The sequence below is a fragment of the Balaenoptera musculus genome, chromosome 19 (assembly GCF_009873245.2).
Source record: "Balaenoptera musculus isolate JJ_BM4_2016_0621 chromosome 19, mBalMus1.pri.v3, whole genome shotgun sequence".
NCBI lineage: Eukaryota > Metazoa > Chordata > Mammalia > Artiodactyla > Balaenopteridae > Balaenoptera > Balaenoptera musculus.
This window is the reverse complement of record NC_045803.1, coordinates 4103394-4237999: the sequence shown is the minus strand read 5'-3', so window position 1 is coordinate 4237999 and position 134606 is coordinate 4103394. Positions and strand designations below refer to the sequence as shown.

General features: G+C 53.0%; 11 protein-coding genes across 25 annotated transcripts; 5 read left to right on the top strand and 6 right to left on the bottom strand.

Moving 5' to 3' along the window:
* Positions 1-20002: 20002 nt before the first annotated feature.
* On the bottom strand, positions 20003-25349 carry OSCAR (osteoclast associated Ig-like receptor). The gene is made up of 5 exons (XM_036834012.1): positions 25313-25349; positions 24633-24665; positions 22310-22609; positions 21015-21296; positions 20003-20241 (listed from the first exon to the last, which is right to left on the bottom strand). Exons 1-5 carry the CDS (start codon positions 25347-25349, stop codon positions 20003-20005), a joined length of 891 nt encoding a protein of 296 aa, XP_036689907.1.
* Positions 25350-26237: 888 nt separating this feature from the next.
* Positions 26238-28794, top strand: NDUFA3 (NADH:ubiquinone oxidoreductase subunit A3). Its single transcript, XM_036832692.1, has 4 exons — positions 26238-26323; positions 26543-26617; positions 28032-28109; positions 28640-28794. Exons 1-4 carry the CDS (start codon positions 26314-26316, stop codon positions 28729-28731), a joined length of 255 nt encoding a protein of 84 aa, XP_036688587.1. The 5' UTR covers positions 26238-26313; the 3' UTR covers positions 28732-28794.
* Positions 28795-28848: 54 nt separating this feature from the next.
* Positions 28849-35324, bottom strand: TFPT (TCF3 fusion partner). Its single transcript, XM_036832684.1, has 6 exons — positions 35042-35324; positions 34275-34533; positions 31297-31367; positions 29716-29785; positions 29413-29631; positions 28849-29003 (listed from the first exon to the last, which is right to left on the bottom strand). The coding sequence occupies exons 1-6, from the start codon at positions 35062-35064 to the stop codon at positions 28884-28886; spliced, it is 762 nt and encodes a 253-aa protein (XP_036688579.1). The 5' UTR covers positions 35065-35324; the 3' UTR covers positions 28849-28883.
* PRPF31 (pre-mRNA processing factor 31) lies at positions 35084-52093 on the top strand. Of its 2 annotated transcripts, none has more exons than XM_036832649.1 (14): positions 35084-35626; positions 39051-39235; positions 39325-39385; positions 41915-41998; positions 42604-42701; positions 43294-43400; positions 44072-44241; positions 46375-46532; positions 47705-47794; positions 49349-49476; positions 49564-49636; positions 50222-50350; positions 50433-50531; positions 51674-52093. In XM_036832649.1, exons 2-14 carry the CDS (start codon positions 39059-39061, stop codon positions 51797-51799), a joined length of 1500 nt encoding a protein of 499 aa, XP_036688544.1. In that variant the 5' UTR covers positions 35084-35626; positions 39051-39058; the 3' UTR covers positions 51800-52093. The 2 variants fall into 2 exon arrangements, with proteins under 2 accessions (XP_036688544.1, XP_036688545.1); XM_036832650.1 differs by having other exon boundaries at positions 35572-35625; positions 39038-39235.
* A 3562-nt stretch (positions 52094-55655) lies between these two features.
* Positions 55656-72759, top strand: CNOT3 (CCR4-NOT transcription complex subunit 3). 5 transcript variants are annotated; one of them, XM_036832640.1, is made up of 18 exons: positions 55656-55913; positions 61116-61190; positions 61307-61374; positions 61641-61715; positions 61830-61919; positions 62146-62274; positions 62371-62466; positions 63655-63877; positions 63969-64102; positions 64578-64634; positions 66011-66338; positions 66416-66539; positions 67417-67615; positions 69485-69584; positions 69675-69873; positions 70070-70202; positions 70872-70997; positions 72335-72759. In XM_036832640.1, exons 2-18 carry the CDS (start codon positions 61166-61168, stop codon positions 72479-72481), a joined length of 2253 nt encoding a protein of 750 aa, XP_036688535.1. In that variant the 5' UTR covers positions 55656-55913; positions 61116-61165; the 3' UTR covers positions 72482-72759. The 5 variants fall into 5 exon arrangements, with proteins under 5 accessions (XP_036688535.1, XP_036688536.1, XP_036688538.1 ...); XM_036832641.1 differs by having other exon boundaries at positions 61113-61190; XM_036832643.1 differs by having other exon boundaries at positions 55657-55913; positions 63658-63877.
* Positions 72722-76033, bottom strand: LENG1 (leukocyte receptor cluster member 1). Its single transcript, XM_036832681.1, has 4 exons — positions 75766-76033; positions 74610-74792; positions 73687-73946; positions 72722-73011 (listed from the first exon to the last, which is right to left on the bottom strand). Exons 1-4 carry the CDS (start codon positions 75895-75897, stop codon positions 72798-72800), a joined length of 789 nt encoding a protein of 262 aa, XP_036688576.1. The 5' UTR covers positions 75898-76033; the 3' UTR covers positions 72722-72797.
* A 258-nt stretch (positions 76034-76291) lies between these two features.
* On the bottom strand, positions 76292-88712 carry TMC4 (transmembrane channel like 4). The gene is made up of 15 exons (XM_036832646.1): positions 88486-88712; positions 87731-87944; positions 85819-85964; positions 85181-85413; positions 84921-85042; positions 80103-80250; positions 79420-79587; positions 79022-79185; positions 78633-78759; positions 78262-78359; positions 77751-77934; positions 77246-77376; positions 76987-77142; positions 76670-76748; positions 76292-76563 (listed from the first exon to the last, which is right to left on the bottom strand). Exons 1-15 carry the CDS (start codon positions 88562-88564, stop codon positions 76495-76497), a joined length of 2118 nt encoding a protein of 705 aa, XP_036688541.1. The 5' UTR covers positions 88565-88712; the 3' UTR covers positions 76292-76494.
* A 133-nt stretch (positions 88713-88845) lies between these two features.
* MBOAT7 (membrane bound O-acyltransferase domain containing 7) lies at positions 88846-102288 on the bottom strand. 3 transcript variants are annotated; one of them, XM_036832652.1, is made up of 8 exons: positions 102016-102288; positions 101238-101316; positions 101006-101135; positions 100260-100413; positions 98197-98356; positions 96544-96904; positions 94585-94761; positions 88846-89853 (listed from the first exon to the last, which is right to left on the bottom strand). In XM_036832652.1, the coding sequence occupies exons 2-8, from the start codon at positions 101311-101313 to the stop codon at positions 89466-89468; spliced, it is 1446 nt and encodes a 481-aa protein (XP_036688547.1). In that variant the 5' UTR covers positions 101314-101316; positions 102016-102288; the 3' UTR covers positions 88846-89465. The 3 variants fall into 3 exon arrangements, with proteins under 3 accessions (XP_036688547.1, XP_036688548.1, XP_036688549.1); XM_036832653.1 differs by having other exon boundaries at positions 100260-100386; XM_036832654.1 differs by lacking the exon at positions 100260-100413.
* A 469-nt stretch (positions 102289-102757) lies between these two features.
* TSEN34 (tRNA splicing endonuclease subunit 34) lies at positions 102758-108805 on the top strand. 4 transcript variants are annotated; one of them, XM_036832673.1, is made up of 5 exons: positions 102758-102806; positions 103920-104166; positions 104393-104642; positions 104789-105046; positions 108315-108804. In XM_036832673.1, exons 2-5 carry the CDS (start codon positions 103924-103926, stop codon positions 108500-108502), a joined length of 939 nt encoding a protein of 312 aa, XP_036688568.1. In that variant the 5' UTR covers positions 102758-102806; positions 103920-103923; the 3' UTR covers positions 108503-108804. The 4 variants fall into 4 exon arrangements, with proteins under 4 accessions (XP_036688568.1, XP_036688566.1, XP_036688565.1 ...); XM_036832671.1 differs by lacking the exon at positions 102758-102806 and adding an exon at positions 102926-103021 and having other exon boundaries at positions 104393-104636; positions 108315-108805; XM_036832670.1 differs by lacking the exon at positions 102758-102806 and adding an exon at positions 102933-103021 and having other exon boundaries at positions 108315-108805.
* A 6370-nt stretch (positions 108806-115175) lies between these two features.
* Positions 115176-123207, top strand: RPS9 (ribosomal protein S9). 5 transcript variants are annotated; one of them, XR_005017380.1, is made up of 6 exons: positions 115176-115261; positions 115519-115634; positions 115851-115973; positions 121698-121884; positions 121973-122147; positions 122956-123078. XR_005017380.1 is itself a non-coding variant. In XM_036832686.1 (5 exons), the coding sequence occupies exons 2-5, from the start codon at positions 115538-115540 to the stop codon at positions 123131-123133; spliced, it is 585 nt and encodes a 194-aa protein (XP_036688581.1). In that variant the 5' UTR covers positions 115176-115261; positions 115519-115537; the 3' UTR covers positions 123134-123207. The 5 variants fall into 5 exon arrangements, 3 of the variants coding, with proteins under 3 accessions (XP_036688581.1, XP_036688583.1, XP_036688582.1); XR_005017381.1 differs by having other exon boundaries at positions 115234-115354; positions 122956-123202; XM_036832686.1 differs by lacking the exon at positions 121973-122147 and having other exon boundaries at positions 122956-123207.
* Positions 123208-124092: 885 nt separating this feature from the next.
* Positions 124093-130353, bottom strand: LOC118885379 (leukocyte immunoglobulin-like receptor subfamily B member 3). The gene is given in 13 exon segments (XM_036834010.1): positions 124093-124236; positions 124773-124879; positions 126774-126824; positions 127384-127528; positions 127993-128045; positions 128048-128272; positions 128481-128531; positions 128534-128638; positions 128641-128772; positions 128934-128972; positions 128975-129204; positions 129373-129421; positions 129643-130353. Coding segments are annotated over 13 exon segments (1476 nt in total). The 5' UTR covers positions 129788-130353.
* Between the last annotated feature and the right edge of the window lie 4253 nt (positions 130354-134606).

Below are 134606 nucleotides of genomic sequence, written 5' to 3'. Positions count from 1 at the left end.
TGACAGGAAGAATAACTTTATTGCTTTGCCAAACAAAGGGGGCCACAGTGGGCTAATGCCCTCAAAACTCTGTGTCCCCCTTTACTTCTAATTCATATTGGAAAGATAACTCTGCTGGATAGAGTATTCTTGGGCACATTTGACACATTTTTTAATCTTTCAGTATTTTGAGACTGTCATTCCACTGTCTCCTCGCCTGTCGCTTCTGCTACAGATAGCCTAGTTCCTTTGTAGATTACCATCCTTATTCCCTGACTGCCTTTAAAATTCTTTCTTTGTCATTGACTTTTGACAGTTTTAATATAATGGAGAAGGTCTTTTTTTTTTTTCTTTAATTTTTGGCTGCATTGGGTCTTCACTGCTGCATGCAGGCTTTTCTCTAGTTATGGCGAGCCAGGGCTACTCTTCATTGAGGTGCTTGGGCTGCTCGTTGCGGTGGCTTCTCTTGTTGTGGAGCATGGGCTCTAGGTGCACGGGCTTCAGTAGTTGTGGCACGTGGGCTCAGTAGTTGTGGCTCTTGGGCTCTAGAGCACAGGCTCAGTAGTTGTGGCGCACGGCCTTAGTTGCTCTGTGGCATGTGGGATCTTCCCAGACCAGGGCTCGAACCCCTGTCCCCTGCATTGGCAGGCAGATTCTTAACCACTGCACCACCAGGGAAGCCCCCTTGGAGAAGGTCTTTTTGCATTGAGTTAATGAGGTGTTCTCTTAGCTTCAAGGACATACAGTTCCTTCCCCAAATCTGGGAAGTTCTCAGCTATTATTTCTTTAAATAAACTCTCTGCTCCCTTCTCCCTGTCTTCTTCTGGGATACCCATTATCCTAAAGTTGCCCTTCATAATGAAGTCAGATAGCTATTGTAGAGTTTCCTCATTTTTTAAGATCTTCGTTCTTTCTCCTCTTCTACCTGTATCATTTCTAGATTTCTTTGATCTTGCTAATTCTGTCTTCCATATGGTCTGATCAATTTCTAGTGCTTTCTAATGCATTCTTCATCTCATTTATTGAGTTTTTCAGCTCCAGAGTTTGTTTGGTTCTTTTTTAGTGTTTTAATCTCTTTGATAAAGTATTCCTTCTGTTCATTATTTTTATTTTTATTTATTTTTTTGCCAGCACTTAGTACTCAGTCTTTTTTTTTTTATTGGAGTATAGTTGATTTACAATGTTGTGTTAGTTTCAGGTGTACAACAAAGCAATTCAGTTATACGTATACATGTATCTATTCTTCTTCAGATTCTTTTCCCATATAGGTCATTACAGAGTATTGAGTAGAGTTCCCTGTGCTATACAGTAGGTCCTTGTTGATTATCTGTTTTATATATAGTAGTATGTATGTGTTAATCCCAAACTCCTAATTTATCCCTCCCCCCCTTACCCCTTTGGTAACCATGAGTTTATTTTCTAAGTCTGTGAGTCTGTTTCTGTTTGTAAATAAGTTCATTTGTATCATTTTTTTAGATTCCACATATAAGTGATATCACATGATATTTGTCTTTCTCTGTCTGACTCACTTCACTTGGTAGAACAATCTCTTAAGTCCATCCATTGTTCATTAATTTTGTTCCTGAGCTCATTGAACTGCCTTTCTGAGCTTTCTTGTAGCTTGTGAAGTTTCTTCATGACAGCTATTTTGAATTCTCTATCAGTTAGATCACAATATTCCATGACTTTAAGTTTGTCTCTGGAAAATTGTCATTTTCTTTTTGTGATACTGTTTTACTGTGGTTTTTCATGGTGCTTGATGAGTTGGTCCTCTGCTGGTGCGTTTGAAGTAGCCGACACCTTTCTTTTTTAGGTAAAGCTTTTTTTTTTTTTTTTTTACTTGATTCTAATGATTCAACAGGTTAGTCATTAGAGGACTTTCTTTTTTCGGTAGGTGGTGCTATAGCGCAAGTTTTTTGTTTGTCTTACTTGAGCTGCCTCTGGCTATATTTGAGAATCGCCCCCCCAACAGCCTTTGCCAGAGGTGTTGCCTGGTGCCCTTGTTGTCACTGCTTGTGCCTATGTGGTCACTGGTGCCTTGCTGCTGCTGATGTCACTGCTGTCACTGGCATCACACCCCGGGATGTTGGGATAGCAGGTGCCTCTGCTGTGTCCAGGGTCACCTGGATTGTGGGCACCACCTCCACCTGGTTTCACCTCTTCTACATGTTCCATTCCCCCCACCTTTAGATATACAGATGTGTGAAGCTCTCCAGCATCCTGGTGTGTTAAGCAGAGGAACCCTTATTGAGTTACGGATGTTTTACTGGTTGAGGTTGAAGGGGAGAGACAAAGGGAGCATCTCACACCACCATGATGCTGACGTCACCTCCAAGGCTTTGTTTACTTTGATTCTAACAGTTCAAGAGATTGATATTTGGGAGCCTTTCTTTCATTTTCCAGAAGGTGGCGCTGTAGCACAAGTTTTTGGTTTCTCTTAGCAGAGCTGATCTGCTGCTAAGGTTGGGAGCGTGTGCATAAAAAAAAGTTGGCAGAGAAAAAAAGGCAGGGGGATGGCAGCAGAGTGGGGCAGGAGTACGCTTAGCACTTGAGCCTTTGGGGGTTCCTGCAGCCCAGTAAGGGGAATCCTCAAGTGGGGATCCACTTTAATTTTTTTTAAAAATCCAATGGAAAAGGGAAAACACACATTCCTCCCCTGTCCCATGTACAGCTGCATTTGCATATGTCTTTGTCAGCTCAGGTTGCTCTAAAAGAATACCATAGACAGGGTGGCTTAACCAACAAATATTTATTTCTCACAATTAAAAACTCCAGTGCACAGAATCGACAAATCCAGCCCCAAGGATTTCTTTTTGCAGAGTCTTTATTTATTTATTTATTTATTTATTTATTTTTGGCTGCGTTGGGTCTTAATTGCTGCGTGCAGGCTTTTCTCTAGTTGAGGCGAGCAGGCTTCTCATCGCAGTGGCTTCTCTTGTTGCGGAGCACGGGCTCTAGGCACACAGACTTCAGTAGTTGCGGCTCGTGGGCTCAGTAGTTGTGGCTCGCGGGCTCTAGAGCGCAGGCTCAGTAGTTGTGGCACACGGGTTTAGTAGCTCTGTGGCATGTGGGATCTTCCTGGACCAGGGCTCGAACCCGTGTCCCCTGCATTGGCAGGCGGATTCTTATCCACTGTGTCACTGGGGAAGTCCCTATTGAAGTCTAGTTGGTTTACAATGTTATGCCAATCTCTGCTGTGCAGGAAAGTGACTCAGTTATATACCTATATACATTGTTTTTTTATATTCTTTTCCATTATGGTTTGTCACGGGATGTGGAATATAGTTCCCTAGAAATGTTCTAATCTCATTATTTTACATGTAGTTGTCCCATTTTCCCAGCACCACTTATTGAAGAAACTGTCTTTTCTCCGTTGTATATGGCCTCCTTTGTCATAAATTAATTGACCATAAATGTGCAGGTTTACTTCCGGGCTCTTTATTTTGTTACATTAATCTATGTGTCTGTTTTCATGCTGGTACCATGCTCTTTTGATTACTGTAGCTTTGTCGTATAGTCTGAAGCCTGCAAGGGTTTGTTCTTTTTTCTCCAGCTTTGTTCTTTTCTCCTTCAGTTTAGTTCTTTTTTCTCAAGCTTGCTTTACAAATTCGGGGTCTTTTGTGGTTCCATATGAATTTTAGGAGTGTTTGTTCTAGATCCTGAGAAATGTCATGGGTATTTTGATAGGGATTGCATTAAATCTGTAGATTGCTTTGGGTAGTATGGCCATTTTGACTATTAATACTTCTAATCCAAGAGCATGTGATATTTTTCCATTCTTTCAAAGCATCTTCAGTTTCCTTCATCAACGTTTTATAGCTTTCAGAGTATAGGTCTTTCACCTCTTTGGCTAATTCATTGATTCTTTCACCCCTTTAGTGAATTCATTTATTAGTTCTAATAGTTTTTGTGTGGAGTCTTTAGGGTTTTCTATATAGAGTATCATGTCATCTGCTTAACATCAACTTCTTGGATTTGTTATTGTTATGGGTGAATAATGGACCATTAAGTATCTGAACTATTTTTTCCAGCTTCCTGTGAATCTATAATGATTTCAAATACATGTTAAAAGGGGGATATAACTGAAGAGAAAAAATGCAATCTAAAATAGACATGGGGGGACTTCCCTGGTGGCTCAGTGGTTAAGAATGTGCCTGCCAATGCAGGGGACATGGGTTCGAGCCCTGCTCCGGGAAGATCCCACATGCCGTGGAGCAACTAAGCCCGTGCACCACAACTACTGAGCCTGTGCTCTAGAGCCCACGAGCCACAACTACTGAGCCGGTGCGCCTACAGCCCGTGCTCTGCAACAAGAGAAGCCACCGCTGTGAGAAGCCTGTGCACTGCAACGAAGAGTAGCCCCTGCTCACTGCAACTAGAGAAAGCCTGCGCGCAGCAACGAAGACCCAATGCAGCCAAAAATAAATAAATTTATATTAAAAAAAAAGCAAGGAGTAGAAAGTTAAGAAAGCAAAGGTGTTAAAAAGAGGAGATAGTGCAAGTGATGTAGAAATGAGAGTCAGGGGATGACTAGTCAATCACATAAATTAAAAAAAAAAAAGTCCTCAAATCATGCAAAACCTTACCCGCCACCCAAATCTCAAGGTGATCACTGGGTTGTGAGGCCAAGAAGGGGGCTCTTGTCTGGTAGGACACACAGCACAATGCCCCTGGATGTTGAATGGTCCTGCCATTTTGCCCCAGAACCCACCCATTTCTCCCCACCACCCATCTTTACCCATCTTATTCTTCTATACTATCCTGTGATGTCAGCTCTAGATTTCATGGTCGGGGAGAGGACAAGAGACACTAGACTTCACTCCTGATCTTCTTTGTCACCCAAGTGTGTCACCCAGGGTGTGTCCTGAGTGTGTCAACACTGTAGAAAGTATAGTACCCCTCCCCTCCCCTGGTGCCATGGCTTCTAGAGACATCAGTGATGACAAAAACCACTTGGTTGGGGAAAAAGCACTTAGGGTTTGATGACACCTATTATTCCTGATGCTCTTGAAATCATAAGATATCTGGAGCCACTCCTGGGCACACACCCGGAGAAAACCAGAATTCCAAAAGATGCACCACCCCAGTGTTCACTGCAGCACTGTTTACAATAGCCAGGACATGGAAGCAACCTAAGTGTCCATCGACAGATGAATGGATAAAGAAGATGTGGTACATATATGCAGTGGAATATTACTCAGCCATAAGAAGGAATGAAATCATGCCATTTGCAGAGACATGGATGGACCTAGAGACTGTCATACAGAGTGAAGTAAGTCAGAAAGAGAAAAACAAATATATGAACACATATAGGTGGAATCTAGAAAAATGGTACAGATGAACCTATTTGCAAAGCAGAAATAGAGACACAGACATAGAGAACAAACGTATGGACACCAAGGGGAGAAGGGGGCGGTGGGATGAATTGGGAGACTGGGATTCACATGTACACACTACTATGTATAAAATAGATAACTAATGAGAAACTACTGTATAGCACAGGGAACTCTACTCAATACTCTGTGGTGACCTAAATGGGAAGGAAATCCAAAACGGAGGGGATATATGTACACATACAGCTGTTTCACTTTGCTGAACAGCAGAAACTAACAACATTATAAAGCAACTATTCCCCAATTTAAAAAAAAAAAAGATATCTGGAGTATAGAAATTAAGCCCCTTGAGGGCAGGGACTACATCCTCAGTGTTTAGAAAGTGCCTAGATTTTGGCAAATGTTCAGTAAATACGTGTTGACTGACTGAATTGAAGCCGTATGTGAAGAGAGTCGTTTGCAAAGATTATTGAAGCTCCAGGAATCACAGTGATTCCCCCAATTCCTTGCCATGCGTTGCAGTCTCCTTCCAAGACCATAACTACCCACATCAACTGAAGAGTGGGGGAAAGAGGTGGGGAGACCCTCACTCTATGAAAGGACATCTAGCTGCTGTAAACGTAGTCTTCTGCCCTGAGATATTTCTTTCTGCTCTCATAGAATGGTCTAAATGTATCTCTGACATTACAACTGGCCAGGAGTAATCTCCTTGGTGCCCCAAAGTAAATCTCAAAAATCTAAAATTGAAATTACTATTTATAATAGCCAGGACATGGAAGCAACCTAAACGTCCATCAACAGAGGAATGGATAAAGAAGGTGTGGTACATATATACAATGGAATATTACTCAGCCATGAAAGGAACGAAACTGGGTTATTGGTAGAGACGTGGATGGACATAGAGAGTGTCATACAGAGAAAGAGAAAAACAAATATCTTATATTAACACATGTATATGGAATCTAGAAAAATGGTATAGATGACTTTATTTACAAAGCAGAAACAGAGACACAGACATAGAGAACAAATGTATGGATGCCAAGGGGGAAAGGGGTGGGGTGGGAGGAATTGGGAGACTGAATTGACATATATACACTATTGAAGCCAGAAGTAAGGTTGACACATACAAGCCCAGAAGTAGGGTTGCTGGATCCTATGGTGGTTCTAGTTTTAATTTTTTGAGGAACCTCCATACTGTTTCTGATAACAGTTGCCCCAATTTACATGCCCACCAGCGGTGCATGAGGGTTCCCTTTTCTGCACTTCCACCAACACTATATCTCTTATCTTTTTTTTCTTTTTTTTTTTTTTTGCCACACTGCTTGGCTTGAGGGATCTTAGTTCCCCAACCAGGGGTGGAACCCATGCCCCATGCCCCCTGCGCAATGGAAGCTCGGAGCCCTAACCACTGGACCACCAGGGAATTCCCCTCTCTTGTCTCTTTGATGCCCCCCCCACCTCACCCCCCCGCCCAATTCTAACAGGCGTTGAGAAGTTGCAACAGAGACCCTGTGACCCACTGAGCCTCTCTGACTTTCTGGCCCTTTACATAAAAAGATTGCCAACACCTACAAAGATCACTGGATTCACTGTTCACTTATCTTCTTGAGGTTTTCCCAACCGCTACACCCTTCATTCACACTCCACACTTTTCTACCCCAAACTAAGACCTTTTACATTTCCTAGTATGGCTCAGTGGAAAATCGGGGTCTTGGGAACTGCACAGACCAGAATTTGAATTCCGCTTCTCCACTGAGTAGCTGAGTGGGCTTGGCACGTCATGTCAGCTGTCGATCTCAGGCTCCTCAAATGCAGAACGAGGACGAGAACTACTTCTGCAGGATTTTTCTAAGATGGAAAAGGACTTTAGGTTCGTGCAGTGACATGAGATTAAAAACCTTGAATCTGTGTGAGAAAGTCATTCTCTTCTCAGTTCTCTGTCTTGATCACATAGAAGAAGAGCACAGCTGGGTGCTAGTGTCCAATCCATATCTTTTTAAAAAAATTTTTTTAAATTGAAGTATAGTTGATTTACAATGTTGCGTTACTTTCAGGTATACAGCAAAATGATTCAGTTATATATATATATATATATATATATATATACACACACACACACACATTTTTTCATATTCTCTTCCATTATAGTTTTTTTTTAAAAAATATTTACTTATTTATTTTTGACTGTGTTGGGTCTTTGTTTCTGTGCGAGGGCTTTCTCTAGTTGTGGCAAGTGGGGACCACTCTTCATCGCGGCGCGCGGGCCTCTCACTATCGCGACCTCTCTTGTTGCGGAGCACAGGCTCCAGACGCGCAGGCTCAGCAATTGTGGCTCACGGGCCTTGTCGCTCTGCGGCATGTGGGATCTTCCCAGACCAGGGCTCGAACCCGTGTCCCCTGCATTGGCAGGCAGATTCTCAACCACTGCGCCACCAGGGAAGCCCTCCATTATAGTTTTAAAAAAATTTTTATTGGAGTATAGTTGATTTACAATGTTGTGTTAGTTTCAGGTGTACAGCAAAGTGAATCAGTTATACATATACATGTATCCACTCTTTTTTTTAGATTCTTTTCCCATATAGGGCATTGCAGAGTATTGAGTAGAGTTCCCTGTGTTATACAACAGGTTCTTATTAGTTATCTATTCTTTTCCGTTATAGGTTATTACAAGATACTGAATATAGTTCCCTGTGCTATACAGTATGACCTTGTTGTTTATTTTATATATAATAGTGTTATGTTGGGACTTCCCTGGCAGTCCAGTAGATAAGGCTCCATGCTCCCAGTGCTGAGGGCCCAGGTTCGATCCCTGGTCAGGGAACTAGATCCCACATGCATGCCGCAACTAAGAGTTCACATGCCACAACTAAGGAGCCCAAGTGCCTCAACTAAGGAGCCAGCGAGCCATGTTAAGGAGCCCTGGAGCCGCAACTAAGAAGCCCGCCTGTGGGACTTCCCTGGTGGCGCAGTGGTTAAGAGTCTGTGCTCCCAATGCAGGGGACACAGGTTTGATCCCTGGTCTGGGAATATTCCACATGCCGCGGAGCAGATAAGCCTGTGCACCACAACTACTGAGCCCACGTGCCACAACTGCTGAAGCCCACGTGCCTAGAGCCCGTGCTCCGCAACAAGAGAAGGCACCGCAGTGAGAAGCCTGCACACCGCAACAAAGAGTAGCCCCCGCGTTGCAGTGCGCGGGCTTCTCATTGCGTTGGCGTCTCTTGTTGTGGAGCACGGGCTCTAGGGCACGCAGGCTTCAGTAGTTGTGGTGCACAGGCTTAGTTGCTCCATGGCATGTGGGATCTTCCCAGACCAGGGCTCGAACCCGTGTCCCCTGCATTGGCAGATGGATTCTCAACCACTGCACCACCAGGGAAGCCCCTGACCAGTGTTTTATTGCTTCCTTCTTTACCATAAATTGACAACCATAGATCTCCTGATAATGGAGAAAAGATAGGGGTGTAGACTTTGAATGATTTGGGGACCTCAAACTAAAACCCCAAAAGTGTCTGGGAAAATGATCCCAGATCCAGTTTTGCAGCTTTATGTTCAGAAATGGACCAAGCTATGGTTGCCTTCGAGGGTGGAGGGACGTGGACCAGGATTGTACTTATGCCTGATATGCTATAATTATAATAGTAGTTATTAAAGTAATAGGTAAATTTTATTGAGTGATTTTTCTTGTGAACTCATCCTTTTTTCTTTTTCCTCCAGTGGAAGAGCTTTTTTTTTTTTTAAACTCATCTTTTTAATCCCAAAATATTTTAGTACACATGTCTTTATTAGATGAGAATCTTTTTAAAAAATATATAACCACCTCAGCAGTATCGCACTAGGAAAACCAACAGTACTTCCTTGATACTATCTGATATCCAGATAGTATTCAAATTTCCCCAATGATCTCAGAAATGTCCAGTTTTTTAAAAAAAATCAGGATCCAAATCTTTAAACTACAAGTCTACAGACTGCATTTGATAGATACGCTAATTTAAATAAAAAGAAATTCTCAATCTTTTGTTAAAATGAGAAACCAAGCAAATCACAGGTTTTTATTGTTTTTTCCATCCTTCTTTTGGAAGAAGAGCAAATATAGTCCTGAGGCTCTGTTGTCTTGATAGATCTTACTTGTCTTACCATTTAGGAACATAGAAAAATCAACAAGGCAACAAATTATCAAGGAGGAAAACCAATTATAATTACAGGTGTTTCTTGGAAAGTTATTTTCAAAAGATGTGGCAATGATTTTTTTAAGTCTTGAGATTCTTATGAGACCCTTTTGTTCAAATACCACTTCTGTGTGTGAACTTATTTCAACAGAGAAGAGAACAATTTGGTAAGAGTTATGAATACTCATGTAACTCTCCACATTCCACCAGAAAACAAGATTGATGTTCTTGGGAATGCTTTCAACTCGGCACTTTATCTAACCAGATTCCTTAAATCAGTTTTATGACTCAGAAAGATCTTCATCCTTTGTTTAGGGGGTTTTATGAAGGTTCCATTACGTAGACATGATTGATTAAACTATTGGCCATTGGTGATTAACTCAATCTCCAGCCCCTCTCCCTTCTCTGGAAGTTGAGGGTGGTGATGAAAGTTCCACGCTTCTAATCAAGACTTGGTCTTTCTGATGACCAGCCCCTAGAGACCCACCAAGAGTGGCCTCATTAGAACACAAGGCACTCCCACCACCCTCACTGAGGAAATTACAAGGGTTGTAGGAGCTCTGTGCCAGCAGCCAGGAACAAAGACCAAATACCTTTTTAGTATAGTATAAGAGTCAAATCTAGACTACAGCTAAGCATTTTTATATTCTGCAGCTCCAATCTGAGGGGGACTGGGCAGAAAGACATCTCATCAGAACCCAGGAAGCAATGAGAAACTGTCTCATGAAAGCCTCCAGGGAAGATAAAAAGGTGAGTAGGAGGGAGTTCCCTGGTGGCCTAGTGATTAGGATTCTGGGCTTTCACTGCCGTGGCCTGGGTTCAATCCCTGGTCGGGGAACTGAGCCACGAGTGAGCCACGAGGTGCAGCCAAAAAAAAAAAAGTGAGTAGGAGATGGGAGATAGCAGCTGCTCACAAGCCTCTCATTTTCTCATGTTCCAGGAGGATCATAAGATTTTTTTTTTTTTAAGCTTTCTGCCAAGACTCAGATTGGCTACAGTTCAAGCCTCTGACTAAATGAATATGTGAAAAGTTTCCAGGATGCCATAGCAGAACCACCCCCTTACCATGGCATGAGCTTTCCATACTTCTTTAGATATAAGCAATGGATACAAGATCTCCAGAAGCATGCTGTTATGAGGCTGTCTGCGTCTCCCCCGAATTCTTATGTTGAAGCCCTAGCTCTAGATGTGCTGGTATTAGGGGTCCTTTAGGAGGTAATTAGGATGAGGTCATGAGGGTGGAGCCCCCATGATGGGATTAGTGCCCTTGTAATGAGAGAGGTGAGATATCTCCCTCTCTCTCTCTTTCTCTTTCTCTCTTTCTCTCTCTCCCTCTCCCCCTCTCTGCAGCTGTCTGCAAGCCAGGGGAGGGCTGTCACCAAAACCATTCTTTGCACTCTGGTCTCAGACTTCACAGCCTCCAGACTGTGAGTAATAAGTTTCTGTTGTTCAAGCCACCCAGTCTAGGGTATTTTGTTATAAAAGTCCTAATTGACTGAAACAGGTGCACAAAAAGATGGTAACATTGGGAATTCCCTAGCGGTCCAGTGCTTAGGACTCAGGGGCTTTCACTGCCATGGCCCGGGTTCAATCCCTAGCCACGAAGCAAGGCAAAAAAAAAAAAAAAAAAAAAGACGGTAACGTTGATTGGTTCTTAGGAGAGGTGCCTGGAGCCAGGCGGGGCGGGGAGCCAATAGTGGAGACAACCGGCAGGGGGCGCTGTTCATTCTCTCGCTCAGGTACCCAGACTGATGGAGAGGCCAGAGTCTCTTCTCACGCATTGCTGGTCACTGTGTCAGGTGGAACAGAGAGCTGGGAACAGAGTGACACTCGCCACTGCCATCCACGACTCATCGTCCAGGACAGACAACAAAGCCCGCGAGTGCCGTCGTATTGGGCCCCTAATGAGGTCAGGTATTTTGGCGCTGAGCAAGGAAAAAGATATGACCACAAGGTGGCAGTAGCACACAAGGAATTTTCTTTGGAGGCTGTTTTGACAGGTTTGCATGTGAGGAGGGTCCTCGCTACTTGAAACCTGCCAAAGGCAAAGGGCTGGGGACTACTACCCAGAAGGGGAGGTGGACTAGGGAACAAGAGGGCTATTGAAGAGGAGGCTTCTGGGTCTAGGCGCTGTTGTTCCCCTGCACAGGCAGGGAGCCTCGGGTCAGAGAGCTCCAGCCCACAGCAGCAGTTTGGGGTCTTGTGGTGGTACAGGGTTTACCTATGGCTGGCAGATGCTGGCTGCAATTTCTTGGGGTATGCAAAGCAGGCAGGCTCTAACTAGTTAAAAATCTGCTTATTGAGTCTATATTTTAAACAATTGCATGTGTAAAAATTTGAGTTTGGCGCCAATGGGCTTTTGAGCTAACGGATCTCAGCCTGCTGTGAAGAAGTACACGCATATACAGAGGCCTTCTTTGGCTTATTTATATACTAGTGCCCCAAATGGGGATCATTTGGAGATCCTTGGTGTTGGGGCAAAAGGCAGGCCACCCCAAAATGTGCTTCAATGGCATATTGATTGTTTTGAATTAAAGTTACTACCCAAGCCCAAACTTTGCATTAAATTCCTTACTAATTAAGCACCAACATCTAAGTTTTTTGTCCTGTCAAATCCTCACAAATGTATTGTTTGTGTAAAAATATATAAAAGCTGCCTGCTTTTGTTCACTCTCTGAGCATCATTTTATTTTAATTTTTAAAATTTATTTATTTGGCTGCACCGGGTCTTAGTTGCAGCATGCGGGATCTTCGTTGCGGCATGCATGTGGGATCTAGTTCCCTGACCAGGGATCGAACCCGGGCCCCCTACATTGGGATCGAGGAGTCTTAACCACTGGACCACCAGGGAAGTCCTTGGGTTTTTTTGTTTTTGTTTTTGTTTTTAAGTATAGTTGATTTACAATGTTGTGTTAGTATCAGGTATACAGCAAAGTGATTCAGTTATACATATACATATATCCATTCTTTTTCCGATTCTTTTCCCATATATGTTATTACTCTACATTGAGTAGAGTTCCCTGTGCTATACAGTAGGTCCTGGTTGGTTATCTGTCTCACTGTTAGTCTGTCTTGTGTCAATGTTATTATTAGTCCAGCCACAAGAACTCAAGGGGTAGAGGGGGAAATTTCCCCCTCCCCAACACTGGCAAGCAACAGAAGTGACTACCATGTTGTCTTTCTAAGAAAGGGGCATGCTGATTTTTTTTTTATTGAACTATAGTTGATTTATCATGTCATGTTAATTTCTGCTGTACAGCAAAGTGACTCTGTTATATATACATTCTTTGTCATACTCTTTTCCATTATGGTTTATCATAGGGTATTGAATATAGTTCCCTGTGCTATACAGTAGGACCTTGTTGTTTCTCCATCCTATATATAATAGTTTGCATCTGCTAATCCCAAACTCCCAATCCTTCCCTCCCCCACCCCCTTCCCCTTGGCAACCACAAGTCTGTTCTCTATGTCTGTGAATCTGTTTCTGTTTTGTAAATAAGTTCATTTGTATCATATTTTAGATTCCATATAAGTGATATCATAAGGTATTTGTTTTTCTCTTTCTAACTTACTTCAGTTAGTATGAACATCTCTAGGTCCATTCATGTTGCTGAAAATGGCATTATTTCATTCTTTTTAATGGCTGAGTCATATTCCATTGTATATATATACCACATCTTCTTTACCCATTCATCTGTTGATGGACATTTAGGTTGCTTCCATGTCTTGGCTACTGTAAATAGTGCTGCTATGAACATAGGGGAGGGGCATGCTGATTTTAATGGGACTTATTTGGGAAGTGTTCACAATGTTTTATTCCCATATTTCCCTTGGAGAGAAGGAAAATAAATAAATATTTAATGCATGATAAGGAAGATGCAGGCTTAGAAAGAGAAGTTCATCTAAGAACTTTTCTAGAAAATCCTTCCCAGATTCTAATCTCCATGACAGCCAGGGCCATGTTTGTCAGATCTCCCTTTGAATAACAAACTTATTATTATAACTTACAAAGTTGAGCATAGGTCAGCTTGACACTCCAGCTTTACCTCTACTACATTTTCTCTCATCCTTATGCTATCTGTTTCAGCCACGTTGACCATCTTTCAGGTGCAGCCCTATTATGTGCCTATAGTGAGTTCAGGGATTTCAGTGCTGATCAAGGAAAAAGATGTGACCACAAGGTGGCAGTAGGACAGGACTTTCAGTCCCTCACCACACTTGCCTTGCTTCCTCCACAGGACCTTTGCACATGCTGTTCCCTCTGCCTAGAACACCCTTCCAGACCCCTAGTTAACATCTGCTCATCTTTCAGATCTCACATCACTTCTTCAGAGATCTCAATGATGAGATCAAATCTTCCTTTCGAAACTCCCTCTTCTTTTTGCTATAGTTGTAATGGTGGAGATGGCTAAAGGTTTCCCAGCAGCCAAATTTCCCTTCTTCCTTTAAGTAACAGAAACCCCCTCCTATTTTTAGAAGGGCACTCTCTAGAGCCTGTATGCCCCCACCTCCCCAGACACTTTTGCAGCTAGACCTGGCCTGTAAGTTCTGGTCAGAGACATGTTCAAAATCTGGTTGCTGCTCTTAAAAATAATTGTATGAGGCCTCTCTCTCTCTCTCCTTCCCTCCCTCCCTCTTCCTTTCCTGCTGGCTCTGAACCACATATGAAAGCTACATGTTGATAAAAGCAAAGCTGTTGATAAACAGCTCTAGACTGTTCAGTTATGTACTGTTAAGTGAGAGAGAAATAAAATTATAGGTAGTCTTTTCTTGGGGGTTTGTCACGGCAGCTTAAAGTGCCCCCTAATCAAGACGATGAGTATAAATTTCTCTGTGAGCTTCAAGAGGGTAGAGTTCATGTCTGCTGTTACCCCCTTGTAATTCCAGCACCTAGCACAGTGCCGCGCCCATGGTAGCCATTCGATAAACGTGCAATAAGCAGATGAATGAGACCTTGGGGGAAGCAAGCACGGGGACAAAAGTAGACAAAAGTAGCTAATAGCGTTCATTTTTCTACTGCTGTGGTAACAAACTATCACAAACTAAGTGGCGTAAGGCAACATAAATGTTTTATTTTTCCGTTCAGGAGGTCAGAAGTCCAAAACAGGTCGGCAGGCTGTGTTGCTTCTGGGGTCTCTAGCAGAGAATCCAATTCCCTGTCTTTTCCAGCTTCTAGAGGGGCCTGCATCCCTTGGCTTGTGGTCCTGCATCCCGCTGACCTCTGCTTCCATCTTCACATTGCCTTCTCAAACTCTGACCCCCTTGCCTCCCTCTTAAAATTATTATGTTGAATCCACCCAAATTATCCAGGATAATCTCCCCATATGATGATTCCTAATTAAATCACACCTGTTAAGTCCCTTTTGCCGTGTGTACCATATTCACAGGTTCCGGGAGCTGGGATACCAGATGTTTGGGGGACCATTATGCTGCCCGCCATAAAAGGGTAGACATATGGAGCCTGCTTGTGTAACCTTCAGCATGGAGAGTCATACAGTCAGAATGTGCGTGTTTCCTAAGACCGCCTATGTGCCAGGCCCCGGAGATGTGGAGGTAAAATGACCTGTCCCCCTTGGCAGGCGCATGTGCTCTAGTCTGGGAGAGAGAGTTAATAACACAGCGTGATAAATAATCACGGCATGATAAGGCACTGTGGGAGCACAGATGGGTCAGGCAAGAGTCTGCAGAGGAAACAGCATCTAATCTGAGACCTGAAGGATGAGCAGAGTGAAGCAGACAAGAGAAAACAGAAAAGAGAGACTGTACCAGATGCATCACATCTCCTTATGGACATCCTGGAAACTGAGAATTTATGGGTGACGAACAAAGGAAACGCTGTGTCAAAAACCGTAAATCACTTTGCAAGTGTTCCAGGTGGTAACATTCCCCTTTCTCTTCCTCATTTAAAAGTGAAAGTGGGGGAGGAGACTGAAGCCAATAAAATCTAGAAGTCTTGACTCAACAAACTGGAAGAGATTGTTGTTGGTTTTAGGAGACAGCCGCAGGGGAGGGGGAGGGCAGTCTAACCCCACAGGCTGTGAAGTTCCAGGTTAAACACCTGTATGTGTCTCGGAGGGCTGTTGGTGATGACGAGGAATAACATATGTGGATCGTCTGGTAGAGAGGAGTTAATAGTAGAAACGGAAATTAGTGTTGTGACTATTATTCACTCAATAAGCATTTATTATTTTAACTGAAGTATAGTTAACTTACAATGTTGTGTTAGTTTCAGGTGTACAGCAAAGCGATTCAGATATATATGTCTGAATACATATATATGTATTCTTTTTCAGATTCTTTTCCCTTATAGGTTATTATCGATATTGAGTATAGTTCCCTGTGCAATACAGTAGGTTCTTGTTGTTTACCTACTTTATATATAGCAGTGCGTATATGTTAATCCCAAACTCCTAATTTATCTCCCCCACTCACCACTGCTGTCCTCTTTGGCAACCATAAGTTTGTCTTCTATGTCTGTGAGTCTATTTCTGTTTTGTAAATAAGTTCATTTGTATCATATTTTAGATTCCACATATAAGTGATATCATAAATATTTGTCTTTCTCTGTCTGACTTATTTCACTTAGTATAATAATCTCTAGGTCCATCTACGTTGCATCAAATGGCATTATTTCATTCTTTTTTATGGCTGAGTAATATTCCATTGTATATATACATCACATCTTCTTGATCCATTCATCTGTCGATGGACATTTAGGTTGCTTCCATGGCTATTGTAAATAATGCTGCTATGAACATTGGGGTGCAAGGATCTTTTCAAATTAGAGTTTTCTCTGGATATATGCCCAGGAGTGGGATTGCAGGATTATATGGTAACTCTATTTTTTAGTTTTTTAAAGGAACCTCCATACCGTTCTCCATAGTGGCTGCACCAATGTACTTTCCCACCAACAGTGTAGGAGGGTTCCCTTTTCTCCACACCCTCTCCAGCATTTATTCTCTGTAAATTTTTTGACGATGGCCATTCTGACCAGTGTGAGGCGATACCTCACTGTGGCATTGATTTGCATGTCTCTAATAATTAGTGACGTTGAACATCTTTTCATGTGCCTGTTGGCCATCTGTATGTCTTCTCTGGAGAAATGTCTATTTAGGTCTCTGCCCTCAATAACCTTTTATTGGACACTTGGTCTCTCTGAAGCCTTGTGCTAGTCACTGGGTTATCTACTACTTTTGGGTATATTGGATAGATAAACGCATGGGTAGGTTGGTGGATGTGGACTAAGTAAATGGGTGAGTGGATTAATAAATTGATTGATTAATGAAGGGAGGAATGAATGAATGGATGTAAGAATGAGTGATGATAAGGGCAAATGAAAGAATAGATATGTGCAAATGAGAACCAGTGAACAGAGGATGGATGAATAGATGGAAATAAGGATAAGAATCAAGGAACGGGACTTCCCTGGTGGTCCAGTGGCTAAGACTCCACACTCCCAACGCAGGGGGCCCGGGTTCAATCCCTGGTCAGGGAACTAGATCCCACATGCCGCAACTAAGAGTTTGCATGCCGCAACTAAAGATCCCCACGTGCCACAACTAAGACCTGGTACAGCCAAATAAATAAATAAATATTTTAAAAGTAAATAAATAAATAAAATAGTATGTGCCATTAGAAAAAAAAGAATCAGTGAACGAATGGATGGACGACAGAATGAATGCATAAGTAGGTAGATGAATGGTTGAATGAGTGAATAGACGGAGCCCAGTTGAAGAGCAAACTCACCATGAGCCCCCCTGGTGTTCCACTGACTCTCCGTATGACTTAGGGGCACCTTCACATTACCTATATCTATTCCACCGTTTTCCTCTCTGTAAAGCGGGCAGATTGTATTTGATGACTTTGCAGCCCCATCCAGGTCTAGTTCTCTCCTTCAAACCTTGATCTCCCACATCCTCGATCCCGCATGTGCCAGGGGGATTGCCCTGGAAATGCTCTGCTAGGGTCCCACGTTGCTACTAAGAACAAACCCAGCAAGTTCCACTCAGAGTCTCTCCTCCTAGCTCTTCAGCAAGTCAATGCATGCAGGCAGCTAATTTGACTTCACAACTCAGTTCTGCTTCATCTCACAGTGAAGTACCCTAATGACACCCACTAAGAGAACTGGGTGTTGAAATAATGTCGTTTTATATTGTTTACCCACAACTTAAATTTCCCAGTCTTTCTACAGGATCTGGTTTAGGTCAGTTTCTGAAACAAAAGAACACATCAAGAAATACTGCTCATGGGCTTCCCTGGTGGCACAGTGGTTAAGAATCCACCTGCCAATGCAGGGGACACGGGTTCGAGCCCTGGTCCGGGAAGATTCCACATGCCGCGGAGCAACTAAGCCCGTGTGCCACAACTACGGAGCCTGCTCTCTAGAGCCCGCAAGCCACAACTACTGAGCCCACGTGCCACAACTACTGAAGCCCTCGTGCACAGACCCCGTGCTCCGTAAGAAGAGAAGCCACCACAATGAGAAGCCCGCGCACCGCAACGAAGAGTAGCCCCCGCTCGACCAACTAGAGGAAGCCCGCACGCAGCAACAAAGACCCAACGCAGCTAAAAATAAATAAGTAAAATAAATTTATTAAAAAAAATAAATACTGCTCATCTTTCCTCAAATCGTGTGTGTGTGTATGTGTGTGTGTGTGTTAGGCATGGGGATCATTACATCAATGAAGGGAATCATAGCCAGCATTTTTTTTTTTTAATGAAAGTTTCTTTATTTATTTTTGGCTGTGTTGGGTCTTCGTTTCTGTGTGAGGGTTTTCTCTAGTTGCGGCAAGCGGGGGCCACTCTTCATCGCGGTGTGCGGGCCTCTCAGTATCTCGGCCTCTCTTGTTGCGGAGCACAGGCTCCAGACGCGCAGGCTCAGTAGTTGTGGCGCACGGGCTTAGTTGCTCCGCGGCATGTGGGATCTTCCCAGACCAGGGCTCGAACCCATGTCCCCTGCATTGGCAGGCGGATTCTCAACCACTGCGCCACCAGGGAAGCCCCAGCATTTTTAATAAACTAGAATATTGTCAGTGCATCCATGCAATAGAAGTAAATATTGCTTCGTGGAACTTGAATTTTAGTTTATAGGTATAAAAATGGATAAGTGTACAGGGTTGAGATACAAACTTTGCTTCTTAATCTATGTCCTCTCCCAAAAGGGGGGGATGAGGGGAGTTAAAGCAGCTGATCTGAGGTTTTGCCATCTTTCTCCATGTGTTGGGGACAAGTTATCTCTCTAATTCTCTCTAGAACTGAGATGGTAGATTTTTAAAATATATTTATTTATTTATTATTTTTGGCTGCGTTGGGTCTTAGATGCGGCACGCAGGATCTTTCATTGCAGAGTGCGCGGGCTCTTCTTCAGCTGTGGCATGGGCTTAGTGCCCCAGGGCATGTGGGATCTTAGTTCCCTGACCAGGGATCCAACCAGCGGCCTCGGCATTGGAAGGAGGATTCTTAATCACTGGACCACCAGGGAAGTCCCAAGATGGTAGATATTTTTAGTTTCTCCTTTCAAAGGTGAAAACTCAGAAGGATCTGTAGGTTGCTCAAGGCTACCCACCTAATGAGTGGTGGGGCTGGGACTGTCCAAAAAAAAAAAAGGAAGTCATCCTCTTCTCCATAAACTGGGAAGAGAGGAAGGAGAAGTTGGAGATTTTAATAAAAACAGAAGAGGATGTGTGCTCCACCCAAATTAGGCATAAATCAAGAACACATGAGTGAGTGGTAAGACTTGCTTAGGGACGGAAAATGTGTGTATGAGCATGAGAAACGCATCAAGATTAGCCAGATGAAATTAGAAGTTAAACTAATAAATTCAAGAGAAAATTGTGCAAGTAGCCAGGGCTTCCAGAAGGAAGATTTTAGGGTCTAGGTCAAAGGTCTCCTGCACACGCTCCACTTGCTGTTGCCTTGGCAACAGACCCCCCTTAATGATAATGACGGTTCAAGGAAAACAGCTGTGAGCAAATGAAGCTGTAATTGGAGAAGAAATTCTGTGGTGGTCTTATCTTGGTCTGCCTTTGGGGAGGGTCTGAGTAGGACTTTGGAAGAGGTTTGCTTGGCAACCAAGAGTGATGTCATGAAGGGAACGACGGTGAGTTGCGTGAAAGGTGAGCTGGAGCATGAATCACTGGAAAACAACAACTAGAATTTCACTTGGGATCTGCGAGTCGGATAGAAATAGCTTTTATACGGTAGCTGACATTTAATGAACGTTTTCTGTGAGCCAGTCACTGTTTTAAACCCTTCAGATGCATAGTCCACTTAACCCTGATGAAGTGGGTATTTTCAGTGCTCCCATCTTACAGACAGAGCAACCGAGGCTGGGGAAGGGTCGCCCTCCTAATATCCCGCAGGGAGCGAGCAGCGCACGGGGCTTCCAGCTCAGGTCTTCCTGGCGAGGAAGCCTTAACCACACAGATAGTGCCTCCCGCTGATCTGGGAGGTCCTGGAGAAATGACCCAAAAGGAAGATATCCAGGGCGTGGAGCAAAGGTTATTGTTACTCGGGAAGCTGGGCTCAGCGGGGAGGGCTGTGGGTCTCCTGGAAGGGCGGTCCAACCCAAGAGATTCCAGCTTCTTCACCATCCTCTCTGGGAAGTCTTCTCTGTCCCCTGAGGCTCAGGCCCAGATGATAACGAGGGGCGCGATTCTGGCTGCGCCGGTCGAAAACGACCAGCGTGCCCAGAGCCATGAGGACCAGGCCCGCCAGCCCCAGGCGGACGAGGTTGCCCTGGGTGTCGTCCAAGGAGCCCGAGCCTGCGGGGCCAGCAAGGGGGAGAGGCGGTCAGCGTCCGAACCACAGGTTCGGCCCACCCTCTGGCTCCCTAACCTCAAGAGTGGAGTTGGGGCGCAAATCCCAGTCTCAAACTTGAGGGGGGTCGATGGGAGCAGGGGCCCCGGACCCCTGGGCCTGAGGGAGGAGGGGCTGGGGGTATGGACCCCTGAGTGTGAGGGAGGAGGGGCTGGGGGTATGGACCCCTGAGTGTGAGGGAGGAGGGGCTGGGGGCCCGGACCCCTGGGTCTGAGGGGGGAGGGGCTGGGGGACCGGACCCCTGGGTCTGAGGGGGGAGGGGCTGGGGGCCCGGACCCCTGGGTCTGAGGGGGAGGGGCTGGGGGACCGGACCCCTGGGTCTGAGGGGGGAGGGGCTGGGGGCCTGGACCCCTGGATCTGAGGGAGGAGGGGCTGGGGGTCTGGACCCCTGGGTCTGAGGGAGGAGGGGCTGGGGGCCCCGGACCCCCGGGTCTGAGGGAGGAGGGGCTGGGGACCTGGATCCTGGGTCTGAGGGGGGAGGGGCTGGGGGCCTGGAGCCCTGGGTCTGAGGGGGGAGGGGCTGGGAGCCTGGACCCCTGGGTCTGAGGGGGGAGGGGTTGGGGGCCTGGACCCCTGGATCTGAGGGAGGAGGGGCTGGGGGTCTGGACCCCTGGGTCTGAGGGGGGAGGGGCTGGGGGCCTGGAGCCCTGGGTCTGAGGGGGGAGGGGCTGGGGGCCTGGACCCCTGGGTCTGGGGGCAGAGGGCTGGGGCCCCTCACCGGCCGCGCTGATGACCAGCGGCTCGCTGCGCTGGGACAGCACGTAGGGGGCGGAGGGCGTGTGGTAGTAGCAGCTGTAGGTGCCGGGCGCGCGGGCGCCGAGCAGTGGGAAGTCCGCCCAGGCCTGCGCCGAGTCGCGGTACTGCAGCGGGGCCGCCACGCCCTCGCGGTACAGCGCGAAGCTCATGCCCCCCAGGCGGCCGGCGCAGCGCAGGCTCACGTTGGCCCCGGGCGCCACCACCGGCCCGGGCAGCGCCACCAGCGACGGGCGCGGCAGCTCGTCTGCGGGGGAGGAGGACCGGGACAGGGGGGCTTGGTCCTCTCTCCCCTCCCCTTCTCTCTCTCCCCCCTTCCTCCCCCATCTCCCCTCCCCTTCTCTCTCTCCCCCCTTCCTCCCCCATCTCCCCTCCCCTTCTCTCTCTCCCCCCTTCCTGCCCCCCTCTCCCCTCCCCTTCTCTCTCTCCCCCCTTCCTCCCCCCATCTCCCCCCCCCACTCTTCCCGCTTCATCCTCTCTCCCCTCCTCCCCGACTCTTCCTACCCCCATTTTCTCTCCCCTCCTCCTCCCTCCTTCCTCTTTTCCGCTCTCCTTTCCTCCCTCCCTCTCCCCCCTCTCCTAGTCTCTCAGCCTGTCTCCCCCTTCTCTCTCCTCTTGTCCTGGCTAGTGTCTCGACGTCTCTCCCTTCTCTGTGGGTCTCCCTCAGCTTCTCTGTGTCCGTATTCCTCTCTGTGCCCTTGTGCCTCTGCGTCTGTCTCCCTCCCTGTTTGTCGCTTTTTCCCACTGTGCCGGTGCCTCACTAAAATTCTGTTTTTAACGTCCCACTCGTTCGTGTTTCACTCCCCCGGGTCTCAGAGGGTGCGTCTCTCCCAGAGTTACTCAACCTCAGCACTAGTGACTTTTTTTTTGGATCTTAGTTCCCCGACCAGGGATTGAACCCGCGCCCTTGGCAGTGAAAGCGCGGAGTCCTAACCACTGGACGGCCAGGGAATTTCCACTAGTGACATTTTTGGATAGATCTGGATAATTCTTTGGGCGTGGGGTGTTGGGGGGTTGTACTGTCCTGTACACTGTAGGATGGCTACCCGTGGGATGGCAGTAGCAAACCCTTCCCCAGTCGGGACAAGCAAAAATGTCTCCAGATGTTGCCAAACTTGGGGTGGGGGTGGGGGGAGGTACAATCGCCCCTGGTTGAGAATCACCCCTGTTTCTCTGGTGTGTTTTCTCTCTCTGCCCCTCCTCCCCCTCCCTCATCCCACCTGTGTCCCTTCTCCACACCCCCCTCCCCCAGGCTCTCACCTGTCACCAGCAGTTCCAGGGCATCACTGGGGTGGGACCAGACACCTGGTCCCCAGTCTAGCCTCTGGTAGCAGCAGCGGTAATTGCCCCCCTGGTCTGGGGTCACCTCCTCCAGGAAGAACTCCGCCAGCGCCGCAGATACATCCCGGTAAAGCACAGGAGCAATCTCTCCAGACTTGAAGAGTGCAAACCTCCAGGTGGGCTGGGGTGCCTGGCACCTCAAAGTGACGTTGACCCCGGGGGTCACAACTGCAGCTGGCTGAGCCCCCAGCCACGGCTTGGGGTATGAGGCTGGGGGGACTGAATAAATGGGGCTGCCTGGGTCCTCAGGCTTCCTAGGAGCCCAAGGAAATGAGGGGGCAGCTGGGGTAGGAGGAGAATCTCCTTGAGAATCACTGGCCCTTTCTCAGCCTCAGTGCCCTGCTTGTAAAATAGGGGAGACATTGGACCCCAACCAAGGCTTGTCAAAATTAGCTGCAAATCAGAGGAGCAGGGCATCAACTCCTGACCTTTACTCCATGGTTTTTAAACATCACTTCAAGGGATTGGGTCCCAGAAATCTGTGATTTCAAATTGCCCTCCAGAATATTTGTACCATATTTGACATATTTCAATAGTTGCCAAAACTTGCTATCTATTTGGGGGAAAAAATTGTTGGATCCCTACCTCACACCATTCCCCAAAACTAATTGCAGATTAATGTAAAGAACTACATGTGTTTTTAAAAAAAAAAAAAAACTATAAAAAAGTATTAACAGAAAATATAGGAAAATATATTTGTCTTGGGGGTAGAGAAGGCTGTCTTAAAATATAAAATGAAAAACTCAGAAGGGACAAGGTTAATTAAGTTGACAGCTTCAACATTTTTAAGCTGTGTATGAGAAAAGACATATAAATGAAGCTAGAAGACAAGTGACAGCACTGGCAGAAATGGCTTATTCATAAATCACATAGGTTACGAGTGTAGAAAGAAATCCTAGAGCCAGTTCAGCTGAAAGTTGGGCAAAACATATGAATAGGCAATTCACAGAAGAGGAAGTCCAACTGACCAAAACACATTTGGGGGTTATGATGTGAAAGTTGTCCAACCTTAGTGATATTATTTTTTAAAACTAAAACAATAGTAAGACATTTTTGTCTCTCAGGTTGTCAAAAATTTAAATAATGGTTAACATTGTGTTTGCGTGAATATGTAGTAAAACAGGCACTTAGGTGCACTCAGTTGCACCTTTTGAGAAGTAATTTTGTCAGTTTCTGTCAAGACACACAAAGGGCATGACCAACCACCCAATAAGTCCACCCTAGACAAATGCACTTACATGGGCACAAAAAGCTTATACAGAAATGCTCACTGCAGCAATCATTGTGAGGGGAAAAGTTGGAAACAACCTAAATATGCATCAAGAGGACCAAGTAAACTAGAATCCAGCCGTACAATGGCAAATGCTAGACAGCAGCTTTAAAAAAAGAGAGAAAAAGGTAGAGCTAGCTACAATGACATGGAAATGTCTCCAAGAGAGATTGCAAAGTGAAAAATGTAAGATGCGGAACAACGTGAGTCACGAAATATCAGTTTTGCTTTGGGAGAAAAAGAAGTACAAAAATACGTGTGTTTGAAAGCATGGAAATTTTTTATAAGGATTCAGAGATTGTTTAAGGAAGATGAGGAAGGGGAAGAAGGAGGTTGTTATATGTCCCTTGATAATAATTTTTAAAACCATGAACATATGTTAGCTTTAACATTTAAAAAATAATTAAAATAAATTGATAGCTAAGATATTAATGATTCTCCAGGTGATTCTTATTTGAAGTTGGAGTGTAATGGAGGGAAATTGAGAGGAAGAAGAGGTCTCACCCATCAGAAACCCTGGAAAGAAACCCAGAGCTGTCTCAGGGTGGAGGACCCTACTTTCCAAAGGGGAATAATAGGCATTGCCAGAGATCCTATTTCTTGAGCCCTGCATTTTGCCAAGCTCTGAGCCAAGGGTTTTATGCATGTGATTTTATTAAATCCTCACAACAGCCCATTTTACAGAGAAAGAAACTGAGTCTTAGCATTCAGTGGTTTGTTCAAGGTCATAAATGAATACGATGGTGAAACTGGGGTTCCAGCTTAGGTCTCTTTAACTCCAAAGTTCATGATCTTCACTACTTACCTATACTGGTCACTAAAATGAATGAGGAAGGAAGGAGGGAAAGAAATAAAGGAAGGGGGAGGGAAGTAAGGAAATCTGGGGTGAGGGGAGGCACCAAAATAAAATCTGAGTAGTTGGAAATGGGGTGTCAGCAACACACAGGAGAATGGGTGTGGACTGTTACTCACCAGTTGGAGTGATGTCTGCGTGACACACCAGCCCTATAGAAGGTCAAAGGGGCTTGGTCTTGTCAAACCCTTCGGCTGCTCCCGGCCCCACCTCATTGGGCACCCAGGAATCTAAGTCCCCAGGCCCTCTATCCTCTGGGAAACAGAAATCTTGCCCATACTTCCTCCTCAGTAGCCATAAGTTCACACTTCCAGTCCCCACTTATTTAAGAGCCTAAAAGTCTGGACCCAAGCCCCTCTTGCCTCTGTACCCAAGAGTTCAGGCCCTTGGATTCCACCGTTTCCAGGAGACAATAATCTGAGCCCACAGTTTCTCCTCTTTGGGCTGCAGGAGTCTGGGCCCCCAGTTTCCTTCTTTCCCAGGTGTCTTGGCTTCTCCATCCCTCCCACATCAAGATCTAGGACTATAGGTTCTCTGTCCCTAGGAATTCAGATCCCTAGCCCTCTCCTGCTTCAAGATCTAGAGAATCCTGCCCCCAACTTCCTCCTCTTCCAGGAACCCAGGAATTCAGGACCCCTGGGTCCTCTTGCCTTAGGACCCAGGGGTCTGAGCCCCAGTCCTGTTATTCTGGCCTAGAATTCCAAACCCTCAGTTCGTGCCTCCTGATCACCCTACACCTGCCCTCAGGGAGACCCCAGCCCAGCCAGGGGCCCAGGGAGAAGGGGGTGGGGTGTCTCACAGAGAGTCAGCAGCTGCAGATTCATCACCAGGGCCATGGTGGGCAGTTCTCGGCGGGAGCAGGAACAGCAGCCAGGGCTTGGCCGTGCCCTCTCCCTTACCAGGAAATGAGGCAACATCAGAAAGCCAGAGCCCTATTTAGGGAAGGAAGGAGCGAGGTGGGGGCCCCTGGGTGATTGTGTCACAGCCCCATGGTGCTGTGGAAAAAGTTGGGAGAGGCCGCAGTCATAACTGTTGTGTTCATTAAACTTAAAAAAAAAATTAGCACCTGTTATGTGCCAGACCCTGTGCTACACGGTTGGGGGAAAGGGGCACAGAAGGGAGTCAGACCCCATTACTGTGCTCAAGTAGCTCCCAGCCTGATGGAAAGGCAGATTCCGACGAGGTTAGTTAAAACAAAACAAAATGATGTACGCTATAATGGAGGTCACATAGGGCACTGTGAGAGTATACAGAAGGCCCCTAACCCTTCTGGGATGAGACTTAGGGCTTGCAGGACGAACCAATTTTAAGCTGAGACCTCAAATTGGTGATTCGTCCTCTCCCAGCCTCCGTTTGTCCATCTGTAAAATGGGCTCTCATAAGTAAACTATAAAATGAGGACTGATGCATTCCGCCTTAGCTGGACCTCAGTAGGAGGACTGGAAGTTACTCCTCTGGAACGACTTTCTAGGCTGATGGAAAAAACAGAGAGCGGCGGCAGGTGCGCCAAGACTGGTTTGCACTTAAATCTGCAGCGCCGCCTCTTTTCCTCGCAGCCGTCGGCTCGGACCGCTGTTCTGTGCCAGTGCGCACGCGCGGATTCAGCCCGTGGAGGCTAGCGGTCCAGGACCACAACTCCCAGAGCGCTCCGCACCCCCCGCCACCGCCTGGGATTGCTGTTCTGCGCCAATGAGCACGCGCGGACTCCGACTGAGGAGGCCGTGCCCAGGGACCACAACTCCCAGAGTGCTCCGCGCCCTCGCCGCCGCAGCCGCCGCCGCCGCCGTTGCCGAGACCAAGATGGCCGGGAGTAAGTGCGGGTTCTGTCAGCGCGCGGGGATGGTAGCGGGAACCCCGGGTAGTGCTAGGGGTAGGGCAAGACGGAGCCCCCGTGGAGACGGTGGGGTCCGGGCCGGAGGGGGACGCAGAGGTCACGAGGGGGCTCCTCCAGGGCGGGGGTGGCGCGAGAGGGGTAGAGGTCACCGGGGGCATCACCTGCAGGGGTGACCCTTCTCGCCCACCCTTCCAGGAATCGCCGCCTTTCTCAGGAATGTCTGGGCCAAGGAGCCGGTGCTAGTGGCATCCTTCACCATCGGGGGTCTCGGTGCGTGAGTGCCCCAGGCGCGAAAGTGCATCACCCCCAATCGGCGTCCCGGCTTTATCTCCTCCACCCCCTAGAGGTCCCACTGCCCCCCACCAATGCTCCATCGCCACCCCCACCATCGTTCCATCCTGTACCCCCGAGGCCCGACCGCCGCCCTCAACGTTCCGTGTCCCCACTTGTATGAACACCCCCACCCCTAGTATTATGACTCCTCCACCACCCCATCGCTCCCCACCCCGTACACACCCACCCAAAAGGCCCAGAATCCCTTCAGAGAAGAGGTTGTCAACCCTAGCTGTGCATTATAATAGCTAAGAAACAATAATAATAAATGAAAAGTAATGTCCTTATCCTCCCCTTTCACCCTCATCGCTCCCCCCCCAGATTCTGAATTGAATTGGGTGGGGTGGAGGTGGGGCTAGGGAGTCTTGTGTCTTGTGAAAATCCCCCAGTGATTCTAACGTGCTTCTGCGAATGAGAACCTCAGCTGTAGAACTGGGCTACTCAGATTTCAAGGTGATGCTCTGGGTCTTGTTGAAATACAGGTTCTGATTCAGTAGGTCTGGGGATGCTGCATTTCTAACACGTTCCCAGGTCTTGTCAGTACTGCTGGTTGGCAGGCCACACACTGAGTGAGGTTCTAGAACACAGTTGTCCCACACGGCAGCCACGGATCACACGGGCCACTGAGCACTTGAAATGGGGCCAGTATGAATTGAGATGGTACCTGTTACCCTGATATAAAGCATACACCAGATTTCAAAGACTTTGTATAACAAGGAGTATATAAAATATCAATGTCTTTTATGCCGAGGATATGTTTAAATGTCTTGGGTATACCAGGTTAAATTTATTTTTTAATTTGTATGTTTAAACTTTTATGTGGCTATTAGAAAATGTAAAATTACATACGTGGCTCTTACATTTATGTCGGACAGCACTGACCCAGAATATTCCTTTACATGCCCTGCCCCACCCCCCATGACGCCCTGCTCCTGCCCCAGGTGGACTGTAATTTCTCAATGACTGTTCTTTGTACAAACCTTCTCCTCAGTTTGTAACAGTTCATGATTTCTCTGGAACATTCCCAAGACACCCCCGACCCCCACCCCTTAATATGCTCCATGGCTCAAATGCGCTCATTCTGTGACCAACCCTTTCTTCCTTCCTGTGTCTTCCAGGTCCCACAAGTCTGTGGATGCTTGGCTTCCACCCTCACTTCCAAAAAAAAAAAAAGTCTTATAAACCCTTCTGCTGATGTATGGGGCTCCCAGGGTGCCAAGGGGCCTCCTGGAGGTGCTGGACCCCCTTGCTCCCCTCCCCGCATGCACTTGACCCCCATCTTGAAAAGGCTCAGCTACTGTCCCCGCCGCCACCTCCTTCCCCTGGGCCTCACCCCTGTGTCTCTCCGCAGCTATAATCCTGCCTGCACTCAGCCCCTACGCCAAGTACTCCATCATGATCAACGAGGCCACACCCTACAACTACCCAGGTGAGTGGGGGCCAGGGCAGCAGCCTTGGACCTTGCTGAGCTGGGGGCGGAATGATGATGGGCAGGTCTTTCCTCTGCAGGGAGCCAAGATTCTGCAGTGCAGTCGGGACTCTCTTTTTTTCCTTCAATAGATATAATCCACATGCCGTAAAATTTGCTTTCTGTCTGTTTTTGCACTTTGAGTTTCTGTCCTGGTTCCAGATTTCTGTCCTTGTCTGGGTTCCCAATCTCTGTTGCTTTCTGGAGTTTTGTCTTCCTGGGTCTCCACCTCTCCAGGTCTCTGTTCTGCTTCCTTGTATCTGTTGGGTCTTTCTCTGGGTCTCCTTTCTGTATCCATCGTTCTGGTTTCCCATGTCTCTGGGTCTCTATTTCCCCACTTCCCTGCATCTCTGATTTTCTGACCCTTACTCTCTTTCTTATCTCTCCCCGGGGTCCCGTTTCCCTCTCTGAAAGTAAGCTGACAGGCCAGCCCTTCTCTGTGGGCCCCCAGCGATCTGCTCATCTCAGTGGCCCACCCTCCTGTCCCACAGTGCCCCTCCGAGACGATGGGAACATGCCTGATGTGCCCAGCCACCCCCAGGACCCCCAGGGCCCAAGCCTGGAGTGGCTGAAGAAACTGTGAGCTCCTCCATTGACAGGGAGAGGCCCCCTCCCTGACGGCCCCCAATAAAAATGTGAAAACCACGCCCAGCGTCTGAGTGTGTGCGGCTGCAGGTGGAAGCAGTGGACAGTGGCCACGGCGAGTGTGGGGGTTGGTTTACTGTGGGGGGGGGGTCAGTCAAAGGCGGGGCTGGCTAGGGTGGGGTAGGGCAGCAGTTTGTCCGGCCCCCGAGAAACCCAGCTGGAGTCTAGGGCCTCGTCCGCTTCAAAGCCGAAGTCTTCCTCGACCTTAATCTGGGGGAGATGAGAACAAGGCGTGAGAAGGGCCCCGGCCTCGCTGTTCTTTCCCAGGCCAGACGGCGTCCTCTGTGCACCTCACCAGAAGTCCCGGCATCCCCAGGTCCGCGTGCTCTCCAGTGTCACCTCCCTCACCCGCCTTCTCTCCCTCCTCTGCCGCCAACCCTCCCCGGTTACTTTTCTTCTCCCCAGAGCCTCCTCCAGATCTCCCTTCTCCACTCAAGCCCCTTGCCTGGCATCTTCCAACTCTTTCTCCTTCCCCGGCCAACGCCAGCCCTGTCCAACCCTTCCAGCTCTCCCCGCCTTGCAGGGCCCAGCCCTGCCCCCCCCACCCCCGCAGCGCAGCAGGGAAGCCCAGGAGCCCCAGTCCCGCCCTGCGGACCCCTGGACTCCAGGCCGCCCCCACCTGCACCGGGGCCAGTTCTGGAGTCAGCGCAGCTCCCACTCGGCGGCCGTCCCGGGGTGCTCGCCGCCTCTTCCGCCCGCTGGGCCCCTCGCCAGGGGCCGGGCTGCCAGGTTCTGGGGGTGCGGGCGTCCTTCTAGGCGGGGACAGCCCCTCTTTCTCTGGAGGCTCGTTCTCGGCGTTGCCTGGGGTGGGGGCGTCTGTGCCCTGGCTCCCCTCGTCCTGGCAGACAGGGAGGTGGGCGCGTGAAGGCCGCGTCCTGGGCTCCCGGTTCTCCCAGCCCACCCGCGGCCGCGTCGCACTCACCTCCAGCACGATGGTGAGCTGGCTGGCGCGGTAGTCATCGCCGTAGGAGTCCAGCACTCTCATGAGGAACCTGCGGCCGGAGAGAGGCCGCCGGGGGGCAGCTTTATCTTCCGGCGGTTGGGAAGGGGGCCCGCGACAGCCCAGCTCTGACTCTGAAGCCAAGGCTCTCCTGGCCCCAGAAGGTCTGAGACACCCGGTGGCAAGCACTCGGGCAGCCAGTGGGGCTCTGGGCAGGACCAGGTGACCTGCACCTCCGCTCCTGCTCTGTCATCTGGAGGGGACAACCCCAACCGGGCGGCCCGCTGACCACGACCCTGCAGCTTGATGACAGCGCTGCAGTACTCGGCTTGTAAACGGTCAAACGTAAGCTATTATTTTCATTAACCCCTGGGAGGCGGGCCCAGAGCACTCACTGGGGATGCTGCCTTCTCTTCCCCACCCCTGCTTCTAAAAGCTTTTTGGTTTTTTGTTTGTTTTAAGCTCTGATTAGCTGGTCCCTGTAAGCCAGCGCCTGGGTGGAGCGTTTCACGTGCACAGTCTCTTATTCTACAAGTAGGTATCAGGTGTCCTCTCTGTGCTATCCACCACGGAAGCCACTGATCACCTGTCACCGTCCTTGAGCGCCTGCCACGTGGCGAGAGTGACTGAGGAATGGAAATTTTAAATTTCGCTTGATTTTAGTTAATTTAGATGAAAATCGGAACCGCGTGGCTACCAAGCACATGAAATGAGGCTCATGCAACTGAGGGAGTGAATTTCCCATTTCACTTCGTCTTAATAAACTTGGCCTGTGACCACTGAGGAACTGAATTTTCAATTTCATTTGAATGAATTGAAATTTATTTTAATGAATGTTAAAATTCAACTTCAATGTAAGATAAAGTCACCACCGGCAGCTGGCATCCTGGACGGCACAGGTGCGGACAAGAGGAGGGCCCAGGGGCTGAGCCCTGGCTGCTGCAGGTTCAGGGTTTGGGGAAGTGAGAATGAACCGGCAAAGAGGCAAGAATCGATGGCCGGGAGGAGGGGAAGCGGAGGCAGGTGAGTGACCTGGCCAAGAAAGTGCTTCAAAGAAGAGGGTGTATCCACTGGGTCAGGTAAGTGGCGGGCTGAGGGCTGACCGGGGGGGTCTCGGCATCACGGAGACTCTGTCATAAGGCCTGTTCTCCTAATTTCATGGAGATGGGGACCCAGTGGAGCGGTGGGCCGGCCCCAGAGCTCACTCTGCGTCCTGGTCGCGGTGACCCGAGGCGGGAGGCTCAGCTGAGCTCCTCCCCTGTGGGCTCCCATTTAATCCTCAGCAGCCTTGGGATCTCGTGTTCACCCGTAGTTGATGGGGAACTGGGGCTCGGAGAGGGGGTGGGGCTTGCCCTGAGTCACACAGCAGAACGGCGCCTGAAGCTGAGTCTGCGACCCTAAGCCTGGTCTCCTGCATTCTGCTGCACTCCGTTCAAAGGGAGCACACCACTCCCCCCCAAGGCCCAGGGCTCAGCTTTCTTCCAAGGCCCAAGGTGGTGGTGACAGGGGTTGGGGAGCAGAGGCAAGCGACGCAGGCCCGGAGCAGGTGTGCAGGGGGGTTACCTCCGCTCCTGCTGGAGCCTCCGCGTTATCCTCTGTACCTGATGGAGCCTGTTCAGGACCCGCTCGTTCACCTGCGGGGAGGTGGGAGAAGACACGGGTCAGCCGGACTCGCACTCCGCGTGCTCAACACGTGGTGAACGGGGCCCCGCTGGAGGGCGACTGGCCCAGGACCGTCCCGGGGCCCCCAGGGCCCGCTGTGTCTGCTCCTTCCCCCTCCTCACTGCCTCTCTTGCTCCTCTCCCGCATCCATGGCACTCACACTGGCCTCCAAGCTCGCGCTCGAGTCCCCTGACACCATCCTGTGCTGGGGGCTTTCCAGGTGCTCTCCCCCAGGTGCCCGCAGAGCTCTCTCAAAGGCTGCACTCAAAGGCTACCTGCTCGGACCTCCCGTTAATTGCAGCAGCCCCTCCCCCACTTCCCACGCCAGAGCGTCCCCCTCCCCCTTCTCAGCTCCACTTTTCCATCGCCTTATAGCCTCTCTCGCTATGCCGTGTCCTCACTCTCCGTCTCCCCCACCAGAACAGAAGCCCCAAAGGACCAGGATTTGTGCCTCTGTCCCCGGTGCCTTGAGCAGACCCTGGCAGAGGGGCGCTCCCTAAATACTGCTAAACAAATGACTTCACCTAGCAATAAAGTGCTTGAAGGACACCAAACTGGTAGATATGCTGGAGATCAGGGCAGGAGGTGGCCGCTTCAGTTAAGGTCATCAGAGGAGATGTGTGCCCAAGCGTGAAAGAGTATGTTCTGCTCCTGCGTCAGAAAGACCTGGGTTTGAATCCCAGCCTGCCACTTCTCAGCTCTGTGACCTTGGGCAAGTTACTTAACTTCTCTGAGCCTCAGGTTTCTGCACTGGTAAAAGGAGAATAATAACAACTTATCCCTGGCGGGGGACGGGGGAGCTAAGAGCAGAGGCTCAAATGCAACTCCGTTTGAGCAAATGGTTGGGTCTCTTTGGACCCCAGCATCCATCTGTTGAACAGGGCTCAGGATACCTGCTGCTTGGGGGGGGGGGGGGCTGAAAAAGTTCCCAGATGTCCTTGCGTGCAGCCCCCAGAGCAGGCCTGGCACGCAGCGCGTGCTCAGAGGTGAGAGTGCTTGCTCTGACAGCACCACCCTTGCTGTCAGGCCCTGTGAACACACAGTGATGTGAGGAGTCTGGAAATCACGGGCGGGGGGCAGGGAAGAAGAGAGAGGAGTGGTCGTGGAGAGAAGAGAGGTTGGGGTGAGCTGAAGGATGAAGCGGAGGCAAAGCTACCTGGTAAAAGATACGTAGTATCTGGTTTATGTATATTATGTAAGTTTATATTAACACGTACATAAAACCATATTACAGAGTGCTGCAGGGACTTCCCTGGTGGTCCAGCGGTTAAGACTCCACGCTTCCACTGCAGGGGACGCAAGTTTGATCCCTGGTTGGGGAACTAAGATCCCACAGGCCACACAAACAAACAAACCAAAAAAAAAAAAAACACCAAACAGTACTGCTAGGAACGTCATCGGGTTACCTGTCATCGGGTGTGTGTTCGTATGTGCGTCTGCTGGGTACGGAGGGAGGAGTGGGACAGCTGGCCACAGGCTACGCGTAGGTTCAGCCTTCGTGCAGCTTCAGGGGAATATACTTTACCACCTGGAGCTGACCCTGCTCCAAGCCCACTGCCCTCAGCCTGGCATTCAAATCCCCTCCGCAGAATCCCCATCAAACCAAACACCTCTCCAATCCTGAGTAAGCCCTGTGCTACACAGAGTCCCAAATGGACCTTTCCCTCCAGCGTGACATGCTCCTGCTTAATCTAAGACTTGATGCAAACCTCACCTCCTTATTAGTTCTCTAAGTCGTCCCTCTCTCTCCCTCTCCTTGAGTCCTACCCCAGCTCAAGCCGCCTCCTCTCCTGCCTGGGCTACTACACCAGCCCCCTTCCAGAACTCCCCCAACACCGTTGTTATGGGTTGGATGGTGTCCCCCCCAAAAAGGTGTGTTGGAGTCCTAACTCCCAGTGCCTCAGAATGTGACCGTATTTGGACACAGGGTCTTCACAAAGGGAATCAAGTTAAATGAGGTGACTGGCCTTAACCCAATATGACTGGTGGTGTCCTTATTAAAAGAAATTGGGATATACACACACACACAAGCACGGGAAGATGAAAGCAGAGATCTACAAGCAAGGAACACAAAAGATCTCCAGCAAGTCACCAGAAGCTAGGGAGGATGCCTAGAACAGACAACAGATTCTCTCTCACAGCCCTCAGGATGAACCAACCCTGCTGACACCTTGATCCCAGACTTCTAGTCTCCAGAACCGTGAGGCAGTACATTTCTATTACTTAGCCATCTGTTTGTGGTTCTTGATACAGCGGCCCTAGCAAAAGAGTCCAACCAAATTCAGAGAGTCTTTCAAACACTGACCCTGGCCCTCCCCTGTTTGAAACCTTTTGATAGCTCCCCATCACTCTCAAAAAAAAAAAAAAAAAAAAAAATCCAAACCTCTTGCTCTGGTGTTTGTGGCCTTTCAAGATCTGGGCCCTGCTTACTGCTCCATCCTCATTCCCACCAAGGAGGCTAATGCAGTGATTCAGCAGAAAGAACCTGAGGCTGGGCAGAGGCGTGGGGATGGAGGGGAGGAGAAGGACCCCAGAGAGATCTGAGAGGCAGAACAGACAGGACATGAGGAGCGAATGATGTCAAGGGTATGGGAGATTTGAAAAGCTGGATCGGTGGGGAGCAAGAGAGGCATCTGTGAAACATCAGTGAGCTGATCTGGGCTGTCAGATGATGCTCCTAGAGGAGACATCTCTCCAAGGTGCCTTGCACAGTGCCTGACACATAATAGGTGCTAAATAAATGAATAATGAATGAATAAGTGAATGGAAAATTCATTCAGCCGGGCAAGGAAGGCTGGGCATCTAGACAGGCAGAGACTGGGAAGGATTGGTAATGGAGGTCAGGGGACCCCAAAACAGGGGAATCCACACTCACCTACCTGCTCGATCTCCCGGCAGCGCCGACCTAGCGCCTGGTACTTCCTGCGGTTTAGTTCCCGTTGGCGCCGCCGCCGGCCCCGGGCTGCCTCTTCCTCTTCATCTCGCTCCCGGAGCCCGGAGCCACCCAGACCCCCAGACACAAACTCCACTTCTGTCTCAAGCTCGCTCTCCAGGATGTGACCACCGAACAGCGGAGGCAGCGCCAACTCTGAGCCTGGCGGCGCTGAGAACTCTTCAAAGCCCACGGCTGCCATGGTCCTGTAGAGTCAGTGGGCTCAGGGACCCTGAATACCCAGCCCTTAGTCCCTCCTCCCACAGACCAGGAGCCCAACTCCCAGACCCCTCCTCTCTCTGATGCAGGAGTCCGAGGCCCCCAGCCCACCATTCCCAGGATCCAGAAGAGTTCGAGCCCCGACCCCTTCCTCCCAGGATCCAGGAGTCCAGAGCCCCAGCACCCGCTTCCCAGTATCAAGGAGTCCAGACTTCCAGACCCTTCTTCCCCGAGTCCCACGGGGAGTTCGAGCCCCCCAAGCCCTCACTCAGACCCAGGAATCCTGACCTCCAACCGCCTCGCCTGTCAGATCCAGGAGTCTAGACCCGTAGCCTTTTCCCCCAGGATGCTCGAGTACAGACCCCAGTCCCTACAAGAGTTATAAGCCAAAGGAGTTGCAGGAACTGCAATCCCCGTCAGTCCTCAGCGCAGAAGACCGCTCTTATGCAGCCGCAATGTCTTTTGGGATTCGTGGTTTTCCCCAAAGCCACTCACCCTTCTCTCTGCTCCAGTTCCATCTCTCTCCGACTCCGGGCGCCCCGGGCCTCAGAACTTCCAACCTCGCTAACCTCTAGGTTAAGTCGTTCGCAAAACTACCTTTCCCATCAGGCTTCACGACCCCAGCATCCGGGACTTTGCCGCTATGCCTTCTGGGAGCTGTAGTTTCCTATTTCCGGCTCCGCTCCCCAACCCCTCCACCTCCACCTCCACCTCGACTCCCGGCTGAAAGCCTTGCTTTCTCGTCGAACGCCTCCACCAGTGGTCTGAGTTGCCCTCGACTTTATTCTTGTCTTGACACCCTGTCGTCAGACTATGGCGATTCTCCGCTTATCAGGCTCAGTCCACAGCGGGCGTGAGCCGGATAAAGCCCCTCTCTTCTCTCCTGTTCATCCCTTCTCCGCCTAGCGGCAGGTGCTAATAAAGTTGTTGTTCCAAACGCAGCCAGGAAAGACGCGGTGCAGGGGCCAATCAGAGCGCAGCTTTGCTTCGACGACGGCGCAAGGGTGAAACGTCATCAGTGAGCGTCGACCGCTGCTGGGAAGCTAATTTCCTAGAAACCATCGTGCGAGAAGAGAAAAGGTGAGTGTGATGGAGACGAGGGAAGGGCGGGAGTTTGGCTTCCTGGGTCTGGGGGAGGAAGTGTGTAAGGAGAAAGGCGGGCCTTCGTAGACCGACTACCCAAAGGTCTCAAATGCTCCTACATTGTTACGGCTCTGGGGATATAGCGGCAGCAAAAAATCGTTCCCGGCCCTCTTGGCGCTTTGCATGGTGCCTGGGGAGACAGGCTTAATCAAGTAATTACTTAAATAATCACAAATGTGTGAAGTGCCTTAGGGTACACACAGGGCGTGCGGGGTGTATATCACCAAGCAACCTATCTACTCTAGAGTGGGGTGCGTGGGTCAGGGAGCTGGAATATGAGAACTGAAGGATGAAGAGGTGTTGAGCTGGTAAAAAGGGAGGGAATGAAGACCTAAAGTGAGGAGAAGAAGTTGGTAAGCGAAAAAAGCGTGAGAAGGATTCAGGGGCATGGGGGATAGTGGCGGGGGCTGAGGCTGGATAGGTTGGCTGGCATCAGGCGAGGTCGTGGTACCTACTCCGTGCCAGGTGCTGCGCTGGGCGATGGAAATAGTGTGCAGTGAACAAAATGGACACGGTCCCTCTTTTCATACAAATTTAAGCTTAATGAGGAAGATGGACATTAAACAAAATGTTAGAAATTTAGAGAATCTCAAGTGTTGAAGTGAACTAAAGGGTTCATAGGATGTAGAACAGCGGGATAGGGTCTAGTCTCAGGGTCAGAGATAATCCACGCTGCAAGAAATAATGTTTGTGCCCTTACCTTTGGGATGAAAAAATAATATATCCAGAGAGCCGGAGAAAGGAAACCATAATGTGGTTTAAGGATTAAATTAAAGGATTTAATAAGGATAAGGTATAATTATTAAATAAAGTTAAGGATATAAGGATTAAATAAAGGATTTAATAAAGTTCATTATATAAGGATTAAATAAAGTATAAGGATTAAATAAAGTTCATTCATTCATTTGCCCAATATTTCTTTTTTTTTTAAATTTATTTATTTATTCATTTATTTAATTTTTGGTTGCATTGGGTCTTCGCTGCTGCACGTGGGCTTTCTCTACTTGCAGTGAGTGGGGGCTACTCTTTGTTGTGGGGCGCAGGCTTCTCATTGCGGTGGCTTCTCTTGCTGTGGAGCACGGGCTCTAGGCGCGCGGGCTTCAGTAGTTGCGGCACACGGGCTCAGTAGTTGTGGCTCGCGGGCTCTAGAGCGCAGGCTCAGTAGTTGTGGCGCACGGGCTTAGTTGCTCCGCGGCATGTGGGATCTTCCCAGACCAGGGCTCGAACCCGTGTCCCCTGCATTGGCAGGCGGATTCTTAACCACTGCGCCACCAGGGAAGCCCCATTTGCCCAATATTTCTTGAATACCTACAACGTGCTGGAGATTCTGCTAGATGGTGAGGATATAACAGTGAACAGACAGATACCACCCCTGGTTTTGCTTACAATTTAGTGGGGAAACAGAAGAGAGGATAAGAAGAGATACTTGAGTCTTATGTATGGAGAGCAGGTCATGTCCAATAAAGGAAAAGTTCCTCTTATTCAGAGAAAGCGAGAGTAACGAGAGTTTTAGAGAAAGGTGTGTGTGAGATAACGTGGGTGCGTTTACAAAGAAAAGCTGTGTCTTATAAAGAGAAGTGAGTATAAAGGGGACATTACATCTTAGGGAGAAAGGAGGGTATGAGGGGAGACTGAGCTCAGAGACAACTGAACATCCAGGGGTCCTAAACCGGCAGCTCAAGGGCCAAATCTTTCCTGTAATCGTTTTAGTTTGGCCTGTGCCATGGTGGTCTGTTTAAATTAGCCACTTAGAAAGAAACTTTTCAAACTGGGAGGTTACACATAAAAATTCTGACTCTCTTACTTTTCTTGAACAAAATTAGAAAACCTGGCAACATGGAGCCCGTGTTCCCACTGGCAGGGCGTTTCTGAAGCGTTGTGTCAGCTGAGCTTTCACATCAGGCATGATTCCCTAGCTCTCCAGGCTCCACTTCTCCAGTTGCCCAACCCCCAGCCTGCTTCACTCACTTATGTCACCCACTTAGCCTCTGTGGACATGGAAGTTTGCAGCCTCCGTTTGTCTTTCTGTAAATTTTATTTTATTTCTTTATTCTTTTGGCTGCACCATACAGCTTGCAGGATCTTAATTCCCCAACCAGGGATTGAACCCGGGGCCACAGTAGTAGTAGCGCCAAGTCCTAACCACTGGACCGTCAGGGAATTCCCCTGTTCTTTAATTTCATTTTTTTTATTGAAGTATAGTTGATTTACAATGTTGTGTTAGTTTCAGGTGCACAGCAAAGTAATTCAGTTATATATATACATATATATCTATCTATTCTTTTTCAGACTCTTTTCCCTTATAGGTTATTACAAAATACTGAGTATAGTTCCCTGTGCTATACAGTAGGTACTTGTTGGTTACCTGTTTTTTATATACTAGCATGTACATGTTGCATTTGTCTTTTTTTTTTTTTAATTTTTATTGGAGTATAGTTGGTCTTCAATGCTGTGTTACTTTCTTCTGTATGGCAAAGTGAAGCAGTTATACATATACATATATTCGCTCTTTTTTAGATTGTTTTCCCATATAGGTCCTTACAGAGTATTGGGTAGAGGTCCCTTTGCTATACAGCAGGTTCTTATTAGTTATCTATGTTATACATAGTAGTGTGTATATGTCCATCCCAGTCTCACATTTATTCCTCCCCCACTTCCCCCTACATTTGTCTTATTGAAAGAGGAGAAGAACAGGAAGAGGGAGTGTTTCTTATTTAAAAAAAAAAACAAAGCACTGGGGAGGACAGAGTGGTGGGGATTGTACCTTGTAGAGTAGTGCTTCGCAGCCTTTTCCACTGCGTGGGATTCACCGAAAATGCTAATATTTGGACAGCACCTGGGGGTAGATGAGGAGTTGCTCATAGCCCGAGGTGATGGGCCTGGAGGCTCTAGACACTTTAGGCCCCGCCTGGTTGTCCTGATGGCTGAGGAGAGCAGGATGTGTCACCCATTTGGGGCCCAGCATTTGGTGGGGAGGGGCCTCTGCTAGGGGGGGAAGGAAAGGATGTGAGGAGAGGTCTTATCAAGGGCGGGGATGTATCTTCTAAGTCTTAGCGAAGTGGTGGTGTGAGGGGTGTGCAGTGTCTTGTCCAGTGAAGTGAAGGTGAGAAGGGTGGGTAGTGTGAGTTTTGACTGGAGACCATCTGGTTCTGGGAGGTGGGTTCATGGATTCATTCAGCAGGTATTTATTGAGCATCTGTTATGTGCCAGGCACAGTTAGGAGCTAGAGAAAGAAGCAAAAGAGTGTACCTGTCCTTGTGGAGCGTGCATGCTGGTGAGGTTGATCAAGAAGGACCGGGGCCATCTGGCAGGGGAGGCCTCTCCCAGTAATGAGCGGGGGCCCCACTCGCCCTCCCCGCAGGCCTCGGGATGTCTCTGGCCGACGAGCTCCTAGCTGACCTCGAGGAGGCGGCAGAAGAGGAGGAAGGAGGGAGCTACGGGGAGGAAGAGGAGGAGCCGGCGATCGAGGATGTGCAGGAGGAGACCCAGCTGGATCTTTCCGGAGATTCGGTCAAGAGCATCGCCAAGCTGTGGGACAGCAAGATGGTGAGAGGAGCTCCGGGGGGTGTGACACGGGCAGCAGCTGCTTTGCCTGGAGAGTCCCGGGTTCTGACTCTCCGCTTCTCCCCGGACAGTTCGCTGAGATCATGATGAAGATTGAGGAGTATATCAGCAAGCAGGCCAAAGCTTCGGAAGGTACCTTCGCCCTCGCCCTCGCCCACGCCCACCCCCACCCAGGCTCTTCTCCGGCCTGGCCCCTCGGCTCTTATGCTGCTGGTGACTTTGGAAGTTGGCTCTTTCTCTCACCCTTTGCCAGAGCCCTCTTCTCTTCCATCCCAGCCCAGTCCCCTCCTCTCCCAAGAGTGTACTGCATTCTAAAGCTGATACTTCTTTCATTTTTTTAAGTTTTCTTTTTTCTTTTTTGGCCGCGCTGCGCAGCCTGCGGGATCTTAATTCCCCAGCCAGGGATGAGACCCAGGCCCCCTGAAGTGGAAGTGCAGAGTCCTAACCACTGGACCGCCAGGGAAGTCCCTAAAGCTGGCACTTCTTAAGTGTCAGCTCCTTGCTCTGTGCTGAGCGCTGGCTAATTGTGATAGGATTTATATCAAGGTTTCCCAAACTTTATTGATAACCTGATCAGTTATAGAGTTTTGCCACACCTGTAAAACACTTATTATTTCACATTTTTAAATCTATATACTTTTTTCCTTCAGTTTACCCAAGAAGGAAAGATATTGCTACTGTGGATGGAAAACTAGTATCATTTGGTAAATAGAAAGTAACCATGAAAACATAAAAAAGTATCCATAAAAATTATTAAAGTCTCTCCTCACTTCTAACTCTGGGCAAAGCTGGGTTATCTGTTGAGTGTTCAGACCAGCTCTAAGAGGACAATGCCGTCATCACCCCCGTTTTTCTTGGAAAGCTGTGGCTCTCGAGTGGAATTCCTCGGCAGCGGGGAGCCAAGGGAAGCTTTTTGGCACAGGAATGGTGTAGTCAGAGCAGAGTTTCAGGGAGACTCACTTGTTCCACCCTTTCTTTTTTAAAAAAATTAATTAACTTGTCGGCTGCATTGGGTCTTCGTTGCTGCGCGCGGGCTTTCTCTCTAGTTGTGGTGGGCTTCTCATTGCGGTGGCTTCTCTTGTTGTGGAGCACGGGCTTAGTTGCTCCGCAGCATGAGGGATCTTCCTGGACCAGGGCTCGAACCCGTGTCCCCTGCATTGGCAGGCGGATTCTTAACCACTGCACCACCAGGGTTAAACTATAAACCTTTAAAACTTTCTTTAAAGTTTTCCTGAGGCTCCCTGGGGGCCAGGCCTGTGTGGGCCCCTGCTCTCAGAACGCTCAGGGGCTGGCGGAGCAGTTACTGGTGGGCGGCGCCTGCTGGGATGGAGGGAGCGCAGGGCACTCGGGAGCCACAGGAGGAGCTGGCTGACCCTGCCGCGGTCAGGGAAGAACTGATGTCTCGGCTGGGCTTTGAAGCATGAATACACATGACAGGCCAAGAACGGGGTGGCGGGGGGTGCGCCCAGGGAAAGGGAGCTGCACCTGCAAAACCTTGGACATCCACAGTGGTGGGGAGGCTGGCAAGGCACCAGACCCTGCAGGGTTCCAAATGCCAGGCCAGGGAGTCGCGGGGAATCATAAAAGTGACATTTCCTGATGTGGGCCAGGCTCGGCGATCTTAAGTCAGACCCAGTCACACCCCGTGTCTGGTGGGGAAGGTGGACACGAAACACCTCAAAACTGGGTGGCGATGGTGCCTAATGGACGTGGCGGGAGTGTGGTGGGAGCCCAGAGGAGACAGCCGACCCCTCCTGCAAGGTGAGGGAGGGGTTCTTAGGCGCCTTGTGAGTCTTAAGGACATAGAGGCACTTGAGCATCAAGATTCAGAGCGCAGACTCAGGAGTCAGCTCTCAGCTCTGCCATCTGCTGGCTCGGTGACATCAGGCCGTGTCCCTCCGTGTCCTTCTCTGCAACATTGGCCTGATTTAACACCAGCCTCCCTGGCTGGTGGTGGATAAAATAAGTTAATGCCCGTAAGGCACTTGTAACAGTGTCGTATGCCCAGTAAGTCCTGTATGTGTCAGTTGCTCGTGATAATACTGTCATCATTGTCATTATCGTTGTTATTGTTAGAGCTTGAAGGGTTTTCCAGAAACAGACACGAGGAAGGGATGTACCAGGGAGAGGGAACAGCATATTCAGAGGCCAAGAGAAGAGTGAAGCAGGCCAAGTGTTCAGGGCACTGTAATCAGTCCTTTAATGGCTGGAATGAAATAAAGCGGGGGTGTGATGAGAGGATGGGGCCAGGAAGGTGCAGAGACCAGACTGGAGTCACTGAGTCAGCAAGTGTGCACGGAGCGACTGCAATGGGCCAGGCGCATCGGGGTGCAGCCACAGGAAGCAGACCCGGTGCTGGTCCTCGCAGAGCTTCCGGCCTTTTGGGAGGCCTCAGACATCGCTCTGGGTAGCTGGGCTGTTAGTCTAAGGGTGTGGTGAGCCCCAGGGGGGTTTAGGTCCAGGGCGAGATGGGGTCAAGTTTAGACTGGCCTGGAGGGAGAGATGGGAGGTTTGCAGATAGGCAAACCTGTCCCCCAGTTTCCTCTTCAGCCCCTCCCTGCCCCGCCCCAGCCGCATCCCCAGCCTCCCTGAGCTGTGGGATCTGGGACGGGGTGGGTGCATAGACACACACCCACACCAGGCTCTTCCTCATCCTCACAGTGATGGGACCGGTGGAGGCGGCCCCTGAGTACCGGGTCATCGTGGACGCCAACAACCTGACGGTGGAGATCGAGAACGAGCTGAGTGAGTGCCGGGAGGGGCAAGCAGGGACAGCCCTGCCCAGTGTCCCCCACAGCCTCCTCCCATCCCCAAGGGAGGGGCAGGCAGGAGCGCAGGCCGTCTTCCCTGCTGGCCTTTCCCGGGGTTCTGCCCCCAAGCCCCTGTATTAGCTGGAATCCAGGTTCAGCTCCTGTGACAAGCGGTTACGTGAAAAGGAAGCATATTTTCCTCTCATATGAAAGTCTGGATGAGGAGTCCAGGCTCTTTCTGTCTCGTTGATCTGCCACCTGTTTCATGGTACAAGGTGACTGCCCACCTCCAGCCATCACCTCCACATCCTCATCAGCGAAAAGATGGGAGAGAAGAGGAGGGCGCATTTTTTTCCTTCGAGGGCGTGGCCTGGCAGTTGCACACGTGACTTCAGCTCACATCTTGTCGGTCAGGACTAACTCCCGTGGCTGCGTCCAGCCATAAGGGCAGCTGGGAAATGTAGCTTTGTGCTGCGTGTCCGTGAGCCCAGCTATAATTAGGGGTTTTGCTGCTGAAGGAAGAAGGGGAAGTGGGTACTGGGGGAGCCAGCAGAGTCTGCCTGCCCCTCATCGGGCTCCTCTCCGCCCTGTCGCCCTTAGACATCATCCATAAGTTCATCCGGGATAAGTACTCGAAGCGATTCCCCGAACTGGAGTCTCTGGTCCCCAATGCACTGGATTACATCCGCACCGTCAAGGTAAATGGGAAGAAGGGGGCTCCCCAGCTGCCAGTAATGTGAAGGGGAGGCGGGGCCCTGCTCTCGGACCCCCCAGGTCTAAGGGGAAGGCTCCCCTCGCTCAGCCTTTGGCCGGAGACAGGATGAGAATCAGGGAAGCAGTCCTAAGTGCCAAGACCCCGAGATGGCAACAGGCCTGGTGCATTCAGGGAACAAGAGAGGAGGCGAGAGGCGAGTTGCAGAGGCTCCGGGTCTTACGGGAAAGTGAAGGCGGGGTCACCAGTGCACAGGGCCCCCCGTGAGTCCAGGGGTGGGTGGGGGCGGTGGCAGGGGATGCCCACACAGGGAAGTGACGTGGTCAGACCCGCACTCTGAGTGGCCACGGGCCGCAGGCCTGTGGCGGCAGCGGGTCTTCCCTGGGTGGCCCATGCGCTCGGCTCTGCTTCCGGGTCAGCCCGCACGGGGCAGACGGTGCGGATCCTTTGAGCAGCGGAGTTGCCAGGAGTGGGGGAGGCAGGGGAGTGCCCCGGGTACGGATCGGGGGGTGCAGGAGCACGAGAGGCTCTAGAGCTTCCTGAGTCCCAGGCCCCTGTCCCGCCCTCTCGCCCCCCAGGAGCTGGGCAACAGCCTGGACAAGTGCAAGAACAACGAGAACCTGCAGCAGATCCTGACCAACGCCACCATCATGGTCGTCAGCGTCACTGCCTCCACCACCCAGGGGTGCGCACGGGGTCCGGCCAGCGGCCTGGCCGTCAGTCTTGGGGGATAGGGCACTTGGGCTCGCAAGCCAGGCACCGTGCTGGGCTCGGGGCTCCCCGGGCGTGAGAAGCCAGCCGCGCCCGGGGTTCCGAGGGTGAGGCAAGGGGCAGGCCCGTAATTGGAAGTGTCCGCCTCTGGCGTGTCATCCCCTCGCTGGGGTGAATGCCGGCTCTCCACCTGCCCCTCCGGCGTCCATGCTGTGCCTAGGAGAAGGGGACATCTGTCACCCCAGAGCAGAGCTCTGGAATGGTTGATCACAGCGGTGACCGTGCTCCGAGGGGTGGCCAGCAGGGCTGAGGCCCGCAGGGTGTGGGGGGCCTCGGCGGGAGAGCGTCTCAGGCAGAGGGAGTGCCTGCAGAGGCGCGGATCTGGCATGGCCTGGGCAGGGGCGCCTCCCCCAGACGGAGACAGGACTGGGCAGGGGGGTGGTGCCACCGAGGACTGGTTCCCGGCAGCGCTGGCCTCCAGGCCTCAGGGCCGGCGGGAGCGATAGCTGCGGTGAAGCCGCACGCGCGTGTGCGCGCACACACACGCGCAGCTGGGAGGACGCGGCCCCCGGGCCGCTCAGACGGGACCTGCTGAAGGTCGAAGGTCGAAGGTCGGGTCGCCCCCGCCCCGCCCCCGCCCCGCAGGCAGCAGCTGTCGGAGGAGGAGCTGGAGCGGCTGGAGGAGGCCTGCGACATGGCGCTGGAGCTCAACGCCTCCAAGCACCGGATCTACGAGTACGTGGAGTCGCGCATGTCCTTCATCGCGCCCAACCTCTCCATCATCGTCGGGGCGTCCACCGCCGCCAAGATCATGGGTGAGGCCCGTGCCCACGCAGCGACGGCCCCGCGGGCCGCGTGACCTTGGGGAAGTCTGTTCCTCTCCTGTAAAATGGGGGTCTGGCCCTGGGGCCCCGGGACCGTGTCCCCTCGCCCCCACCCTCTCATCTCTCCCGGAGGCCACAGAGGTCGGCCAGCTTGCTCTTCACACAGACACGGAGGAAGGATGGGGGCCCTGAGCCAGGTCAGCGCCCGCATCCCCGGCAGAGCTGGGGCCAGACAGGCCGCAAAGGGGAGAGGCGGCGTGGCTGGTGGAAAGGCTGGGCATCCCAGCAGCTCCCAGCTCTGCCACGGGCCCACGGGGCCGCCTGGCGGTAGTAAAGTCAGCTCTCTGAGCCTCAGTATTCTCCACAAGAGGGGGCACTGGTCCTGGCAGTGTGTTAGGACTGAACAGTGGGTCCCTTCCTCCTCGGGGGCTCTCTGCGGCCTCAGAGTGCCCCCTCGGGCTCCTGGCCCCTTCAACCGAGAAACACTTTCTGGGGGAGTTTGATAAAGCAGCCGTATTAGTCAGCTCGGGCTGCTGTAACAAAGTACCATAGACTGGGGGGGCTTCAACAACTGAGGTTTATCCTCTCACAGTCTGGAGGCTGGGAGACTGAGATCAGGGGTCAGCAGGGCTGTTCCTTCTGAGGCCTCTCTCCTCGGTGTGTAGACGGCCGCCTTTTCACTACATCCTCATGTGGTCTTCCCTCCATGTGTGACTGTGTCCTAGTCTCTTTCTCGTAAGGGCACCAGTCCCATTGGATTAGGGCCCATCCTGTGACATCATTTCACCTTGATCACCTTTTTTTTTTTTTTTTTTTTATTTGGTCGCGCCGGGTCTTAGTTGTGGCAGGCGGGCTCCTTAATTGCGGCTCGCCAGCTCCTTAGTTGCGGCTCACCAGCTCCTTATTTGCAGCTCGCTGGCTCCTTAGTTGTGGCATGTGGGATCTAGTTCCCTGACCAGGGATCGAACCTGGGCCCCCTGCATTGGGAGCGCTGAGTCTTAACCACTGCGCCACCAGGGAAGTCCCTGATCACCTCTTTAAAGACCCTGTCTCCAAATACAGTCACGTTCTGAGGTGTGGGGGGGGGGGAGGGTTAGGACTTCAATGTGTGAATTCTTTGGGCAAACGGTGTCACGTGCCTCAGTTTCCCCAGTGGCGATTGGGGGTTGTGCTAGTTTCCTGTGACTGCTGTAACAAATGACCACGAACCAAGAGGCTTGAACGACGCAGTTTATCATCCGACAGTTGTGGAGGTCAGAAGTCCACCGTGGGCCTCACGGGGCTAAAATGAAAGTGTCGGCAGGGCTGCGGTCCTCTATGGTGGGTCAGGGGAGGAAGCCGTTTCCCTGCCTTTTCCAGCTTCCAGGGGCACCTGCATCCCTTGGCTCGTGGCCCCTTCCTCTGTCTTGAAAGTCTCCTCTTGCGCCACTTTCTCTCCCACTTTTAAGGACCCTCATGATTACGTTGAGCCCACCAGGATCCTCCAGGATAATCTCCCCTTCTCAGGGTCCTTAACTTGCTCGTATCTGCAGAGTCCCTTTGGCTGCATGTGGCACTGTAGTTGCAGGTTCCAGGGATGGTGATGTCAGTGACCGTGGCGGTGGTTCTGCTCCCGCACGGGTGTTGGAGGCTTGTTTCAAGGACTCGTGTGTGTGATGAGACCATTTACCTAATCCTTAAAAGCGCCCAGCACAGAGCCCTGCACACAGCGGTCCCGCCTCAGAGGTGGCACTACTTACAGTATTTACCTGCAGCTCCTCGTCCCCTCCCCACACCCGCAGACACGCTCAAGGGAGCCCAGAGGTGGCGCACACCCGGGCCCTGTCGTCACGAGCCCCCAGCGTGCTGAAAACCACTCCAAGGCACGGAGCAGGGCCTGTGTGGCTTCGCAGACGTGGGTCCGGTTCCTGCTGGGCCAGTTGGCTCCTGTGCACCTTTAGCAAGTGGCTTCACCTCTCTGAGCCTCCTCCAAACCCCTGTCGGAGGTGGGACACGTCGGCCCTCCTTGGCGGGGCCGCCTCGGGGCTCCAAGCAGAAACTCCTGTGAAGGTGCAGCGCGCGGTGAGCCCCCAGAGAAATGCCCTCGCTCCTTCTGACCCCCTCCCTCCCTCCCTCCCGCTGCAGGGGTGGCCGGCGGCCTGACCAACCTCTCCAAGATGCCCGCCTGCAACATCATGCTGCTCGGGACCCAGCGCAAGACACTGTCCGGCTTCTCATCCACCTCAGTGCTGCCCCACACCGGCTACATCTACCACAGCGACATCGTGCAGTCCCTGCCCCCGGTGAGTCCCACCCCCCTCGGAACCTTATGCTGTGCCCCAAAGGGCACCCCCCGCCCCCTGCTGCTCCCCGGGTCCCAGGGGTCACTGCTGACGACAGGGGTCAGGACCCTGGAGGATGGGCCACACGGGGTGTACGAACAAGGGCGCTGGAGCTGATAGGCCAGGTTGGAGTTCTGGCCCCGCCTCAGGCTCCCCGTCTGTAAGTGGGGTGAACTGAACCTGCTTCATGGGGTCGAGACGAGGGCTCACTCGTACGAAACACCTTGACATCAGGCCTCGCACGTAAAAAGCAACGGAAGCGTGAAGCTTGTGAGTTCGGGGTTCCCAAGACCACAGTCAAGTTCAGTGGCCACTAGAAGGACTCACAGGGCTCACCTTGAGCTGATCCACCCAGGGTTACGGTTTATCAGAGTGAGGGCACCCAGAGTAACGCCAGCCGAGGGGAAGGCACGAGGGCAGGGTCCAGAAGTCCCGAACACGGCGCCGCCTGAGACGGTGCGCACAGGCGCCGCCGGGAAGCCCCGCGGGGCCTCGGGGCTCAGTCTATGCCGAGGCTCGGGGGCACAGACATGGCTGGGACCCTGTGACGCAGAGACCCCACCCTGAGTCACAGCGCTGTTCTCTGGCTTACCCAGGCCCCTGCCAGCACAGATCACCACCCAGGAGCCAGGGCCAAGGCCAGACTTCTTAGGACAGGGTTAGATTCTCCTCTACGCCTAGCTGCTGCTGGCTTACTATGTTATTATTATTACTGTTACTCTTCTTATCATCATTATCATTGCTACCACTACCATTACTACTAGTCACCGAGACTTGGGGCTGTGGGTGTGACAGGTACCATCTTGGTGTTTCTCAGAACTCGGCCCCTACCTTTTGTGGCACGTGACACCATTTTTGGTGATACACAGATGGATGTTTTAAATTTTAATCATAATGTAGGTATTTTCTCCGTATCTGATAATCTTCCATCTGTAGTAATGCAATTCAGTCTTCTGTGCAAACGGGGAAGTAGGTTATCGTTATCACTGACTGATAATTTGTTACTGTAACACGTTATTGCAGTAAGGCGGTAGCGGTAAAGGTGACATGCTGACACGGTGGCCAGCGCTGTGGAAAGGCGGGGGTCTGATTGCACCCCCACGCTGACTCTGCCTTCCTGTCCGTTGCTGCAGGATCTCCGGCGGAAGGCGGCCCGGCTGGTAGCTGCCAAGTGCACGCTGGCAGCCCGAGTGGACAGCTTCCACGAGAGCGCGGAGGGGAAGGTGAGGGGCGGGCGGCGTCTGTCCGGGCGGTACGCGGTCTGTCTCAGGGAGAGCTGTCAGTAGAGGGCCCGCCACGGCGAGCGCTGTCCTAACAGGGCAGAGGCGGGGGTGTTTGTCGTGGCCCCGCCGAGGTCAGCGTCCCCTCCCCCTGCTGTACGAGTTTCCCGCTGCTGCTGCTGTGACAGATTACCGTAAGTTTAGTGGCCTAAAGCAACACAGGGTTACTGTCTTAGAGTTCTGTAGGTCAGAAGTCCACGGCGGGTTCCCTGGGCTGAAATCAAGGTGTTGGCAGGGTTCATTCCTTCCGGAGGCTCAAGGCGAGGATGGCTCCGCTGCCTCTTGCAGCTTCCACAGGCCGCCCGCGTCCCTCGGCTTGTGGCCCCTTCCTCCATCTTCAAAGCCAGCGTGGCATCTTCCCAGCTCTCTCTGACTCTGCTTCTGTCTTCACATCTCCTCTGACTCCTTTAAGGACCCAGTGATTACACTGGGTCCGCACTGATCATCTAAGGCACCCTCTCCCCATTTCAGATCCTTAGCCCAGTCACATCTGCAAAGTCCCTTTTGTCAGGTAAAGTGACACATTCACAGGGACCAGAGAGTTGGTTGTGGACACCTTTGGGGGAGGGGGAGGTATTTATTTGCCTACTGCACCAGGATCTGTCCCCTCTTCCGGCACTGTCATTGTTCACGTAATTATTCCATCAACCTGTGTGCCTTGGCGGACTTGTTCTGGGAGAGTAGGTGTTTTCTGTCTTGTGCATGATTGTTTTCCGAGCACCCACCCTGGCACTGTGGGTTCGGGGGTTCAGTCTCTCTCTGACCACTGGCCTGGATGCTGGGGGTACAGCAGTGAACCGCACAGACAAAAGCCCTGCCTCTGTGGCATCTCCATTCTGGCTGGGGGCGGGCCGAGAAGACACGAGCGGTAGATCTGCGGTGTGTCCAGTGGTGCTGAGTAAAGGCTGGGAAGACAGATGCGGGGCGTTGGGGGTGGCGAGGGAGGTGAGACTGATGAACCTGGAACTCAGGGCGGGCTTCTCTGAGGAGGTGAGGGTTTAACATAGACCTGAGTGCACTTAGCACGCGGGTCCCGTGGATGCTGGGGGAAGGGTGTCTCAAGCAGAGGGAACGGGCGGGGCACAGCGAGCTCCGGGGAGAGGAGGCTGGCGGGACGGGGGACGGGGGCCAATCGCCTGCAGCCTCGCGCCCTGGGGAGAGCTCGGCCTCAGCGGGGGCGCTGAAAGCGGGCCGATTTGGGGTCCTTCCTGAAGGAAGGGCCTGGCGGGATCCTCGGGGTGTGGCCGACTCCGGGGCGTCGCCACTGACTGACGTGAGGAGAGCTGGGGCGGAGGGTGGGGAGCGGGCGCGGGAGCGTCGAGAGGAGAGGGCCGAGCCGAGGTACAGTGCGGGAGCGCCGCCGCGTGGCAGGCGCGACTTAAACCCGCAGAGCCCGAGGGTCGAGGTCCTCCAGGGCCGCGTGGGAACGGGGTGGGGCCGGGCGGGCAGGCCGGGCCCGAGGGAGCAGCTGCGGGGCCCCCACCCCGTCCTCCGCAGGTGGGCTACGAGCTGAAGGATGAGATCGAGCGCAAGTTCGACAAGTGGCAGGAGCCGCCGCCCGTGAAGCAGGTGAAGCCGCTGCCCGCGCCCCTCGACGGGCAGCGTAAGAAGCGAGGCGGCCGCAGGTGGGGCCCGGGGACCAGTCGGGCCGGGACGGAATGGGAAGGGAAGAGGCTTGCACCCTCCCAGCTGACCCCCTGCCCTGTCCCCAGGTACCGCAAGATGAAGGAGCGGCTGGGGCTGACGGAGATCCGGAAGCAGGCCAACCGCATGAGCTTCGGGGAGGTCAGAGCCCACCCCACTCTGCCCCCGCCCCCTGCTGCATTCCTTCCTCTCCATCTGTGGCCATGACCCCCCGCCCCCCAGATCCGGGACAACACCTTAGCCTCCGCCCTGGTCCCCCCCACCCCGGCCTCCAGTCTCTCCCCGCCCCATCCACCCGGCACCGGCCCCCTCGCCCCGAGGCTTCCCATCCACCCAGGATCTGGAGGCTGTTCAGTCTCGTCCCTCCCCTCTTCCCTCCCCCGCCCCGCTGTACACGCGCTTCCCCAGGCTCCACCCCTGCCAGGCTCCTGTTACCTGAGCCTCACCCTAGTGATCCTGCAAGAACTAGCTCAGATGCCGTGTCATCAGTGAAACCCATTTCAGTTCTTACACCACACGCACGCGCGCGCACGCACACGCACGGCCCCTCTCAGCTGTGAGCTCAGGGAGCAGTAACGGGGCCTGACTTCCTTGCTGGGCCCCAGCAAGGCTCACTGCACTCGGGGCCCAGTAGGCGCCTGAATAGGGCCGGCTGATGGGGTGGGTGCCTGGGCCTCTAGCTGACCGAGGAGGCAGCTGACACAGGGCGCCTTCCCCTCCCACCAGATCGAGGAGGACGCCTACCAGGAGGACCTGGGCTTCAGCCTGGGCCACCTGGGCAAGTCGGGCAGCGGGCGGGTGCGGCAGACACAGGTGAACGAGGCCACCAAGGCCAGGATCTCCAAGACGCTGCAGGTACGGCCGCGGGCGCGGGCGGGGGCGGGCTCGGGCGCGTGGGCCCCGGCCACAGTCTGCACCTCCCTGGCCCTCCCCACAGCGGACCCTGCAGAAGCAGAGCGTGGTGTACGGCGGGAAGTCCACCATCCGCGACCGCTCCTCGGGGACTGCTTCCAGCGTGGCCTTCACCCCGCTCCAGGTACCGGCCCCGCTGGGGTCAGGAGGCCCAGGGAGAACCCCTTCCCCTCCTGGGCTTCAGCTGCCTCGCCTGCGGAAGGAGCACACACGACACGGCCCCTCTCAGGGCTGCCGTGGGGGGAGTGGGCACCGATGAAGCCCCTGAAGGGTGTATCTGGGTTCCCTGCACTCGGTGAAGTTACCAGGGACCAGTTGGTCTACAAGACCTCAAGCAGGCTCTGTCCCTCCCTGAGGCTCTGGGTCCCCACCTTCCGAGAGCCGGGTGGCTGGGGCCACCTCAGCGCCCCGCACAGGAAAGGTCCTAGGTAGGCGGGCTGGGCAGTCGGGCCCCCAGAGCACAGCATGGAGCCAGGGCAGCCCGCTCACCTGTCGGGTCCGTGCCTCGGCTTATTCACCCGCCAGATAGCGCTAGTGTGGCCCTTGGGATCTGAGGAGTACGAGCTCATTCCCTCCGTCAGCAGGTGTCTGCTGAGCGCCTGCTAAATTCCGCGCGCTGTTGCAGGCGCCAGGACAGAGCCACAAAACAGAGACAGGAAGTTTTGCCCTCCCAGAGCTTAGTGGGTGGCAGGGGGACAGATAACTAAGATACATAGTGTGTTGGAAGGTGGAAGGTGCTGGAGACTGAAAGGACTAAGGGAGATGGGGAGCCTCCAGGGGAGGCCTCAGCGAGAAGATGAGAATCACCGTGTGTAAAACATTCACAACAATGCCTGCCACGCGTCGGGTCCCCAGAGCTGGTGGTTAAATCCTCGGTGGGGTTGGTGCAATTTGTGCTGGGACTGCAGGCAAGCCACTTACTTCTGGGACTCAGTTGCCTTATTCAGGAACCGAACAGGATCAGCTGTTCTCCAACGGTGGTGTTTTTAAAATCTCCTGGGGAACCTGCTAAAAATGCAGATGCCCAGATCCTCCCCTCTTCCCCCACCCCCCGGCCCACAGAGTCAGAATCTCCCAAGGTGGGGGAGATTTGGGGGCTGGCAGGCTGTCCACATGTTTGCCCAGAGCCCGAGGGCCACTGGGAAGGGCCCGTGGGCCCCTGACATTGCATGATTCCTTCACTGGGAGCTGGGGGAGCTGGGCGGGGGGCATCGTTAGGGCCCAGGCCCGTCTCCCCACCCCATGCCATCTCCCCCACCTGCCCAGGGCCTGGAGATTGTGAACCCACAAGCAGCGGAGAAGAAGGTGGCTGAGGCCAACCAGAAGTATTTCTCCAGCATGGCCGAGTTCCTCAAGGTCAAGGGTGAGAAGAGCGGCATCATGTCCACCTGAGGGGCGGCGCCCTGGGCCTTCTCCCGCTGAAGGGACACGCAGGCCACACCTCTCTGAAGGGATCGGGGTCAGGATGGGGCTGGGAGGTTCCGGCAAGGAGAGCCGCCCCGTGCCGGCCGGTGCTGGGACTGGTGCTGGGACTGTCCGGCGAGGCTCGGGAGAAAGCCCGGCCCCGGAGCACAGAGATCGCCGCCCCACTCAAACACACAGCCCGCCTTCATCACGCGTCCTTTTTATTTTAACCGGGAAAGGAAATACCTTTGAATAAGTGCAATTAAAAGCACGTTATCAGGATCTGTCCTTGGCGAGTGATCGTTTGTCAAACACCTGGGCGATTTGAGGAGTCAGAGCTACGGGGTTTTGGGGGACAGAGCTTGGGCTCCCTGGAATCTGGATCCAACCCCGGGCCTGTCACTTCCTCATTGTGCAGTCCCGGGAAGAGAAGAGCCCTCTCCATCTTCAGCCCCCTTAGAGAACCCCGGCCGTTCTGACGCCCCAGCTTTCAATGCAGGCCACCCTGGGTGGTCGTGGCATCTCATGCAGTTGGCCTCTGCCGCCTTCCAAGCCTCCACACTTCAACCACCAGGCGCACCTGTGAGGACGTAAAAGATGCCCAGGAAGCACTTAGCACTGGGCTCACCGTCAGGGCCCCACGACGGGGCACTTTTGTTATTCTGTCCAGTGTTTGCTGAGGACTCCCCCTCCCACCCTGGTGTGCCAAGCCCCGGCGGGGTGGAGCAGACAGGTGCCCAGCCCTGGCAGGGACTCAGGGCTATGAAAGTTCCTGCCAGGTAAGGAGAGTGCCGTGCCGCCAGGGGTAGCCTACCCCGTGCTGGGAGATGGGCTTCACAGCTGCTCACTTACCTGCACGGTCAGCACTTAATTACCCAGGAGGACCAGCCCCGGGGGAGCGATGTCTCTCTAGCTCGAGCTTTCTCCCTGCGTCTCTTTCTGGCTCACTGGGTCCTATCTGAGATCTCTCTCTTTCTGTTCCTCTCTCTGGGACTCCCCCATCACCACTAGGGGCTCTGTGTGTGTCTCCGGTCCCCAGTCCCTCCCTCAGCCCAGGGCTCTGTCTCTGGACCTCAGAGGCCCTCTCTGAATCTCTCCCCTCCCACACATGAAAAGAGTCTGCACACCAGGGAGGTTCTTTCCAAAGGCCAGATTACCCCAGGTCACATAACTGTTTCCCCAGATTTATCCCTGAACTTTAGGTCAGCCTTGCTTAAAAGTGATGACCTTTGCTGATCTCTGTCTCTGGGGGTGCCAGGGAAGGGCCGTCTGTCCGCAACTCTTCAGAGTCCCCATCTCCCCTGGCCAGACTGAATCGAACGGTGGAGGGGGCAAGGAGGTGTGAATCTCAAGAAGGAATCGGAGTCACCTGGCCCTGCAGTCCCAAATACTCCTAGAGTTTCTCCAAGTTCCATATGCCTCAGAATTGCCTGGAAGGACTGTTAAAACGGGTTACAGGGCCCGGGTTTCCAATTCATTTGGTCTACGGTGGGGCTCAAAAACGTGACTTTCTAACAACTTCCCAGGTGGTGTTTATGCTGCTGATGCAGGGACCACACTTTGAAAACCACTGCTCTAGAAAATCCTCTTATCAGATTGGTGGCATGTTGGAATCATCTCAGGAATTTTCATTACTAATGTCTGGTTCCCATCCTGAGAAACCCTTATTTAATCAGTCTAGGGCAAGGCCTGGGTATCTGGATTTTTTTTAAGCCCCCAGGTGATTCTCACATGCAACCAAATTTGAGAACCACTGCTGTGGACCCTTGCTACTCAAAGTGTGGACTGTGGACCGTCAGCACTGCCTGGTAATATGTTAGAAAAGCAGGATCTGGGACCTCCTGAATCAGAATCTGCATTTGACAAATCCCCAGGTGATTCCTGAGAAACCTAAAAGGCCCTGCTCCATCCAGGGACCACACTTTGTTGTTTTTGTTTGTTTGTTTGTTTTAGGTGAAGTATAGTTGATTTACAACAGGGACCACACTTTGAATAACAAGGGTCTTCTGGACCAATATTTCTTAAACTATAACGAGGGACTTCCCTGGTGGTCCAGTGGATAAGACTCCGCGCTCCCAATGCAGGGGGCCTGAGTTCGATCCCTTGTCAAGGAACTAGATCCCACGTGCATGCCGCAACTAAGAGTTCACATGCCACAACTAAGGAGCTGGCGAGCCGCAACTAAGGAGACCGCCTGCCGCAACTAAGACCTGGTGCAACCAAATAAATAAATATTTTTTTAAAAACCCAAAAAACCTCTAATGATCACCCAGGAAGTTTATAAAAATACAGATCCCTAGGCTTCACTCCCCAGATCTGTGTGGGCCTAAGAGCACTGCGTTTTTACAAGCATTGCCTGCCTTGCCACGGGCGATTCTGATGCAGTTCTCACTTGCATTTCCCTTGGATTTATCTTACTTTCCTCCACCTAGAGGAGATGGGCAGAAATGACTGCCCATCTTGACTGGGTGACCCAGGGCAAATGCCTCCTGGTTTGCCAAAGCACCAGTGCCTAGCAAGTTTCAACCACAAGTCATTCCCCGTATTCATCCAGGTATTCATTCAGCAAACGGTTACTGAGTGCTTCTTGCTGCTAAGCGCTGGAGATGCAAAAATCCGGAGGGGGAGATTCAAATAATTAAGAAAATGACAGTATACATGCAAAAGTAAATCCGAACGAATAGGGCTCACGTGAGCACTCAGCACGGGAGGTCAGGGAAGTTTTCCCGCTAGAAAAGACCACTGAGCTGAGATCTGAAGGACCAGTAGGCGTTAGGAGGCAGCCGTGGGAGGGGATCAGGGACTCCCACCTGTACCTTCTGCGGCGTCCTCACAACACCAGGGAAATGGAGGTGCAGAGGAGAATAACTGTCCCACGGTCACGTAACCACACAGAAGCAGGACAAATACTCCATGCCTCCATGGCGCTTCCCAACCAATTCAGCTATGCGTGATGCCAGTGACTTGGGGCATCGTCTCCTGCTTCCTTCCTTTTCTTCCTTCTTCTGTGTCTCAAAGATATGCCAAATACAGGCACTTGGAGAAAGACTGTGCAGCTCACAGACAGGGACCGGCCTGCCCGGCCAGGACCCAAGAGAAGTGGAAGGATGCGCCCAGGTTCCAAGCCTGCCTGCTACGCCCCGTTTCACACGCCTTAGGAGCGGTTACCGCCCACTCGCCAAACTATTGGACACTCTGGGAGGAACGATAACAGGGCCAACGAAGAAGAGGGGTGGCCCCTCTTTCCCGGCTCCTCCCTACCAGCCCAGGGGCTGTCTTCATTGGCAGATGACTTCAGCCCGGCCCCCGCTTTGAAGGCACCTGTCTTTCTCCTATTAGGTACGAGGCCTCTAACGCCCACTCTCCATGCCTTCCTCCGCTTTCCCCACCCACTTCCTGGACCAGCCAATGACTTCAGGGCAGAATGTCCCCCCACGACCAATTGAAAACGGCTCCAAACTTGACGGACGACTTCCCGCCCCTTACCAGCCTAGCTCCGCCCCCCGACCAATTGGCTTACGAGAAGGGGGCGGGTGTATCCAATCAGCACGACACAGGTCTCTGGATTGACGCACGAGTCCTCGCGCTGGCGTGTTGTGCCCCGAGGCGGGAGGAGGCGGAGGAGCGGGGAAGAAAACCTGAGCCAATCCTAGCAGCCCGCGCAGGAGGCCAATCGAACGCCGCGCCTTGGAGAGATTGCCCAATCGGCGAGAGGGGGCCGGCCGCATCCCCGCCAAGAACCAATAGAGCGCGTCCGAGGGGCAAGAGCGACGTGCGGCCGGAGCAATGACAGGCCTATATTTGGGGCTCGGGGGCGGGTCGGCGCCAGAGACGAGAAGAGAGGAGGGGAGGCCTCCTCCGCCGCCGCCATCTTGGACCGGGCCCGGTCAGCTTCCGCGGAGCCATCGGCAGACGCCGCGGCCTCCCTTGAGCCCCGACCCCCGTCGTCAGAACAACCCCGGGCCCACTTCCCCCCACCCCACTTCCGCTTCGCGCCGCTATCGCGATAGCGCCCGGGCCCGGGGCGCGAGAAAAAGGCGGCGGGCGCTCGCCTCCCCCGCCTGTCGCGATACGCTCCTCAGCGGCGGCGCCAGCTCCTGTGGTGAGAGCGTCAGGCTCGACTGGGCCGGACCCCTTCCCCTCCTCCCCCGGCGCCGTTGGCCGCCTTCCCCGCCACCTCCCGCCCCTGCGACCCCGCCGCCTGTCGCGATATGGCCGCCCCCGGCGCGGCGCCCCCGCCACCGCGCGGCCCCGGCGCTCGCCGTCGGCCCGGCGGTGCGCGGCTCCCCCGCCCCCGCTCCCTCCTCCACGCCCCTCGGCGGCGCCCGGGGGTCCTCCCGCGACCCCGGCCCCGCGCGGCGTCCGCGTCGGGCCCCCGTGGGGTGTGAGGGTGCGAGGTGCCCGCCCCTCTCCGCGTCGGTATTGGCTCCTCGCTGGAAGGATGGAGGCGCCTTGGCCGCAGGTGCCCGCCCTCTCGGGGCTCAGGTGCCTGCCCCCCTCGGCAGCAGCCCCTGTGCTTGGGGGGCGGTCTCCGGGCGAGGCTGCCCCCTTCGCGTGGGTGTGGGGCTGCGAGTCCCCTGGTTGAGGACCCCCGTGGGGAGAGGGGGTCAGCCTTCCCGGGGCCAGCGCTCCTCTCTCCGCTCCCCTCCCTCCGTGGGCGCCACTCTCCTCTTTGGGGATGGGGTGGGGGGTGAACTCCCCTGGAGTGAAGATGCCCCCTCCAGGAGTTGGAGCCTCAGCCCAAGTTTCCGCCTCTGTAGTGAAAAGTCCCCCAGGTCTAAGGCTTCCACATCCCGCAGCCCAGGCCTTCCCCCTTGGAGAGTCAGGATTGTCCCTGGCGTTACCCGCTCGGCCTCAGCTCTTACTCCCTGGGTCTGGGTATCGGCCTCTGGCTTGTTGCATGTGAGCTCTCCCTGGATCCAGACTCTGCCCACCCCCTTCCCGGTGTGGGCTTCCTCTCGATGTCACTCCCGCCTCGGGGTCCTTTTGGTGGGGCTGTTGAGCTCCCCTGGGTCTCAGGTACCTGGTTCTCTCTTGGTGGGACCTCCCAGGTTCCCGCTTTCTCCACGTTGTTAATGATCTCCTGTTGTGGGCAGCGCCAGCACCCCTCTGTCTAAGCAGGACCTGCCTCTTAGCTCAGGGGCTGTCACCTCCCCCGAGGTTGATGCTCCTGTCCTTTCGGCACTGTTTTTTTGGACACCTTCCGTCACTGCCCTCACCGTGTCGCCTGTCGCTTCCCTCAGTCTGAGGCTTCTATCTACACTCACATCAGTTCCTGCACTGGGGTGTCGTCTTTCCGGGGGTCAAGGACCCCACCCCCTCGGTGCTCCTCCAGGGCTCCTCGTTGTGGGTGTGTGAGCTTCCCGGCACTAGGGAACCCTCTTGGTGTAACAGTCGTGGAACCAGGGCTCATCCCTACCCGTACCCACCCTGCTAGAAGCCTCTAGGAGTGTAGGACTTTTTAGATCTGAGGTTCTTGTACTGTGAGGTGTGGGGTTTTGGGGCTGGAGTGGTGCCTTTTTCCAGGACAAGGAGCCTCTCAGTGTTGCCTCCTCCAGGGGTAAGGTTCCTGCCTGTATTGGCCACTCTTGGATTTGAGGTGTCTCTGCCTTTCTGTGTGTCCCCTCCTGTGGGACTAAGGACCCTCTCAGGTGTTGGTGCCCAGGGCTAATGCTTCAGCCCCTGCTTGTGATGTCCCACTGGGTGGGACTAGGCTTCTGCCCTTTCCTGAGGCACAGGTTCCTTGACATGGGGGTGTGAGATGCCCGAGACTTGCGGGGGCGACCCCACTGTTGTCACCTTGCCCAGGACTGAAGATTCCTCTGGTGTAACCTTTCCAAGGTGGGATTTCCAGTCCCCCACCCTCGGTACTGGGCCTCGCAGTGGGGAGATAACTCCCTCCGCCCCAGGACCTAATACATCCACCTTCCGGCCTCTCAGATCTCTGTGTGCCAGCGTCAGCAGCCTCCCAAGTTAGGGATGGCCTTCCAGCATCACTTCCCAGGCAGGCCCGCTCTCCTGTCCCCATGGCGCCAGGCTGCTCCGTATCGGCCCGTGACAGCCCCCAGGATCAGGGACCGCTTGGCTCAGCTCCCCAGGACTGAGCTTTCTGCTCCGCCTGCCCCACTCCTCATCAGGCCTCTGTGTGTGGCAGCGTCACCTCCCCTGAGGTGGCGTGTTGGGGCTCTTTGTTACTTTCAGCCCCTCACTTTACGGTGTTGGCTCTTGTGGGTCTGGCACCCTGCTCACCCTTCCCACCCCCTCAGTACAGGCTCGTCACTCGTGCGGATGTGCCTTCTTCTCGGACGGAGTCTTGTGGTTAAGCCTCCGGGGCCAAGTTCCCAGATTCCTCGGAGCCCTTTGAGACTCCACGCGGTGAGAACACCAGGTCCTCTCTCCCCGAGATGCCTGCCCGTCTCGGAGTGGGCCTGCCATGGTTCCCGTCCCTGGAGCATCTTGGTGGACCCTCCCAGAGCGGTGGGGCTCCCAGCCCTCTGAGCACGGGACTCTTCTGTGAGGGCATCTCTGCCTCAGGACTCAGGCTCCAGCCTCCTTTCTGGTCCTTTGCTGGGGATCTCAGCTACAGGCGCCTCTTGCTGTGGGGTTTTTCTGTGGAGAGGGGTGGTTGTCTCTGCCGCGAAGACTTGCTCACTGCAGGACGCGGTCTGTCGAGGGGGCTAGTACCTGGGCCCAGCGTACTTGCCCTTCTCTGGAGGAGCTGCCTTCCTCAGGGCAGGTCTCCCGGTCTCAGCTGTTGCCCACTTTGAGGTTCTGTCTGAAACATCACTCCCCCGGCTGGGGCTCTTGTTCCCTTGGCACCTTGCTTCCGACTCCTTCGGGACTTCCTGCTGCCACCGTCTGTTGCCCCCTCTGGAGGGTATCAACTCCTCAGCTGGGCTGGGTGTCCCAGCCCACTCAGTGTGGGAACTTGGAGAAAGCCTCCCCTCCCTAGAGCGTGCAGTGCCTTGTTTAGGGGTGTAAGCTGGGCGTCCTGTCCCTCTGGGCTGGAGCACCCGGCCGTGCCCAGCATTGGGCTCCTGGGACGGAGGCCGGGAGTATAAGCGCCCGTCTAAGCTTCTTGTACGCACCCCACACCCCTGGGCAGTAAGAGGCTTTTCAGCGTTGGGGTGTTGGAGCGCAGACCTCAGTGTTGGGGTCCAGACCCTTGTGTGAGCTCCCGCTCAAAGGCGCTTGCCCCACCTCAGTTGGAGTCCCTTCTGTGCAGCTCTCTCCTGAATCCTTTCTCTGGCCGCTTCGCCTTCCTGGAGCTGGAATTTCCCGTGTTGGGATTGGGCCCCACCTTGGCATGTCAGGCAGCCCTGGGCCAAGGGTGCTGCCATTCCTCTTGCTTGCTCCTTTACGGGGGAGATCCACGCTCCCCCGAGTCACAGGTCTGCCGCCACGCAAAGTGGGTCCCCGTGTAGGACGCTGCTCTGAGGTTGAGGGCCAGCCCCGTCACGTGGGCTTCTGGTTCTGAGGCGTGCTCTCTGATACCCTGTGCCACCAGTGGCTGCTAGCCGCGTGTGATTTAAATTTCAGCTAGTGAGCAGAAAAATTTTTCATTCCATTCTGTGTTGCACTAGCCACGTTTGGAGCTGTCGAGCGTTCAGTGGCACAGATATAGAACGTTTCTGTCACTGTGGAAAGTTCCGTTGGGCCGGACTCTTCTTTGCGTTCCCTTCCCAGTGGGTGGAGGCCCTCTTGCTGTGACTTCCCTCTGGGTTAAGGCTCTGAGTCCTCCGTGTAGGGCTCTTGCTGCCTGGGCAGTTGGGGCTGCTCCAGGGCACCCTGCCCTAGGCCTGTAGAGTGGGCACTCCGCAGATCTCAGGAAGCCATGCTTTTCAGTAGAGGCCCCCTCGCTGGGAGCGGGGAGCTCCCGCAGCACAGGCACAGCCCTCCCTCCCCAAGGCTCCCCATCTCCCCTGGTCTTGGTGTCGGGCCCTAAGGTGCCGCTTCCCCCTGGGCGAAAGCTTCTGGTGACTCCCCTTTGACCTCAGTCCCCTCTGGGTTGCATGTAACTTCCTTTAGGATGGAGGTGCCCATGTCTCTAAGTATTGGGTGCTTGTCTGAGGGTTTATGTTTCCCTGAGTCTACATTGCCAGTGCACTTGACATGTAATTCCTTCGTGTGTGCCGATAGCTCCCGCACAGCTCGGGTTCCCTTCCATCCTCTCACCTTTGTAGGAGTTCTCTTCTCCTGCTCTTCTCTCCAGTGGTGCTTTCTGCCCCCACACCTCGAACCCTTTTTGGTATTACCCTCTGTGGGTTAGGAGTATTATCTCCTTTGGTTTAAGGATCCTTCTCTGGAATAAACAAACTTGTCAGAGGTCTAAAGCTCTCTTCTACTTGGAACCAGCCATGTCTGTGTGGGTGGGTTTAGCTTTCACAGTTGTAGGCATCTTCCGTGTCCCCCCACTGCACTTCCCCTTTGTTCCTTACAACTGATACACGTATAAATGGTATCGGGCCCTTCTCCATGGGATGCAAAATTCTTTGTCTCCTGACTTGTCTGAGGAGTAACCTCTCCCTGTGTTAGGATTCTGGTCACCTGTGTGCTTGACTTCTCTATGGGAATTGTGGTCTTCAGGTCTAAGGCCTTTGTCCCTAGCAGGCAGCTGTGTGCTGCATGACATTTTCCTGCTCTGAAAAATCCTTTTGAGTATCATCTGGGGAGAAAGTGCTCCATGCTCTAGGAGTTTTCCATTTCCTGGGTCAGAGGCACACAAAAAGTATATCTTATTTATTTATTTATGTATTTATTTATTTTTGGCCGCGTTGGGTCTTCGTTGCTGCGTGCGGGCTTTTTCTCTAGTTGGAGCGAGCGGGGGCTACTCTTTGTTGTGGTGCGCGGGCTTCTCACTGCGGTGGCTTCTCTTGTTGCGGAGCACGGGCTCTAGGCGCGTGGGCTTCGGTAGTTGTGGCTCATGGGCTCTAGAGCACAGGCTCAGTAGTTGTGGCGCACGGGCTTATTTGCTCCGTGGCATGTGGTATCTTCCTGGACCAGGGCTCGAACCCGTGTCCCCCTGCATTGGCAGGCAGGTTCTCAACCACTGCGCCACCAGGGAAGTCCCAAAAAGTATATCTATTTCCTTCTTTCAGCAAACTTCCAGAGTCCTTTTATGGACCAGACCCTGTGCTGGGCAGTCAAGGCAGCATAAGGAGAACTGGGCCCAGTCTCTGTCATCAGACAGTAAATGCATCTTCCCTTTTCCATCCCATGCACCCTATTCCCAACCTCGTTCATGTCTCTGGGTTTGGACCAGCCAGGGAGTAAATGTGTATTCCTTCCGAATCTCTCCCAGCAGCGTCCTTCTCCAAGAGAGTATGAAGAGAGTGCGTCTGTAGGGCAGGGAAGATGGCGGACAAGCGCAAACTCCAAGGTACTAGGTCCACTGCCTGCTGCCTGTGTGGCCACGTGCTGACTCTCCTCGCAACTCCTCTTTGGATCCCTGCTGCCTTGGCAGGACGCTAACAGCCTTCCTTCCTCCCTGGCCAGGTGAGATTGATCGCTGCCTCAAGAAGGTGTCCGAGGGCGTGGAGCAGTTTGAAGATATTTGGCAGAAGGTACAGGGGCTGGCCCCTAAAAATCTGGGTGGGTCTCTAGGGAGGAGAGGACAGGACAAAGTTGAGGAGTTCCTGAGTGTCAACCAGGGAGAGGGCCTGCATGTCCAGGTGCCAAGGACCTCAGAGAAGCAGCTCTGAGATGGATTGGTCCTGGGGGGTTGTCCCCAGAGTCCCCGGCCCACAGAGAGAGACTGGAGTTTTACCACTGGAGTGGGCAGTAGGGCAGCCAGAACCACACAAACTCCTGGATTCTCTCCATCCCTCAGCTCCACAATGCAGCCAACGCGAACCAGAAAGAAAAGTATGAGGCTGATCTAAAGAAGGAGATTAAGAAGCTTCAAGTGAGGGGGCTGGGGGTCCGGACTCCTGTGTCCTGAGGGCGGGGGGAACAGGGAGAGGAGGGGGCGGGGGCCTCGGCGCCCGGGTCCTGAGTGTCTTGCTGTTCCCACCGCCAGCGGCTGAGGGACCAGATCAAGACTTGGGTAGCATCCAATGAGATTAAGGACAAGAGGCAGCTTATAGACAACCGCAAGCTCATTGAGACGGTAGGAGCCCAGAGTCTGCTACCTGAGAGGTGGTGGGGGGTGGGTCGGATTCCTGGGTCCCCAGAGGTCCTGAGAAGAGTGAGGTCTCTGCACCTGGGGAAGGTGGGAGGCGAAGGGCTGGGAACCTGAGAGTGGGGCTCCTGGGGCTCTGGTTTCAGTGTCCACTGGCCCTGAGTCAGCTGCTCTCCCACCTTCGGGAGCCCCCTTCCAACTGTGCTCTCCACAGCAAATGGAACGGTTCAAAGTTGTGGAGCGAGAGACCAAGACCAAAGCCTATAGCAAGGAGGGCCTGGGCCTGGCACAGAAGGTGGACCCTGCCCAGAAGGAAAAGGAGGAGGTCGGCCAGTGGCTCACGGTGAGTCAGGGTAGAGGAGGAGGTGACCTGGGGCCCGGACCCTGGCTGTATGAGAGGACTCTGGCTGACCGCTTGCCTTTCCCCTCCCACCCCCAGAATACCATCGACACCCTAAACATGCAGGTGGACCAGTTTGAGAGTGAAGTGGAGTCACTGTCGGTGCAAACACGCAAGAAGAAGGGCGACAAGGATGTGAGTGGGGGGCCCCTGTGCCCAGAGGACAGAGATGCGCTGGCGATCAGGAGAGGCCACCTCTCCGGCGTGTGGGAGTCGGGGCCTGGGCTCCTGGGGCAGACAGGGCCGGCAGCTGGGGTTAGGGGGTCAAGGGGTGGGATGGGGAGGGCTTAGCAGCTGACTGGAGGGTGCGGTGTGCAGGAAACAGGTGAGGCAGACTCCAGGGTCCCACCTGGGTGTCTGGGTAGACGTTGGGGCCGACAAGAAGAGGAGCGCTTTGGGGGAAGATGCTGAGCTCTGCTTGGGTCGCCGAGTAAGTGTGAGACCTGAGGGGCAGCCAGGGCAGGGAGGGTACGGAGCTGCAGCTGTGGCCTCCCAGTACCTAGAGGGCCCGGGTCCTAAGGAGAGGACAGCAGGTGTGGACAAGGGCGGGCATGGAGGAGTGGCTCATTTAGCCTCAGGAGAAGGGTGGTCCGAGACAAAGCCAGGGCTCAGGACCCAGATTCCAGAAAGCCGGGGTTGTGGGTCCGAGTTCATAGGGCTGCAGACTGTCTCTGCCTATTGACACAGGAAGTACAGGGGACAGAGAGCTGGCTCCTCGGGAAGCTGGGGGCGGCGCTGTGCCAGAGTTGGGTGTCTGAGACTGAGGGGTCTGGAACCATGGGCTTGGAGGGAGGTCCTTGCAGACAGGAGGGATTTGGAACTGGGGCTAGGATGTCAAATCCTAAAGGGAGTGGGGCCTTGGGAGGGAGCCTAGGAGACAGGCCTCTGAATCTGGGCTTCCTCTTAGGGACACGTGGATGGGGGTGGGGGTCACGGTGGTGACAGATGCTCAGAGTTATAAACAACAAGCTTCCGCCAAACGGGGATTGCCATTATTACTGTTAGAACAAGACAGGGGCGGCTGTGCTCCTGTATTCCACAAGGTGCTCGGAGCTGGTGGGTGGGCTGGGCGGTCAGGCGGGGTGCAGATCGGGCCACGTTGTAGGGGAGACGCCGGGATCCCTGGCTCCTTCAGCACTTTCCAGGGATGTCGGGGTGGGAGGAGCTGCGGGATCCCTGAGGGGTCAAGGCGGGCAGACCCCGGAGGGGCTGGAGTGGGGCCTCTGGGTCTCCACCAGGGTCAGGGACTGAGGACGGGTTCTGTGGGGGCAGGAGGGGCAGGGCAGGCCCTGCAGCCCCTGAGCCTGGCCCTGGGCTCGCCAGCAGAAGCAGGACCGGATCGAGGGCCTGAAGCGGCACATCGAGAAGCACCGCTACCACGTGCGCATGCTGGAGACCATCCTGCGCATGCTGGACAACGACTCCATCCTCGTGGACGCCATCCGCAAGATCAAGGACGACGTCGAGTACTACGTGGACTCGTCCCAGGACCCCGACTTCGAGGAGAACGAGTTCCTCTACGACGACCTGGACCTCGAGGACATTCGTGAGGCCCGGGCTTGGCCTGCGGGCGAAGGGTGGTGGAGGCCTGGGGTGGGGCGTCCCCACTGGCTCACACCGCCTCCACGCCCCCACAGCACAGGCGCTGGTCGCCACCTCCCCACCCAGCCACAGTCACATGGAGGATGAGATCTTCAACCAGTCAAGCAGCACGCCCACCTCCACCACCTCCAGCTCGCCCATCCCGCCCAGCCCGGCCAACTGCACCACGGTGAGGCCTGTGGGTCTGAGTCTCCAAGGAGGACACAGGGGGCGGGGGCTGAGGAAATGTCCTGCAGGAGGGGAACCTCGGTCTCCAGGGTCTGGGCCCCAAGGGCTGTAGGTTGCCGATAGGGTGGCTGGGGCCACACGTGGGTCCTGGGTGTGGAGGAGGGAGGCTGGTGCCTGGGGTGCCGAGAAGGCTGGGCCACTGGACACCTGGGAAGGGATGGAGGGTTGGATTCTCGAAGGAGAGCAGGTTCCTGGACCCTTAAGAGCCTGGCACGTGGTGCTGGCCCCCAGAAGACAAGCAGCCTAAGGAGCAGGGTTTAGGTAGGTTCCCCAGTGAGACGAAGGTCACAGGGGCTTGAACAGCTCTGGGGTTGGCAGGTAGGTCAGCTGGGTTCAGATCCGGGGGTTCGGAGATTGGCGTCTCTGTCAGGTCCTTAGAGACACACAGGTTTCTGACTGCACCTCTCAAACCTCAGGAAAACTCTGAAGATGACAAGAAGAGGGGACGCTCAACAGATAGTGAAATCAGCCAGGTGGGTCCGATGGGCGTCGGACGTTGATGGGCCCAGCACTCGCTCATTCGCTGGTTTCCAGAGGCTTACTGAGGCCTGAGTGTGGCCCCCATGCTGGGCTTTGGGGACGCGGTGGGTCAGGCTGCCCTGAGGGAGGCCTGCGGTACTGATGGGCAGGCAGACAGGTGCGTGGCTGGTGCTGTGGTCGGGAGATGCTTCTTGGGAGCGGCGTCTGCCCTGGGCATTAGAGGAAGATGCATTCCCGTGTGGGGCAGCGGCAGGAGGCATAGGCCAGGCGTGGTGGACGTGGAAGTGTGGAGAGGTGAGCCCGGCCAGGCCCGCTGGGCTGACCGCGAGCGCAGGACCTTAGATTGTCAGGCTGAGGGGCCCACACCGGGTGGACCAGCTCTGAAAGGGCCCAACAAGCCCCAGAAATGATAGGTCAAAAACCACACAGGTTTCTTTTCTTGGGCGCGCTCTGGGCCTTGGCTGCGCAGACGGTGTACGTCACAAGTTTCCAAGAGGAGAAGTGCCTCTGAGAGTTTTTCTCCTTAGTGAACCCTGTGGATTCTGCTCACGTCTCCCAGGGCAGCAGCACACTTCAGGAAATGCTGCTGCACCGGAATGCTATCTTGAGGCAGGAGGAAAGTGAGCCTGAAACCCCTCTGTGGGCTCATCGGAGGGCTGGTCCCGAGGGAGACCCTGAGGGCGGAGTTGATGAGGCTGGCACGGGACCCGGGTGACCATGCGTGGTGTTGGGAAGGAGTCGGTCGCAAGTCCTGCTCGGTGCGGAGTGGGCGTGAGGTGCCCGTGGGGCCTCAGGGTGGGTCCAGGAAGCAGTGAGGACGGCCGCCGGGTCGGCTTGAGAGGGCTGGTCAGCAGCTCAGCTGCGGGCTGTCGTGGGCACGTTACCCCACGTGCTTTGTGGGGTATTGGTCATTAACGGCCCCTTGAGCTGCTTTTGGGACAGTTTAAGTGACATTCAGAATTACTACCCTGTTTTCAGCTGTTCTCTCTTCTCCCCTTGGACTTCTGGCTGGGTCCAGCTAACCTCATACTGAGGACATTGATGTGTTTCCCACGACTCCCCTGTCATCAGGTGGATGGGTTTCTCTTACACCCAAGTGGTGTCTCAGATCCCTGTGGGACATCGTGGGGATGTCCAGGCAGGACGTGGCAAGCTGGATGCAGGCTAGAAGTGCACGAGTGTTGTGCGCATGAAGGTGGAGGTTGAAGCCGTGAGGGCGAATGGGGGGGGGGGGGGTCACCTGGGTCCCCAGGGAGGGGCAGCAAGGCCAGCACCGAGGATGGAGCCTCGTTCCGGGGAGGGGTGTGCGGGAGGCCGGCGAGACCTGCGGCCCACTGGGTCCTGACCCTCTCCTCCCTCCCACCTGCAGTCTCCAGCCAAAAACGGCTCCAAGCCTGTCCACAGCAGCCAGCACCCTCAGTCCCCAGCTGTGCCGCCAAGCTACCCCTCCGGCCCCCCGCCCGCCGCCTCTGCCCTGAGCACCGCCCCTGGCAACAACGGGGCCCCCGCCCCGGCAGCACCCCCAAACGCCCTGGGTGCCAAGGCCAGCCCAGCTCCCAGCCACAACTCGGGCACGCCCGCCCCCTACGCCCAGGCTGTGGCCCCGCCAGCTCCCAGTGGGCCCAGCCCCGCGCAGCCCCGGCCCCCCAGCGTGCAGCCCGGCGGCGGCGGCGGAGGCAAGCAGAACGGCGCCACCAGTAAGTGGGAGGCGGCCGGGAGGGGGGTCCCGGGGTGGCTGCCGCAGGCCCCTTTCAGCCCCTCTTCCTTCCCCCAGGTTACAGCTCAGTAGTGGCAGACAGCCCGGCAGAGGTGGCTCTCAGCAGCGGCGGGGGCAGCAGTGCCAACAGCCAGGCCCTGGGCCCCCCGTCTGGCCCCCACAACCCACCTCCCAGCAGCTCGTGAGTGTCCGGCCTCGGGCAGGGCTGGGGACAGGCAGCCTTTGGCCCGAGGAGGGACGGGGCCGCCCCCACGGTCGCCACACGGTGCAGATACGGGCCCTGCCCTTGCCGGTGGGGGCTTCCCCCAGAGCTCTCTCCCACCCGCTTAGGTGCTGTGTCCCGACTGCTTTCCAGCTGGGGTATCGTATACGTGTGTCCCCCAGCTCTGCCCTAGAACATTCCTTGCCTAAGTGGGATTGTTCTCAGAGCCCCCTGGTGACGCGTTGGAACGCTCTGGCTCTCCCTTTCCTGCAGGCGTCTTGTGCCCTCCCGCCTCCTCCCTTGTCTGTGTCCTGCCCCAGGGCCTCCTCACTCCATCAGGGGGCTCAGCGTCCACTTCTCGCAGTGAAGGGTCCCGGTCGTCCTTCCTCTCCCCGGCCACCCCTCCAGGTCTTAGGTCAGACCGTTTCCCAGAAGAGTGGCCCAAGAGAGAGCTCAGCCTCCTCTGTGGGACGTGGGGCAGACCTCCCCGGGTGCCTCACCCCTGGGCTCTAGGTGGGCTGCTCTGTTGTGTGGTTGTTTCCCACCCCCTCCTACACGGGCCACTGCGTGTAGGAAGTGGTCCCACCTGCTTCCTAGAGAACGTTTAGCCGTGTGGTCTCTGGGAGCGTCCTGAGAATGCTTGTTCCCACCCCCACAGCTCTTCTTCACTGGGAAGGGATCGCGAGGAGCGGGCCCCCCTCGCCCAGAGCTGCTCTCCTGTCTGCATCCCTCAGCTGGCCCCGTTTTCTGTGCATTCTCTCTATTTGACTCCTTCCCCCGATCACCCAAGTCTTCCTGTCCGTCCCGCCCTTGGGGACCCTCCTCTGAGCCTCCAACCCTTTGTACCCCTCCCCAGGAAGGAACCCAATGCGACAGCCCCAACGGGGGCTGGGGGCGTGGCCCCAGGCTCAGGGAACAACTCGGGGGGACCCAGTCTCCTGGTGCCACTACCTGTGAACCCTCCCAGCTCCCCGACACCCAGCTTCAGCGAGGCCAAGGCGGCCGGCGCCCTGCTCAATGGACCTCCACAGTTCAGCGCTGCCCCGGAGATCAAGGTGGGCCCCGCACGTCCCCGGCGGGCCCCGAGCCTCTCTGTCCTGGCCCTGTGTCTCCACTGCAGACGGTTGCTGTCCCCTGGCTCCAGGTCTCTACCTGCCATCTCCACCTCCAGCCCTCGCTGTGTCGCTCTGGCTTCTCTCCCCTGGCTCACCTGCACGCTCACATCATCTCCGGGCTTCTCTGCCACCCCCCACCTGGGTCTCTGTCCCTCTGGGTACTTGCCTTGCTCCTGATTGTACTTGCTTGCTCACTCCCCGGGTGTCCACTGTCATTGCCCTGCTTCCAGCCCTCGGTCATTTCTCCCCATAAGACATATTACTTCACATGGCCCACCATCCAGAGCTCACCGCCCTCTTCCCTTCTACAAAAACATTTAAGTCCAGAAAACGCTTGACGTCTGCTCTGAGCCACTTCCCACCTTGCGTACAGGGAGCGGAGTGGGACTGTATGGCGGGCGTGTCTGGGTGGGATGGGGGCCGGGGTGCTGCGGACCCACGTGCGTGCATCTGACTTAACCTGGGGAGGCAGCCCGGCAAGGTTTCTGAGGTGGAACCGGGCCAGGTCGTGTGGGGTCACAGCGGCAGGCGGGGCAGGCGGGGAGAAGTGGCTCTCCCCGGCTGGAGTTCTACGAGGGGCTGATGCCAGAGCTGTAGTTAGAAGGCTGGGAAGCAGGCTTCAGCGGAGGCGAGAGGAACGGGGTGCAGGCTGGCTGCAGGGCCAGAGTCTGAAAGGGCAGCAGCAGGACATGGGTTGACCATCTGGGGCAGTGAGTTTTGGGATTTACTTTGAGTTTTTTGTTTGTTTTTTTGGCCGCGCCACACGGCTCGCAGGGTCTTAGTTCCCTGACCAGGGATTGAACCCGGGCCCTCCGCAGTGAAAGTGCGGAGTCCTAACCACTGGACCGCCAGGGAAGTCCCTGGGCCAGTGTGTTTTAACTTCACTTCTGCAGGAGGCAGGGTGAGGAGGGCCCCACTGTCAGGGTCCAAGCCCCGCATTGCCTCCTTACCTGCCTTCATCTGGAAAATGGAAGTAATTGCAGTCACTCCTCAAATATGATAGGACGCTCGGGAATAGTCCTCATAGAGCTCTCAGGATAGTTTCCGGCTCAGAGTGAGCACCCAAAGTTTAGGAACACAACGGATAGGAAATTCAGTGTATGCGTTTTTCTGGGGGAAAAAACGAGCCTTGAGATTCTCAAAACAGGTCCACAGCGTTTTTTTTTTTTTTTAAATTACTGGGTGAGTGATGGGGAGTGGTGGAAAGGTTTTGAGTAGAAAAATGACAGAGAAAGACATGGCTGGAAAGGTCCCTGCGGGGCCTGTGAGAACAGGACGGTGTGGGGCGTGAAGGCCTGGGCGGCAGAGGATAGGCCCGCAGTGCAGGTGCCTCCGAGGGAAGAGCGGCCTGGGTGGCTGAAGGGCGTGGGGAGTGGGGCGGTGAGAGGAGTGGAAGGCGAGTGCCAGTGGCCGGCGGCCGCGGAGACGGGCAGGGGTCTTAGCGCGCACGTGAGGCAGCCGCAGCGGGCGGGCTGCTCCCAGCGTGTAGGCGCGCAGACGGCTGGGAGCTGGGCTGGGAGCTGCTGCCGGCTCCGCGACGGCGGTGGCGCTCGGGCTCTCCGCTGGTGTGTGACCGTCGCGGGGCTGCACGGCAGGGTCCACACGTGCTAGGCGCCCCTCTGTCGGTGGACACTTGGTCGTGTCCAGGTTTTCTCCCTGCTGTTAGGTGCTGCAGTGGACGCGCTCATACACTAACGGCCTTGGCTTAGCTGAAGCCCCACCGGAGCAGGCGAGGGTGCCGGGGCCCACGAGGACCCAGTGCCAGCCCTCGGCCCTGGACCTCAGGCCAGGCACCTCTTCCCTCCCCAGGCCCCTGAGCCCCTGAGCTCTTTGAAGTCCATGGCAGAGCGGGCAGCCGTCAGCTCCGGCCTCGAGGACCCCGTCCCCACGCTGCACCTGACTGAGCGAGGTGAGCATCTGGGGGTGGGGCGGGCGGTCCAGGAGGGGCCGGACGCACCAGCCTCACCGCTCGCCGGCCCCGCCTCTGCCCTCCCCGCAGACATCATCCTGAGCAGCACGTCAGCTCCCCCGGCCTCGGCCCAGCCGGCCCTGCAGCTGTCGGAGGTGAACATACCGCTGTCGCTGGGTGTGTGTCCCCTGGGGCCTGTGCCCCTCACCAAGGAGCAGCTCTACCAGCAGGCCATGGAAGAGGCCGCCTGGCACCACATGCCCCACCCCTCAGACTCTGAGCGTATCCGGTGAGGGGCCACGCGGGGCGGGTGCGGGCCCGAGTCCGAGGGCGCCTTGACCTGGGCTCCCCACAGGACGCAGGGACCGAGGCGGTAATGCTGGGTGACGTGGAGCCTGAGACGCTCCCCTTGATCCACGAGGGCGAGAAGGCAGGGAGGCCGGGGGCTGCCGCCCGCCGGCACTGACCGTCCCGTCCCCCCACAGGCAGTACCTCCCCCGGAACCCCTGCCCGACGCCCCCCTACCACCACCAGATGCCGCCCCCGCACTCGGACACCGTGGAGTTCTACCAGCGGCTGTCGACCGAGACGCTCTTCTTCATCTTCTACTATCTGGAGGTACAGCAGGGCCCCCGGGGCAGCCTCGGGCCCCCCGGCTTCGCCGCCACCGCCGCCGTCCCCCCTCGGGCTGGAGGGGTGAGGTGGGTGCCCCACTGCGGCCAGCGGGACCGCACCCCTCCCCCTCCCCCAGTCCTGGGCCCCCCCCCCCCAAAGCAGACCCCTCCCTGTCCCCACTCCGGTGCCGAGGTGTCAGGTCAGTTGAGGCTGAGGGCTGGGGTGGTCTAGCGCAGCACCCAGGGAGCCCAGCCCCACGGTGCCCGCCCCGATGACTCTCACTGTGCCGCCGCGCTGCTCACTGGCACGTACTCGGGCCTCCCTGGGGACCGCTAGGGAACTGTCCAACCTCTGTGTGACCCAGTGAGTCACCAGTGACCCCCTCCCTCATCCAGCCTGAGAAAGCTTCTAAACTGCCTCCTCTCAGCTCTCGTCACGATTAGTTTCTCTTCTCAAAGCTTCTCTGAAAGCAATTTCCACCTCCCGTCTCACTTTCCTTCTCCTGACCAGCATTGGTACGTTTTGTGCCCCAACCCACCCGTACTTGGATTGTCCAGCCCAACCTCGGTCTGTGGCGGGGCCTGGGGCCAGCCCTGTCGCCCTGCCCCGTCCACCTGGCCCCCACCCAGTTGCGAGGCCCCCTGATCCCCCGTTCCATCCTTCCTTCCCCAGGGCACTAAGGCACAGTACCTGGCAGCCAAGGCCCTAAAGAAGCAGTCATGGCGATTCCACACCAAGTACATGATGTGGTTCCAGAGGCACGAGGAGCCCAAGACCATCACTGACGAGTTCGAGCAGGTGAGGGCCCCTCCCTGTGCCCCGTCCACTCTGGTCCCGCTGGCTGAGCCCAGGTAGAGTCCCCACTCCACACGCAGACTGGCAGCCCTGCCGCCTGCTCCCTTTGCCACCACCTTCAGCCAGCTCGGCCCCTCAGGCCGTCTGCCCTGCCTGGGACGCCGCCCTCTTCCTTCCTCACTGGCCAACTCGCGGTCAGCCCAGAGGTCCCAGCCTCCATGTCCTTCCTCAGAGGAGCCTTCCCCAGGTACACACACAGCCTGTGCCTCCGCCCCTCCTCTGGCACGGTGGGGGGATGTGGTGTCTCCCACCCAAGACCATGGGCTGCACTGCACGGGGACCTTGACAGTCCCCAGCACCCAGCAGAGCAGGGGCTCAGTAAACACGGATGGGGAAGCTCTTTTGCTGTTCTCGTAATTGATTGATTGGGATCTCCCACTTCTTGCAAAACACTCTGGAGCCAGACTACCTGGTTTGGAACCCAGCTCTAGCTGGTGACCGTGGACACTTCACTTGAACATCTGTCTATCTGCCTCTACTTCCTTATCTGTAAAATCGGGGTAACAGCACCTGCCTTTATGCAGTTGTTATGAGGATTAAATGAGTTAATGACGTGTAAGTACTAAGTGGTGCCTGCTATGTAGTGTCACGGGCGTACTGTGCTTTGTTCCAACTCTCAGTTGGTATGTTCCACAGTGGTTTTTTCCCACCAGATCTTTACCTGATGCCAAGCACTGAACAAGGGCCTTGTCCTCAGGGAACTCAGTCTCCTCCCCTCCATTCCTTCAGGTTCTTTGAAGCATTTCCACCATTCATTCAGAACCCGGCCCCATTCCCACTGTGTCTTCTCGGACACTAACTACAGACGTCCTGTCCCCTCCCGGCTTGGTCCAACGTCATCCTCTAAGTCAGTCAGTGTATTTCCAGGCATCAGTCCTTCAGAAGTTCCCACACCACCGCTGTTGCCAATAAAACGTCTGTCCTGGCAGCGTGCCTGGATGTAGACTCCAAGCCTGTTCCATGGCCTCAGGGGTTTTGTGAAGACTAAACCCTAGGACATACATCACGTACTCAGCACGTGATCAGTGCTCGGAAAGCCACAGCCATGGAGAGAAGCAATAGGATGCTTGGCACACGTGCCCGGGGTCGAGGCCCGGCTCTGGCGTGTGACCTCCCTGCGCCTCCCTCTGCTTCCTCTGAGGCGGGAGTGATGATAACGTTTCCCACCTGAGCAGAGCCTTGTGAGGGTGGAGTGAGACGGCGTGTGCATGCAGGGCAGTTGGCCTGGTGCCTGGCTCATCCGTGGCCCTAAGACCTGTCCCTCTGTCGGTCTGACCCAGATCCCCGACCACCTCGTCCACTCACTGACCGCCTTCTCCCCCGGCCAGGGCACCTACATCTACTTTGACTACGAGAAGTGGGGCCAGCGGAAGAAGGAAGGCTTCACCTTTGAGTACCGCTACCTGGAGGACCGGGACCTCCAGTGACACCGGCCCCTCCCTCCACCCTTCCCTCCCCCCGCATGCTGATCCCCCTGCCCAGGTGAGGGCCCTGCCCTGGAAGACTGGGGGGAGGCCCCAGGCCATAGGGCAGCCCCCTCCCCCAGGAAGCAGGGAGGGGGCCGGGAGGCTTTCTCTTCCTCTCAGCCCCACCCTGGGGGCCCGGGGGCGAGGGCTGCCCCCTCCTCCCCTCCCCAGTGAGGGACATTTTTTGGTAAACCTATTTTCATTTTGGAAAATATTTATGAATAAATAGTTTTATATGACGGCTGGCAGCAGCGGCCTCTCCTGTACCCCCTCAGAGTCAGTGAGCCAGGGGGCGTTCCTGCTGGCGGGGGCGCCGGGCCAGCCGGGGGTTGAACTGGGAGTTGTACCGCCTCCGCCGATCGTCCGCCTCTTCTGGCCGATCCTCCTGGGCTGCCGTGCCTCCAACCCGGGCCAGCAGGGCCTCTGCCCGAGCCCTCTCGGCCGCTTCCCGCCGGAGACGTTCAGCTCGAAGCTGGTCCAGGGATGGGGGTCTGGGAGGAGACGAGAGTCGGTTCAGGAAGCTGGTAGCCCCGGGAGGCCCCGCCCTCCCCCAGTGTCCTCTGGGAGGGAGCTGCCACCTGGGAGGGAAGGAGACTGGTGCTGGGACCCTGAAGCTGGCCTCGCCACCTCTAGAGGCGGGTGCCCCTCCACCACCAAGCCGCTGTACGGCACTGAGCACAGCCTGGCCCTCCCCATTCCCTCATCTGTGGGAGAAAGGAGACGGGTCGGTATAGCCGATCCACACTCAGGGGTCTGCATCCTAGGGACACAAACCTGCTTTAACTCTAGCCCCACGGTTCTCACGCTCTGGTCTCAAAAACTGAACCTCAGAGAGCTTTGTTTCAGTGGATTTTATCTGTCAATATCTTGCATATACAAAATGAGAAATCTTAACACAAGTGAATGTTCCACCAGCCACATCAGTGGTGTCGTCTCATATCATGTAGCCTCTGGGAACCCCGAGAACAAGAGTGAAAAAGTTAAATGATGTTATGAAAATAGGCTTGACTTCGCAGACCCCGTGAAGGGGTGTCAGGACCCCCGGGGTCCCTGGACCACGTGTTGAGAACACGTATCTAGACCCCAGAGCCCTCCCGTCCCAACCAGAGAGAGCTTCCATGGTGCCCGCATGGCCATGGCCAAGCCCCAAGGCCCAGGCTCCTTACTCTTTGGGTCGTTTCTCAGGCCCCTCCTTTTCCTTTCTGCTGTGACTGCCATTGTCACCACTGTGCTTTCTCTTCTTCCCCAAATGTTTCTGCATCTCCCACAGAGGGTCCAGGCGGTTCTTGATCTTCTCATCTGGTCCTGGACCAGACGGGGGGCCGCCCCGCCTTGGGGGGAGCTGGTACCAAGGGAGCTGAGTCTGGGCTTCCGCTGCACTCTGGCCCAGGTACGTCAGGATGCCCAGAGCCTTCTCTTGCCTCTCCTGAGGAAGACAGAAAACGTGGAAGTGAGAATGTCAACTGTGTCTCCTCTAGGGGAACCCAGGGACACCCAAGGTTCCCGAGGCAGAACCAGACATTGAGCCAAAAGGCCTGTCATGAGCCAACTCTGCCAGGTGCTGGGGACACAACAGACCAGTACGTGCGGGGCTCCTGCTCTGGGGCCACAATGGCAGCTTCAGAAACAAAAAGCACAGGAAGGAGGGGACAGGGCAGAGCTGCTTTAGGTCAGGGTTCAAAGGCATCTTTGGGGAGACAACTGAGAAAAACCTGAGAGAAGCAGGCAAGGAAGAGGAGTGACTGAGGCGGGCGGGGGGGGGGCGGGGGGAGGCACGTTCAGAGTTCGATGGGAAATCCCTGAGAGCAGGTGAGTGACAGGATCTGATTTACATTTAAAAGCCCCTTAACACTTCCCAGATATCTGTAGGCTCTGGACAGCAGGTGAGAGACCTGAGAGGTCTGTACCTAGCTGCCGGCAATAACCAACACCTCTTAAGTGCTACGTTTTGGTACTGTTCTGAGTTCCCTACATTAGCTTGTTTAATCCCCACCATATCCCTAAACACTCCTCAGTCACACCTGACGGGCAAGTGCTCCCCTTCCCCCAGCTCCATCCATGACTGACGAAGAGGGCAAGACCGACTTACTTTCTCTCGTCGCTTCTCTTCCTCGTACTCTTTATTGCCTCTGCTCACCCCCTTCCCTTCTTCCAGCAGCTCTCGAAACAGATCCACAGGGCCACAGCTGCTTGGGGCTCCTGCTGCTGCTGCTTCAGCCGCAGGTAGTGAGTTCTGATGCCTGGCTTTCTTCCGTAGGAATTCTGTGCGGGCCTGGGGGAAAAGAAAGGTATAGGCAGAACATTCAGAACCTAGATGTGACTCAAGGAACTGTGAGCCTGGTGCTGACCACAGAAAACCGCAGGCCCTGGTGCTGGGGGCTGTAAAGGAAGGGAGCAGGGGCGCTGGGAGCCCAGAAGAGGCACCTATCCCAGCCTGCGGAGAGGGTGGGGAAATGAGGCAACGCCTGGGTTTGTAAGCTACCTTTCAAACAGTAAACCAGGGGGTTTCCCAATCTCGAGTGACACAGTAAAAACAGCTACGAAGGCAGCCAATTCGTGTATTAAGACAGGTGATCTGAATTCCAGGCAGGGCTCCATGTCACTATCCAGTTGATTTGCAATCTCTACTGATAAATGTGAATTTTAAAAACCCTGACTACCTCCCAGCCAGTGTTGACAATCAGATTAGCCAAAGGACAGAAAGCTAGGTGTAAACCAGACAGGTTAGGAATTATAAAGAGAGCCTCTGGTGTTTGTGTGTGGGCAGCGGTGCAGGCAAAAGGCTCGCCCGACAGAGCGGAACTGGCTTGTTCCACTGTCATTTCGCTGTGTCTTCCTCTCTGAAGCCATCTCACTTCTCTGCACAATGGAAATGACAGCCTCTCTAAGAACGAACAGTGCTTGACAAATTTGGCAAGTCAAGAGCTCTGCACGGGGCGAGCATACTGTAGGCGCTTACTAAATAGGGAGTTTGTGCAGGTAAACTAAAAAGTGGTCCGAGTTTCCTTGACTTGTCCAGGGCTTCGTTTATTCATGAGCTCCTACTCTAGGAGTGGGGACATCCAAGACCAGGGAGAGTTCGAGGTGGGATCCGCAAAAGACCGCACACGCTTCCAGGGAGCCCGGCCCCTAATTCCGCACGATGTGCATTGCGCCTGCGCGCCGTCCCACTTCCCACTTCCGGTCCCTCCGAGGAGCCTGGGCGCTCCGCCCCAGAGCCTCGCCCTGCCGGACTGGGAGCTTACCTCTTGCTGAGCGAGCAGCACCCTCCGCTCACGCTCTTTCTCCTCCTCCCGGGCTTGGGCCTCGTCACGCCGCACACGGGCGACATTGTCCTTGTTCCGGACGTGCCAGCTCTTCTTGGGTAAGATATTCATGGCGCCGTAGCTGTCCACGGACTGGCAGGCCCGCCTTCTAGCACTTCAGATTGGCGAGAGGATGGCCCCTCCCTGTCTCGGCCATGGATTGGTCCTGGACTATTTGGCACGCCCCTCTGGGTCTGTAGCGAAAGTTGATTGGCTGAGACGCCCACCTCCCATCGCCCGGAATTGCGCGTGTTGTCGCCTAGCGACCGCCTCTTATCAAGATTCTGAGTCAATCACAAGTGTCTCCGCCCAGACGCTACTGAGCGCGGCCTCTGATTGGCTGGCACTCCCGCCAGGTCCTCTCGCGGAAGAGCCCGCCGCACCGACCCACAGGTAAACACATTTGATTGGCTTATGTCCCGCTGATGCCTTGCCCCGCCTTCCGGACGCGAGTTTCAAAAAGCGCTCTGCAGCCTCCGCTGTGTTTATTGGTGCTAGAAAGAGGTTCACTGGAGAGTCAGGGACTTAGCAGTGAATCCCAGGGCTGGAAAAGCATGGGGTCTTCTCCAGTTCGCTCATTTTCCAAATGATGTGGCCGAGGCTTACAAAGTATCTGAGGGCAGGTCTGGGTCTGAAAGTGGGACGTCACCCTGAGCCAGGCTGGAGAGGTCAAAGAGCTCTGTTGGCCGAGCTCAGCGCCACAGCGCGCTGTGCCAGGAAGACTTTATTCTGCGCCTCCTGAGGTAAAGGGTAAAGAGAGGTGGAGATGAGACAGATCTTCTCTCCACCCGTGTCCCTTTCCATATTCCCCAGGACCCCTTCCCAGGGACCGGGCCTGGCTCACCGTCTCTATCTGGCGTTTGAGTTCAGAGATGAGGCGTCCATATGAGTTAGCCAGGGCCACGGTATACACCATCAGGATGCTAGAAGAGATGGAATGGAAGCTACTCCCCAAACGCCCTTAGAATATCTTCAACTTAGGGCTCTTTAGTAATCAGGAGTCTGGACCTCCTCCTTCAGACTCAAGAAGTCTAGTATCCCAGCCCCCTCCTTTCCTCAGACCCAAGAGTCTGGACCCCCAGCCCCCTTCTCTCTTGGAAGCAGGCAGCGGGACCCCAGGTCAGACATTCAAACTCAGACCCAGGAGTCTAGGGCTCTCACCTGGAGATCAGCAGAAGGGGCACAGCAAAAGCCTGGGTCCCCAGGAAGAAGAGAAATTCCTGGGCAGTCTGAGGGAGCTTGCAAATAGACTCGGGGATCTTGGCCCAGATGGACGACTGCCCCCGGAATGGACCACACAGCTTAGAAGGTGGGATCCTGAAGTCAGAGACAGGCAGAGCTCAAGGATGGCCAAAAGTCAGAACCCTGGAGAAAGGAGGAAGGAGGGAGGGAGAGAGAGGCAGGTGCCTCTCACACTTACAGGAAGATGCTATAAAGCACAGGAACGGTGGAGCTGGCCAGACCCAGGAGAAGGACCAGGGGGAAGAAGAAGTTCACAGTGGAGGCCCGAAAGGTGCGGGAGGCCGGGGAGCAGGTGGAGAAGAGGGTGATCTGGTGGGGGGGGATGAGGGAATCTGAGCCCCAGACTCTCCTTCTCCACCATCCAGGAGCCCTGGTCCCTGGCCTCCTCTCCTCAGTCAGGGTCCAGGAGCCCCAGTTCTTTTCCACTATCAGACACAGGAGTCCGGGTCCCCCCTTCCCTCAGACCTAAAAGTTGGGATGCCCTGGACCCCTCCTTCTCCCACATCCAGGAGTCTGTCCTCCAGACCCACCCTCCGTCAGGATCTAGTAGTCCACGACCCTGGCATCCTCCCCCGCCGGGACCCAGTAGTCATATCCCTCAGTCCCCTCCTCCCCCCAGGACCCAGAAGCCCAAGCCCCAATACCTCCCCGCTTCAGACCCAAGGGTGCTCCCCACCCCTCACCTTCTTCAAATAGAAAAGCAGCAGAAACTTGGCCGTGTTGAGCAAAGGCAGTAAAGGGCAGAAAAAACTCCCCACCCAGACCACTGTCTGTGCGTAGATGAGCCCCAGCACTTCGTCAGGCACCTGGAACTCCAGGGTCCCCGCAAAACGACCCAGCGCCCCGGGACAGAGGCCACAGAGCAGCCTGAGGGGCGGGGTGAGGCCGGGCCGAATCAGAGGCGGGCCGGCCACGGGTTTCCCCGCCTTCACCGTCCCGCCCACCAATCGGAAGTGAGCATATCTGGGGGTGGGGCGGAGCCTTCAAGGTTCTGGAGGGGGTGTGCCTAGAGGGCGGGGCTTGAGGCGTAGAGGTAATCATGGCAGTAGGGACAGGGCCACAGGGAAGTGACTACCAAACTCGTGGAGGGGCGGGGTCTGCGGACAGGGCAGTCAGAGGCAGGGCCAGAAAGGGGCGGGGCGAAAGAGAAAACTGGGTGCGGGGCGGGGCCACAGCAAGGGGCGGGACTCTCACTTCCGAGGAAACTGGATGAGCAGCGTGACTGCCAGGCCGGTCAGGAGGTCAAACAGCAGGAGTTTGTACATCTCCTGTCCCAGGCGAGTCTCCCAGCACTGAGGAAGGAAGAACAGGTCATAAAGACCTCAGGACCCAGACACCTGTAGACCCGAACGTCTGAGTCTCCAAACTGCAAGCATATGAGATTCTATCAATACTTTCTCTGGGGGTCTTTAGGGTTTTTTTTAATCCATACCCCTGTCCTCAAGGGGAAGGTATTCTAGTACCCCAAGCTCCCCTTTCCTCCCAAGCCAGGGGTCCGGACCCACCGGGCTCCTCCTTTCCTTCAAGGACCCAGGAGTCCGTCCCCTCCCACCCCTCATCCTCACCGGAAGTTCTTTGTAATTGTAGCCACAGGTTTTGCACTCCTCAGCGTCCGCATCTCCCCCGCAAGTGATCTGATTCCAGAGAGACAAGAGCAGGACCAGCAGGGAGACCAGGCGGAGAGACACTGTCCTGGCAAGGGGAAGAGAGAGAAAGGGAATCAGCACTGACCGAGTGCCCACCACGTGCCTGGACCCTCCTGTGTGGAGCGTGCTCACAATTCTCCCCATTTCCCAGATGAAGAAAACTGAGGCTCAGTGACAGGAAGAGTCGGGATTTGAATCCAGATCCCACTGGATCCCATATCCTGACGATTTCAGTCTCTTATTTGCTACAACCAATGTCCCCCGACCAGCCCCACCATCATCCCCAGCCCACCCCAGGAGTCCAGAACCTGAGCAGGATAAAAACGATCTGGCGGCTCCTGGTGTAGCCCTCCAGTGGGGCAATGAGCTTGAACACCGGTGGCAGCACGAAGTTGACCCCGGAGATGAAGATGGACGGAAGGTACTCCACCACGAGCTTCAGCAGTGGCGTCCGCTGGATATGATGCATCTCCTAGGAGGGAGGGTGGACCAAGAGAAGAGGCTCTGGGGTCCTTCAGGAGCCATGCTTAACATCCTCCCCCAGCCTCTTCCTCCTTCATCACCCTGAAGTCCAAAGTCCAAACATAATCCCCCCCCACACACACCAATCCCTCCTCTCTGAGATTCCAGGAATCATAGGCCTCAGTCTCCTCCACCCCTGGAAATGTAGGTACCAGACCCTTTCCTCCCCCAGGGCCCTCCACACCTGCAGCTTCGCAGTGGCCCCTGTAGCCCAGTAGACGCCGTAGAGGGCTGCCCCCAGGAGTGCCACCACCGCCACGTTGAGCAGCACCCGCACCGACCACACCCTGGCTTGTTGGCCCAGCGTCCGCACCGCAGCCTGGCGCCGCACCGCTGCTTCCTCCAGCTCCACCTAAGGCCGGAAGAGACGTCCACTTGGGTTCCATTACCCTAGGTGCAGCCTGTGGTCCAGAGCCCAGGCTCAACGTGAACCGATGCAGCACCGCCCCTCCAAGAACATCTATAATCCTTATCCCAGCCCATCCAGGGCCCTCCAGGTGACAATTGAGATCTGGCTCCGCCCCCAACGCCCCGCCCAACACGTCCAGCTCCTCCCAGGACCCGCCCAGCACTCATGCCTGGTGTTTGGAGTTATCAAGCCCTTTCTGGCCACACCCTTCTCTTAACTTTGAACCGAGGAGCTTTAGGTACCGCCCGTTTCCTGCTGCTAGCTTTTTCCTGTACCCTTTGACTTCAGGCATCCCTGTAGTGGCCTTGGCCCCTTTCCCCCAAGGCCCGCCTCCTTAGAAGAAAGCTCCGCCCAGCATCTCTCTGGAGGCCCGGTCCCTGGTCTAGGCCCCGCCCATTCTCTCAGCTCCGCCCCCTCGGGTGACATCTGGTTGTAGGCCCCCCCACCCCTAAGCGCACCTGCAACTCAAATAGGATGTTGCGCTGGCGCAGCCGCACGTGGACCTTCCCGCTGAGGCCAAAGTCCCAGGCGGAGAACACCCGGTGGCTGTAGGTGGTCACGGCCCCTGACTCAGCCAACAGCGTCTGCTTCAGGCCAGACACCGAGCTAAGAGAGGGGAGATCCGAGAGACGGGGTGTAGCACGACAGGCACAAGCAGGGGGGATCCCCCTCTCCCCTTCTGGGGCAAACAGGGAAAATGAACTCTAAGACCTTGGGCATTTGGAGAGCTGCTACCTGGTGGAGACACATACAGTCATTGTCGCCAAAGACCAAGAAAGAGATGCAGAGAGGCCCAGAGGAGGCCAGACACCCAAAAAGAAAAGACGGAAACCTAAGAGATAACGACAGCTCTCCAGAGAGAAGAGAACAGAGACTCTGGGGAGAGAGACGTTCAGAGGGAAGACTGAGACCCCCAAAGGGGGGCAGAGATTCCAAGAAAAGGGGACAAAGACTCAGAGAAAAAGAGACGGAGAAGGGGGGGGGTGGTCAGAGACTCAGAAGAGGAGGGGGCAGGTAAAGAGACTGGAGAGAGGGGGACAGAGACCCAGGGAGGGGATAGAAAACCAGAGAAAAGGAAAGAAACAGAAAACAGCAGGAAGACTCCACATCCACCTTCGCCGCCCCGGCGCTGGCCCCCATCACCTCTCAAGTGGGCCCAGAGGACTCCCACCTGCTCTCCCTGCTAACACCTGTGCCCGGTCTCCGCTCCCGAGCTAGTAGAGCGTTCCTTTCATGCGGATCCGATGGCATTCCCACTTAAAACCTATTCCGCAGCTTCTCTTTGTTTTTCGGTTGTTTTTTTAAAATCTTTCGGCTGTGCCCTGCAGCGTGTGGGATCTTAGTTCCCCGACCAGGGATGGAACCCGTGCCCCCTGCAGTGGAAGTGCAGAGTCTTAACCACTGGACCGCCAGGGAAGTCACAGCTTCTTTGTTCTTGAGTCCTAGGCTCCTTCATAGCATAGCCCCCCTGATCTGGCCCCCACCTACCTCTCCAAGCTCAAATCCTGTCCCCCCTCCTCCTCCTCGCCTTTCATTTCCCAACCTCTTTCCACCACAGGGCCTTTGCACTCACGGTCCCCTCCGTCTGCAATGCTGGTGTCTTGGCTGTTCACCTGGCTGGCTCCCTCCCACCATTCCAGTCTTCCTCTACAGGTCACTTCCTCAGAGAGTTCTTTACTTACCATTCCATCTAATGAGGGTCCCCACCCATTATTCTCTATCACATGGGGGCAGCAAACTACGGCCCTGGGACCAAATCCTGTTTTTGTAAATAAAGTTTGATTGGCACACAGCCACACCCACTCATTTTCCTACTGTCCACAGCTGCTTTTGCCCAGCAGACTCTAGCTGAGACAGAGACCACATGGCCTGCAAAGATGAAAATATTTCCTACCTGGCCTTCATTTTTTTTTTATCAGAAAAAAAAATTGTGCTGATCCCTGCTCTATGCTCTATCAAATCCTCCCATTTGTTTTCTACATAGTACAGCTCCCAAACTCAAATTGCTGACTTGCCTGTTTATTTAACAGTCTTATCTCGAAATTTATCTCCCCTACTCGACTGTAAGCTGGACAAAGGTAGGGGGACCCCCATCTGGTGTTCCTGGGCCCTGTCACGGTGCCTGGCATTTAGGAAACACTCCTCTTTTTTTTTTTTTTTTTTTAAGTTCTTGGTTTCTTTCTTGATCCTAGTGCCTTCCCTTGGGGATCTCCCAGGCTTGCCTGAATGCCAGTGAGTCTCAGGTTTGTAACTTCAGTCCAGACTCCTCTGCAGAACCCACGTATGCAACTGCCTACTCAATATTCCCTCATCAGTCCAAAAGGCATCCCGGAATCAACTGGTCCAAAACTGCACCCCAGATACTCCCCGACAAAGCCTGTTCTTTCTACAGCCCTCTCCATCTCAACTGACAGCAAACACCTGGAGTCATTCTTAACTTCCATCATTTACCACACCCCACATGCAATTATCAGAGAATCCTGTGGGCTTTCCTCTCAACATATATACAGTCTCCCTTTATATAAAGAACAAACAGGCCAAAAGCAAGCTATAGGGTCAAAAGAAACAATGGTGGTTGGGCAGTGGGGGGGGATGGAGTAAGCTGAAGAGATATCGAGGAGCTTCTGGAAGCTAGTCATGTTCTATTTCTTGATGTGGATGGGAAATGTACCAAGATCTATACTTTGTCCATTTTTCTGGGTGTGTGCGTGTGCGTGTTTTGTCATGCCACGCAGCTTTCAGGATCTTAGTTCCCCGACCAGGGATTGAACCCAGGCCCCAGCAGTGAAAGCACAACGTCCCAACCACTGGACCACCAGGGAATTCCCTGTGATTTTTTATTTTTAATGAGAAATATATATGGTCAACTAATATTTGACAAGGAAGCCCACATACTCAGTGGGGAAAGGACAGTCTCTTCAATAAATGGTGTTGGGAAAACTGGATATCCACATGCAGAAGACTGACATTAGACCCCAACCTTAAACCATTCACAAAAATTAACTCTAAACGGATTTAATACTTAAGCATAAGACCTGAAACTGAAAAACTCCTAGAAGAAAACAGAAGAAAGTCTCCTTGACGTTGGTCTGAGCAACGTTCTTTTGGATGTGACACCAAAAGCACAAATAACCAAAGGAAAAATTAATAAATGGGGCTACTAAAAAGCTTATACACAGCAAAAGAAACAATCCAAAAAAGGAAGAGGCAACCTACAGAATTAGAGAAAATACTTGCATATCATCTATCTGATAAAGGGTTAATATCTAAAATGTAGAAAGAATTCATAGAACTCAATGGCAAAAAAACAAAACACCAACCAACCAACCAACCCAAACAACCCCATTAAAAAATGGGCAGAGGAATTGAATAGACATTTTTTCAAAGAAGACAAGCAGATGGCCGACAGGTATATAAAAAGGTGCTCAATGTCACTAATCATCCGGGAAATGCAAATCAAAATCATGAGCTATCACCTCACACCTGTCAAAGACTGTCACCGGGCTTCCCTGGTGGCGCAGTGGTTAAGAATCCGCCTGCCAATGCAGGGGACACGGGTTTGAGCCCTGGTCCGGGAAGATCCCACATGCTGCGGAGCAACTAAGCCTGTGCGCCACAACTACTCAGCACACAAGCCACAACTACTCAGCCCACGAGCCACAACTACTGAAGCCCACGCGCCTAGAGCCCATGCTCTGCAACAAGAGAAGCCACCGCAATGAGAAGCCCGTGCACCGCAACGAAAAGTAGCCCCCGCTCGCTGCAACTAGAGAAAGCCCACGTGCAGCAACGAAGACCCAACACAGCCAAAAATAAATAACAACAACAACAACAAAACACACAAAAAAACAGCAGCCTGGCCTTTTTCCGGTAAGTGGCCTGAGGTGACCTCTAAAAATGGTTCGCTATTCACTTGACCCAGAAAACCCCACAGAATCATGTAAGTCAAGAGGTTCAAATCTTTGTGTTCACTTTAAGAACACTCGTGAAACTGCCCAGGCCATTAAGGGTATGCATATCCAAAAAGCCACCAAGTATCTGAAGGATGTCACTTTAAAGAAGCAATGTGGATTTTTTGATGATGCTGATTCACTGTTATACAGCAGAAACTAACACAACATTGTAAAGTAATTATACTCCAATAAAGATGTTTAAAGAAAAAACCAAAAAAAACGATGTGTGCCATTCCGTCGTTACAATGGTGGAGTTGGTAGGTGTCCCCAGGCCAAACAGTGGGGCTGGACGCAGGGTCGGTGACCCAAAAAGAGTGCTGAATTTTCACTGCACATGCTCAAAAATGCAGAGTAATGCTGAACTTAAGGGCTTAGATGTAGACTCTCTGGTCACTGAGCACATCCAGACGAACAAAGCCCCCAAGACGCGGTGCAGAACTTACAGAGCTCATGGTCAGATCAACCCATACGTGAGCTCTCCCTGCCACATTGAGATGATCCTTACTGAAAAAGAACAGATTGTTCCTAAACCAGAAGAGGAGGTTGCCCAGAAGAAAAAGATATCCCAGAAGAAACTGAAGAAACAAAAACTTATGGCCCGGGAATAAATGCTGCAAAAAATAAATGCAAAAAAAAAGTGAAAACAAAAACCCCCCAGCAGCCTGGGGAGTTCCCTGGCGGTCCAGTGGTTAGGACTCAATACTTTCACTGCTGGGGCCCGGGTTCAATCCCTGGTCAGGGAACTTAAGATCCCACAAGCTGTGTGGTGTGGCGAAAACAAAACAAAACAGCAGCAACCTGGCCCAGTATCACTGTCAGTCCCCCTCACCTGCTCTGCTTGTACCCGATCACCCTCTAACAAGTCATGCAATCCGCTCATTAGGGCTGATTGCTATCACTCGTCTCTCCTGTTAAGATGTCAGCTCCCCCAGGACCAGACTCTGTTGGGTTTTTGTTTGTTTGTTCTTTTTTGCCAGCTGCCTAGAACAATGCCCGGCCCATAGTATCTGCTCAATAAATATCTGTTGCATGAGTGAATGAATCACCTCTATTTGTTTAGCATTCTCCCCTCCAGAAAAGATGGAATTAATCTGCTTGCTTGTTTAATATCTTACCTTCCCCACTAGACTGTAAGTCACAGGAGGGAGAAACTTCTCATCTTTATCCCTGGCCTGCAGCAATCATGAAGCATTTTAAAATTCGATTGCAACTCAAACGGAGAGAAAGGGACCACAGAGCAAGACTCGGGATTCTGGAGGAGGGGGATCTATCACAGCTACTCCCCCATGATCTGGGGGGCCTGGGCGTAGGGGTGGCACTGACCGGTGCAGGGTGAGCAGCAGGTAGAGGAGGCAAACGGCGAAGGTGCAGCACAGGTAGGTGATGGCCAGGTGTGAGCGGGGCGGGTAGAACCCATAGAAGAGAGGAGACCATTCTAGAAAACCCTGGGGAAGGAAAGGCAGGGCAGAGGTCACCACGGGTCTGGGTGGAGGCAGGGTTCAGGGAGCTGGGCCATCAGGGTCGGGGGTCACTGAGGGCACTAGGGCTCAGAGCGGGGGCTTCCCAGGGACCCAGGCACGCACCTCTCCGGAGAGCAAATTGAAGAGCTCGGTGGAGAAGGCGACCAGGCCCTGAGAGCCGGGGCTGTAGGAGCCGCAGGGTGAGGAGGCGTTAGGGGCAGGGGGACCAGGGGGAGCCCCTTCCAACCAGGTGGGCAGCAGAATCATGCAGGCTGTAAGCACGGAGGCCAGCACGTTGAGAAGCAGCAGGAAGCGCAGCAGGGAGAAGTAGGACTTAGTGCCGGCGCCAAACTGGCCTGCAGGGGGCAGCAGAGAGGCCGCGGGCTCCTTTCTCGTCCCAGCCCCTCCCCCCTCAGACCCGGGAGTTCAGCCCCCAGCCCCTCCCCCCTCAGACCCGGGAGTTCAGCCCCCCGGCCCCTCCTCCCTCAGGCCCAGGGGTCCAGGCCCCCGGCCCCTCCCACCTCAGACCCAGGGGTCCGGGTCCCCAGCCCCTCCCCCCTCAGACCCAGGGGTCCGGGTCCCCGGCCCCTCCCCCCTCAGACCCAGGGGTCCGGGTCCCCAGCCCCTCCCCCCTCAGACCCAGGGGTCCCGGCCCCCAGCCCCTCCTCCCTCAGACCCAGGGGTCCAGGCCCCCGGCCCCTCCCCCCTCAGACCCAGGGGTCCAGTCCCGCCCCAAGATGCCAGACCAAAGCCCACTGTACCCCCAATCCTCTTCAGCGTCCACTCCCAGGGCTGCATGGAGCGCAGGCCTTCCCGCACCTTCTCCTTCGACCTCCGAAGCAGAAGAGTCCAGTGGGCGGCCCTGGACCCCGAGCCCTGAGCCACTTGGTTCCTGGCAAGGCTCTGTCTGGGAGGGAAACAGAGTCAGACACAGAAAAGGAAGGGCCTAGTGGCCCCAAATGGAAACCACCCACATGTAGAAACAACCTAATCCTTGAACCAGGAAGTTAGTTGAAATATATTCCTAACACGGGATACTCCATAGCAATGAAAAGAAACACACCTAATGCTCAGCATAGGAAGACAGACAGAAAATACAGACTGCAGGGTTCGATTTACACAAAGGCACAGAGCAAACACAGTTAAACTCTTCTCTTTAGGGCTACACACACAGGTGACAAAGCTATGAAGAAAAGCAAGGAATGATCCTCAGTGAAAGTCTGGGAAGAAGAAAGGGGGTTGCCCTAGGTGGCGTTTACCTGGGCCCTCACTTTGGGAAAACTCTTTAAGTTTCTACATGATGTTTCATGCACTTTTCTGTCAGCAAATACCATCATGAAGTAAAAAATGAAAAAAAAAGAAAAAAGAAAGGTAGTTGTGATATTGTGATTTATAATAAGAAATATATATTTGGTAGTGTATGATGATCTCACATGTGGAATCTAAAAAAACCGAACTCAAAAGAATAAATAAATAAAAATTAAAAAAAAAACCAAACCAAACTCAAAAGAGCTTAGGATGGTGTTTACCAGGGGCTGGGGATAGGGTAGGGAAATGGAGATGTTGGTCAAAGAGTACAAACTTCCAGTTATAAGATGAATAAATTCTGGGGATTTAAGGTATAGCTTGGTGATTGTAGCTCATAATACTGTGTTGTATACTTGAAGCTTGCTAGGAGAGTAGATCTTCAATGTTCTGACCACTGAAAAGAAATAGTAATTATGTGACATGATGGAGATGTTGGCTAGCGCTACTGGGGTAATCACTTTGCAATATATCAATATAAGTGTATCAAATCAACACATTGTACACCTTAAACTTGCACGATGCTGTATGTCAACTGTATCTAAATAAAACTGGAAAAAACTTTTTAAAAAAGTATATATTCGGTCTTTGTCCTGTTTCTGGCACACAGTTCTTAAATCCTCGAATTTCCTAAGTGGTGACAGTGATAAAGGTGCCTTTTTTTTTTTTTTAAAGGTGCCTTTTTTTATGTTAATGAGGTTATATCTCCAGGTAGATAGCGTCAGAATTCAGTTGAATTGTTGGACACCAAGCTAGTGTCAGAGCGTCAGAAAATTCCCCACAATCCTGAATCGGTGTCAGGATTATGTAAGGAACAAGGGTCAGTTTTCAAGGGCTCTCTGAAGAGTCACACAGGGCCCCGTTCTCGGAAGGGCGTCCCACTTGCTGTGCTGTTTGAATGCTGTGCTGTTGCCGTCTTAAAATGAGTAATAATTGTTGAACGGGAGACCCAGCATTTTCAGCTTTCACTGGGTCCGTAAATTATGTAGCGGGAAAGAGGAAAGAAAGAAATGAAAGAGTGATAGGCTTTGAAGAGGGGGAGGCAGAGACAGACATAAAGCAGAGAGGAAAAAAACCTGACAGATTTCAGACACCCAGAGAGAAATAGAGGCAGACAGCCTTGGAGGGACAGACGACACAAAGGGACGAGAACTTGGGAGAGAGAGAGAGAGGAGAAAGAATCCCGGAGACAGGACTCCTTGCAATCAGAGAAGCACAAGCACAGACAGGAGAGAAAGAAACCCAGAGGCAGCTCTGAGAGAGGCAGGGACTGACAGAAGGACAGAGTGAGATGCAGACAGAGCCTCCAACGAGTGGGAGGATGGTCCACACCTGGCTGGGAGGCGGGAGGTGGGAGGTGGGCCTCACCTGTGTGCCCGTCTGGCCTGCATGGGCCACGGCAGTTCCCGGGAAGGGCCAGGCTCCTGCAGCTCCTTTTGTGTGGCTTCTGCAAGGGACTGGGTGCTCCTCTGTCCGTCCTCCTCCTCCTCCTCCACGGCCCCCCAGGGCAGCACCCCAGGGCCTCGGTACCGAAGGGTGGCAGCACTGGGGAGCTCATTAAGCACAGAGGACAGCGATGGACCTGGGGCAGGAGGACAGGCGGCTGGGAGAGTCCAGGCGTCCAGGCCCCCAGCCCCTCCCCCCTCAGGCCCAGGGGTCCAGACCCCCAGCCTCTCCCCCCTCAGGCCCAGGGGTCCAGACCCCCAGCCCCTCCCCCCTCAGATCCGGGAGTTTGGAATCCCCGGTCCCAGACACACCTCATAGCCCCGCCAAGCACCCAAGTGCGGCCCCTCCAGGCCCCTCCTACCCCGGGGCTGAGGAGTTCGCTCCTCAACTTCCTTTTCCCTCTAATTCAGGTTGTGATCCCGGCCCCTCCCATTCCTCAGATACCCTCAGATACTCCAGCCCCTAGCCCTCTCCTCCTCCAAGACTCCGGGTCTCCAGACTCCTCCCCAGGACCCAGAAGTCCCAGCCTCTGGGTCCCCTCTCCCCCAGAGACCCGGGAGCCGAAGCCCCTCCCCCTTCGGCCCTGGGGTCCCAGGAGGCGGACCTCCGTTCTCCGCCTCCCTCAGGACTTCTGCCAACCAGGGGAGTGGGACCTGACCTTCCTCGGGCTCCCCCACCTGTTCTGGCCTCCCGGGGTGCCGGCCACCCCCCAGAGGAGGCCCAGGCGTCCGGTTCCCACATCGGGCTCTCTTCCATGGCCCCAGCCGAGGATCTGTTTCCGTCTCTAGGGCCAGCTGAGTGGGGACTGCCCCAGGTGAGGGAGGAGCCTGAGACAGGGGCATACCTGGCCGCCAGGTGGCCCGGAGGAAATACCCGGCACTTCCCATAAACTGTCAGGGCCTCTGCTCCGAAAGGTCTCCTGGGAGCTGAAGTCCACAGATGCCTGCGTGGCTCCCGGGGGGCTGGGTGTTAGCACATCACAGAGGGATGCGGTGGTACAAGTCCCCCCACACTGATCACCCACAGACATTCCCACATAGAGTCTTTGTGTGACACTTTATTAGGAGAGATTTACACATTCTGAGCCTCTTAGGTCAAAGGATGACAAGAGGGTGACAGGAGCGCTGGGACTCTTAGGTGGCTCAGATGGAACCTACGAGAACCATAGTCCAAAGGCCTGTACATCTGCGCTCAGCTTCTCCGTTCCAGGAGGGTTATACTCCATACTGGTCTAATGAGACAAGAGTGGAAGCGACCAGAAAGAGGTCCCCCACTCCCAGAGCCTGCCCTGAAGCTCCTAACCCCACACTGTGGAGCCAAAGAAGGGAAATTTGCCCAAGAAACCATGTCGCCCATCGGCCCCTGCTGTTGGGGGGAAAACGCAGCTCTCTCTGAATACCTGGTGCTGGGCAGGGACAAAGGGAGATTCTTGTCTGGACCATATCTTGATTTTTACAGGAGGGAAAACTGATCATCTGGGGCCCTCAGGGCGGAGGCTTTTCCAGGCACGGTGCTGAGCTGGGGAAGCGGGAATCCTCTCCAGGCCCCTTGCCATACTCAGGACTCTTTCTGGGAAAGGCGACAGCAGCATGCTTCACAGAATTCCCAGGCAAAAGCTTGGTAGCTGGACCGACGGCAGAGGGAGTGTCGTGACAGCTTACTCCTCCCGAAGCTTTCCCGAGGCAAGGCTGGTGGCGGGGGATGCCGTCTTCCACCGGCTGGGGCTGCCCCCACCTAGAGCCAGCCCCAGCCCGAGGGCCACCAGGGCCAGGATGTGGATGCAGAAGTAGATGGAGGCCCAGTACCGGAGGGTTTCGCCCAGCGAAAGCAGCACAAAGCCCATGCACATGTAGTCATAGGCCCGCATCTTCAGGAACCAGTGTACCCAGTCCCAGGCCTTCTGGCCCCTGGGGCTGAGCCGCCCCCGAAAGGCCAACTCCAACCGGCCCTCAGCTGCCAGGCACAGCGGGATGGTCAGGAAGCTGAGGTAGTAGCCAGGGTGCAGGCCGTGCCAGTAGGCGCTCAGTAACATGGTCCAGGCGCTCCTGGGGGAGGGGCTAGGAATCAGGACCCGGAGTGCAGGCCCCCCACCCTCTTCCCTGAGACCCAGGAGTCCAGACCCCCAGCCCCTCCTCCCTCAGACCCAGGGGTCCGGGCCCCCAGCCCCTCCTCCCCCAGACCCGGTACTCTTACTCTCTTCTCAGGAACCCCCTCCCAACACTATTTTCCCTCAGGACCCAGGAGTCAAGTCCCCAGCCACTTCCTCTTTGAGGATCCAGGAATATAAATCGTGGTCCATGAAGACTCAGAAATCTCCAGCCATGGTCCCTTCTCCTTAAGGACTCCAAATGCTATCCCTTGAAGACCCACAAATTTAGGCTCTGATCCCCACTTCCACAGAGAACCCACAAATCAGAGCAGGCTTTGCCAAGGACTGTGGCCTGAGTTCCTGCCCATGGGCATCAAGTTTTCCCTCTGGCACATCATCAGGGTGTTAAAAGTGCAAAAATAACCTAATGACAGAATGACACTGACCACCCTTTCCTGGGGGGGCGGGGGGGGCGGCAGAGGGTGTAAGGGTCCATAAAAAGGTTGAATTTTCCCTGTTGCCAAAAGGGAAGATCTTTTCCTCCTTCTCCTTTCTTAGGCCATTTCCTTGAAAAACCTGTTTGAGCATCTTTCCGTTATCCTTTGGATACAGATGGAAATCTTTGAAAAGGTGAAACAGGCCTCTAGAAAGTGTTACAGTCCAGGAATGTTCTTCTCGAAGGCCTGGGAGCCATCTCCTTGAAGCCTAGGTGTGGAGGGAGATAGCGCCTGTCTCCCTGCAGCTATGAGGGTTTATCCTAGGTGCCAGCTCCGAGCTGTAAACACCTGCTGGTCATAGAGATAGGAGTTTTATTCTTCCTTCAGATAAAGACACGTAACTAGCCAGGTGGCTACCCCCATCACCAGGTGAACTTGGGATGAACATGAGAGCACGCAATAGTGCTTGTGGAGTCCTCCAACGTGAGGACCAGTTATGGTGTCTCTCGAGAACACGCTACGTAAAGGGCTCTAAGTGGCGACGGAGAAGACAAAAAGGGTGAGATTTCTAGACAACTAATAAGGACCTACCGTATAGCACGGGGGATTCTACTCAGTGCTCTGTAATGGCCTATATGGGAAAAGAAGCTAAAAGAAGAGTGGATATATGTATATGTATAACAGATTCACTTTGCGATACACCTGAAACTAACACAACATTGTAAATCAATTATACCCCAATTAAAAAAAATAAAAATAAAAATAAAATGGATGGATGGATGAACTGTTAAAAAAAATTAAAAAAAGGGTGAGCTTTCTTTCCATCTTGGTAATCTCAGCAGTGGGTTACTTGCGCCATGCCTCGAAATCTGGTTTAATGCTTATTCAATAACTGGTTTTTTTCCCCCTATTTTTTGGCCACGCCGCGAGGCATGCAGGATAATAGTTCCCAGAGCAGGGATCGAACCCACGCCCCCGGCAGTGGAAACACGGAGTCTTAACCACTGGAGCGCTGGGGAAGTCCACAAAACTGTTTTCTTTCTTTTCTACCTCTGGTGGAGAGAGAATGCTGTGGGTCGGCAGTTGACAGACAACTGAAAGCAGTTGACAGTAGGACACGCATCAGCGCAAGCCCGGCATCTCTAACTCCACGTGCGCACACCTGAGCTCTTGGCCATTCCACCACCCACTCTTCTCTCTCTGCTTCACTTCACTCTTCACTTCACTCTTCTCTCTGCTTCGCTGCCCCCCTGCCCCCCCACAGTGAACACTCTCCAAAGAATCGTCTAGGCTCCCCTTTCCGTCCTCTCTTGAACCCTCTCCAAGCCGGCTTTCACTTCAGCCCTCCACTCTGCTCCCGTCAAGGTTGCCGGGGACTTCCTCCCATCACGCCCCACCCAGTGGCCACACTCGCCCTCAGCGCACTGAAGCCCCTGGCACCGGCAGACACACCATCCCCTCCTCGCTCCTCCTTGAAACACTTACTTCTCTCGGCTTCCTTCCGGGAATGAATACTTTGCTGACTGTCCTCCTGTGTCACTGGCTGCATCTGTGCTGGCTTTCCTGCTGGTCCCTAGTCTACATCAGGGTTTCTCGATCTTGGCGCTACAGACACCTGGGGCAGGATCATTCTTCGGGGGGGTGGGGGTGGGGGTGGGGAGGTGGAGTGCTGTCCTGTGCCGCGCAGATTGTTCAGGAGCATCTCTGGACCCCACCCACTAGATGCCAGCAGCACATCCCCATTATGAAAACAGCGTCTCCAGACATTGCCAACGCCCCCTGGGGGTGCAGCACAATTGCTCCCCCCCCACCCCCCGCATTGAGAATCCCTGGTCTAAACGTTCGCGCACTCTGTGCTTTGACCTGATGCTCAGCCCCAGAGCTTTAAGTATCATCCACACCTGCTGACGCTCACGTGTCCACTTCTTACACCAACCCTTCCCTTACGCACCAGAATCACACAACTAACTGCCTAGCCAACAACCCCAGCTGGAAATCTAACAGTCACCTCAAAGTCAGGGAGACTAAACCCGAGTCTAGCTTCCTCATCCTACCCACTCCTGAAACTTCCTTCTGCCCAGTTTCCCCTCCGCAGGAAACAGCCCTTCTGTGCCCTACCATCACGCACAGCCCATCACCTGGCCATCAAGCTGTTTCCCACCTCCACCTCTCAAATGCATCCACTTCTAGGCCACTGGTCCCTACTCTAGGATACCATCAATGCCCACCGGGCCAGTCCCTGCTTTATCGCCTGCTCCCCTCCCCCACCTTAGCCCATTCCCACACAAGGTCGGAGCAGATCTTTAAATCATAAATCAGATCACATACCCAGGGAAGTCTAGCTCCAGAGGCACCATGATTGACTGCTTCATTATAAGAACGTGTCATGATGTATCCTGACCTCATCTGGTGACACTCGGCAGGTTGCCTAAGATCAGACCTCTGATCCTGGGTCTCTTCATCTTTAAAATGGGGATGATGGGGCTTCCTTGGTGGCGCAGTGGTTAAGAATCCGCCTGCTAATGCAGGGACACGGGTTCGAGCCCTGGTCCAGGAAGACCCCACATGCCGCGGAGCAACTAAGCCCGTGCGCCACAACTACTGAGCCTGCGCTCTAGAGCCCGCGAGCCACAGCTACTGAGCCGGCATGCCACAACTACTGAAGCCCACGTGCCTAGAGCCCGTGCTCCACAACAAGAGAAGCCACCGCAGTGAAGAGTAGCCCCCGCCTGCGCACAGCAACTAAGACCCAACGCAGCCAAAAAGAAATAAATAAAAGAAATAAGTAAAAAATAAATAAATAAAATGGGGATGATGAGAACTCCTACTTCCTAAGGTTGTAAAGATAAGTTTATCTTATCTTTACAGAAAGTCTCAACTCAAGAAATATCAGATGAGTGAAGGATAATACAAGCTAATCAGGCCTCACATTAAGTGCATTTCACACTTTATTTCACTTATTCTTCACATCAACCTATGAAACGGGTAACAGCATTACCCCCATTTAAGAGTTGAGGAAACTGGGTTCGGGGGGGGGGATAAATTAGGAGTTTGGGAATAACATATATACACTACTATATAAAAAATAGATAACCAACCAGGACCTACTGTATAGCACAGGGAACTATACTAAATATTCTGTAGTACCCTATAAGGGAAAAGAATCTGAAAAAGAATAGGTAGGCAACCGCTGGCGGTCCAGTGATTAGGACTCCGCGCTTTCACTGCCGGGGCAGGGTTCAAATCCTGGTGGGGGAACTAAGATCCCACACACTGCTCAGCGTGACCCCAAAAAATAAAAGAATTAATATATATATGTGTGTGTGTGTGTATATATATATATAAAACTGAATCACTTTGCTGTACACCTGAAACTAATACATCATTGGAAATCAACTATACTTCAATTTTAAAAAACTGGGAAAAAAAGCATATATGGGGAGGGTGGGAGGGAGACGCAAGAGGGAGGAGATATGGGGATATATGTATATGTATAGCTGCCTCACTTTGTTATACAGCAGAAACTAACACACCATTGTAAAGCAGTTATACTTCAATAAAGATGTTAAAAAAAAGAGGTAACTTTAAGAGCTAGGGGATTGTTAATTGTGTTTGATTTTGCTTTTGGGAAAAGGTAGAGATTGCCTTTTCCTCTTTTATCTCTACAGTCCATGTTTGGGTGGGGCCCCTGCTCCCACAGTTTGTTCACTTTCTATGGTGACTAGCCAGAAGTTACACAAAGGCTTACGAAGCACAGTGATTATTTCAATGGCTTCCTCTTGCAGTGTGCTGAAGCAATTTACCTTGCTGGGCTCCAAGTAAATGGCTGTATCTCTTGGGGTTTAGTCAAGGGTAATTAAAGTAAGCATTTGGAATTAAAAAAAAAAAAGCATATATGGGAATTTTTGAAATTAAAAAAAAAAAAGTTGAGGAAACATGGGTCAACTAACTTCTTAAGGTTTCTTAGTAACTGGCAGGGTTAAGATTCCGGAAGGTCTAGCTACTGAGTCCACAGGACTCAGTACACTGCGTTTGCGGAGCGAGGCTGACTTTACGGAGGTAGAAACGGAGGCCCAGAAAGGAGGAAGAATTGACCCCGGAATAACGCAGATCAGAGCCAGCGCAAGGCTCAAGAAACTACAACTCCCATGACCCTCAGGGGTGGAGGCCCAGCGGGGGAAGCCGCAGGCGGCCCCAGGGGCAGCTGGGAGATGTACTTCCGTGCCGTCCTCCGAGACAGTTGGGCTCACCTGAAGACGTAGGAGCGCGCGGGCGCGCTCTTGTAGATGTACTGCGCCAGCCACCACTGCACCGTCATGTTCCAGTACCGCATGCCATCCCGCACGCGTACGCAGAAGTCTGTGCCATAGCAATCGATGTTGCGGATGGTCTCATAGTCGTACTCCGTGGAAGCCGCCTTCTCCGGACTGGGGGGGGGGGTGGAGGATGAGGGTGGGGGACAGACATGCAGCTCAGCCAGGCCCCCTCCTGACTCTGGCTACTGTCCCTGCCCCGGATGCTAAGGAGGGGATCCTGGCCAGGCAACAATTCTCTGGCTGTCACGTTTGCTAGGGCAACAGGGGAGGGTAGCCCAGACTGAGCATTTTTGGGAAGTGCACAGTTCATCAGCAATAGGGTTCTCCTCTTTGGTAAGGGGGCCTGCAACAGCCAGGAAAAGTCTGGAAGGGCCACGGTTGCTAAGCTATGAGTCCTTAGCAACCTGACCTGCCAATGGTCTCAGATGCTAGGGAAAGGCCATTCCTTAGCAACCAAGCTCAGCATATTCAGAGAAGCCTCCAAGTAGTCCATTCTAAATTGTTGGACACTTTGGTTGTTAGGGAAGCAGCATCCCTAACAATGAGGTGGTCCGTGGTTGCTAGGGAGATGTTCTAGGCCCGTCTGACACCTTGATGGTCTCTGTTGCTAGGGAAAGGGCATTCCTTAGCAACAAGGTCTAGGATGTTTAGAAAAGCTTCCTGAAAGGGCCTTTCCTGGCTATTGGTCCCCAGGGTTGTTTTATAAGGGTCATCTCCAGTAATACAGTGGTTCCTGGGTCACTGGTGCCAACCCCCCACCACCACCAGCAGTGGGGGATATCCTTGGCCCACCTGAACCGTTGGCAGCTTCTGATAATGGAAGGGGAGCATCCATTAGGGACGGGGCCCAGAAGGTTTAGAAAAGCCTTCAATTCCTGCTTGACGTCTTCTGGGGGATACCCTATACTATGGCAGTGGCAAGAAATTTGCAGGGGGGGGGTGCCACTTCCCCCGCAATGGAATGGCAGTTTGTGACTACTAGGGGATTGCCCAACCCTTGTAAGGAGTAGTTCAGAATTTCCATCAAAGGGTTGCTTTCCCAGCCCCAGCCTGAAGGCTGACCATGACTGCTAGGGACAGAGGGACAGGCCATTCCTGGTTGCTAGGGGTGCCATTTCCCTAGCAACACAGGAGCAACATATCCTTAGCAACAAGAGAGTCTGTAGTTACTAGCTGTGTGATTTATCTAGTGATGAAGGAGCTAGGGGGCTAGTTTCGCCAGCAACAAGGTTAATTCATAGTTACCAGGGGATTTCCTGGGCAACAGTAGGAACGTGACCTGCAGTTGCTAGGAATGGTGTCCCCTCTGCTAGAGGACAGCATGGTCAAGGATGCCATTTCCATAGAAAAAGAGGGCAACAGCAGGCTGTTATGTGACGACATCCCATGGGGAGGGGCGTGCTCGCTCCCAGCAACAAAGGGGCAGTTTAGGGGATGCCGTTTCCGTAGCAACAAAGAGCAGCTTTCTGGCAGGAAGGGGCAGTGCTGTTGCTAGGGAATGTTCTCCCTAGCAACAAAGGGCTACTCCTCACTGCCCAACGATGGCACCCTGAGCAACCAGGAACAACGGGGTTACTGGGGTGTCGCTTCCACGGCAAGAGAGGGACAGCGTGTGACTGCTGTAACACCTTCCTTTTCCTAGCAACAGAGAGCAATTCACCACCCCAAGGGGGGGTCAAGCACTAGCAACAGGGGGCAATCCGTACGGATCAGGACTACTGTTTCCTTAGGACGGGGGAAGGCGGGCTGTGGTGGCTGAGGGTGACACTCTGCTGACAACAGGTGGGAGACCTGCCCCCCCCTGCTCCCCGCTATCCTCCCTGCTAGGGGCAGGGCCAGCCCGCGGTGATGGGGCCTGCCGGGTCTTGGGACACCTCCCTCCCGCCGCCTGACCTGCTGGGGGGTGGGCATTGGAGGGTGGGGCCGCCCCCGGCCCGGGCTTTGGCGGCCACGGGGTAGGCCCCGAAGCCGGCGGCAATGCAGCCGCACTCGGCGGCAATCCAGGCCACGTAGAAGCGCATGCGGAAGGCGAAGAAGACGGGGATCATGTAGAAGAGGCGGGCGGGCAGCGGGCGGGCGTAGAAGGCGTCCTCACGCACGGCCTCCAGCGGGAACAGGTGGGAGGAGAGCAGGAAGAGCAGGCCGAAGAGCGGGGCCGGCCAGGCTCGGCGCAGCAGGGGCCGCAGGCTGGGCACGGCCCCGGGGAAGGGCTGCCCTAGCCAGTCCAGGTACGTGCGGTAGCGGAAGAACGGGCCTGCGGCGGGAGGGAGGGCAGCTGGTCAGACACGGTACACACGGCAGGGGCGCTGAGCTCCAGTCTCGGGCGGGGGTGGGGGAGGGGGGAGATGGACCAGAGATTCGGGAGCTGAGGTGGACCAGGGAGAGAGGAAGGAGACGGAGAAGCAGAGAGGGGAGTGGGGGTATGAAACCCAGAGAGAAAGGGACAAGGAAGCGGAGAAAGGGGAGGACGAGGGACAGACACTTCTGGAAGGGGACACAGAGCCTGAGGATGAGGTGTATGGAGACACCGAGACAGATGGAGACAGACAGACCGGACCTGGAGGGACGGGGTGGGGGGTGAGCTGGGTATAAAGGAGTGACAGGAAGTGCAGCAGTGCATCTGCAGAGGAAGAGTGGTGTGAGAAGAAATGAGAGGGTGGCAGGGGCGGGACCCCTGGGGGATCTGATGAGGACTTTGAGTTTTGTTCTAAGCGCTAGGAAACCAGTATAGGCTCTCCCACCAGGGAAGTGCTGGATTATCATTTTGCCTTTTCATGAGATGCCTCTGGCCACTGAGAAGGGAGGGGCTGCAGAGGGACAGAGATGGAAAAGAGGAGACCGCTCTTGGCCTAGGGAGGGAGCAGAGTGGGGTTAACAGAAGTGTTAAACGTCTTACATGTCACAGAAGACCACACACTGTATGATTCCACTTATAAATGTTCAGGATAGGCAAATATATAGAGATAGAAAGTCAATTAGTGGTTTCCAGGGAATGGGGGCAGACGGAGGTTTGGGAGACGACGGCTAAAGGGTGCAGGGTTTCTTTTCGAGGTGACGAAATTACATGGCAGTGACGGTTGCACAACTCTGTGAATAGACTAAAACCCAGCAAGCTGGATGTGGTTACAAGTGAGTGAATATGGTAATCATAGCTCAATACAGTTGCTATGAAAATGAACACCTTCTAAGAGGTCAACATTAGTGAAAAATATTTTCTGAAACTAAAAATGGGATCATAAGCTGTGAATACTTGTTGCCCGGGCAGCAGAAACGTTAGGGTGATGTAGATCTTTCTCCTTCATCTCCTGTTTGCTCCCAAAAAGTTACAAGGAATCACTGAGGCTGAGAACAGTCTGTCTGTACTCTGGAGGGGCCCTGGGACCAGGGGGACAGTCAGACGTGGACTCGGGCATAGATGCTCACCCTCAGAGCGGCAGACGCTGGGATGGGATGTGGGAACATGCAACAGGCACCAAACTCCAGGCAGAGAATGGAGACAGAGGGTGAGGAGCTGCGGAGGCAGGCCTGCGGGGTGGGCACGCTCACCTGTCATGATGCCCACGTAGCAGTAGCTGTAGCTGAGCGTCTCCAGCAGAGAGGGAACGTCAGGCAGCAGCCCCAGGCTGGGCCCCTTGCTGAAGCCTGAGGCCATTTCCTTCCTCTGGGCCACATGCAGGTCCTGTACTTCACTGGCCAGACTCACCAGCTGGGAGGAAGGGGTGTAGGGAAGGACAGGTCAGACCCGGGCTTCCTCTCACCCACCTCCCTTTCACTACCTCTCTGGGCAGCCAACAGCTGCTGCAGCCCCGTGCAGCTGGGCGCTGAGGCTCTACTCCACGGGCAGCTCTGGGCATCTGGTCGTGAGTAAGGGCTTCTTGGTGACTCTCGCAGGGCTCACTCCTGGGCCCCTCTGTCTTTTTTCTCTGAGTTCCATCTTTCTGGGTTCTCCTGCAGTTCGTGACTTTAGATACCACCCACAGTGTAACCTGGTGGGACTTCTCCTCCAAGCTCCAAGACTGTTCATCAAGCTGCCTCTAGGGAATTCCCTGGCAGTCCAGTGGTTAGGACTCGGCGCTCTCACTGCTGGGGCTCAGGTTTGATGATCCCTGGTCAGGGAACTAAGATCCCACAAGCCGTGTGGCGAGATCAAAAAAAAAAAAAAAAAGCTACCTCTTGTCATTAATACTTGATATCTTCCAGGCACCTCGAATTGAACACATCCAAGGTGGAACACGGTATTAGCCTCTCCCCAAAGTGGGTCTTCTTCTAGTCTCTGCCGTCAGCAAATACCACCACCATCCAATTAATTGCTTAGGCTGGAAACCTTCCTCACTCCCCCAATCGAATCCCTTAAGTCTCTGGAGTCTGTCCCTCTCGCTTTGCCTCCACCACTGGGCTGAATATGTTCGGGCTCCTCCTTCAGATCTGCTCTCTACCCTTCTCCGCACAGACCCCAGGCCGGCTCAACATCCACAGGCCTGCGTCTTCCAGCTTCCCCCTGGGTTTAGTTGGCACAGAGCCCCAGGCAGAGATGGAGGAAGGCAGGAGTGAGGCTTGGGTTTTTATTCCCTTGTATTGATAAGATCACCTTGGGCTGGCCATGATCCTTGATGATCTTCTTGAATTGGGGGGCTCTACCCAAGTCTTTTTCCTTCCCGGCTCCACTACCTGCCCCTCCTCTCGTGCCCTGGGGGCCAGGACCTCTCCCCAACCCGCCCTCAATTTCTCCTAAATGCCGGGCTTCCTGGTGGGGCCCTGACTGACCTGCCCACAGGCCTGCATCAAGCCGCCACTGTTTGTCAGTTGGACTTTGATAAAAGAGTCCCACGTCACCCCATCTTGCCCCTTCTGCTTCAACTCGCTCAGCATCGGGAGGAAGGATTTTTAAACCTGTAAATCTGGTCACATTACCTCTTCTGGCAACAAATCAAAAAACCTCTTGCAGTGGCTCTTGGGCCCCCACAGGAAGAAGTCGGGACCCCCTCATCTTAGCCAACAAGGCCCTGCATGGTTTGGCCTGGGCTGCCCGTGCTCTCTTCTGCTCTTGACGGACGGTCCGTGTGGCTGGTCCACTGCTGATGGGACTCAGCCTGCTCCCTTCCACACACGCTGGTCCCTACGTCCTGAAAGCCTCTTTCTCCAGCTCCCGCGGGGAACACAGGATGCTGAGGAGACCTCATTCACCACCTCACATGACCGTTCTGTTCACTGATACGTAGCGAATAGTAGGAACGCACGACTTTACGTTCCCAGGGGTGGGGCCTGGGAATCTGTTTTCACCCATCTTCCCAGGTCACGGAGAGCCGGACATGGTGTCCTGGTTTTTCGTCCTTAACTGAGTGCTACCTCCCCGGAGCTGGCTGTCCTCCTTTGCAAAATGGCTTGCTACAAAGACGCACTTTAGCTCAGCCAACACATGGCACCCACAGTTACATAACTTTGGATACTTCTTTATCCCAGGGAAGAGCTGAGAGGTGAAGCCCCGCCCCCGGCGGGGTGTGTGGGACAGACCATCCCCCTTCCTCTGCCTCCCACGGGAGTGGCTGGGAGGAGAAGGTAAAGTTTTGGTGGTTAACTGGCACACAGCGAGGGCTGGAGGGGAGTCTGACCTTCAGTGTCAGCAGCAGCTGGACGGCATTGGTGAAGGGTGTGGGAGTGGGCAGGCCCAGCAGGCTGAGCGCGCGGAAGAAGAGCAGATATGAGAAGGTCCAGGCTAGGGCCAGGGCGTGGCAGGAGCTGGGCAAAGGCAAGAGGCATGCTGTGCTGGGTGCAGGGGTGCACGAGATCTTGCCTCAGCCGCCCCTAGATTCCAGCTACAAATCCTTCCCCACCTCCCCACCTCCCGACCTCCCGAGACAGAAAATGAGGGGCGGGGGGTATGGAATGAGCACGATTGAAACAGCTACACAGAAATGCGCAGCAACAGAGAAGAAAATGAGAAGGGGGTTAAGAGAGGCTTCAGGGTGAAGACCCTTCAATACTCCATTTTTTCTGGGAGGGAGGAGGAAGGGCGAGGGAGAGAGGGGAGGTTGAAGGAGAAAGAGGGAGGGAGAAACAGAGAGAGAGAGAGAGAGAATACCAATACCAACGGTGGCAGGGCCAGCAGACTAGTAACGTCCTCCTCTCTCCTGAATCCACGACATGGATGTAAAGGACCAGGACAAACACACAGGGACAAAGACCCAGAAAAAGGCAGGAGAGGAAGAAAAACAGACCAGACAAATGACACAGAGAATCTACAGATAAACAAGAGACATCCGGAGATGGAGACAGAAACAGAGAAAGACCCCAAGAGGAAACAGGTCGCTTCCTCCACCCCCTCCATCTCCCCCAACTCCCCCCACCAAATCCTCACCAGGGCTGGGCCTGAATGAGCGCCCAGGTCCCAAGGATGGTGACCAGAGAATGCAAAGTGTGGGGGCCACAGGTGAACAAGGTGAGCCCTAGGCCCACAGCTGCTGCCCCCCATCTCTTCAGCCCAGGTCCTGCAGGGAGAAGGCATAGCATAAGCGTGGAACCTTCCAGGGGTCCCCAGCCCGGGCACCCCCCCTCCCTTTATTTTCCACTGGGGAGGGAACCTGACTCACCAGCTTTCTTAAAGAGGAAGCCGATGGGGATAGAGATAAGAAGAACCAGTAGATATGTCCATTCTTCGGGCGACATGTTCTGGGGGAGGGGCAGAGGTTCCCAGTGAGAACCCAGGAGTCCGGGCCCCCAGCCCCTCCCCCTTAGAGGAGTCAAGGATCCACCCCCCCCCCACCCAGTCCCCAGTTGTCGAGGATCAAGGAGTCCTACCCTCAGCTCCTCTCCTCTGACAACACAGGAATCCCGACCTCCAGGCCCTTCCTCCTTCGAGGAGAGAGGAAGCCACCCACAGAACCCCTCTTTGAGAACGCAGGCCCCCAGCTCTCTTCTCCTTTGAGAGCCCAGGAATCCAAACCTCCCGGCCCCCTCCTCCTTCGAGTATCCCAGCAATCCAGCTCCTCTCTTCTTATCCCCCAGCCTCTCCCTCTTTGAGAACCCTGCTCTCCAGACTCCCTGCCCTTCTCCGAGAGGGCCTCAGAGGAGCCCAGGCCTCCAGCCTCGCCCTCTTTTCGGAGCTCCGGTTCCTTCTCCCGTCTGAAACCCAGAGAGCGGGCCCGCTCCCGAGCCCCACTCCCGTTGCGCGCACCAAGCGCGGGTCAGATCCGCTCCGGGCAAAGCCACAGGCGGTTACGCCACCCAGGAGCTCGGCCGCGCTCCCGGCACCGCCCCCGCATCTCATCAGCCCGCCGATCCGCAGCGACCCCACACTGCCCAGACCCCTCCCGGTCTCCGGGGCGCCTCCGCGCCCACCGCACCCCGGCCCAGGCGTGGCGGACCCACCTGGGCCCGCGGCTCCGCGCCGCCCGCAGGGCAGGAAGCAGCCGAGCAGTCCCGACCCGCCGGCCTCCGCGGATCCGCCACGCCTACCCCGCCCAGCACGCCCCCGCGTCCCCAGTCTCTTTCGGGGGGCCGGCTGGGGTGCGCGGTCCGGGGCCGGGTGTGCAGCGCCCGGCAGGCTCCGGGCTGAGCAGAGAAGGAGCCCGGACTGGGTGCAGGGAGCACGAGTCTGCAGCTGGACCCGGACTCGGTTCTACCGAGCTGCGAGCACGCAAAGGGGCGGGGCTTCGGCCTCGGAAAGGGGTGGGGCCAGAAGCTTCGGGGACGGAGGGAAGCGACCGAACCTGGGAAAGAGGCGGGGCCTGGAGCTCAGCGTTCGGAATGAGGTGGAATCTCCGCTTCAGGTTCCTTGGGACAGAGTCGGGAGGCGGTTTGGAGGCGGGGCCACAAGCTTCGGTTTTCTTCGGAGGTAGTCGAGTACTGAAGGACTCTGTTCGGATGTAGGCGGAGCCAAGAGCTTCGGCCGGATGTGGAGGGGCCACAGCGTCGGTTCCCTTCGGAGGTAGTCGGATACAAGTGACCCTGGGTGGCTGATAGGCGGAGTCTCATGTTTAGGAGGGAGGCGGAGCCACGGGTTTAGGCAACACGAAAGAGGCGGGGCTCAGGAGTATTCCAAGGGGGCGGGGCAAACAGCGTCCCGGCCTAAAGGGGGCGGGGCCCCGGGCCGTGGTGCCAAGGGGTCGGGTCCAGCGTAAGGAGCCTCCCATTTCCAAGTCCCGGAACCGAGGAGGGAGGTGCGCTTCGAGGGGCGGGCTCAAGGGGGTTTCACTTTCGGGGGAAGGCAAGGATACGGCCCTGCGGGGCGGGTCCCAGACTTCCCGCTCCGCTGAGGTGGCGGCGTGACGAAATCGACGCAGGGGGTCGGCATGGGGTGGGGGTGGAGGAAGCAGCGCGTGGCGCGCTACGTAAGGGGGTGGCTCCGCCGGGACTGCGAGCTGGTGTTTACGAGGTGACTAGCTGGTTCTATCAGAGGACGGTGCCACATTCTGAAGGGAGCGCTCACGAGTGGGGTGAGCCCGCCCGAGCGGAGAACAGACGGCGGGTGTTCAGGGGACCGGGCTTCCGGCTGTGGGGTTCGAACGTGGGACAGGAGCTCCAACTGGGGGAGCTCAGGCGGCCGGAGGGGGCGGGGCCTCAGGCTATGGGATTGACGGGAGCCGAGGACGCCCGAACGCTGAACCCCTTATGTTCGGGAGGGGGCGGTGCTGCGGTTCGGCTGAGCCGAGGACTCCCGAACTTACGGACCGGTCAAGCTCGGGCGGGGGCGGGGCTTCGTATTCTAGGAGCCCGACTCAGAGCAAGGGGACCTGAGGCCGAACCTCGGGGGTTCGGAAAGGGGAGGGGCCAAGTCCCGAGCAACCCGAAGAGGACGTGGCCTCAGCGGGGCTTTGGCCTCTGGAGGTCCCGACACCTGACGGGGACACCCGAAGGGCGAAGCCGAAATGGATCTTTCGAAGGGGGCGTGGCCCGCGCTGGGGCAGGCTTTGCTCCGAGGCGCGTGGGCCGGCATGGCAGTGTTGGCCCAGACCAGAATGTTGACCGCGGGGTCCGAGACGCCCCAGCGGGGCCCGGCGGCTCGGTTCGGGGCGGGTCCTCGTCTCGGTCAGCCCCGGGGCCTGGCGGGATCGCCCGAGGGCGGAGTCCAGCGCCCAGGCGGCGGAGCCTGGCCCTCCCGCTCAGCAGGTGGCGAACGCGGCACTGAGCGAGGCTCCGACCCCCGAGACTCAGGGGCTGGGCTTCGCCGAGACCCCTCCCCCCCGGCGGTGGGAGGCCTCCCCGCGGCGCAAATCGGGCGGTGAGAGGCGTGCAGCTCTGTGGGTGACTGCTGTGCCCCTGGCCTCCCGCAGGAGGATGCTGGTGGTGGAGGTGGCGAACGGCCGCTCCCTGGTGTGGGGGGCCGAGGCGGTGCAGGCGCTGCGAGAGCGCCTGGGAGTAGGGGGCCGCACGGTGGGCGCCCTGCCCCGCGGACCCCGCCAGAACTCGCGCCTGGGCCTCCCGCTGCTGCTGATGCCCGAAGAGGCGCGGCTGCTGGCCGAGATCGGCGCGGTGACCCTAGTCAGCGCCCCGCGCCCGGATCCCCGCCAACACAGCCTGGTAAGGGGGCAGGTTGGGGGCGCCTGCGGGAGAAGAGGCTGGGGACAACAGGTCCCTGAGGTGGGAGGGGTCTGGGAGTCCTGGATTCTGGAATACTGTGAAAGTAGGATACTGGGATCCCCGGGTTCGCGCCCCTAGGTTGGGAGGCGCCAGGGAGTCGGGATTCCTAGCTTCCTAAGGCAAGGCATGCCTGAATCCTGAGATTACAGATAAGTTTACTTCTCAGGCATTGGCATCCTTCAAGCGCCAGCAAGAGCAGGGCTTCCAGGAGCAAAGTGCTCTGGCAGCTGAGGCCCGTGAGACCCGTCGTCAGGAGCTCCTAGAGAAGATTGCAGAGGGCCAGGCTGCGAAGAAGCAGAAGCTGGAACAGAAATCAGGGACCAGCGGGAGCCAGGAGGCCGGTGGGAACCAAGCTGCAGAAGAGAACGAGGCCAGTGCTGGCCAGGCTGCTGGAGAGCGTGAGGAAGCAGGTGAAGGTGGGAGCTGGAGTCCAGGGACCAGGGGAAGGAGGGAAGAGATCTTTGGGGAATTTTGGCAGGGAATCTAGGGCTGGTTCTCCCTGGGGCTGGGAAAACCTTGCCCCTTGGATTCACCAAACTCTCTTGGATTCACCCCCCGCCAGGCTCCTCCTCTCCCCAGCCAGGGCCTTCAAATGGGGTGGCTCCTTTGCCCAGGTCTGCTCTGCTCATCCAGCTGTCCACTGCTAGGCCTCGGCCCATCAAGGCTAGGCCCCTGGACTGGCGTGTCCAGTCCAAAGACTGGCCCCACGCTGGCCGTCCTGCCCACGAGCTTCGCTACAGCATCTACAGAGACCTGTGGGAGCGAGGCTTCTTCCTCAGTGCGGCTGGCAAGTTCGGGGGCGACTTCCTGGTCTATCCCGGTGAGTTTGTGTTGGGACCTCTGGTTGCCACTCATTTCTTCACAATCCCACTACATTCTGCATTTTTCTTTTCTTTTTTTTGGTCTCATTTTCCCAGCCTCTGAAACCATGGAAGGACAGGAAACACTTGGGAACCTGTGCTCATTTTGAAGGGCAGTTTAGTAAATGAAAAAAGGGGGCACAAAAGAACAGCTCATAAAAAACATGTATAGTAAAAAGTAAATCATATTTTATACTGTTATGCAGTTATAGACAAATTATTTAAGTAGTCTTGAAAATTGTGGCTCTAGTGAAAGAATACGAAAAGAACTTAAAGTGGAGTACTAAGTAGCCAGAGAATCCTATCAAGCAAGTGGGAAAAAAGCTTGAAAGGATTTACTCCAGCCCAACGACAAATAGTTAATAGTTCTGGGAGGGAATTTGCATCAGGAATAGGTAAAGGGGACTTTTGATGAATCAGTTAATTTTTGAATTTATTGTGTAACTTAAAGGTTAAAAAAAAAGTGCAGAAAATCACTCTTTGTTCTCCTTAAGAACATAGATAGAACTGCCTGATAAGTAGTCAGATCTTAGCCATTCATTGGAGACTGTCCACTAAGTTTCCTGCAGATGAGTTGACAGGCTTATTCTCTTCTCAGACTAAAATTTAACTGACTGATTCAGGAGCTGAGAACAGTTTCCCTGCCCCATTCTCTATAAGTAACCATGGTTTAATTACTTTGCTGCTGGATTTTTGGGTGATTTTTGTATGCTAAAAAAAAAAAAAGATTATTTTGGTTTTGCAAATGAATATTCAACTTACTAAACATACAAATGTTAATTTCTAGGTTTTTTCTAAGCTTTCAGTTCAATTTATAAAACTTAATTTTTTCAATCTAGATTTTAAGGGGACCATTAATTCATGTTTGATCCCATTTACAAAAGGAAATAAGTAGTTTCAAACATTATAAGCTGCATTTTAAAATTTAATATTTTTATTTTCTTTTTTAAGTTCTGCAGTTTTCTGGTTATGAATCTTGCCAATAACTTAAATCTAATAAGTTATAAATGGGGTAATTTTTAAGTTTATATTCTTACACTGTTAATAGACTTACTAAAACTTCAGATTAAGTTTAAATCAATCAATTACTCAATCACACATTTGAAACTAAACCACAAGGCTGACCTGTTACTTGTAATAGGTCAATATTTCTAAAACAATAAATACTCAATGTATCAAATATACATAAAATCTTTGTCCCCTGAAGATTAGTGTTCAAGGTCTGAATCTCTTAAATATGTATTTCTAAGTCTAACTCTAAATCTTCCTGAGGTTAAAAGATGCTAAGTTTCTTGGAAAGCAATTTTGGGGTAACTTCTCAAGCATTTTGATGCTCCTTTCTCAGCTGACTGAGGTATCATAACAACCAGAGAGGTGCCTGGCTCCTGGAGAGTTTCTTGCCAGAAACCCAGCTGCCAGGGAGGGCCTTGATTTATAGTTGCTACGACATCCCCTCAGATGGAAGGTCTTAGAGCCTTGCTCTTTTATTTATTTATTTTTTCCCTCCGTTTTATTGAGACATAATTGACATACGGCACTCTATAAGTTTAAGGGGTACAGCATAATGATTTGACTTATACATATCATGAAATGATGACCACAGTAAGTTTAGTGAACATCCATCATTTCATACAGAAACAACATTAAAGAAATAGAAAAAAAATGTTTTTCCTTCTGATGAGAAGTCTTAGGATTTATTTGCTCTCTTAACAATGTTTATATATAATGAACAGCAGTGTTAATTCTATGTATCGTGTTGTACATTACGTCCCTAGTACTTATTTATCTTATAACTGCTAGTTTGTACCTTTTGACTACCTTCATCCAATTCCCCCTCCCCCCATCCTCTGCTGCTGGTAACTACAAATCTGATCTCTTTTTGTATGACTTTATTTTTGAAGTATAATTGACCTATAGTACTGTGTAAGTTCCTGGTACGCAATATAGTGATTTTATATTTCTATACATTTCAAAATGAGCACCATAAGTCTAGTTACCATTGTCACCATACAAAGACATTACATAATTATTAACTATATTTCCGACACTGTACATTTCTTACCTGTGAGTCATTTATTCTGTAACTGAAAGTTTGAACTTCTTAATCTTCCTTACCTATTTCTTCCCCCAGCCCTCCTCCCCTCTGACAACCACCTGTTTCTTCTCTGTATCTATGACTCTGTTTTTGTTTAGTTATGTTTGTTCATTTGTTTTGTTTTTTAGATTCCACATATAAATAAAATCATACAGTATTTGTCTTTTTCTAGTTTATTTCACTTAGCACAATACCCTCTGTTATGCTAATAGAGGTCCATCCATGTTGTCAAAAATCCCAAGATTTCATTCTTTTTTATGGCTGAGTAGTATTCCGTTATATGTATGTATGTGTGTGTGTGTGTGTTTGTATATATATATATATACCACATCTTCTTTATTCATTCCTCTATTGATGGGCATTTAGGTTGCTTCCATATCTTGGCTATTGTAAATAATGCTGCAGTAAACATAGAGGTGTGTGTATCTTTTCAAATTAGTGTTTTCATTTTTTTCAGATAAATACCCAGGAGTAGAATTGCTGGAAGCCTTGCTCTTTTAGATTTACATTACCTGTTACTTAGTCTTCTGGAAAGCGCCCTACTCAGGGTCCTACTTTACTTGAACGCGTTCATCTAATCTGGGGGCAAACTATAGCCCCAGGTCAAATCCGGCCCACTGACTGGTTTTTTTTAAACAAAGTTTTATTGGAACACAGCCTTGTCCATTTGTTTACATATGGTCTGTGGCTGCTATTGTGCTAGAGTGGCAGATTTGAATGTTGGCAGCATGGCCCACAAAACTGAAAATATTTACTCTCTGGCCCTTTTCAGAAAAATTTTGTTGACTCCTTTCTTCTATTTATTTTATTATGGTATCCTATTGTAAATTGTTTTCTTACTTCTTTTAGTCTGTTAGAGTCACTTCTCATTGGATATTTACATGATACCCTTTTGAGTTCCTCATGGCTTTGACTGACAACGATGTATTCAATTATTTGTTTTCATTTTTGTTTTTTAAATAAGATTATGCTATACATGTGTGTCAACTTACCCCACCTCCAAGGTCCAAGGGTGTCTTTTCAAATATTGGTAGTGATAGCTGGAACCATCCCCATGTCCTCCGTGTGGACGTCCCAGTGTCTTCCAGCTCCCTGCCACTGGAAACTGCTACCTGCCTCTCTCCTTCACCCAGGCGACCCGCTCCGTTTCCACGCTCACTACATCGCTCAGTGCTGGGCTCCCGGGGACCCCATCCCACTCCAGGACCTGGTTTCTGCTGGCCGCCTCGGCACCAGTGTCAGAAAGACACTGCTGCTTTGCTCTCCACAGCCTGATGGTAAGGTGGTCTACACATCCCTGCAGTGGGCCAGCCTGCAGTGAACTCCAGAGACCTGTGGGCACGTGGCTGTGTCCTTGGCAAGAGCCTTTCTAGATGGTCCCAAGCTCATCTCCGAGTGGGAGGCTCGACCACCCTCCTGACTCTCTCGGCAGTTAGTTTTTGATTCCAGATTTATAAACACTACATCCTTCTCATGTCCCTCCCTGATTCCAAGCACTTAGTGGCTGTGTTGTTTTTATAGTTACCTATTTCCAATCGTGAGTTTCTTGAGTGTGAAAGCTGATTCATCTCTGTTTTCTACAGGGCTTAGGTCCCAAGAGGTCTCAATAAACTTGTTGAATAAATGTGGAGTTTGTGATTTGGATCCTTATGACAGTCCTGGGAAATGTGGCCATTTGTGTCTGCTTGTACAGATGAGGAAAAGGCCTGGAGGAGGGGAAATGACTTGTCTGAGGTCACACATCTAGTAGGGAGCAGGGCTGGGATTTAAAACCTGGTCTTTCTTTCTTTTTTTTTTAATTGATTGATTAATTTATTTATTTGGCTGCACTGCGCATCTTGTGGGATCCTAGTTCCCTGACCAGGGATTGAACCCTGGGCCCTCAGCAGTGAAAGCGCCGAGTCCTAACTACTGGACCGCCAGGGAATTCCCAAACCTGGTCATTTCCTGGTCAATTCCTGACACCGAATTTTGAGCTCTTCCACTGCACTAAACTTCCTTTTGAAAACATTTGTACAAGGCATTTCAGATGCATACAAAGGCATAAATAAAAATAACACATGAAGAAAAGAAGGAAGCGAGTGTTGCAGTTTTAGGATAGCCATTAGGAGTAGGGAGGGGAATGTCAGGGGTGGTCTTTTTCTTGCCTTGGGTGGTGTTTATTCAGGTCTTTGGAGAATTACTTTTTATACCATACATTTGTATTCTAGATCCTCCTTTAAGTGTATGTTCTATTCCACAATTTTTTACAAAAGCTAAAACACATACGTATGAAATATGCATTTGTAAAATGATCTATGTAGCGCCTTTCTGCTTAAGAAATCACTAGAACGTTACCAGTACCAGCTTCCAATATTTATACATTGATTTTTTTTTTTAGACTTTCTAGACGTGGACCATTTTTATTTATTTAAAACAATTTTTTTAAACATTATTATTTTTTTAAAATATTTATTTATTTATTTATTTATTTATTTATTTTTGTTGCGTTGGGTCTTAGTTGCAGCATGCGGGATCTTTTCGTTGTGGCATGTGGGCTCCAGAGCGCAGGGGCTCTGTAGTTGTGGCGCTCTGGCCCTCTAGTGGTGGCCCATGGGCTCAGTAGTTGCGGCACGTGGGTTTAGTTAGCCCCACAGCATGTGGGATCTTAGTTCCTGGACCAGGGGAGCCATTTTTAAAGTCTTTATTAAATTTGCTATAATACTGCTTCTGTTTTATGTGTTGGTTTTTTGGCCGTAATTCATGTGGGGTCTTAGCGCCCCAACCAGGGATCAAACCCGTGCCCCCTGCATTGGAAGGCAAAGTCTTTTTTTTTTAATAAATTTATTTATTTATTTATTTATTTTTGGCTGCGTTGGGTCTTCGTTGCTGTGCGCGGGCTTTCTCTAGTTGCGGCGAGCGGGGGCTGCTCTTCGTTGCGGTGCGCGGGGTTCTCATTGCAGTGGCTTCTCTTGTGGAGCACGGGCTCTAGAGCACAGGCTCAGTAGTTGTGGCGCACGGGCTTAGTTGCTCCGCGGCATGTGGGATCTTCCCGGACCAGGGCTCCAACCCGTGTCCCCTGCATTGGCAGGCGGATTCTTAACCACCGCGCCACCAGGGAAGTCCCTACCTTGATTTTTTAAATGTGTAGCTTTGTTTGGTCACATAGATTTCGTTACTGTAATACAGTCACATGGTGAAAATTCTGGGGCTGAAAGTCTCCACCTCTGGTTCTCAATTTCTACCCCCCCCCCCAATTTCTTCTTTCTTTCTTGCCCTATTTGGTGAATAAACTTGATAGACTCTTGATGTCCTGCAAGCTTAGATTATTTATTTATTTTTTTTGGCCACAACACGTGGCATGTGAGATCTTAGTTCCCCAAACAGGGATAGAACCTGCACCCCCTGCAGTGGAAGCACAGAGTCTTAACCACTGGACCACCAGGGAATTCCCTAAGCTTTGATTAATTTAAACTAGGACACTAACCCCTGCCTGGCTAACACTCTATACTTCTGCCTGTTTTGTAATGCCTCTCTTCTCTCTACAACAAGGTACTTTGATGACTCAGTACCTGCGTCCTGAGTCTTCCCTCTCAAAAGTTCCTCATTAAAAACTATTCTGAGGGCCTCCACATGCAAAAAAGAAAAAATCCAGATACAGACTTTACACCCTTTACAAAAATTAACTCAAAATGGATCATCGACCTAAATGTAAAAATGCAAAACTGTAGAACTCCTGGCAGATAACATAGGAGAAAACCTAGATGACCTTGGGTATGGCGATGACATTTTACTTTATTTATTACTTTTTTTAAACATTTATTTTTATTTTTGGCTGCGTTGGGTCTTCGTTGCTGCATGTGGGCTTTCTCTAGTTGCGGTGAGCGGGCTTCTCATTGCGGTGGCTTCTCTTGTTGCAGAGCACGGGCTCTAGGCGGGGGGGCTTCAGTAGTTGTGGCACACAGGCTCAGTAGTTGTGGCTCACAGGCTCTAGAGCGCAGGCTCAGTAGTTGTGGCACAAGGGCTTAGTTGCTCCGCAGCATGTGGGATCTTCCCAGACCAGGGCTGGAACCGGTGTCCCCTGCATTGGCAGGCAGATTCTTTACCACTGCACCACCAGGGAAGTACCATTGATGACATTTTAGGTACGGCACTAAAAGGCATGATCTGTGAAAGAAAAAATAGATATGCTGGACTTTGTTAAAATTAAAAACTTCTGTGAGAAAATATTGCAAAAGACACATCTGATACAGGATTGTTATCCAAAATATACAAAGAACTCTTAAAAGTCAACAATAAGAAAACAACCTGATTAAAAAAATGGACCAGAGACCTTAACCGATACCTCACCAAAGAAGATAAAAAGATGCCAATACGCACGTGAAAAGATGTTGCACATCATCTGTCATCAAGGAAATGCAAATTAAAGCAATGATGAGTGGGGAAGGTCATCACCCTTTCCCTATACATTGCCCTGTGCATCTCTTCCATTTGGACGTTCCTGGGTTATATCCTTTTATAATAAACCTCTAATTTTAGTAAGTAAGGTGTTTCTCAGTTCTGTAAGCTGCTCTAGCAAATGAATCGAACCTGAGGAGGGGGTCGTTGGAAACTCTGAAACACCAATGATGCATGTATAGTTAAGTTATTCATACATTTAACAATGTTTTGACTGTCAGCTTATACGTTAGGCCTGTGCTAAGACACTGATAAACAGGAAAGATGAGGTCTCTGCCCTCCTACAGACTTTTAAAAAAAATTTATTTATTTTTATTTTTAAAAATATTTATTTGGTTGCGCTGGGCAGGCTCCTTAGTTGCGGCTTGCTGGCTCCTTAGTTGTGGCATGCGAACTCTTAGTTGAGTCATGCACGTGGGATCTAGTTCCTTGACCAGGGATCGAACCCAGGCCCCCTGCATTGGGAGTGTGGAGTCTTAACCACTGGACCACCAGGGAAGTCCCTGCCCTTCTATAACTTTTTTGTCTAGGAGCTAACTTGTAAACAAGAAAACAAAAAAGAACAAGGTAGTCTGACAGATACAGAAATACAATGAGAGAATAATAATGATAATGGTAATTAACGCTGAGTGCTTTCTTGGTGCCAAGCACTATCCTAAACAATTTGCATAGATTGCATCATTTCATCCTTATGATAACCCTATGAGGTGGGTGCGGTCGTCACCCCCATTTTATAGATGAGGAAGCTGAGGCACAGAATGACTGAGAAACTTGTCTGAGGTATTAGAGCTAGTAATTGGGGACTGCTGAATTTGAACCCAAGCCATCTGGATAAAGCAGGGTGATGTCATAAAGGAAAGGACTGAGTGGGACTGTTGCTCTGAGGAGGGAATACTGACTGCTGAGTCCGCTGGTCAGCAGCTGCAGAAAACAGCGGTGAAGAGCGTGGGCTATGGGGCCATACTGTCCCAGCTGCAATGCTGGCCTGACTTCTGGTTGCTGAGAGGCTGAATATACAAACAGACAACGGCCAGATCATATATGAAAACAGAACTCTGATCCACAGACTGCAGCAGCCTGCCCAGAAAACAGCCCCCTTATCTATAATAAACAGCTCACACTGGTCAGAATGGCCATCATCAAAAAGTCTACAAATAATACATGCTGGGGAGGGTGTGAAGAAAAGGGAACCCTCCTACACTCTTGGTGGGAATGTACATTGGTGCAGCCACTATGGAGAACAGTGTGGAGGTTCCTTCAAAAACTAAAAATAGAATTATCATATGATCCAGCAATCCCACTCCTGGGCATATATCCAGGGAAAACCGTACTTCGAAAAGATACACGCACCCCAATGTCCATTGCAGCACTATTTACAATAGCCAGGACATGGAAGCAACCTAAATGCCCATCGACAGATGAATGGATAAAGAAGATGTGTATATATACAATGGAATGTTACTCAGCCGTAAAAAAGAATGAAATATTGCCATTTGCAGCAACATAGACATAGAGATTATCATACTAAGTGAAGTAAGTCAGACAGAGAAAGACAAGTATTCTCTGATATCACTTATATGTGGAATCTAAAAAAATGATACAAATGAACTTATTTGCAAAACAGAAACAGATTCACAGACATAGAAAACAAACTTACGGTCACCAAAGGGGACAATGGGGGGGAGGAATGATAAATTAGGAGTTTGGGATTAACATATACACACTACTATACGTAAAATAGATAAAAAACAAGGATTTACTGTATAGCACAGGGAAATATATTCAATATCTTGTAATAACCTATAATGGAAAAGAATCTGAAAAATATATGTATTTATAACTCAATCACTTTGCTGTACAAGTGAAACTAACACAATATTGTAAATCAACTATACTTCAATAAACAAACAAAAAACAGCTCAGGAAGCCAGCCTGCTATAAGGCAGGCTTGTAGGAAGTAACAATCCAAGGAGCCAAATAATAACCCCTACAACAATAGGTCCAAAAGGGCCAGGACTTGATTAGTAATTCACAACTCTACTAATTTTTGTCCCCACTTCCAATTTAGGACCAAGAAAAGAAAGCCAAATATGTACCCCAACCAATCGCATAGGGTACCTAACTTCTAGTCTGCCCACGTCTAGCTTCTCCATGACGACAGCCTCCAATCGGGGACACCTGAAGCCTTTCCTTTTTTCTGCTATATAGCTTTCCCACACCTCTGCCTGCCTTTGAGTCTCTGCCAAAACATGAGTGATGGTGACTGACTCCCTTACTCTGAATAGATAGCCTTTGCTTGTTCTCATCCGGTCAGTCTTAATTTATTTCCACTTTGTGCAGTCTTGGGCAAGTTCTGTAACCACTTTTTGATGCCTCAGTATCTGCCTCTATAAAATAGGATAATAGTATTAGTGCTCCTTAAGCAAGCATCTATAAAAGTATTACTATGAGGGAGGGCAACTTCTCTGAGAGTCCTCCTTAAATATGTATTGAGGATTAAGTAAATTAACATATGTAAAGTTCTGAGAACAGGGCCTGATACATAGTAAATATTCCAGAATGTCACCTGTTATTATTTTTAGTGATGGAAATCATGGGTCACACGAATTAAAAACAAAACAAAACAAAATAAAAACAAACAAAAACAAAAAAACCATAAGGTGTTTAGCCCAAAGCCCAGCACATTTAGAATGCTCATTAAATATTATCTAACAGCGATAAAGAAAGTCATTGGTGTGAATGGGATTATCCCAGAGAGAAAAGGACTAGAGGAAATAATCCTGTCTGAGAGGAAGATGTTGGCCGAGGAGATCAAAAAACAATGTATAAATTGCTCCAGGTTTATAACAAGAGGTGTCAGAACATTTTCCCTGTTCTGGAAACCCAAAGGAAACCTCAGGATGTAAACTGCTGTCTTTGATGAAGAGGCACAAAACCTTTTAATCATTGGGTCTCAAGTTAAAAAAAAGTCAATCACCTTCTTAAAGAGGCTTCCCTGACCATCCTATCTGGAGTACCATTTTCCCTCAGTCATTATCAGTAATTTATTTTCTTCACAGCACCACTCTGAAATGATCTACTTTATTATTATTTTTTCCCTGTTCCCCTAAGGCTCAAAGCTTCACGAGTAGAGGATTTGTTTTAGGGTTCCAAAGGGCAGACTGGCTTCAGGCTGTGCTTCGGGTTGACATTCTGATATGAAAAATGATTTATTATTCATGGATATAACATTATCTTCTGGAAGGAGCTTTGATTTCGCACAGCTCCAACCGTCTGGGGATCTTTTCACAGAGTCGGAGCCGGCTGAAGTCTAGTGGCGGTGGCGATGAATACTCCAACTTTATACTGCGACTCAGAGGCTAGCTGACGGTACTTAAGTAACCACCCGAGGGCGGAGAGCAGTCCTCACTTCTCACCGGACGATGCTCCGACACCTTGTCAGCTAGAGACGAGGTCCTCCCAACTTAGCACGCCGCTCTGGCCCAACCTCTCGTCTCTATTGCTTTCGCCGCCCGCCAACGTCTTTTCTGATTGGTGCAGGCGGGCGCTGCGCGTGCTGACGTCACAAGACTGCGGCGCTGCTATAAGAGCGCGGCCGGGGGACGCGTGTGCCTTTTTCTCGGTTACCGGAGGGAGAGCGTAGGTGAGGTGTACTGCTGTGCTCTTTATTTCGGGTGTGGGTTGTAAGATCTTGCGGACCATCCGAGCTTTAATGAGTTCGCTAAAGAAGATGCAGGTGAGATGAAGGTGGTTGGAGAGTAGTGGGAATGGTATCGGTTATAAAAGCTTGAGGGACGGTTCTCGCGATATTTTCCCTCGGCGCCGCGAGGTTCTAGCTGAGTTGTGGGACTGCGCAGGCGCTGCTCCAAGTCCTCACTGTCCACTCTCCTTTCCACACAGACGGGCAAGTAGAGCCAGCATGCCGGTGGCCCGGAGCTGGGTTTGTCGCAAAACCTATGTGACCCCGCGGAGACCCTTCGAGAAGTCCCGCCTCGACCAAGAGCTGAAGCTGATCGGTGAGTGGCTAATGCAAGGTTTCTGCTTCCCGAGCCGGGGAAGCTAACACGTGGGTGAGGCCGCCCACGTGCTCATTCTGCTGGAATCCCTCCGGTGTGTCCCCCTCCCTCTTCCCCGAATTCGGGATCGTTCGTTGTTTAGATTTTATGTACCCCGAGACCACCAATCCTTTTCACTAGTCCGTGGGACTGAACTTGTTCGCACGTTCTTTGCAGGCGAGTATGGGCTCCGGAACAAACGTGAGGTCTGGAGGGTCAAATTTACCCTGGCCAAGATCCGCAAGGCTGCCCGGGAGCTGCTGACACTGGATGAGAAAGACCCGCGGCGTCTGTTTGAAGGTGTGTATGGGAAACATTGGGCTTCAGTTTCCTCTTGATTAGAACTAACAGTGCTCAGCAAGCTTGGCCACCTGGCTCTAGCTGTACACAGCGTAGCAAAACAGTACTGCAGCTTGTGTGTCTTGTTCACTGGGGGTGGGAATAGACTGAAATTCCTGAAATGTTGGATGGTTCTAGCAGGGAGGGAGCTTTACTGTGTACATTTGCCTGCTTTAACATGGTGGTCAAGGACATTTACTCAAGGTCTGAACAGAAGAGGACCTGTGGATTTCACAGGGAAGAACATTGCAGGGGATTTTGGAGAGGGTACAGATCATATAGTAATTACAGTGACTAAAAAAACTGTGGTAAGGTACACGTGACAGAATTTATCATCTTTTAGACTCTTAAAGTTCTAGATTTCTACCTTGAGATAGGGAGTTAATGGAGAGCTTTTGGAAGGAATGATTGACATGATCAGATTTTAGTAGGACCTCTTAGATTGTGGCTTCAAGTGGCAAAAATATTAAAATAGCTGGTATTTATGAGGCTCACTGCATCCCTTTTTCTAAGCTCTTGGTGTACATTATTTAATCTGCACAAGCAGGCTCATAGCAGGTACTGATAATACTCTTTTTCAAATGAGCAAATGGTCAGAGGCCTCCCGCCGTAGGTGGGACTGGAGGGCAGGCTCCAGAGTTCAGGTGAGTTCAGCGATGGGGATGGAGTGAGGGTTCCCGGAGAAGCTTAGAGAACATCACCAAAAGTTGAAGCAGTGTCTAAGTGTAAGAAGTAATCAGTAGGCTTGGTTAGTGTGTTCTGCATTGTATCCTGGTGTGGAAGGTATATGTACGCACACACACGCATACATACATACATATATACATATATGTACATACATACACGTACATACATACATACAGTTTGTGATTCTAACAGATGTGAGTTTGGTTGTAGGTGGTTCTGTATCTTGTTTGGTTTTTTTGTAACAGTTTTTATTGGGATAAAACTTATACAACATGAAGTTTACTCGAAGTGTCTACAACTTGTTTTTAGTTGCCTCTAAAATTGGCCACTGCCTAGGTGTCATCTTGATAACTTGCTTTTGGCCTGTCCCTGGGAAATCTTGATTTCTGGTGGAAAGCAGGAGGGGCTGGGAAACCCGTCAGGCTTCCTTGGGCACCTGGCTTTTTATTCTCAGTCAGGGTTGCTAGTCTGACTTTTCTCCCAAACTGTGACTGAGGAGGGAAGTGCTGTTACACTCCTCGTTGTTAAGCATGAGTGGTCATCCATATTAGAGGTTGAGAAAGGTTTGGAGCGTGTTTAACTAACTACCACACATTTATCACTCTTATCTGTCCAAGGCCCAAGGATGTGAGAGGTTTTCATTCTTAAACTTTTGTTAGTTCATAAACTCCTTTGACAGTCTCATGATAATTGAGGAATCTCCCCCATGGACACTGGTATTGGGTGGGACTTTATCCCTGAGTCTAGGTGACAGACCCGCAGCTGGTTCTGGTCTCAGGGGGAACTTGCTGAAGATGGAGATAATCACAGAGAAACTTAGGTGATAAGCAGTCATGTGACAAAGAGATGGCGTAGGGCAGGGTGAGAGGCAAGTGTCCAGGGATTATTTGGCTTTCAGGGTGGAAGTGGAAGTTGCAAGAGGGAAGCATCAGGTAGCACACTTTCTAGTGAATGAAGCTCTTTAGATTCCTGGGATGGGGAGGAGGAGCCTGCAAGCTCTGAGGCAATTGCTCGAGGCCACAGCCTCGCTACAGCCTTGCCTTGCTTCCGATGCAGCCTCGCCCACTAAGGTGTGAGAGTCTCATCTGATAAAAAGACTGACTGGTTCGTGCAGTCACTGACAGGTATGAACTCCTTTCTTACCCAGCTTAGGGAGGACAGGTATTGCACCCATTTTTCACATGAGAACCTAAGGCACTTACAGGCCTGCCGCGTGCCGTAGTGACAAGGGCCCCTTTGCCGCTGAGGTGCCCACTGGCTTACATTCTTAAAAGATTTATTGGTTTGGCTTTTACATTTTAAAAACTGATTCTGGGGGGCTTCCAGTGGTTAAGACTCCACGCTCCCAATGCAGGGCCCTGGGTTCGATACCTGGTCAGGGACTAGATCCCACATGCGTGCCACAACTAAGGAGCCTTCGAGCTGCAACTAAGGAGCCGGCCTGCCTCAACTAAGACCTGCCTGGCACAACCAAATAAAAGTAAATAGATGGATAGATAGATAAACAGATAGATAAAACTAGTCTAAAAAAAAGGAAAACTGATTGATTGTTAATGCTTTGGCCAAATGGAGCCCATGTAACAATTTTTAGTAGTTGGACATGATCCTGTTGAAGATGCAGAGTTTATCGGTGTTATTTTTGTCTTCATACAAAATAAGGTTTTCCCTGTATTGATGACCCTCCCCATTGTTTAAGGATGTTGGTGGTTTAATAGTAAATATGAAATATATTTTTGAAGTAATACAGGTTGAATTATTGTCAAGTTTCTATTTTCTAATGTAAGGACAAAAAGGCATGAAGTGTCCAAACTGGTAGATAATCCCAAACTCACTTTTGTTTACCTTTGAATATGTTTTTATATTACTATTTGAATATCATGTCTGTGTTTTAAATTGAGGTATAATTTATAATTCATTATTATATTAGTTTCAGGTGCACATAGTTTGCTTTTTTTAAAATTAATTTATTATTTATTTATTATTTATTTTTGGCTGTGTTGGGTCTTCGTTTCTGTGCAAGGGCCTTCTCTAGTTGTGGCAAGCGGGGGCCACTCTTCATCGCGGTGCGCGGGTCTCTCACTATTGTGGCCTCTCTTGTTGCGGAGCACAGGCTCCAGACACGCAGGCTCAGTAGTTGTGGCCCACGGGCCTAGTTGCTCCGCGGCATGTGGGATCTTCCCAGACCAGGGCTCGAACCCGTGTCCCCTGCATTGGCAGGCAGATTCTCAACCACTGCGCCACCAGGGAAGCCCCAGGTGCACATAGTTTTATAGTTACAAAACTTTTTCTTGTGATGAGAAGTTTTAAGGTCTCATTGTGGTTTTGATTTGCATTTTCCTGATGATTAATGATGTTGAGCACCTTTTCTTGTAATTTTTGGCCACCTGTATGTCTTTGGGAAAATGTCTATTCAGATCATCTTCCCATTTTTTAATTGAGGTGTTTGTTTTTTTGGGTTTTTAAAATTTTTTATAGATTTATTTATTTTTATTTATTTATTTTTGGCTGTGTTGGGTCTTCGTTGCTGCACACGGACTTTCTCTAGTTGCAGCGAGCGGGGTCTGCTCTTCATTGTGGGGTGCAAACTTCTCATTGCGGTGCCTTCTCTTGTTGCGGAGCATGGGCTCTAGGCGCTCGGGCTTCAGTAGTTGTGGCTCGCGGGCTCTAGAGCATAGGCTCAGTAGTTGTGGCGCACGGGCTTAATTGCTCCGCAGCATGTGGGATCTTCCTGGACCAAGGCTCGAACCCGTGTCTGCTGCATTGGCAGGCGGATTCTTAACCCCTGCACCACCAGGGAAGTCCATTTTTGCTCTTGAGTTGTATGAGTTCATTACATATTTTGGGTATTAACCCCTTATTAGATACATGATTTGCAAATATTTTCTCCCATTCTGTACGTTGCCTTTTCATTTCGTTAATTTCTTTTGCTGTGCAGAAGCTTTTTTGGTGTGGTCCCACTTTTTGATTTTTGCTTTTGTAGCCTTTGCTTTAGGGTCAAATCCAAAAAAAATCATCTCCCAGATATGTCAAGGACCTTACTGCCTATGTTTTCTTCTAGGAGTTTCATGGTTTCAGGTCTTACATTCAAGTCTTTAATCCATTTTGAGTTTCTTTTTCCCCCCCGCCCGCCACACAGCTTGCGGGATCTTAGTTCCCCGACCAGGGATTGAGGAACCTTGGCCGCGGCAGTGAAAGCACCCAGTCCTAACCACTGGACTGCCTGGGAATGCCCGATTTTGAGTTAATTTTTGTGTACAGGATAAGGTAGGGGTCCAGTTTCATTCTTGCATGTGACTGTCCAGTTTTCCCGACACCATTTATTGACGAGACTTTTCTTTCCCCGTTATATATTCCTGGCTCCTTTGTTGTAAATTGACCATTAATTTCTGTGGGTTTATTTCTGGGATCTTTATTCTGTTCCCTTGATGTGTTTTTTATGCCAATAGCATACTCTTTTGATTACTATAGCTTTGTAATGTATACAGCTTTGTTCTTTTTTTTAAATTTTTATTTATTTATTTATTTTTGGCTGTGTTGGGTCTTGGTTTCTGTACGAGGGCTTTCTCTAGTTGCGGCAAGCGGGGGCCACTCTTCATCGCGGTGCGCGGCCTCTCACTATCGCGGCCTCTCTTGTTGCGGAGCACAGATTCCAGACGCACAGGCTCAGTAATTGTGGCTCACGGGCCTAGTTGCTCCGCGGCATGTGGGATCTTCCCAGACCAGGGCTCGAACCCGTGTCCCCTGCATTGGCAGGCAGGTTCTCAACCACTGCGCCACCAGGGAAGCCCAGTTTTGTTCTTAAGATTGGCTTTGTTCTTAAGATTGGTCTTTTGTGGTACCATAAAAATTTAGGTCTGTTTGTTGTTTTTCTGTGAAAAATGGCATTGGAATTTTGATAGGGAGTGCATTGAATCTGTATATTGCTTTTAGGTAGTATGGGCATTTTAACTATATCTTTCCATTTATTTGTGTTTTTAATTTTTTTCATCAGTGTCTTATATTTTTCATTGTGTAGGTTTTTCATCTTTTATGCAGTTGTAAATGGGAGAATATCCTTGTTATGTGTTCAGCATTTATTCAGTGCATATTATGACCTGGGATGTTGGGAAAGGTATATAGTGTGTATAGTATGTTTCTCCATTTAGATTCTGGTCTGCTAGGTTCCTGGTCTGCTAGGAAGACTTTGTCATCACAGTGAGCCATCTTTCCTTCAAGCTTTGCCTGGGGGCAAGGGAGGGGTGGGGTGGTAATGGTGCTTTTACCCCAGTGTCAGGGTGTTAGTGATAATCCTGTGTGGTGATAAGGAGCGCAGTGAGTGTGAGCCTGGGGGAAGGGGTTTGCCCACAGCATCCCAAGAGCTGTCCTGAGTGGAGCTTTGGATGCCCGTGGACAAGAAGTAGGGTTGTGTGAAAGGTAGAGGCTGACCCCTGCTGGATTACTTTGTGCCCGGCACTGTTCGGTCCACACCATCTTTTTAGTAGAAAATCTCAGAATGGTAGAATGGATGACATGTGCTCAGCTTAAGTGTATGCCCAGTCTTTTTCAGGCCTATAAGATTGGTTCTGATACTGTTCCAATAGTATAGATACGGAAGGTGGTTTAACCTCATTTGATTAGTAGGGCTTTCTTGACTCTAGAATATTAGCTCCTAGCCGCTATGCTGTGTTATGGGAGGAGTAGTTTAGGAACAGCAGCACTTAGACTTTTGCAGATGAATGCTAAGCCTTTCAAGGGGGTTGTCTCATTACTCTTCCCAACAACTCTGGAAGGTTCTTCCTTTTTCAGGTGAACAGAGTTGCATGTAGCCACCTGCCTTAGGGTGGTGTGAGGATTCCGGTAGTCACAGTGGCTCACGTAATAGCATTCTGAGTCCTGTATCAGAATTCGCTCTTACTTCCTACTTTGTCCCACCACCGTGATTTGGAGGTGGAGGGTTTGAACCCAGAAGCCTGAGGTCAGCCAGAATGCTGAGGCAGGCCTTCCTTCCCCTCTTACCAGGCAACGCCCTGCTGCGGCGACTCGTCCGTATCGGGGTGCTGGACGAGGGCAAGATGAAGCTGGATTACATCTTGGGCCTGAAGATTGAGGATTTCTTGGAGAGACGCCTGCAGACCCAGGTCTTCAAGCTGGGCCTGGCCAAGTCCATCCACCACGCCCGCGTGCTGATCCGCCAGCGCCATATCAGGTACCGCCTCTGGGCTCCCTGAGCCTTCCCCGCCCCATCCCCTCTGATGGTCGCCCTCGCTAAGCCGCTGTCCCTATCTCCTGTGCAGCCCTCGGAGGTGAGGAAGGTGTGAGCTCCCCTTGAGGGTACAGATTGACCCCTACAAACAGCTCATGGGGGGGCTGGGGGCAGCCTCGTCCCCCCGTAGCCCAGCGCAAGGGTCACTGCGGCTGGAGCCGTACACCTTGCGAAGGCTTCTCCGAGGCGTGCAGGTAGCTGGACAGGTAACAGCCCTTGGTGTCCAGTTGAGAGGAGTCACTGGGGCTAACTGACTTGGGTGGGTTTGGCTGTGTAGTGGGCCCTTGTGAAGCCACTCCAGGCCCTGCCCACTACAGTGCGCTCTCCTGTCGGCCTTAATTTGGTGAGTTCACCATAGGCCAGGGTCTGATGCTCATGGTGGCAGCTGCCACAGTGAAGACCAGAGGCCAGATGGGTCTTTATCTGAGTACTCCGTTTACCCTTTGTAAATTGGGCCCCGTTCACGAGGCCCAGTTGAGCTGTGTAGTAAGTGGGCGGGACACACACATACTGAATTTCTGCCGCAGCCTTTCGTTAGCCCCGTGACCCACGGGCAGGAGCCTCTCACGTTGCTTGTCTGAAATGAAACAACCCCTATTCTTTCGGGTTGCTGCTTCGAAGACAGTGAAACTACACCTGCTAATAAAGCTCAGTGTGTGATACACACAGTTGAGAATATCTGAAGTGCCTGGCACAGTTGTGTATTTGAAAAGCAGGTCTTGGGTGTATATGCTGCCACCTCACCTCATTCACTCTGGTCTCGTGGGTTACTTCTGAATTGCTCTCTCCCTTCTGTGAAGTGTGAATGTAAAGGTGGATGCATTTGTGTGAATCAGGTGATGCCTGAAAGCTCTCCGGAACACACAGCAATTCCTTAGGATCAGGAATGCCCTTCCCATTATTGCTTCAGAGTCAGTGCAGCTCTATAGCACCAGCCCTGCCAGCTGCAAAGCACAGGCGGAGAGGAGAGCAGCGTCCTGTTCCCCTGTCCTCTTCACCTGCCGTCCCCTCCAGGGTCCGCAAGCAGGTGGTGAACATCCCGTCCTTCATTGTCCGCCTGGACTCCCAGAAGCACATCGACTTCTCCCTCCGCTCTCCGTACGGGGGCGGCCGCCCCGGCCGCGTGAAGAGGAAGAACGCCAAGAAGGGCCAGGGCGGGGCTGGAGCTGGCGATGACGAGGAGGAGGATTAAGGTCCCGCCTGGCCTGATGGAGTGTCTAGTTTTCCAGTCGGTCAGATAATAAAACACTTCAGGACTGGTGTTGATTGGTGTTTCTCTTTTCCTCCCTGCTCTGAACACAAGCCTTCTGCAGTAGGAAGTGCAGGCTGCGTCCTTCAGCGGGTTTCCACACACACACAGAGGGGCCTGGTCGGCTTTGTTCAGGTACTTGGTACCACCTGCAAGATGGTGGTCCTTTTCGCCTTAGGGCTGGGCTGCGGTGTCCTAACAAACATGTCTACACATAGCTTATCACAGCAGGGAGACCAGTAGTAGTATGAGGAAGGTTCTTTAAGACAAAACCAGAAGGAAATTCTCAGCCGCCCATTTGCATGTGGGGCGAGGAGTCCTTTCCAGGCAGAGGATGCAGGGGAACCCTGCCCTCCCCCGGCATTTGGAGTTTCTGATGATATTCATGGGCGCAAGGGAGGCAGTCTTTTCTGTTTGCGAAGCTGCCTCGGGCAGGGAAGGAAGGGGCTCGGTCTCAGGAAATGAGGAACACTTGGAATTGGGCAACCTCGCAGCAGCTGCAGCCACAGGGCGCACCCGGTCTGGGGGATTTGGGGCTGTGATGTAAGTGGCCAGCTTCTCAGTGAGGGCTCAGGGTTCTTTGCGAAGTCGCTGTGAAGCCTGCAGAAGAATCCAAGTCCTCGCAGCCTACTTGGGCTGGGTGGTAGGCCTCCCTCACCCCAAGGTGTTGATGGCAGTTCTGTAGGGTCCTTGAGGTCAGGACCCTTGGTAGGGACCATAAAATCAGCGGTGATGTCCATGGAGTTCTGGAAGCAGTTGGCTTCCAGGAGGGCTCAGAAGCTCCTGGTGGTTCGTGTCGGGACTCCAGGCTGGCTGGAGTTCATTATAAGCGTTTATGGGGGCAGCTCCTGGGGGTCCCTGAAATCCGGTCCCTGGAGCGTGGGCCCTGGGTCCTTACTGGGCTAGCGGACCGCGAGAGCAGCATACACGCTGGGCTCTGCTGGGGGCTCCCCTGACTGGGGGGTGGGGGGTGCAGTCTCCCGTCCGAGGGTCGAGTGGTTCAGCTGGGCATAGGTCACATCCTGGGGGGCTTCAGATGCGGCGGCCTGCGGTGGGTGAGAGGGAGGGAGGGTGGTTGGGTGGGGGAAGCCTGGGTCCCGGGAGGAAAGGAGGCACTCCTTGGTGGTCTTAGTCATCAGGCCTCTGCTGGAGACAGTGACGGGTGGTCTCTGAATCTTTCCTTCCTTCAGTCCCTGTAGCTTTGAGCCTCAGGGAGGAGGGAAGTGAAGGAAGTTGAAATTGCTGTGACTGGTGGCTGGTTGTGTAAGTTTGGTGCAGGGGCGAGGGCAGGACTGGAGATAGGAGCTGGGTGTGGCGCCATCAACTTGGAGGGACAGTCAGACCCCGCTGCAGCCTGGGAGGGAGTTAGGGATCGCCAGAGTGTGAACGGGAGCTGATCCTCACCCCAGTTAACCAGCACTCGAGGTGCGTTGCTGGGGTCCACCCGACCCCGAACAGACAGCCAAGGGCTGAGCGAGGATTTTAGAATCCTCTGGAGTTCAGAAGGCATCCCCTCTGGGCCGCTCTGCAGCCCCAGGTTTGGATTGAGCCCCTTTTGGGGGCGCAGACTCTTAGCCCTAACCTTCAGCCCTGCCAGCTCGACCTGAGCATGCAACACCTTGAAGGTCAGAGGAGACCAGGTGTGGGGTTGCAGCAGCCCACAGGGCAGGTGCTTCCAGAAGGGAGAGGCTGCCAGGAGTTGAGTGGCGTCAGGGTTCAGTGGCCGCTGGATGTAACGTCTGAACAAGGAGGTGTGGGTGCCCTGGTCAGGACTGGGGGAGCTGACCTGACTGTCCAGCCGCCTGCCATCCTCCGGCTGTGTGTCTTCCACGACAGCATTCGGTGGGGACAGAACAAGGGGGTCCCATCTCTCGCCAAGATTCCCTGACATCTCACACAGCAGATGTCCAGAGAGGGCCAGTGATGTGGCCCAGGCCACACAGTATCAGATTCGAGCTCTCGCATCCCCAAGCCCAGAACCCTTTCCAACCACTCCCTGGTGTCCACTGCCCACCCGCATTGTCTGGCCCTGTCTCCTGCCCCCAGGAGGGTCCCTCTTCCCCTTACACAAGCTCTCCTCCTGGAAGTCAGCAGCTGGGCTGGAGCTGGGGGAGGAGAGAGGCGTGTGAGGGGCAGTGCGGGAGCTGCGCGCGGGCCGGGCGGGGGGGGCGGGGGGGGCGTCTTTGGGAGAGGTCTTGCCTCTTCTGCCGGCCTCTGTCCTCGAGCACTGATGCTGCGGCCGCTGCAGCAAGTTGGGAATCGGCCTCCAAGCCACCCCAGAACCCTTCTCTAGGGTTACAGTAAGATCTGCGAGGGCCTTACGAACTGATAAGATTATCATCCCCTCCCACCTCCATAAAGAATTCAAGAGAAAAATCTAAACCATAAAATACAGAACTTGCATGTGTTTTCAAACATTTCGTAAGTTTGAAAAAATCAAAAGCATACTTTAAAATACGTGTACACGCATATTTAATCTCTTCTTTTTAGATTTTCTCATTCGGAGATGCTGGAGGGGTTTTCTAACCTGACTTCACCCGTCTCTTAGGTTTCCCTTTGGCTGGTGCCCTAAGCCCACCACCTGCAGGGGCCTAGGTCACCCCACTCCCTACTCACCCGACTTCCCGCGTCTTCCCTGACCCCGGTGTCGGACGAGGAGGAAGATGAGGCGGCAGCAGGACGAAGGCCACCGAGACCGCGATCAGAACGTTCAAGGTACCATTTCAGACTTGGGGCACCAGTGACGTCATGAGTGAGCCAGTGGTGCCACTTAATTGAGCGCCTACTGTGTGCAGACTCGTCCGGGGGTCTGTGCATTCATCTCCTCTAACTTTCACAACAATCATGCAACAGTGACTGTCACTCCCACCCACTTTACAGATGAGGAAACTGAGGCACAGAGAGGAAACGCACATGCCCCAGGTCACCCAGCCTGGATGTGGCAGAGCTGGGGTTGGAACCCAGGACTGTGGGCTCCCTTGTATTTTTTTTAAATTATTTTTTTAATGCTGTCTCCTCCAGGCAGAACACCAGTGCAGGGACCTGTCCCTCAAACCCAACCCCTACTCCTCTGCCAGCCCGGCCCAGATCTGTCCCCACTCTGCAGAGGCCTGGCATCCCCCCCCCGGGGCCCGTGTGGACAAGGGGGTGTGTGTCTGGGAGGGGCAGGCGGGAGGCTCTGGCCTTCCTGAGCTCTAAACAGGGCCTGTGCTGAGGGCTCCCCGTTGAGGGAGGAAGCAGGAGGGCTCCTTCCCGCAGGGGGAGCCTCGGACTCGGCGAGGAACATGACTCAGCCAAGATCCCAAGCTTGGGAAGTAGCAGCGCGGTGTGACTCCCAAGCCCTGCTCTTTCCCTGGCCCCACGGCTGCTCCTTGGAGGGCTGAAGCCCCTGGCTTTAAGGAGGAAGGCTCAGACACCGTCCCCACGCACAGCGTCGGGGCAGACTTCTTGCCCTTTGCAGTCGGGGACGTGGGTCCCAGTGAGAAGAAGGAACTTTCCTCAGGCCATTAACGCAGGAAGTGGCTGAGCCAAGACCAGACTGAGCTCCTCCCACCACCGCCTCCCCACAGAGACCCTCACTCACCCGTCTGCACGCCTGACTCTGTGTGGGGGAGAAGCTCATCCTCGGAGCCCCCTGGGGGTCGGGACAGGAGGGGAGGGCCAGGGGCTGCTTCTCCCCACGCAGCCCACTGCCCCTGCCCCAGGATGGCCCGACATCTCCCTCTGCACGGCCCCCCACCCTTCATCCACCAGCCTCAGAGCCCCGGGAGCCCTTTGGTCTCCCTGCATCTCTGCCCGACTCCCAGCCCCGCTGGGACACAAGCTGTGCCAGGGCCTGTGATCTTGGTCGCTTGGGGATCGAGGCCTCTGCTAGTCGCCCGCTCTTGTGTTGTTCTCTCAGGGTGAGAGACTACGAGGAGTGGGGACCAGAGGAGGATGGAGACGGGGTGGGGGACGCTGGTATTTTCCCCTTCTGGTCAGACCCGAGTCTTCTCTGCCACCCGGAACATGTCTGGACCCCAGGGATGAGGATGAGGATGGTGCAGGGAAGGGAGTTGCCCTGGCTTTTTCCATCCCTTTACTGTTGATTCCCCTCCTTCTGTGAACCCCTCACTCCCAGCCCAGCCCAGAGCTGGGGACAGGACCCTGAACTGACCAGGAAGACACAGAGGGTCAGGGCTGGGGTCCCTCACCTGAGATCAAGAGCTCCAGGGGGTCGCTGGGCTGTGACATCAGGGAGGAGGAGGTGCTGAGTGAGCTGTAGCACGTGTAGGTCCCACTGTGGGCTGAGGTCACAGCACTCAAGGTGAAGTTGTTCTGAAAGGGTGGAGCCGTGTCCTGCAGACGAAGGTGCTGGGGCGGAGTGAGTGACCCCTCCTTGGACAGATGGAGGGCATTGGACCAGACCTCAGAGCCACACTGCAAGGTCATGTTCTCTGTGCAGGGTCCAGAGGCCCCCAGCTGGGCTCAGAGGGAGGGTTTCCTGTATATTCCTGGGGGCGAGGAAGGTCGTGATGTGTACAGAGCCACCCCCAACACACCCTTGACCCTGAGCTGAAGGACCACCATCCTCTCTCCAGGGACCCTGTCTGTGATCCCCTCTCAGCTGCTCTCAGCCCCTCTGTGTGGGTCCCTTTCATCTTCATGCTCCCACTCCCTTTTTCTCACTCCCTTTCCCTGTAGACCACTGCCCCTTCTCAGCCTCTCCGCCCACTCCCAGGACCCATCCCCACCGGGGGTGAGCCTGGGCCCAGCACCCTGAGCAGACAGTCAGGACGTGGGGCAGGACAGGGGCTCCCCACCAGCACCAGGCTGTGCAGGGGGGCGCTGGCGGCCGACCACACACAGGAGAGGCGTGTCCACCGTAGCATCTGTACCGGCCCCCGTGGGTGCAGCTCACATGGCCCAGGGGGAAGTCAGGGCTGTGCTGGGCCTCAAGACAGAGGGAAGGTGTGACCTCCTCGTCCTTGGTCAGAGCAAGTCTGCCAGAGCCGGCCTTTGAGCGACACCGGAGGGTCAGGCTGTCTCCACGGAGCACGAGCGAGCCCGGCTGGGCTGAGAGGGAGGGCCCCCTGTACACGCCTGCAGAGAGGGGCAGTGGCACCGAGGGGGACGCTCACCCCACACTGCTCACCGGGGCTGCAGTCAGAGCTCTCCCGGGTCCTGCCAAGCCTCTCGCTAGTGGTTCTGCCCCAGGAGGGCAGTATCACTGACCCCCATCACCCCAGGGCTCACTGGGCACAAGGCTCAGGTCAGGGGTCCAGGAAACGATGGGGCTGGGGGCCCTCACCTGTGACCTGGCGATGCAGAGGGTCACTGGGGTGTGACCACACATGCGGAGGGAGCTGGGATAATCATAGCATCCGCAGGTCCCCCCACGGGAGGAGTTCACGGGCCCCACAGGGCACACGGCCTGTCCCCTCCCATGGGTCCTCGATGTCCTGTGTCGGGCGGGTCAGCACCTCCCTCCTTCAGCAGGTGCAAAGTGCCCGCTGCAGACTGTGAGCTGCGTGCCAGGGACACGCTCCCTCGTGAGGCCACCACAGGGCGTGGCTGGGCTGAGGGCGGGGCTCTGCGCACCCCTGAGGGAGGGGGAGGGGCTGGGTTAAAGGGGGAGCGTCACCCCGCTCACCGCAGGTGTGGGCTGCGAGGGGAGACGTCCGGCCCCCGGCGCCCACACTCTGCTCCCTCTGCCTGTGAGGACGCCGCCGCAGTGGGAGGGGACCCGGGTCCTCCCTCCCGCCTGTCTCCACCAGGGGCAGGGGGTCACTCCGCTCTACCTGTCTTTCCTGCTGCGAGAGACACACTGATACCGCCCTGCAGGGCTTGAGCTCGAGGATTCAAAGGGGAAACTGGCCTTGTTACTGGAGTCCCCTGGGGCCTTAGCCTCCCAGAGTCCAGAGGGCCTCTCTCTATACAGACGGTAGACATCTGCCCTCGGAGACCCCGGACACCAGATGGTCACAGGGCTTCCCTTGGTGACCATGGGGCCTAGGTCAGCCCAGATGGAGGGTGTCAGGTGGATTCCTGGGAAGGAATCAGACCCGAAGTGTCAGGGGTGCCTTTCTCCCCTCAGTTTCCCCAGCTGTCACCCCCAGACCCCTTCCAGACTGGTCACCATCATCCCAGACCTGCTGTGCTCCCCCCAGATGACCAGGGGCTTGTGGGATTGAAGCAGGTCTTGGGGGGGCTCACCTGCCGGGACCTGGTCCCATGGGTCCGGGCACAGCCCTGGGAGAGAGTTCCCTGTGAGCGCCCATCCCCCAGCACACACAGATGCTCCAGGCCTGGTCTGGGCCCTGAGCGCTGGGGTCAGATCTGGGGCTGAGCACACCCTTCCTCCCCCACCAAGTTGTGCCCCCCCTGAGCCTTCTTAGACCTGGGGTCTCTCAGGTGAAGCTGAGACCTGGGAGGAGAGGGGCCCCTTCCCCCCTCCCTTCCCCAAAGCCCACCGAGGCAGAGAAGGGCAGTGAGGGTCGTGGTCGTGGCTGTGCCTCCCATGGTCCCCAGCCGTGCTGGTGTCTTACAGAGTCCACAGAGGCAGCAGGACAGACAGATGCACGGGGGGTGACAAGGGGTAGGCTCTGTGTTGCACATTACCGGTTCCTTCCTAGCAGCCGCTCAGAAAGAGGAACAGCCCCCCAGGGCCTCACGCTGCTCTCCCTGCAGGATGGGGCCCAGGAGACAGCAGGCTCTGGGGATGTTTCAGGCCAGATCTGATACTCACCAGATCCCCCTCCCCCACTCTGCCTTCCTGTCCTACCTCCTCATGCCAAATCCAAATCCAGAGAGTGACATAACATCCCAGAACATGAGGCTAAAAGAAGCAGGCCTAGGAGCTACCCCAATACCTGTTCCAATTCTTATTCTGCCTCTTACGTAGGCTGTGTGATCTGGGGCAAGTAACTTCCCTTTCCTGAGCTTCTGTAAATGCAAATCTTGTTCCTTTCTTTCGTCATCTAGTCCAGTCAGTCAGTATTTGTTGAGCAATGACCATGTTCAGTCATGGTGCCAGACACTGGAGATTCACTGGAGAAGCCGACAGATTCCTTTCCTGGACTCATGGGGCCCAGAGTGCTGAAAACAGACATTGCAAATATTTACATGGCAAACAATTCAGTTATAGTCTTGTGAGACTGTTACAAGTTGGAAGAAAAAAGAAAACGGGGAACAATGAGTTTCATTAACAGGTAGATGCCATGAAGCTTGGGTCCTGGTTGTGAGGTGTCCTTCTGGTGGATGGATGAGTAGTTAGCTCTGGGGTGGTGGTGGCGGTGGTGGTGGTGGAGGCATCCTTGACCAGAAAGATCTTGAGCTGTTCTCAGAACTGAGAGCAATTAGGCGAGGGCTGGGGCCTTGCCACACAGGATCTTGAGCGCCATGTAAGTATTTTGGATTTTATCTTTAAAGCAATTGGAAAATTTTAAACAGCAGAGAGTATGAACAGATTTCTATTAGAAAAGGATTACCACCATATAGAAAATGTAACGCAGGAGGGCTCTATTGATAATTAACTCTATTAATAGTAAAATTCCAACATTAATCTCTCTCCTGGATGATGTGTTGACCAGTATTTTAAGTCATTCATGTGGTTTTCTCCTATAAACCTTACACGAACTTATAACTCAACATGTATTTATAGTTGAGTGGAATGAAAAAGGAAGGCTTCTTGGTCTGGCAGGTTGGAAAGGACATGGCTCCGTTCACACTGGCTAAGGGGGCAGGCTGAGGAGGTACGGAATTGTTCAGTAGCTCTGTGTATGTGTGTGTTTGGGGGAGACATGGTTAAGTGTGATGAGTTTGGCTGTGGAGGGAGAGCGGCGTTTGCTGGGGCTGATCATTCACAGCCTGGAATATCAGATGATGCACCTTGACTTTGTTTCAAAGGTGGAAACTGTTGGAAGGGTTTTGAGCAGGGCAGGTTCAGATCCGATACGGTTATAGGAAGAGTCCTTCGGAGGTGGTGAGAGGAATGAGCTGGAGTAAGGAGTGGAGCCCGGATTGGAGGACCAGGAAGGAGGCTGATGTGATGAAACAGACAAGATGTCCTGAGCCTTGCGATGGATCAGGGACATTGTTAAGAAGGGCTCAAGGGGCACAGCGTGTGGATTTGGTGGTTGAACGTGAAGTGCAGGAGACTGGGGAACTGAAAGCGCTCCCACTCTCTGCCTTGGTTGCCTGGAGGAGCCAACGGGGTGGTCATAAATGGGGTGACCCCGGGAGAGAGGGACGCATGGGGAGATGCTTGGAAGACTGATCACCGTTCTTTAGAGTGAAGCACAGCCCTGCCTCCTGAGCTGGGACTGGATTTTCTTTTCCCCAAACACTTCCCTTCACTGACTTCCTTGTGTCTATAATTCAGCACCATCTTTTTTCATCTCCCTTCTTCAAAACCTCTGAGTCATTTCTGCCTCCTCAGTGCCCCTTCCTCCCCTGGGCAGAACTCTTCATCTCATTCTGTGAATTCTTTCTCCAGGCATGGGGTAAGAGCATAGGTTGGAGGCAAAGAGTTTTTAAAATGAACACACAGCCAGGATCTGTGAGGCCATTTATATCATTGCTCTCCCAGCAAAAGGAGAATGATATCAATGAACAAAAAAATTTTTTTGAGGAGCTAAATACTGACTATTTTACAGATTTTTTTTTTGATGTGGACCACTTTTTAAAAGTCTTTATTGAATTTGTTATACTATTGCTTCTGCTTTATTTATTTATTTATTTATTTATTTATTTATTTATTTATTGGCACTGAGTCATGTGGGATCTTAGCTCCCTGACCAGGTATTGAACCTGCGCTCCCTGGCGAAGGCAAAGTCTTAACCACTGGACCACCAGGGAAGTCCCCAGATTTGTTGCAAGTCATCCATTTACATGTCCAAGATGCTCCACAAATGAAAAATTGGATAAGATTTTAAAACGATGCCCAAGAGGGCACACAGCAGAAGCAAGAAGAACTACGATCCTGCAGGCTGCAGAACAAAAACAATCACAGAAAGACAGAAAAAATGAAAAGGCAGAGGATTGTGTCCCAGATGAAGGAACAAGATAAAACCCCAGAAAACCAGCTAAGTGAATTGGAGATAGGCAACCTTCCAGAAAAAGAATTCAGAATAATGATAGTGAAGATGATCCAGGATCTCAGAAAAGGAATGATGAAAATGCAAGAAATGTTTAACAAAGCGAGAAGAACTAAAGAACAAACAGATGAACAACACAATAACTGAAATGAAAAATACACTAGAAGGAATTAATAGCAGAATAACTAAGGCAGAAGAACAGATAAGTGACCTGGAAGACAGAATGGTGGAAACCACTGCTGCAGAACAGAATAAAGAACAAAGAATGAAAAGAAATGAAGTTAGTCTAAGAGACCTCTGGGACAACATTAAATGCCCCAACATTCACCTTATAGTGGTTCCAGAAGGAGAAGAGAGAGAAAAAGGACCTAGGAAAATATTTGAAGAGATAATTGCTGAAAACTTCCCTAACATGGGAAAGGAAACAGTCACCCAAGTCCAGGAAGCGCAGAGAGTCCCAGGCAGGATAAACCCAAGGAGGAACACGCTGAGACATATAGTAATCAAACTGACAAAAATTAAGACAAAGGAAAAATATTAAAAGCAAAATGGGAGGACTTCCTTGGTGGCACAGTGGTTAGGAGGACTTCCGTGGTGGCCCAGTGGTTAAGAATCTGCCTGCCAATGCAGGGGACACTGGTCCGAGCCCTGGTCCGGGAAGATCCCACATGCTGCAGAGCAGCTAAGCCCATGTGCCACAACTACTGAGCCTGCACTCTAGAGCCTGCGAGCCACAACTACTGAGCCTGCATGCCACAACTACTGAGCCTGCGTGCCACAACTGCTGAGCCCGTGTGCCTAGAGCCCATGCTCTGCAACAAGAGAAGCCACTGCAAGGTGAAGCCCGTGCACCACAATGAAGAGTAGCCCCCGCTCGCCGCAACTAGAGAAAGCCCGCTCGCAGCAATATTTTTTTTGATCAGTCTCCCAGAGTAATGGAAATAAAAAAACAAATGGGACCTAATTAAGCTCAAAATCTTTTGCACAGCAAAGGAAACCATAAACAAAACGAAAAGACAACCCACAGAATTGGAGAAAATATTTGCAAATGATATGACCGACAAGGGATTGGTCTCCAAAATTTACAAACAGCTCATGAGGCTTAGTATCATCAAAACAAACAACCCAATCAAAAAATGGGCAGAAGACCTAAATAGACATTTCTCCAAAGAAGACATACAGAAGAGGCACATGAAAAGATGTTCAACATTGCTAATTACTAGAAATGCAAATCAAAACTACAATGAGATATCACCTCATACCAGTCAAAATGGCTATCATCAAAAAATCCACAAACAATAAATGCTGGAGAGGGTGTGGAGAGAAGGGAACCCTCCTTCACTGTCGGTGGGAATGTAAATTGGTACAGCCACTGTGGAGAACAGTATGGAAGTTCCTTAAAAAACTAAAAATAGAGCTACCATATGATCCTGCAATCCCACTCCTGGGCATATATCCAGAGAAAACCATGGTCTGAAAGGATACATGTACCCCAATATTCATTGCAGCACTGTTTACAATAGCCAAGACCTGGAAGCAACCTAAATGTCCATCAACAGAGGAATGGATAAAGAACTTGTGGTACATATATACAGTGGAATATTACTTAGCCATAAAAAAGAATGAAATAATGCCATTTGCAGCAGCATAGATGGACCTAGAGATTGTCATACTGAGAGAAGTAAGTCTTACAGAGAAAGAGAAATACCGTATGATATCACTTATATGCGGAATCTTAAAAAAATGATACAAATGAGCTTATTTACAAAATAGAAACAGACTCAGAGAATAAACTTATGGTTACCAGGGGTAAGGGTGGTGGGGAAGGATAGTCAAGGAGTTTGGGATTGACAAAAAAAAAATTGTATATCACTATATTGTACACTTGTAACATATAATATTGTATATCAACTATACATCAATAATAAAGTAAAATAAAATAAAGTAAAATAAAAACGATGCCCACACATCACAATCATAATCAAACCAGTGGGAAAAAATTTGAAAGCATCCAGAGAAAAGTGCCAGGTTCCATACAGAGCAAAAAGGATTTGAACGATTACAGATTTCACATCAGAAACCACTATGGTCAGATTTATACTTCTGAAAAACAAGAAGAGCTAACCTGGACTTCTGGATATATTCTTCAGGAATGAAAGCAAAATAGTCATTCTTAGAGGAAGGAACACTGAGAGAATGTGTTGCCTGCAGAACTGCTCTAAAAAAAATGATAAGGTAAGTTCTTCAGGCAGAAAGGAAATAATTCTAGAGGGAAACTTGGAAATTCAACAATAAAGGAAGAGCAAAAGGTGGTAAATATCTAAGTAAATGTAACAGCA

What these genes read in the sequence shown, in the direction of transcription:
- OSCAR (XM_036834012.1), bottom strand. Translation starts at nt 25,349, where the DNA reads ATGGCCCTGGTGATGAATCTGCAGCTGCTGACTCTCT. An exon ending in TCTGCAGCTGCTGACTCTCT is followed by an intron (nt 24,666 to 25,312) that starts GTGAGACACCCC and finishes GACCTTCTATAG; the next exon opens with GGCTGGTGTGTCACGCAGAC. An exon ending in GCTGGTCATCAGCGCGGCCG is followed by an intron (nt 20,242 to 21,014) that starts GTGAGGGGCCCC and finishes CTGGCCCCGCAG; the next exon opens with GCTCGGGCTCCTTGGACGAC.
- NDUFA3 (XM_036832692.1), top strand. An exon ending in CTTCACCATCGGGGGTCTCG is followed by an intron (nt 26,618 to 28,031) that starts GTGCGTGAGTGC and finishes GTCTCTCCGCAG; the next exon opens with CTATAATCCTGCCTGCACTC. An exon ending in CACACCCTACAACTACCCAG is followed by an intron (nt 28,110 to 28,639) that starts GTGAGTGGGGGC and finishes CCTGTCCCACAG; the next exon opens with TGCCCCTCCGAGACGATGGG.
- TFPT (XM_036832684.1), bottom strand. Translation starts at nt 35,064, where the DNA reads ATGGAACTGGAGCAGAGAGAAGG. An exon ending in GAACTGGAGCAGAGAGAAGG is followed by an intron (nt 34,534 to 35,041) that starts GTGAGTGGCTTT and finishes CTGACTCTACAG; the next exon opens with GACCATGGCAGCCGTGGGCT. An exon ending in GCTGCCGGGAGATCGAGCAG is followed by an intron (nt 31,368 to 34,274) that starts GTAGGTGAGTGT and finishes ACCTCCCCGCAG; the next exon opens with GTGAACGAGCGGGTCCTGAA.
- PRPF31 (XM_036832649.1), top strand. Translation starts at nt 39,059, where the DNA reads ATGTCTCTGGCCGACGAGCTCCTAGCTGACCTCGAGGAGGCGGCAGAA. An exon ending in CACCGCCGCCAAGATCATGG is followed by an intron (nt 44,242 to 46,374) that starts GTGAGGCCCGTG and finishes CTCCCGCTGCAG; the next exon opens with GGGTGGCCGGCGGCCTGACC. An exon ending in TCGTGCAGTCCCTGCCCCCG is followed by an intron (nt 46,533 to 47,704) that starts GTGAGTCCCACC and finishes CCGTTGCTGCAG; the next exon opens with GATCTCCGGCGGAAGGCGGC.
- CNOT3 (XM_036832640.1), top strand. Translation starts at nt 61,166, where the DNA reads ATGGCGGACAAGCGCAAACTCCAAG. An exon ending in ACCGCAAGCTCATTGAGACG is followed by an intron (nt 61,920 to 62,145) that starts GTAGGAGCCCAG and finishes TGCTCTCCACAG; the next exon opens with CAAATGGAACGGTTCAAAGT. An exon ending in GCTGCACCTGACTGAGCGAG is followed by an intron (nt 69,585 to 69,674) that starts GTGAGCATCTGG and finishes CCCTCCCCGCAG; the next exon opens with ACATCATCCTGAGCAGCACG.
- LENG1 (XM_036832681.1), bottom strand. Translation starts at nt 75,897, where the DNA reads ATGAATATCTTACCCAAGAAGAGCTGGCACGTCCGGAACAAGGACAAT. An exon ending in TGCTGCTCGCTCAGCAAGAG is followed by an intron (nt 74,793 to 75,765) that starts GTAAGCTCCCAG and finishes CTTTTCCCCCAG; the next exon opens with GCCCGCACAGAATTCCTACG. An exon ending in AAGAGAAGCGACGAGAGAAA is followed by an intron (nt 73,947 to 74,609) that starts GTAAGTCGGTCT and finishes TGTCTTCCTCAG; the next exon opens with GAGAGGCAAGAGAAGGCTCT.
- TMC4 (XM_036832646.1), bottom strand. Translation starts at nt 88,564, where the DNA reads ATGGAAGAGAGCCCGATGTGGGAACCGGACGCCTGGGCCTCCTCTGGG. An exon ending in GGGCCACTGCGAAGCTGCAG is followed by an intron (nt 79,186 to 79,419) that starts GTGTGGAGGGCC and finishes CCTCCCTCCTAG; the next exon opens with GAGATGCATCATATCCAGCG. An exon ending in GTGCTTTATAGCATCTTCCT is followed by an intron (nt 77,143 to 77,245) that starts GTAAGTGTGAGA and finishes CTCTGACTTCAG; the next exon opens with GATCCCACCTTCTAAGCTGT.
- MBOAT7 (XM_036832652.1), bottom strand. Translation starts at nt 101,313, where the DNA reads ATGTCGCCCGAAGAATGGACATATCTACTGGTTCTTCTTATCTCTATC. An exon ending in CTCATTCAGGCCCAGCCCTG is followed by an intron (nt 100,414 to 101,005) that starts GTGAGGATTTGG and finishes CCCTGCACCCAG; the next exon opens with CACAGCATGCCTCTTGCCTT. An exon ending in AGCTGCTGCTGACACTGAAG is followed by an intron (nt 98,357 to 100,259) that starts GTCAGACTCCCC and finishes CCTTCCTCCCAG; the next exon opens with CTGGTGAGTCTGGCCAGTGA.
- TSEN34 (XM_036832670.1), top strand. Translation starts at nt 102,939, where the DNA reads ATGGGGTGGGGGTGGAGGAAGCAGCGCGTGGCGCGCTACGTAAGGGGG. An exon ending in GCGTGAGGAAGCAGGTGAAG is followed by an intron (nt 104,643 to 104,788) that starts GTGGGAGCTGGA and finishes ACCCCCCGCCAG; the next exon opens with GCTCCTCCTCTCCCCAGCCA. An exon ending in CGACTTCCTGGTCTATCCCG is followed by an intron (nt 105,047 to 108,314) that starts GTGAGTTTGTGT and finishes TCCTTCACCCAG; the next exon opens with GCGACCCGCTCCGTTTCCAC.
- RPS9 (XM_036832686.1), top strand. Translation starts at nt 115,538, where the DNA reads ATGCCGGTGGCCCGGAGCTGGGTTTGTCGCAAAACCTATGTGACCCCG. An exon ending in CCCGCGGCGTCTGTTTGAAG is followed by an intron (nt 115,974 to 121,697) that starts GTGTGTATGGGA and finishes CCCTCTTACCAG; the next exon opens with GCAACGCCCTGCTGCGGCGA. An exon ending in ATCCGCCAGCGCCATATCAG is followed by an intron (nt 121,885 to 122,955) that starts GTACCGCCTCTG and finishes CGTCCCCTCCAG; the next exon opens with GGTCCGCAAGCAGGTGGTGA.